We start from the raw sequence: 103,062 nt of genomic DNA on the forward strand, positions 1-103,062 counted from the left end.
GTATTCATTATTCAATAATGATATGAGTTTATAGGGGGGGGTTAATTTTAAAAAAGGCAAATCCATCCTCTATTCAGACATTAGAACTATATATTAGACTGTATTGGTTTTTTCCCAATTGTTTTAAAAAAAATTCCTCCCTGCAGAATAGAGTTTAATGTATTGTGTTTTAGGTTGTAAAAGTTCATCCTCAAAACATTTTTTAAAAATAATAACCTGATCATTCATCTCATCTGTTCTGTCGAGCTCTCTGGCAGAATCCTCCTGAAAATTCAGATACAAATTTCAGACACACACACATTTGAAAATTCAAAACAATATTCTTTATCACAAAAGTCAAAATAAACTAAGCACTCTTTTTCTATTGCAAAGAGCACTCGTCTCCAAACAAACTGGTAATTGGTACAAGTCCCTTATCAGTTTTGAGATATTTAGCTTGCAGCTGTAAGGCAATTCACAGTCCTTCTTCTTTCACAAAGTGAAACACACTTTGCTCTGCTTTAGTTTCAAAGTGGGGAAAAAGCAATACACCAAGTCAGCAAGGCAGGCACGAAACACAATGATCAGATAATCTTCCACAATGGCCAAACCCACAGGCTGCTATTTATAGCAGCCTCACTAATTACCACAGTCCCACCCAACCACAAGTGGCCTCATTTTCTTTGATAACACTCTCTCAGTTGTTGCTGCCTATGCATCGCTCTCCGCATGCGTGGCTGTATCATTAACTCTTGTTCTGAATCCAAGGAGGAGCTAGATAATTGATCTCCTTCTGAGCTGTCTGCCACACTCTCCTCCTCCCTGTCACTCATGTCTTCTTGGTCAGAGGAGCCTTCATCAGCAGATTCCACCAGGGGCAAAACAGGCCTGCAGCATGTGGATGTCTCCCCCACATCCACAGTCCTTGGGGCAGGAGCTAGACCAGAGCTAACCACAACATAATCCAGGCTCTTTTTCTAGTTACATCTTTTTATAGGTTCAGAAATTCCCTTTATTGTTATTAGTCCATTCATATTCTGTCTCTATTCCTCTGTAATCCTTGATAAACTTTGTTTCTTGAGGTATATATCACTTTTCTCTAGAGGCATGGCACTTCCTTCATACAAGCTAGAAAAATATTAATGAAATGTTTTTTCAATGGCCACATTGTCCTTTAAGACAGTATCTCCCCTTTGTAATTTCAATATCATTTTATTGTCCTTTCCTTTTCATGCTTTATACCAGAGGTGGGTTTCAATGATGGGCTCCTACAGGTATATGCAGAACCAGTAGAAAAATGTTGGTCAGGCATGCAGAACCGGTAGAAAAATTTTGATTTTTTTTCCCCCCCTTTTGGGCTCTGGGCATGTTTTTCCTATTGCAGTAAATGAGGTTGAATGTGTATAATTTTATTTTATTTTTTTAAATAAACTTTATTAATTTTCATAAAATTGATGAACAAATGTACAAACATTTAACATATAGTTGGGGTTACAATTACCCCTCTCACCTTAGAAGTCTATTTGTATACAGAAAAAGAATACACTATTAATTCATTAAATCAACATACTAATTTAAATGAAAAGAATAAAAAGGATAAAAAGGAATGTAAAGAAAAGGAAAGAATAAATGGAAAAGAATAATGTAAAGAATAAAAAGGAAAAGAAAAAAAGAAAAAAGAAAATCATTTTAATATATTTATACTTTTCCATGTCATTTACATTTTGTTTTTCGTTTTATTTATCCATGTATATACCTTGTTCCAAATAATATAAAATTCTGATTCTTCTTGATTATTCAACCTGAATGTGTGTAATTTTAGAAGAGCTGTACGTGCATGTATGTGTGTGCATACACATACAGTTTATATAATAGATAATGTATATTTTTGTGTGCCTGTGTGTAATATGTATGTACACAAATGGCATATATACATAGAATTAAATAGTATATTTTGGGTGTTTAGTAATAATAAATAGATAGGGAAATTGTATCTCTCTGAGGCAAGGAGAGGCCAGGCACCCTAACTCTGACCCAAACCCTTGACGTGAGTGATGTCAAGTTGGCCACCTTTAAGCCAGTCACATGACCTTTAAGCCACCTCCTGGTTACATGATCATCAAGCCACTCCCACCTGGTCACATGGCTGGCAAGCCACACCCACAAAATAAGCCATGCCCACAATGTGGTACTAAAAAATTTTCAAGCTCTTCACTGGTGGGATTCAGCAGGCTCTGAGCAGTTCTGCAGAACTGGTAGCAGAAATTTTGAATAGTTCGGGGAACCAATAAATACCCCCTTTGATTGGTCCCGCCCCCATCTATTTTATGCCTCACGAGTGTCAGCTGATCGGAAGGAAATGGAGATTTTACAATATCCTTCCCCTGCCATGCCCACCAAGCCATGCCACGTCCACCAAGTCACGCCCACAGAACCAGTAGTAAAAAAAATTGAATCCCACCATTGAAATTTTATAGCCTAACCATATTCCTGGTTTATTTTCAAACTCAAAGGTTTTTTGGCTATATATAGTTCATTTTTTAATTCCATTTCCTGCTAACACTACTATAGTCATTGTATAAGCTTAATTTGATGAGAAAAACTTATCTCCAAAAACACCTTAATTCTTTTTTTGTTTATTTCACCCATTTGTTTCTCTTCACTCTGCTTTCAAGCTCACTATTATATTGTATAACATAATCTCCAACCAGCAGTTTTACTTGCAGTTCAAGCCCTTCCTAAATCGGTAACTTTACCTAAATTGTTTTCAAAACATTTTTAATTTCTGTTTGCAATCTTTCATTATCGCTTCTGTCTGTAGCAACATTTCATTTGCTCACAAGATTATGATCCCAAAATATTTTGTAATAGCTTTACTTGAGAAACCTTAGTAATCAAGTTCTTTGAAATACAAATCACGTCTATTGTTGAAAAGGAACCACCGGCGGAAATGAAGATGTGTGTGCAGCTCCAGCTGATCAGCGGCTGTCACTTCCTGGATTACTGGTCTCAGTTCGGCTCTCCTTTTTTCCCCTGCTGCTGCTGCTGCTGCATCTGCGCTCCTTGCTTTTTTCCTCTTTCTTTCTTCCTGGCCTTGGACGAGCTTCCCTCTCTCCTGCCCGGCTCCCCTCCAGCCTCACGCAGCCACCTCCCACCTGAGGTGCAAGTAGAAAGCATGGGGGGAAGCAGAGCTGGCAGCATTTATGCTTCTGGCAGCACCCGTTCGCCTAGCTACCCAGCCTTCCTACCCAGGAAGGAGAGCGCGGGAAACACGAAGCAAATTGTCACCCCAGCGAGCGACACTGGTAAGGTTGTAAGTCGAGGACTTAACAGTTCACTTGAATGATGATGATTGTTCAAGCCACTCCCGCCTGGTCACATGGCCAGCAAGCCACTCCTAACCAGTCATGTGATCATTAAGCCACACCCACAAAATAAGCCACACCTACCATGTGGCAGTAAAAATTTTGGCTGCCCATTACTGCATACAGTATATTAACCAATAATGGGTTCCAATTTATGGTATTTGGTACACTGTCACGGTAGGGAAATCTGGGATGAGCACGCATCTGTACATCCTTGATGCGCATGCGTGCACTCCCATGTGAAATTTGGCTTATGTACATGCATAATCTCAAGTGAGGACGCTCGTGCGCACATTCTCACGCAAGAGTTTGCTTGCTGCACATGCACAGAAACTGAATCTCATGCCGACGGTCATGCGCTGCCCGCCTAGCATGCATGCAACCACAACGGCCTTGGAGGGTGCACCAGTAGCGCCAAAAAGGAGCAAACCATCAGTGATATCAACCTTCCCCAGAGATGGATTGCTCCTAAATAGATAGGGAAATTGTATCTTGTTGAGGCCTTTGTGATGAGGAGAGGCCAGGCCCCCTAACCCTTGACATGAGTGTTGTCCAGTTGGCCACGCCCACCCTGTCACATGACCACCCAGTCACATGACAGCAAAGCCACTCCCAACCAGTCACAAACCGGAAGCCAAATCTCATGCAAGAATGCACACATGAGTGAGATTTCAGCGATTTTTGCCAATTTTTGGCTTCCACAAATGCTTCCGTCCTCACACAAGATTTGGCTTCTGCACGCCAGGATTGCGGAGCTCTGCGGGAAGCGCACCATTAGCGAGACGATGATGAGGAGTCCTCGCCTGCTAACACCCTTAAAATTGTTCTATTGATTTTTACACAGATTTTTCATTTCTACCTGACTGGGAAAGCTTGCAATTTCTGTAACCAGAAATGAAGGCTGTGCAATGGTTGGTTCACTAAAACGAAAGGCTGTTGAATCTAAAGGGTTTGATTGAATTGTTTCCTCTATAACAAAGTATCTGGTGGACATCCAAATACTAATATATATATATTTTTTAAAAACGACAAAGTGAGTGGTTTAAAAAAAACCTTAGCATCTGTTAAACTCCTACTATTGTAAATCCAAATCTTCATTAAAAGGTGTTTTTTTTAAAATAAAATAAAATAAATTCCTTCTTCAGGCACATGTTTCATCATATCCTAAGACCTTGCATGAGTTGCTTGCTTGTTTAATATTTACATTTTTCTTTTTTTTAAAAAAGCAAACGGATTTACTTTTTCATTTGCTCCTAGAAGTATGACAAGCAGAAAGACAGAGATTGTGATCCCGCTGCATAGAGAGCTGGTGGGACCACATTTGGAATACTGTGTTCAGTTCTGGAGACCTCACCTACAAAAAGATATTGATAACATTGAACGGGTCCAAAGACGGGCTACAAAAATAGTGGAAGGTCTTAAGAATAAAACTTATCAGGAAAGACTTCATGAACTCAATCTGTATAGTCTGGAGGACAGAAGGGAAAGGGGGGATATGATCGAAACATTTAAATATGGAGGGAAGTGTTAGGTTAGTTGGGGGAAAGATCAGAAGCAACGTGAGAAAATATTATTTTACTGAAAGAGTAGATGCTTGGAACAAACTTCCAGCAGACGTGGTTGTTAAATCCACAGTAACTGAATTTAAAAATGCCTGGGATAAACATAGATCCATCCTAAGATAAAATACAGGAAATAGTATAAGGGTAAACTAGATGGACCATGAATTCTTTTTCTGCCGTCAATCTTCTATGTTTCCTTTTTATTTCCTTCCTTTTCTTAAGAGGATTAAAAAAAACTTGTCCTGGATGTGATGTTTGTTTTGGAAAAAAAGTAAAAAGGAGAAAGACTCAATTCAAGGTTGTAAAAGAAGACCAGAACACCCTGGATTCAAAAAAGAAACAAAATGATTCCTTATCCAGATGAGTTTGTTATCCGGTAGGTATAAACAGGCTGCGATCATAGTTTGGAAAACTGAGATCAACATAGCAATCTCCTGAGAAGAAGCCTACACGGAATTTTTCCAACCCAAGCATGAGTATTAAACAATTTTCAATACCACTTAACAGATGTAAGTGTTTTCCATTTGTTTTGTTGCTTGGATCTTGATTTCATCCTAGCCCCCCTCATTGTGAACTATAAATTGAATAGTTTTCCTGATTTTACTCTCTTCTAGTCACATTAAACCAAAGAAACAATCCCTTACACCAGGGATGGCAAACCTTTTTTGGTTCACATGACAAAAGGGTGTGTATACGTGTGCTAATATGCCCATACGTGCCCACACCCATTCCCTCCTCCCTCACGCATGTGTACTCCCTGTTGCCCCTGCTCATATGCGCAATCCTTCCCCCATCCCCGCCAAATTGCACAGGCCTCACTGAAGCCTGGAATGGTGAAAAACCAGCCAAACGGGCAAACCGGAAATTTGGAAAACTGAAGCTTCCAGAATGCCGAAACCAGCACAACTAGGAAACCGGAAGTCCATTTTTCCAAACTTCCAGTTTGCTCACTGTTCTGCCAGGCTCTTTGGTAGGAGCATCCCAAAAATTCAAGGGTACAAATAGCAGACACACATACGTTTGAAAATTCAAAACAATGTTCTTTATCACAAAATTCAAAATAAACTAAGCACTCTTTTTGTATTGCAAAGAGCACTCCTCCCAAAACAACCGGGTAGTCTGTACAATTTCCCTTAAGCAGTCATTAAGTACTTAGCTAGCAGCTCTAAAGAAACTTCACACCCCTTCTTTCTCCAACGAAGTGAGACACACACACACACACACGTTCCTCTGCTGTGGTTTCAAAGGCGTGAAAAATCAATAAACAAAGTCCAGAAAACAGCAACACACGATTCCTGAAGAACTGCGATCAGATACTCTTTCACAATGGCCAAACCCACACGCTGCTATTTATAGCAGCAGCCCTAATTACTGGAGCTCCACCCAACCACAGGTGGCCTCATTTTCTCTTGTAGTAATCCTTCAGTTGTTGTCTCCTATGCATCACTCTACGCATGCGTGGATGTGTCATTAATTCTTGTTCAGAATCCAAGGATGATACAGATGATTGATCTCCTCCTGGGCTGTCTGCCAAACTCCCCTCTTCCCTGTCACTCACGCTTCCTTGGTCAGAGGAGGCTTCATCGGCAGTTTCCATCGGGAGCAAAACAGACCTGTGGCATGTGGATGTCTCCCCCACATCCACCTGCACATTCCTTGGGGCAGGAGCTGGGCCAGAGCTAACCACAACACTCGTTGGGCAGTTTTTTGTACTCTGGGACGTCTCTCTCTCTCTCTCTGTCTGTCTGTCTCTCAGTTTAACTCACCTTGCAGGGTTGTTGTTTTGGAAAAAATAGGAGGAGGAAAGTGGGTAGAATATGTTCATCATTTTGAGATTTGTAAAAATTGGAAAAGAATAATGCATACAAAATAAAAATAGTCACGCTTTATAGTTAGTTTAAGCCTCATCACTTCTTGAAACAAGTATTTTTACAGGAGATAATTTGTTTCCACCAGTATTTGGACAGATGGACCAGCCCAAATCTGATTTTAATAAAGGAAATACAAAGAGGGTATCTTGAAATGTCCCAAGATTTACCAACTTCAGACTGGATGAACCCCTCCTGTTCTTCTCAGCTTTCCTTATTATAACTGAAATGTGCTGCATTTCTGTTCACATTACGTTAAATTATACCTAATTTTCCACACCTAGCAAATGTCATGCAAATCTATATTTTGTTTTGCTATCTTTCCTCCTTTTTGTTATTAGTTCTTTTTCATCCTTGTGGGTACCATCCTACAGTTTATAGAATTCGCAAATCCTAAAAATATTATAATTTGAAAATGATTATTTTGACTTTGGGTCAAAAAAAGTTGTCTACTCTCCCATAATTATATTGACTGGTTCCTAATATGATTTCATTGCTCAACACTTACTCATTAAGTGTTATACCTTATGATTCTTGACAAAACTATCTTTTCTTTTATGTACACTGAGCATGTCAACCAAGATAAATTTCTTGTGTGTCCAATCACACTTGGCCAATAAAAGTTCTATTCTGTTCTGTTCTATAAACTGGTGGTGTATCTGCTTTATTTCTCTAAGATATTGTTTTCCTTTTTTGTAATTGTTTAGCACAAAGAACTAAACAGGAAATATAATATTAAATGGTTACATTCGAAATTTGTAAACCTGTTGAAATGGCACTCTTACTATGTAGATTTGCAAAACCAGAAGGCAACAAATTTTTCAGATGAGTTTTGAAATTACATTGTTACCTTCAGAATGTATTTAATGATTTTAGAAAAACTCTGGAATAGATTTAGGTCATCTGTCCAAAACAATAATTCATCTTTATAGGACATAACCTTTCCCATGGTCTTCCATAACTTACCTACAAAAGTATATTGATAAAATTGAACGGGTAAAAATTTGAACGGTGTCCAAAGATGGGCTATAAAAATGGTGGAAGGTTTTAAGCATAAAACATATCAGGAAATACTTAATGAACTCAATCTTTATAGTCTAGGGCAGAGGTCCCCAACCTTTTTTGCACCAGGGACCGGCTTTAAGCTAGACCAGTTTTCCATGGCCCGGTGAGGGGGGGGGGGGGGGGGGAGAGCTAGCTGTCAGCGGCGCCGTAAAAGGGGCGATCAAGAGAGGAATGGGTGAATGAATGGACGGAGGGTGGGAAGGAAGGAAGGAAAGAGGGAAGGGACAGGAACAAAAGAAGGGTGCAAAGGAAGCAAGGAAAGGTGTGAAAGGGGAGAGTAAGAGAGGAAGGAGTGCAAGAAGGGAATGAGGGAGGAAGGAAGGGAGGAAGGAAAAGGAAAGCAAGAAATGGAGGGAGGAAAGGAAGGAAAGAAAGAAAGAAAGAAAGAAAGAAAGGGGGAAGGGACAGGAACAGAGGAAGGAAGCAAGGAAACTTATGAAAGGGGAGAGTAAGGGAAGAAGGTAGGAAGGAGAAAGAAAAGAAGAAATAGAGGAAGGGAAGGTAAAAGAGAGAAAGAAAAAGAGCAAGAAAGAAAGAAAGAAAGAGAAAGAAAGAAAGGCAACTTCAAAGAAAGGCTCACTGAGCATCTCTCACTCTCTCTCTCTTTCTATCCCTCTTTCTTTCTTTCTCTTCCTTTCTCTCTCTCCTCTTCCTTTATCTCCTCTCTCTCTCCCTCTCTCTTTCTCTCCCCCTCTCTCCCCCTTTCCCTCTCTCCCTCTCTTGCTATCTCTCCCCCCTCTCCCTCTCTCTTTCTCCCTCTCCCTCTCTTTCTCTCTCTCCCCCCTCTCTCTTTCTCTCTCTCTCCCCCTCTTTCTCTCTCTTCTTCTCACTTTCTCTCTCTTGTTTTCTTTCTGTCTCTTTTGCTTTCTCTCTCTCTCACTCTTTCTTGTTTTCTTTCTCACGCTCTTTCTCTCTCTTGTTCTCTCTCTTGCTATCTCTTTCTCTCCCCCCCCCTTTCTCACTCTCTCTTTCTCACTTTCTCTCTATCTTGCTGTCTGTTGCTCTCACCTCACTCTCGTTCTCTCTCCATTCTTCTCAGCGATGACGCGCGCACCGCCCTGCCCGCCTCACCTTTGCGAGAGCACTTTCGCCCCGGGCTCTCAGCAAGGGGGTTTGAGGAGAGGCGGGGCCGGCGAAGGTGATATTGAATGTCGGGGAGAACGGGCGGCTGCAAGCGCTCCCCTATCTCCCTGCTAGCCCACTCGGAATATTCAAAATAAGAAAAGCCTTCGCCGGCAAAGGTTTTTCTTATTTTGAATATTCCGAGTGGGGCTAGCAGGGAGATAGGGAGCGCGTGCAAATACCCGTTCTCCCCCGACATTCAATATCACCTTCGCCGGCCTCCCGCTGAGGAAAGCCTTTGCCGGGCATTTCCTCTCGTTGTCAAGGAGGCGCAGCGGCGGGCGGAGAGAGAGGAAGGAGGGGGGGGGGCAGCGGCGTCCCTCCTGGCCTTGGCGGGCCGCCCAACCCTCCCCACCTCCTGCAAACGCGGCGGGGCGGCGGGGGGGAGAGCGAGGAGCCGGTTCCGGCGTGGGCGTGGGGCTTGGCTGGCTGGCGGGGGGAGCGCCGCTGGTGATTGCGGAAAGGCCGAGGGGGCCCTGGCGCCGCGGACCGGCTGAAAAGCTCCAACGGCCCGGTCCCGGTCCCGCGGACCGGCGGTTGGGGACCTATGGTCTAGGGGACAGAAGGGAAAGGGGGGACATGATCAAAACATTTAAATATGTTAAAGGGTTAAATAAGGTTCAGGAGGGAAGTGTTTTTAATAGGAAAGTGAACGCAAGAACAAGGGGGCACAATCTGAGGTTACTTGGGGGAAAGATCAGAAGCAACATGAGAAAATATTATTTGACTGAAAGAGTAGTAGATGCTTGGAACAAACTTCCAGCAGAAGTGGTTGATAAATCCACAGTAACTGAATTTAAACATGCCTGGAATAAACATATGTCCATCCTAAGATAAAATACAGGAAATAGTATAAGGGCAGACTAGGTGGACCAGGAGGTCTGCCATCAAACATTTTTCTGTTTCTCTGTGCAAGCGCAGAAGCAAAGAACAAGATGATGGCGCCTGTGGCACCACCAAGAGAACCAGTTTGGTGGCGTGGCAGACCTGGTTTGCTGCTGGTTTTAGTGACCCAGGCCACCAAGTTACTAATGGTTGTATAGAACCGGTCTGATCCAAGAGGAACCCACCTCTGATACAAACCCTGTGTTGAAAGACTTAAAGCAAATTATAAAAGTACACTTTAAAAGATTGCAATCCTATACAATTTGAATTTCTCTTTAAAAAATAAACATGGAAAAGGCAATTCTTTAAAGCAGATTGGTAAAAGTGAGCATTTTAGATGCCTTTTGTTATTATATTTTGGATATATCTTCCTTCTTTATGTACATTTAAGAGATCATATTGAAAGTCAGTTTCTTCAAGGTCAGACTTCAGGGGGGGAAATCTCAGCAACTCCTTGTGTTGATTGATAACAAGACATCATTTCCAACCCAAATAGTTGAACCTCCTTAATTGCCTTTTAAAAAAATCAGTAAAATGAACAGAAGTGGTATTTGAGGACACCTGGATTGCTCAAAGGCTTCATTTCCATCACCTTGAAGAAGGTGACTCCATCTGTTCCAAAGCTGGTATGCTGGCTTGGGAAAATCATTGCAGTGATTTAAGACATCCTTATAATGAGGCTGTCCTTTGCCAAATTTGGTAATTATCCAAACGTGCTAATTGCAGTGCCCTTAAGAAGATCATTTGTTATAAGGGCAATTTTAAAATAGAAAATGAAGGTGTTGACATTTCCAAGATAAAAGGGATTTAGAGGAGAGAAATGGAATATCGACTTCCTGTTCTATTATCCCCACTGCTAGACATATGTAGCTTCTGCATATATATTTTAAGTATTATTGTTCTATAAAGTTTTTAATATTGAGAATTTCCTTAGGCCTTGCATGTTTTTTCTTGATAAACATTCCAGGACCTTTTCCACACTGGACCTGAATAAATTTGACCATATTGGAAGGACAATAATGGAACAATGTAACCAAATAAATGATATATAGAGAATTTTTTAATAAAGCTCTCTTATATGAAGAGAAGAGAGGAGAGGAGAAGAGAAGAGAATTCTTTATTGGCCAAGTGTGATTGGACACACAAGGAATTTGTCTTTTGTGCATATGCTCTCAATGTACATAAAAGAAAATATACATTTGTCAAGAATCCTGAGGTAAAACACTTAATGATTGTCATAGGGGTCAAATAAGCAACGAAGAAACAATCAATATTAATAAAAATCTTAGGATACAAGCAACAAGTTACTGTCATACAGTCCTAAGTGGGAGGGAAAGGATGATAGGAATGATGAGAAAAAAACAGTATAAATAGAAGTGCAGACTTCATAAATAGTTTGGCAGTGTTGAGGGAATTATTTGTTTAGCAGAATGATGGCGTTTGGGGAAAAACTGTTCTTGTGTCTAGTTGTCTTGGTGTGCAGTGTTTTATAGTGATGTTTTGAGGGTAGGAGTTGAAACAGTTTATGTCCAGGATGTGAGGGGTCAGTAAATATTTTCGCAGCCCTCTTTTTGACCTGTGGTATGCAGATCTTCAATGGAAGCCAGGTTGGTAGCAATTGTTTATTCTGCAGTTTTGATTATCCTCTGAAATCTGTGTCGGTATTGTTGGGTTGCAGTTGACAGGGAGCCACAACAGAGGGAGGAAAGAGCCACATGTGGCTCCAGATTCACTCTCTCAGCTACTCTCTGCTATTTCTGTTTTGTCTTTGTGACTATGCTGTAGTAAGAACTGTGTGTTCAAACGATAGTTTATGTATTTGTAAGCTGGAAAAGTAAGCTTATAGTATTGAATATTTATTGAGATGTATTGACTGACCTAACTGTGTTTGATTAGGACTGCTTTTGACTAAGATATTTGCCAAAGTAAATAATATTTCATACACAATGTATCTGGCTTGTATTACTGAATTATTACTTGTATCTCTAGGCTATCAGCTGGATATCTACTAGACTTCCATGTTTCCTCTGTGTACATGTATCTTTGAGTCTGTCATCTGCATCTCTATAACTGTCTGGTTTGGTGCTTCAACCTAACAGGACCGACACAGACTTCAGAGGAGAATCAGAACTGCAGAAAAAACAGTTGCTGCCAACCTGCCTTCCACTGAGGATCTGTATACTGCACGAGTCAAAAAGAGGGCAGGGGAAATATTTACTGACCCCTTGCATCCTGGACACAAACTGTTTCAACTCCTACCCTCAAAATGTCGCTACAGAGCACTGCACACCAAGACAACTAGACACAAGAACAGTTTTTTTCCGAACGCCATCAGTCTACTAAACAAATAATTCCCTCAACACTGTCAGACTTTTTACTAAATCTGCACTTCTATTTCTACTAGTTTTTCTCATTATTCCTATCATCCTTTTCCTCCCACTTAGGACTATATGACTGTAACTTGTTGTTTGTATCCTAAGATTTTTATTAATATTGATTGTTTCTTCATTGCTTATTTGACCCCTATTACAATCATTAAATGTTGTACCACATGATTCTTGATAAATGTATCTTTTTCTTTTATGTACACTGAGAGCATGTGCGCCAAGACAAATTCCCTGTGTGTCCAATCACACTTGGCCAATAAAAATTCTATTCTATTCTATTCTTTGACCATTCAGAGATAACTCTTCACGCTCCTTAATAATAATGCACACGCAGTGCACCAGTAGGCAGGAAAGAGGAACCCACCCCTGCTGTGTACCTTCCATGACTGTTTATTGAGCATACAATGTAATACATTAAAGCAGTATTAGCTCTGTCCATAACTGACTTCTGTATATCCATGTGAAATAGTCTTTAATTGATGCTGTCACAGGCATCCACAGTAGATCCAAAGATCTACCACCACCGTGTGATGGAAGCACCACCTAATTTTTACAGCTGTTGTGGCCTAGAGGTTGCCTCACAATCAGGAGGTTGTGAATTTGATTCTAGGTAAAGGCAGATGTAAGGGTCTCCTGCAGTGAAGGACTGCAAAAAAAATTACTACCACCCTATGGGCATGGCTAATGGTGTGAGTGTGGCTTGATGGTCATGTGACTGGGCAGGAGTGGCTTGCTGGCCATGTGACCAGATGGGAGTGGTTTGACAATCATGTGACCGGATGGGAGTGGCTTACTCCCAGGTCATGTGGTCATGTGACTGAATGGGAGTGGCTTACCAACCAAGATAGGTTTTCAAATAGGTGCTTGGACTCTTTTTCAGTTGATTAATTCACATTATTTGAATAGCCACAAAAGGACAAATGATAGACAGCATTATTTGTTGAGGAGCTCAGTAACATTTTAAGGTTTTGTACTGAACCCACAAAGTTCAGTATGATAACAGATTAGGCAAGTGGCTCAATTTTCTTTAATTGCTATAAAAGTTCAATTCTGGATAATGATTCAAATGATTCAAGTGTTTATGGGTAAAAACATACTATTTCATTATTTCCTATTTTAAAAGTAATTAAGCATCATACTAAGGTACTAGAAAAGGAAGGACAATTAAAAAACTATTAAGTATTCAATAAATAGTGCATAAACTTACTACACCCACTGCGCCCCCCACCCCTTAATTAATTAATTTTTATTAATATTGCTTCTTCATTGCTTATTTGACCCCTATGACAATCATTAAGTGTCGTACCACATGATTCTTGACAAATGTATATTTTATTTTATGTACGCTGAGAGCATATGGACCAAGACAAATTCCTTGTGTGTCCAATCACACTTGGCCAATAAAATTCTATTCTATTCTATTCTTTGGCAGGGGGTTGGACTAGATGACCTGCAAGGTCCCTCTGTTAATCTGTTAACATGTGCTGCTAGAAAAGGCTTCATTTTCTAGGAGCAGCCAATTTGAAATTTTGAAGAGAGACCAAAATCCTCCTCAGTAGCATCAAATATACACATTTGCATTTTATTAACATATATTTATCTTCCTTGTCAATTGAAACATGCAGTTTTCCTGACATCTAGTGGTATAAAATATATGGTAATAGTCCTTAAACATGCTAGCGAAATTATCCTGTCTGGTTATTTTCCTTTTACTACAAAAGATGAGATCTTGGGTTCTCTTTCCGCAGCTCCATCTACTTTCCCAACAAATAAACAGATATTTTCAGTTTAAATAAAGAAGAGTTCCTTACTTATTGTTTAAAAAATGAACTACAAGTATTTGCTCCATACAAACCCAATACTATAGATGGATATAGCATTGCTTCCAGCTGTACGGATTCAGCTCCAGTGATCTTAGAAGCCAATGTCTTAGAAGACTTTAACGATTAAAGATAAATAAGGCAATGGGTCCAGATGGCATCCACCCCAGAGTTCTTAAAGAACTCAGATCTGTCATTGCTACCCCCCTGACTGATTTGTTTAACCAATCCCTGTTAACAGGAGATGTTCCTGAGGATTGGCCAGTGTTGTGCCTATCCACAAGAAGGGCAGTAGAGAAGAAGCTGGTAACTACGGGCCAGTTAGCTTGACATCAGTTATAGTTAAAATGATGGAGACTCTACTCAAAAAGAGGATAAATCAGCACCTAAAAAACAATAATTTATTGGACCCAAATCAGCATGGCTTTACTGAAGGCAAATCATGTCAGACTAATCTCATTGATTTCTTTGACTATGTCACAAAGGTTTTGGATGAAGGTGGTGCCATATTGCCTATCTGGACTTCAGCAAAGTCTTTGATACGGTTCCACATAAAGAGCTGATAGATAAATTAGTGAAGATTGGACTTAATCCCTGGATAGTTCAGTGGATTTGCAGCTGGCTGAAGCGTAGACATCAGAGAGTTATTGTTAATGGTGAGTATTCTGAGCAGAGACAGGTTACAAGTGGTGTGCCACAAGGGCCTGTTCTGGATCCTATTCTTTTTAATATGTTTGTGAGTGACATAGGGGAAGGTTTGGTAGGGAAGGTTTTCCTATTTGCTGATGACTCTAAAGTGTGCAATAGGATTGATATTCCTGGAGGCGTCTGTAATATGGTAAATGATTTAGCTTTACTAGATAAATGGTCAAAGTAATGGAAACTGCAGTTTAATGTTTCCAAATGTTTTCTTTATCACTCCCATATTTTGAACCAGAAAGTTCATAATTTCACATTTTGAGTCAGCGTACCTGTTATTGGTGGTCCAAAATAATTTTTCAAGGAAGAGAGACATGCTCGTCAAATGATAGTTGGGCTGACAAATTAGATTGAAGGGAAAAAATGCATTCGGTTGCAATGTGGATTCCAGCAATTAATATTTGCAAAAGATCTTAGAAACATAGAAACATGGAAGACTGACAGCAGAATAATTTTATGCTTAAGACCTTCCACCATTTCTGTAGCCCATCTTTGGACCCGTTCAATTTTATCCATATTTTTTTTGTAGGTGAGGTCTCCAGAAATGGACACAGGATTCCAAATGTGGTCTCATCAGCGCTCTATACAGCGGGATCACAATCTCCCTCTTCCTGCTTGTTATACCTCTAGCTATGCAGCCAAGCATCCTACTTGCTTTTCCTACTGCCCGACCACACTGCTCACCCATTTTGAGACTGTCAGAAGTCACTACCCCTAAATCCTTCTCTTCTGAAGTTTTTGCTAACACAGAACTGCCAATACAATACTCAGATTGAGGATTCCTTTTCCCCAAGTGCATTATTTTACATTTGGAAACATTAAACTGCAGTTTCCATTGCTTTGACCCCTTGAAATTGTCTTCCACAAGGCTGAAAATCAGCCAGCTTGCGCTCGCATGCTAAGTTGCTCGTGTGTGAGAGATTTTGTCGATTTTGTGCTTATTTTTTTTCACTGCCAAAAAACTTTTTTTTAATTTGTTTGCTTGCTTGCTTGCTTGCTTGCTTGCTTGCTTGCTTGCTTGCTTGCTTGCTTGCTTGCTTGCTTGCTTGCTTGCTTGCTTGCTTGCTTGCTTGCTTGCTTGCTTGCTTGCTTGCTTGCTTGCTTGCTTGCTTAGTCAAACAATTATAGGGCGGTAATTTGTACAAATAAAACATTAGATAAGTAATGATAAAAAGTAACAAAAGAGGACAATAGGACAGGGACGGTAGGCACAGTTGTGCGCTTATGCACGCCCCTTACAGACCTCTTAGAAAGGGGGAGAGGTCAATTGTAGATAGTCTAAGCTTAAAGGTTTTGGGGTAGTGCATTCCAGGCATTGATTACTCTGTTGCTGAAGTCGTATTTTTTTCAGTCAAGTTTGGAGCGGTTGACATTTAGTTTAAATCGGTTTCATGCTCGTGTGTTGTTGCAGTTGAAGGGGAAGTAGTCGTTTAGATGTAGGACATTTTGGTATATGATTTTATGAACTATAATTAAGTCGGAACGGAGACGACCGAGTTGTAAGTTGTCCAAACCAAGTCTGGCGGAGTAAGGTATTTTGTTGTGAAAAGAGGAGTGAAGGACTCTTCTTGTGAAATATTTCTGGACTCTCTCAATTGTGTTGATGTCAGATATGCAATGTGGGTTCCATACAGGCGAGCTGTATTCTAGGATTGGTCTGACAAATGTTTCGTAAGCTCTTGTTAGCAGTTCAAAATTACCAGAGAAGAAGCTGCGAAGGATTAGGTTAACAAGTCTTAAAGCCTTTTTTGCAATGTTGTTGCAGTGGGCTCTAGGACTTAGGTCATTGGATATGAGTCCTCCAAGGTCTTTGACAGATTGAGGGTTATCAATAAGTTCAATTCAAAACGGTGAAATCTCGTGCACACAAGTCTCCTCGCGTGAGATTTCGCTTCTAGCGCATGTGCAGAAGCCAAATCTCACGTGGGCGTGCAGATGCACACGTCGGGGACTGATACCTCTGGACTGATCTCTCAATAGACAGATATCTCTGCTTCCCACTGTTTCTGAAAACTCCCCTTCAAGCTTGCGTGAACCACGTCATCAGCCGATAAATTTTGAGAGCTGGTAAAACACTGCCATCTTGTGGCAGAGAAGAGATGATACCGCAGTTTCCTTTGTTTCAATCTAACCATCATTATGCCTTCTTCAAGTTTGTCTTGACTCCTGGAGTAACCCCTGCAGTTCTCTCAGCAAGATTTCAGAAATATTTTATTTTTATTATATTTAATTATTTATTTATTAGATTTTTATGCCGCCCTTCTCGAGACGACTCAGGGTAGCGTACAACATTAAATATAACAATATACAGTACAAGAAATATAAATAACTATAAAACTTATCAAAATTTACTAAAAAACTCACATTTTAAAAGGTCCCATACACACTCACACACATTCTTCCAATCCAACCCAATCATATCTAGTAATGGCCGGAGACAGTCTCATCACTCATGGCCCCCATCACCGCCGGCAGAGGTAGGTTTTTAAAGCTTTACGAAAGACCAGGAGGGAGGGGGCGGTACTTATCTCCGGAGGGAGTTCATTCCAGAGGTCCAGGGCCACTACAGAGAAGGCTCTTCCCCTAGGTCCCGCCAGTCGACATTGTCTGGCCGACGGGACCTGGAATTGCCGACTGCATTTGTCAAACAAGTATAGAATTATAGTCTGTACTAACATAACAAAGTATAAAGAAGTACAGTGATCCCCCGATTATCGCGAGGGTTCCGTTCCAAGACCCCTCGCGATAATCAATAACTTGCGATGTAGCGGCACGGAAGTAAAAACACCCTCTGCGCATGCGCGTCCTGTTTTCCATGGCCGCGCATGCGCAGATGGTGGGGCGACGGCAGTTCGGAGGCTGGCAATGGTTATTTTTCATGCCGGCCACCCCCCCCCCCAGCACCTCCGGGCTCCTCGCCGCTACCCCCGCCCGCCCGATTCGCCCCTCTCACCGGCTTTCTTGGGGCACGAGTCCTTCTGTCACTTCTGATTTTCAAGTCCAATTTGAACCTGGTTTTTTTGCCCTCTCAAGTTGCTAGCTCTCAGTGAGAACACTTCTGTCACTTCTGATTTTCAAGTCCAATTTGAACCTGGTTTTTTTGCCCTCTCAAGTTGCTAGCTCTCAGTGAGAACACTTTCCACACTTCTGATTTTCAAGTCCAATTTGAACCTGGTTTTTTTTGCCCTCTCAAGTTGCTAGCTCTCAGTGAGAACACTTCTGTCACTTCTGATTTTCAAGTCCAATTTGAACCTGGTTTTTTTGCCCTCTCAAGTTGCTAGCTCTCAGTGAGAACACTTCTGTCACTTCTGATTTTCAAGTCCAATTTGAACCTGGTTTTTTTGCCCTCATGTCCTCCTTCCATCCCTCCCTCCTTCCATCCCTCGCTCCCTCCTTCCTTCCTTTCGTAAAAAGCACTTAAACAATGACAGAATAAAAAAACCCAGCCCTCACCTGTGTTTGAATTTCATTCACTCAGTCATTCATTCATTCATTCTTCTCTATGCCACTCAGTCCCAACACTTTCAACCCACAAATTACACATTGAATAACACACTTAGTCATCCTGATAGAAACAATAACAATATTTATTTACATTTTTACATTTTTTTGGGGGGGTTAGCATAACTAGGATAAATCGGGATCTTCTTCTATCACCATGTCTACAATGGACGCTGCAGGTGATGGTGTGGCAGACCTCTTGGTTTTCGTGACAAACATAGTTATGGGCAGTTGTTGGCGCGTTTTCTTTTGCTTGGCTAACATGGCTCTGTATGGTGCAATGGTGTTGTCAAGGGAGGCCTTAAAGTGTATAGAGCGAGTCATGTTGGGATCCCAAAGTTCCTCCATGCATTGCAGATGTGCAGCAGTTCTGTTCATTTCTGCAAGCCGCTCAAGCATTAGGCCAACATCTTCTTCTTCCTCAGCTTCTTCAGCTTCCACTTCCTCCTCCTCTTCTTCACTCGCTGACTTGGTCAGCTCCTCCAGATCTCTGTCTGTCAGCGGTAGGCCATGCTCATCAAGCAAACCATTGACTTCCTCTGGTGTCATGTCAACGAAGCCTTCTCCACCCAGTGCCTGTGCCAGCTTCACAGAGTTCTGGACTGCAGCATCTTGAATTTCTTCGGGAGCAAATCCCCTGTGACCATGCACCACTTCTGGCCACAATTTCCTCCAGCAGGCATTCATTGTCTGTGACTTCATATCCATTAAGGCACTCTGAATGTTCTTCAGACAAGATACAATTGTGTACTGATGCCAGTAGGCCTTCAATGTGAAGTTTTCATCAGCATCCGTTGCTTCCACGATGCTTCCAAGAGAATTGCGCGTGTACAGTGCCTTAAATGCGCGGATAATACCTTGATCCATCGGCTGGATAAGCGATGTGGTGTTTGGTGGCAAGAATTCGACTTCCACCCCATCATGTTCATGTGCCAGGTCATCATGGCCTCCAGCATTGTCCATTAGGAGAAGCACTTTGAAATCGAGTCCTTTGGCACCCAAATAAACCTGCACCTGTGGGATGAAGCACTGATGAAACCAGTCCCGCGTGAGGGGTTTTGTAATCCATGCTTTAGGATTATGCATCCAGTACACTGGCAATGCATTCTTATTTCTGTTCTTGAGGGCTTTTGGATTTCGTGACTTATAAATTAGCCCTGGCTTCAGCAAAAAGCCTGCTGCATTCCCACACATGATCAAAGTCACTCTATCTTTCATGGCCTTAAAGCCAGGGGCTTTGGCTTCATCTTGCATCAAGAAAGTCCGTGAAGGCATCCTCTTCCAGAACAGGCCTGTTTCGTCCATGTTGAACACCTGTTCTGGAAGGTAGCCCCCTTCTGCAATTAGATCTTTAAACGTGCGCTGGACAAAGTTTTCGGCTGCACCTGTATCTGCTGAGGCAGCTTCTCCATGCAATGACACACTCTTCAGGCCATAGCGCCGTTGAAATTTGTAAAACCACCCTTTGCTTGATGTGAATGTGGCTGGGGCTGAAGAAGCAGAAGATGTTGATGGCTGGGGGTCTTCAGAGTCACCAGCCCCCTCATCTACAGAGAATGACAGGAAAGGGAGAGAGAAGTGACTTGAATGAAAGCATACAGTCCTTCCATCCCTCCCTCCTTCCATCCCTCCCTCCTTCCATCCCTCCCTCCCTCCTTCCATCCCTCCCTCCCTCCTTCCATCCCTCCCTCCCTCCTTCCTTCCTTCCATCACTCCCTCCTTCCATTCCTCCCTCCTTCCATCCCTCCCTCCCCCCTTCCTTAAAAAACACTTAAATACAGAATAAAAAAACCCAGCCCTCACCTGGGTTTCCCTCATCTGCATCGCCTCCTTCTGTGTCTTCAAGACGGTTGTACAATTGCTGCGCCTTGGTTCGTATAGTGTTCGTATCCAAAGCAATGCTCTTTTTGTGGCAGTCTTGTACCCACACAGACAAAGCAGCTTCCATCTTCATAAGGCATTTGTTTCTAGGCGTCACCATTCTTTTTGCAGCCTTGTTGAATGTTATCTGAGAAGTTTGCCTTATCTTCTTTTCGTCTTTCCGGATGTATCGCACAGTCGATTCGTTGATCCCATAATGCCGACCAACATCTACATTAGAACGTCCCGCTTTCAGCATGTCCAAAAGTTCAATTTTCTCCTTGATTGTCAGCATCTTCCTGCTCTTTTTAGCGTCGCCGCCTCCACTCTGTGTGCAACGTTTAGGTGCCATCTTACAAGAAGTCTTCACAAACAGCTCCAAGAAAGAGATCGAAGAAACAGATCCAAGAAACAGATCGAAGAAACAGATCCAAGTAACAGATCCAAGTAACAGATCCAAGAAACAGATCCAAGTAACAGATGCAAGAAACAAATCCGACCAACAGCTCCGACCAACAGCTCCGACCAACAGCTCCGACCAACAGCTCCGACCAACAGCTCCAAAAGTTCCAAAAGTTTCAAAGCAAAGCACGCTGAGCAAACAACACTGATTGGCCGAGATTTCTGTCAATCAGCATTGTCGGGCGAAATGTTTGCAATGACAACGCTGATTGGCTGAAATCTTGCTGTATCACCGTTGCCGGGCAAACTTATTACAATGGCAAAGCTGATTGGCCGAGATTTCGGCCAACCAGCAATGGTACACGTCAGTTTGGTCAGTTCGGGCGGGAAAAACCGCGCACGTATTTTTAAGTAATTTTTTTAAAAAAATTCGCGATATAGCGTTTCGCGAAGATCGAGATGGTATCATTTGCTGAAAAATCGCGATATAGCGATTCGCAATGATCGGGATCGCGAAACTCGGGGGATCACTGTAATTAAAAGGTAATAGGACAGTAGGGTAGGGACAGTAGGCATAATAGTGTGCTTATGCACGTCCCTTACAGACCTCTTAGAAAAGGGGAGAGGTCAACAGTAGATAATTTAAGGTTGAAGATTTTGGGGTTAGGGGAAAAAACCACAGTCATCTAGTGAGTTCCAGGCATTGATCATTCTTTTGCTGAAGTCATATTTTCTGCAGGCTAGTTTAGAGCAATTTACATTTAGTTTGTATCTATTATGTGCTCTTGTGTTGTTGTTGTTGAAGGTGAAGTAGTCACTAACAGGAAGGACATTATGGTGTATGATCTTATGAACAACAGTTAAATCAGTTTGGAGGTGATGTAGTTGTAAATTGTCTAACCGTAGTAATAGTTTGCCTTTGCCTGCCTCCTCCTGAGCTACAAATATTCTCCATTATTGATTGTATAACCTTGTAGCCTTCAACTTACCGTATTTTTCAGAGTATAAGATGCACTGGAGTATAATACGCACCTTAGTTTTGGGGCAGGAAAATAGGGGAAAGAATCTACTTACCAGGTATTCATCTGGCTAGCGTCCTTAGTCTGGTCACTTTCAGCACATTATTTTATCCCCTGGCTAAAGGCTTAAAAAAAACTTTATTCTGAGAGAGTAACAATGAAAGAGCTTGCAAGACGATAAGGGCTGGGAACATCGTTAGCACCTGGTTAGGGCTGGAAAGAAACTTACTCAGAGCAAGTTATAGCAATGAAAAAAAAAAACCTGCAAAGACTTAGGGCTTGGAAAACATTCTTCACAGAGAGAAACAATGAAAGAGCTTGCAACGTAAGAGCTGGGAAGATCGTTAGTGGCTAGTTAGGGCTGGGGGGAAAAGCTACATTCAGAGTATAAAATGCACCTTCTTTTAGGGAGGAAAAAGGTGCATCAAATACACCTAAAAATACGGTGACCCAAGCATCTTCACATTCGTGCCCCATGTCTGTTTTCTACAACTGGATTACTCATTATTTAAATTAAAGTCTACTTGATGGACTAATTCAGTTCAAAAATTTAAGATCATGAGAAGATTATGCTCCTGATGTTCCCAAGTTAAGTGAGGGGGGCTTTGTTGGCTGGTTGGGGTTTTTTTTGCTGGTTTGCACAAAACACCTGGAGAATTTCACTCCCATCTGAGCTGTAGAAAGCTTTGAACTGTTCCTTGCCAAGCTGGAATGGAAGAACATCCTACATTGGGGAAAAATCCATAATTAAACTGCAGAAAGGTCTCACGTTTTGCATTGCCCTTAAATATTTAGGAGCAACATGATTAATCTCCTAATAATTCAAGTATAATTCCACAGGTCTGCAAAAAAATATTGTTTGTAATAATCGCAGTTAACCTTGCACTTTTCTGAATCTTTTTTTTGTTCTGATTTAAAAAATGTATATAGTTTTTTCTGTAGCAGGTATAGTTTCCACGGAGCAGCATGATTATTATAAGGTTTAGGAAATATATTGGCAACATTAAGAAAGTAGTAATCTACATATCAAAAATAACGTAATAACAAAAATGCTTCTATATCAGACACTTTATGTGATAGAGCAAAACTAAGCATATTTTTGGAATCAGCACATCAAACTCCATAAAACAGACATATTACTTTTGCTGATCATTTTTTCCCCACTATCCAATATCATTGGCAGCAAATCTTTTTTTTAAATTATGACATCTATTCCATCCCATTCAGAATATGAAAGAATTATTCTTTTAAGGTACGTGAAATTTAACCAGTCTTCTGCATTCACAAGCTTCAAATTGATCACATTATAGTCAAGAAGTCCTTTTGTGGACTTAATTTTTAGACAGGACCATTTTATTTTATTCAATTTTTATGCTGTACTTCTATTCTATTCTATTCTATTCTAATTCTCTTCTCTTCTATTCTATTCTATTCTAATTTATTCTTCTATTTTCTTCTCTTCTCTTCTCTTCTAATTTACTCTTCTCTTCTAATTTACTCCTCTCCTATTCTATTCTATTTAATTTACTCCTCTTCTCTTCTATTCTAATTTACTCCTCTTCTATTTTCTAATTTTCACTACTCCTATTCTATTGCCAGCACCATTTATCCATTACTGAAGAGATATAAAGCTTATTTTCATTACATTGTTTTGGCACAGTGATGGATGGATGATTCTAGAAGATTCCGTAAACCAGTGGTGGGAAAAACATAGCTATAATATCAATCACAATTAAACTAGATTAGAACTGGCAAGATAACTTATGTTGACTAGATTATCTTTTCAAGTTCTGTATGAAGTCAGGCCAAAATTAATCCCACTTAAACGACAATTCATTTCAAAGACATTTGGGGCAATTTTCTTTTCCTCCTAGAAAACAAAAGATGCCTTGAAGGGGAAATCACTTCTTTGATTTTTTGAGAGCAGAATATTGACATCGTAATCTGGAGAGTCTGGATAACTAAATCAAATAAAATAACTTTATTACAGCCCTAAGGTCAGAAAACAGTAATATAAAACAATAATAATAAATTGAACATATACATACATATATAACAAATGTCCAAGTAGTACGTGTAAATATGACATATATATCAAGGAATAACAATGAAATATGAATAATTAAGAGAGCCTCTATTGTCTAGCTATATGAGATAATAAAAAAAGGTTTCCAATTTTAGTTTGCGGTGGATTAATTCAAAGGAAATAAGAGAAGAAAGGAAGGAAGTAGAGTTTATTTTCTTTGATGGAGTTCCTATTTCGCATTAACAAGTTAAATAACTTTATTTTATTTTTTTGCTTTAAAAGCTAACAACTCTTCCTCATCCTGGCTACTAATTGTTTGTTAGCACTCAGATACAGGTGTATCCTCAAGGGAGGGTTTAAAAAAAAACCAAGATGGTCCAATTCCTTTCAGTTAAAAGTCAGGATCACTAAATTGAAGAGATCTCACTCCTTCACATACCTCCTAATTGTTTGCCCATAAGACTGAATGTTTGGTGCACTGTTTTGTGTTGTGTGTATTCGTTTATATTATAGAAATCAATAAAATTTATTTTTTTAAAAAGACTGAATTTTTGGATCCAAGAAGCTTCTTGGACACAAAGCGAAATGTCTTTGAAGAAAAAAACAGGAAAGTCCAGTTGACTCTTGAAAAAGCACATTTGGGACAACCATGTTCTAGATCAGGGGTCTCCAACCTTGGCAACTTTAACCCAGTTTTGCTGGCCGGGGAATTCTGGGAGTTGAAGTCCACAAGTCTTAAAGTTGCCAAGGTTGGAGACCTCTGATCTAGATGACTGAGAATCGCCAAAGTCTCTGGATTTTACAGCTATTTAAATAGGGCTTCTCTAGCAGCAGTAGCTCTTCCATCCTAAGGATCAACCCATAGATTTCCACTGCTCTCCTCTCCTCTGCGTTCTGCACAATCGTGTGTCAGGCACTGGACCCAGCTATTCTTCCTCTTCTCATCAGCCACCTCCAGACCTGGGGGATGTTGACTCTCCATCTGAGGGCTGATGGATGGCCCAGGCTCATCCACTCTCTCTCTCTCTCTCTCTCTCTCTCTCTCTCTCTCTCTCTCTCTCTCTCTCTCTGACAGCTCCATTCCCTCTTCCCCCTCAGAGCTCTCAGGTTGCCTCAAAATTGACTTTGACTCCCACACCACCGACTCCTCTGTTTCACCAACAGGCCACATAGGTAAAAATAACAACCTTAAAAAGATATTTCCACCTTTGGGTTGAGATCAACTGTGGTATCCGAAGGCACATAGACCAGTGAATGGCTGCAAAAAAATGTCGCTGTGGCTTATTTTGGGGGGGGGTTGCCAGCCATATGACCAAATGGGATTGGTTTGATGCTCATGTGACTGGCTTAAAGATGGCTAACTTGAGGTCACTCACGTCAAGGGTTAGGGTTAGGTGCCTGGCCTCTCCTTGCCTCAAAGAGATACAATTTCCCTATCTATTTACTATTACTGAACATCCAAAATACTGTATACTATTTAATTCTATGTAAGTATGCCATATGTATATATACATACGTACTACATACAGGCACACAAAAATATACATTATCTATTATATAAACTTGTTATGTCGAGCTTCACATTACAAGCCCCAATTAAGTCAGAAATGTAAATTCAAACACACATGCTGTTGTGAAGTAAACAGAGAGTCAGTTTATCAAAACAAAAGTATTGTACGCACACACTTTAAACAGCCAAAGTGCTCTCCCACAAGCCCGGAATGCTGCGAAAAGCAAAAACAAAAACAGAGCAGATAAAGGCAGCTGTGAAGGCATTACAGCCACTCCCCTTCAAGAGTCCACAAAATGTACTTAACTGTGAAATATCCAAAAAGTCTTTGTAAATCCTGGAACAGTCCAAATCAAACAACACTCGTCCTTCTCCAAACGGGTAATCTCCCACACACACTCTCAGCGACGCTGGCAATTTATCAGCAGCCCCATTAGCCTAATGGCCCCACCCACAGGTGGCCTCCCTTATCATCTATGATGCTTGTGCAGTTGTTCCCTTCTCGTCATAAACCTGTGCCTGCAAGCATCTATTAATCTCTCTTCCTCTGAGTCTGATGACTCACTAATGGGGTCATTAGCTAATGGGCTGCCTGCATCTACCTCATCGTCCGATCCTGCTTCACTCCCAGAGTCTGCCCTTGACCCAGAATCTTCGCTGTCCGAAGCTGTTGGCAGTAAAACCAGTCTCTGAGAACTTGAGGATTCCCCCAAACCAACATCCAACACCCCCAAACCAACATCCACTGTCCTCAGAGCAGGAGCTGGCTCAGAGCCAACCACAAAATAAACTATATGTGTATGTACACACATGCAAACACACACACACACATTCAATTATACACATTCAACTTAATTTACCGTGATAGGAAAAACATACCCAGAGCCCAGAAGGGAAAAAAAGAAAAAAAATCAAAATGTTTCTACCAGTTCTGCGTACCTGACTGTACCCATAGGAGCTCGTCACTGGACCTGTCACAATGAGTTCTTGTTCATCAAAGCTTATAACTATGCCACCTTGTATATGTTGGCAAACAGAAAAGAGTAGCATCTTATACTTTGTTTTGGGCCCCATTTGCATGTTTAGCTGATACAGAAAGCCAGCTGATCAGCGCTGCCTCCAACTCCTGGGAAGTCCATGCATCTTAAAGTTGCTGAGATTGAGAAGTGCCCATCAGTCCGGACGGACTAGCAGTAGCTACAATGCCTAATTGGAAACATGCCTCCCTCGCTCAATATGACTGAAATCCTGCATATCTTTCAATGCTTGAAAAAAACCTTCCCTAGGAATTTTTCCCCATTCTCCAGCAGCCAAAATAATGAAATCTGAACTGCGGCTTCCAAGGAGCCATAACGTCTTTGGGTAAACATCTCCTATTGTAATCAAGCCAATGATGTGAGATAGACTGACCAGAAAATAATCTTCATGTGTCTAAAGAAAAGGGTTAAAACAGTTGTCTTCTGCTACGGGACTTTAAAGAAGAAAGACTTACTAATCACATTCTTGAAACATTATAATGTCTACCACCCACTTTGTTATTTGGCATCGCCAATATTTCTTTATGCTGTGTGCACGTGAGACCTCATACAGTGGTACCTCTACTTAATTCGTTCGGTGATAAGGTTCTTAAGTAGAAAAGTTTGTAAGAAGAAGCAATTTTCCCTATAGGAATCAATGTAAAAGCAAAACATGTGTGCGATTGGGGAAACCACAGGGAGGATGGAGGCCCTGTTTCCTCCCAGGAGATTCCTAGAGAGGCCCCACGGAGGCTTCCCCCCGCCTTTTCCGGTTCGTAAATAGAGACATTCTTAGGTAGAGGTACCACTGTATTACTTTATGCTGTGTGTATGTGAGACCTCATATTTCTCCCCATCTTTTCCAGCCCTGTTTCCTCCCAGGAGATTCCTAAAGAGGCCCCATGGAGGCTTCTCCCCGCCTTTTCTGGCCCTGTTTCCTCCCAGGAGATTCCTAGAGAGGCCCCACGGAGGCTTCTCTCTGCCTTTTCCGGTTTGTAAATAGAGACGTTCTTAGGTAGAGGTACCACTGTATTACTTTATATTGTGTGCACATGAGACCTCATATTTCCATTACCCCATGCAGAATATTCAATCTTCTGCTCACTGAAAAGGTTCGCAATCCTGGCTTAGTCGACTTGTGTTTTCCTGGTTTTAATGTTGTCAGTCTTCTAAAAGAGGCTTTGTGGCATTTATGCTCAGTTCCATGCAGTGGTGGTATTCACTTACTTTCCCTACCAGTTCGCAAATGTGAGTCTGGGCGCACGCATGCGTATGGCCTTCCGCACATACGCTTTGCTCACGTGCATGGCCTACCCACATGCATGCAGCTTTAAAATGTGCCTAAATATAGAAATAGAGGGAAAGAGATTGAAAAGAACAGGAAGAGTATAGATAAAGAGAAGAAGGAGAAAAAAGGAAAGGGAAAGAAATTGTGGGTACAAAATGACAAGAAAGAAATGGGGGGGAAGTTTAGAAAAAGTGAATGGGCGTTTAAAGAAAATGAATGATTGGAATCTGATTATTATACAATAATCTTTTTTTTTGCTCTTCTTTTTAGTATTATTATAGGTGTCACAAATTATTTAATATAAGCAAATATAACTACTTATAACAACTTAAAACTGCTAAACGATAGATAGATAGATAGATAGATAGATAGATGATAGATAGATAGATAGATAGATAGATAGATAGATAGATAGATAGATAGATAGATAGATAGATAGACAGACAGATAGATAGATAAATAAATACATAGATACATAGATAGATAGATAGATTTTTTTGGATATTTACATTTTTATGCTTACAGGTGGGTCGACATCCATATATTTACATTCATGTCAATATTTTCTATAATTATACATTTGTACATATACCGTAGTTCTTTATAATGTTCCATCCCTTATTGTGAATTTGCATTTCTTTTTTGTGTCCATTTGTACCACTTTGTCCAGATTGAATAATAATCAGAGTCTTTTTGATCATTTAACTCCATAGTTAATTTGTCCATTTCTGCACATTCATATTTTTTCATTATTTCCTTATCGTCAGATGTCTGTTCACAGTGGGTTTTATAATAGTTTTTTAAAATAGTTTTTAGCATTTAATATTTGACTTTTTTCACTAATTGTATTTTTATATTGTTGTAAACCGCCCTGAGTCCCATGGGACTGGACAGTGTAGAAATCAAAACAAACAAAAACAAAACAAATATGACATCATAGCGCCTAGGCAGGTGGGCGGGGCACGGCAGGCCCCGCCCACAAGTTGCTACTACCAGTTCGCCCGAACTGGTTGAATACTACCTCTGGTTCCATTAACCTTTTGGAGTGACAAGGAGAGATTGGAGATACCTACTTGCAAAATCCAGAGTTTTCAATACAAAAAAAAAAAAAGCAATACCCCACTGAGAGGAGAGACCTAGAAATCATTGCTCTTTTCCTATAAATACGAGCCTTCCAAAACGTGTCAAAAGCTACCTTAGAAATACCGAAGTCATGCTGAGCGCTGTAATCCAAGTTCCTTATGAGCTCAGAAAGAGAGAATAAGTGCAGCTAATGAAAACCAAATGTCAGCTCTTGGCAAGGATTCTTGCTAACATCATTGCTCAAGAAACAAAGAAGTTCTTGTAACAAGAAAGACAGCCCAGTCGGAATAAACAACTCGCTATGTTGGGCCTTGTTCTTAAAATCATTTGTGTTTTTCTCTGATGGGCAGTTCTGCGGAAGAGGACGTTCTGTCAAGGTCTGACAAAAAGCCAAAATAACATCCACAACATAATCTCTCTCCCACTTCTATCTATCTCTCTATCTCTCTATCTATCTATCTATCTATCTATCTATCTATCTATCCATCCCTCTCTCTCTCTTTCTCTATCTCTATCTCTCTCATCTCTCCATCTTGCTCTATCCATCTCTCTCTCTCCATCTCTCTCTCTCTTTCTTTCTTTCTTTCTCTCTCTCTCTACCAGTGTCTATCTCTCCATCTCTCTCTTTCTCTTTCTCCCTCTTTCTCTCTTTCTCTCTCTCTCTCTCTCTTTCTCTCTATATCTCTCTCCCTCTCTTTATATATATGTGTGTTTCTCTCTCTGTGTGTGTGTGTGACATGTTTTTTTGCTGAATTTGAAAATTAAGGGAGACTAGGATAGATCTATTTCTGCCTTATTTTGGCCTCATCAGCTAGCCATACCCACTGAGACTTGAACCTGCAACCTTTGCCTTGTAAGGTGGAGAATTATCCTCTAGGCTACAGTATCCAATCCCTTCAGCTCTGCACCAGGGAAGGGTTATATATTTTTGTGTCGAATCACCCTGGTGTATCGAAGGAACATCACAGCTCCTTATTTACCTCTCGGCCCAATATATCCCTCTCTCTCTCACACACGCACACACACACACATACAAACACATTTTTAGTGTTTCCAGCTCTGACCAAACATGGAAGGGAATGTTTGAATTGAAACCAAAGAAGGAACAAGCAGGCTGGTAGGAATGGACCATCAAAAAACCTAGGTTGAGAAAGCTTAGAACTACGTCGTCTTAAACGCAACCTAAGCTTAGCCCATAAAATCATCTGCTACAACGTCCTTCCTATCAACGACTACTTCAGCAACAACCCACGAGCATACAACAGATGCAAACTTAAAGTAAACTGCTCTAAACTTGACTGCAGGAAATACGACTTTAGTAACCAAGTAGTTAATAATGGAACTCACTACCTGACTCTGTAGTATCACCTAACTCCCAAAACTTTACCCTTAGACCCGTGAAAGGCTACCAAAATTTTTACTACCATACTGCGGCCGTGGCTTATGCAGGACGCCCTACATTTTCTTTCAACATCTTTCAGTGCAAATTGGGTGCTCTGGGGGGGGGAGCTCCATTTTTACTACCTCACTGTGCTCCCTCCCCCATCCGGGCAGTAGCCCACTCCTGCCTTAGACTATCCACTGTTGACCTCTCCCGATTCCTAAGTGGTCAGTAAGGGGCATGCCTTCCATCCCCTGTCCAAAATGTTTTCAAATAAATCAGTGCAAACATGATGTTATGCCAGGCGTCATGTTACAGGCCCCAATTAAGTCTGAAGTGTAAATTCAAACACACACACTCTTGTAAAGTAAACAAAGGCAGTTTATCACAAAGAAAAAATATGGTTCAAATGCACTTTTATCAGCCAAAGTGCTCTCCCACAAACCAAAACTTTGAATGCTGTGATAAGCCAAAACAAAAGCAAAACAGATAAAGGCAGCTGTGAAGACGTCACAGCCACCCCCCCTTCAAGAGTCCTCAAGCCAAACTTAACTGTGAATTAGTCCAAGAGTCCTGGTAAAATCCTGAAACAGTTCAAAGAGTCATTGTAAAATCCTGACATAAAAACACAGTTCTCTTTCTCTCCAAATGGATAATCTCCCACGCCAAGAGGCAACAATGCTGGCAATTTATCAGCAGCCCCATTAGCCTAATTGCCCCAGCCACAGGTGTCCCCCCTTATTTCCTATAATACTTGCGCAGTTGTTCCTTTCTTGACATCAACCTGCGTCTGCGAACATCTATGAATGCCTCCTCTTCTGAATCTAATAATGATAATGATGATGATGGTTCACTAATGGGGTAATTAGCTAATACCCGTAATTACCTCCTACGTTGATCCTACTTCACTTTCAGAATCTTCCCCTGACACAGACGCTTCACTGTCGGAAGCTGTTGGCAGTAAAACCGGCCTCTGATAATGTGAGGATTTTCCCACATCAACCCCCACAGTCTTTGGAGCAGGAGCTGGCCCAGAGCCAACCACAACCCATGATAGGTACAGGAACCATTAGCACTTCTCAGGTGACCCTGAGGACCCAGATAAACCTCCAAGTGGCTTCAATGGACTCTCTAAAAGAATGCAAGTGACCAGCTGTCTGCAAGGAATATAAATCCTTCCATTCCCCATCATTCAGTCAGAGCCTGAAGAAGCTTCGTGGGTGAGAAGCGAAACGTCTTCAAAATAAAAACAAGAAAATCCAGTTGCCTCCTGAAAAATCACCTTTGGGATTCCTCTCTCCACTTTTTTTTTTTATTTCAAAACAATCCCGTCCCCCTCAAAACAGAAAACACTCCACACAGTTTGGTCCACAGGCACATTCCTTTCCTATACAGTAACAAGAAACACATGAACGGCAGAAGCAACAAGAGAAAAGACAAATTTGAAGGAACAAGGCTTCTATGTGTTACCTCACGCCTTGGTAACACACTGTGTGAAGGAACTCCTTTAGGAAAGTTAAGCCTGGCTATGTTTCAAAGCCGTTAGTACCGTAAGACAACTTCAGTCTACCTTAACTTTGGCTGACCTCGCTTTCCTACGTGGACGAAATGCTGTCGTCAACAATTTCTTAAATATTCTAGCCAGAAAGAGTCATATTCTGAAAAGATCACAGAGGTGTTGAAATGTCAATTTACTGTACAATTGAACGTTGAAATTACTCTCAGCAGTACCTGCTTGCTGATGAGACGGCCGATCATTACAAACAGATGTTGCCTTCAAAGGCTTCGTTGTAAGGTAGATGAAGGGTTCTCAAATGTATATTATCATTGCACAAGACGGCTGTAGATCCATATCTGCATTTGAAACATAGCAACCCTTGATTGCCGTGACAATTCTAATAAAGTTTCAAACTATTTGGCCTTAACTGGATCTTGCAGCTGAAAAGGCTTGGCAAATATATATATATATAATGGAAACAGAGCATTTCAATTTTCGTCTCTGGGTTTGCCTTGAATTCTTTTGGCAAATAAGTCTATTTCCCTTTGCCGCAATGTTTCTTTTCCTTTTTTTGAACAAGAGTCATAAATGAAGTCTACATCTACGTTTTATGCTTTGGCAACTAGCAGGAATTCTATTGAGGCCTTTCAAATGATCATGCATTATTATTATTATTATTATTATTATTATTATTGCTATTGTTTTGTTATTATTATTGTTGTTGTTGTTGTTGTTATTATTATTATTATTATTATTATTATTATTATTATTATTATTATTTTATTTCATAAAAGGGGCAAAAGAGGTGATATTTTGCCCAAAGGGAAACATGAAGATGGACTCTCCATTTTTTTCTAACTGATGGACCATGTAAATCAAAGTTTCATTATAAAGAAATGTTCTTTAAATTGAGAAGAAAAATTGTCTGCATGAAAGTAAGACAGTAGGGGAGGAAGAGGAAGAGGAGGAGGCAATAGAGCCAGAAAAGGCAGGGAGAAGCCTCCGTGGGGCCTCTCTAGGAATCCTCTGGGAGGTAATAGAGCCAGAAAAGGTGGAGAGAAGCCTCCGTGGGGCCTCTCTAGGAATCTTCTGGGAGGAAACAGAGCCAGAAAAGGCAGGGAGAAGCCTCTGTGGGGCCTCTCTAGGAATCTCCTGGGAGGAAACAGGGCCTCCACCCTCCCTATGGTCAATCGCATGCATTATTTGCTTTTACATTGATTCCTATGGGAAAAATGGCTGCTTCTTACAAACTTTTCTACTTAAGAACCTGGTCAGGGATGAATTAAGTTCATAAGTAGAGGTACCACTGTACGTCTAAATCAAGGGCAGGTTCCTCTTACCACCACTACCGGTGTGCTGTGCTCATAGCTTTGGGTGTCCAACGTGCATGCACATCCCCGTGAGATTTTGCTTCTAGGCATGTGTGGGAAGCAAAATCTTGTGAGAGGATGCGCACGTAAGAGAGATTTTGCTGATTCTTTTGTTTCTGCACATGCGCAGAAGCAAAAAATTACCAAAATCTGTCGCAAGCAAGTGTCCCCTCACGAGATTTTGTTTCCTGTGCATGCGCAGAAGCAAAAACATGCCGGGACGCAAGACACCCGAAGCTGTGAGTGCAGCTCAATTTTTGCTACTGGTGTGGCATCCCTTACCGTTCCACTAGGAACCCAATACTGGTCTGAATGCATGAATAAGTAACCGTTATTTTTCCCATGGAGATTTATTTATTTATTTATTTATTTATTTATCTATCTATCTATCTATCTATCTATCTATCTATCTATCTATTTATTTATTTGTTCATTTGCTTATTTGCTTATTTACTTATTTATTTATTTGTTTGTTTGTTTGTTTATTTATGTATTTATTTATTAGATTTGTATGCCACCCCTTTCCGTGGACTCGGGGCGGCTCACAACACAGTAAAACAATTCATGACAAATCTAATAATATACAATTCAAAATTTAAAATAGTTAAAAAAACCCATTTTTAAGCAGACATACCTACAAACAAACCATACATAAATTGTATAGGCCTGGGGGAGATATCTGAATTCCCCCATGCCTGACGACAAAGGTGGGTTTTGAGGAGTTTACGAAAGGCAAGGAGGGTAGGGGCAGTTCTAATCTCTGGGGGGAGCTGGTTCCAGAGAGTCGGGGCCGCCACAGAGAAGGCTCTTCCCCTGGGGCCCGCCAACCGACATTGTTTAGTTGACGGGACCTGGAGAAGGCCGACTCTGTGGGACCTAATCAGTCGCTGGGATACGTGCATCAGAATTATGTGAGATATGTTCTTTTTATATTTTCGGCTAAGCCTGCCCTCCTTCAGAAGAAGATGACGAAAGGAAGAAAAGACGTCGCTGAGAAATTAGACGTTTTTTTCTTTCAGGCTGCGGACTTTCAACCCGAGCGGAATGAAAACTGAATTATTTTATTTTATTTTAATAAACGGGATGCACCATTAACATCTAAATGACCCAAAATCCACTTTGCATTTGAAAACGGTTTGTCTAATGAATCTGAACAGACCCGACTTTGTTTCGGTACCCAGACGCCACCTTGCATTCTGAGTTCTCTAAATACCTAAGGAGATGCTTTATCTATTGTAAATTGATTGGAGAACAATTCTCCAGCTGCACCATGAAGACGGCACCGTATTGGCCCATTAACTGTGGCAGGCTTGCTTTTCAGGGGTTGCATCGCAGGCCTGACAGCAGCAAAACACCCACTGGTCAAAAGGCCAGGTGTCTGAGCTGTTTACAGCTGCCTACATTCATTTATGCACACAGGCCTGGTTGTGTTTCTCACAGTGGCCCCAGTGACAATGCCCTGGGTTGAAATATGGATGTTTGAGCATCACAACAAACTTTGCTCTCTCCTACAAGTTGACTTAGGCATAAGAGATATGCTGCTTGAAATTTGGCTTAAAACAAAACCTGGAAATTGTAGGTGTTCCTCCTCCTCCTCCTGAGAACATTAGAAAAAATATGAGAAAGGCAATAGCATTTTGTTCATTTAATTTATAAAGAGTTTATTAAGTTTTACACGTTAAAAATGTTTTACATAAGTTTCTCCCTTGGAATCTTGGAATATCAGCTTTCATTTTCATTATTTTCACACCTACAGTGAAAAGCAAAATTAATATATAAATTAAAATAAGAATGAAGTATGTGAAGAAATGAAACAAATAAAAAGGAAATGTAAGAGATGTAACCTTAAATTTAATTGGTTTTTAAAAATGTATAAAGTATATAAATGTGAATAAGAGTATGAAACTATGGGATGTTCTGTCGGGCTCTCTGGTAGACTCCTCCCAAAAATTCACAGGTACAAATTTCGGACACACACACGTTTGAAAATTCAAAACAATGTTCTTTATAATGAAAATTCACTTAAACTAAGCCCTCTTTTGGTATAGCAAAGAGCACTGGTCTCCAACCAAACTGGTAATTTGTACCAAGTCCCTTATCAGTTCTGTGATACTTAGCTTGCAGCTGTGAGGCAATTCACAGTCCTTCTTCTTTCACAAAGTGAAACACACTTTGCTCTGGTTTAGTTTCAAAGCGGGAAAAAATCAGCACACAAAAAGTCAAAGTCAGTAAAGCAGTCACGAAACACAATGATCAGATAATCCTCCACAATGGCCAAACCCACAGGCTGCTATTTATAGCAGCCTCACTAATTACCACAGCCCTACCCAACCACAGGTGGCCTCATTTTCTTTGATAATAATCTCTCAGTTGTTGTTGCCTATTTGAGCATACAACCATAGCCATAACTAGAAAAATAGGGAAATGAGATGGAAATTACGATGACGTAAAGTATAATGGAATTATATTCTACATATATGTGATGTACATGTTTGCTTTGTATGTACGAGGGTCACCCAGAAAGTAAATGCACCACTTTTTTTTTTCTCAGCCTACAGTAATGGTATGAATGCGAAACTTTAGGTATACTGTACATTATTTGAATTGTCAGGAGTGCGTGTGTAAATTTTGTGTTTCTCCAGACAGATAGCGCAGCTGCAGCAGTGTTTCATAATGGCGTCTGTACGTTACAAGCAGCGTGTCATCATTGAATTTCTTACTGTGGAGAAAGGAACTATTGGGAACATTCACAAATGTTTGTGTACAGTTTGTGGAGAATCTGCAGTCGACAGAAGTATGGTTAGTCGCTGGGCACAGAAGACGGTTTGGCAGATCTCCAAGATTTGCAGTGTTCAGGGCGGCCAGCCACAGCTGTCACACCTGACAAGACACAGCTTGCTGATGTTCTCATTCACGAAAACCGACGCATAATGACTCAGCAGTGAAGCTGTCAATCAGCAAAGGAAATATGGATGCAATCATCCATGCTCTTGATTACTCAAACGTTTGTGCACGATGGGTTCCGTGCTGTCTTACAGTGGACTACAAATCTCTCAGAAAAAAACATATTGAATCTGAGGGGGAAGCATTCTTGTCCAGGATTGTGACAGGTGATAAAACCTGGATTCACCATTTTGAGCCCAAAACAAAACGACAGCTGATGGAATGGCGTCATCCTCAATCTCCACAGAAGAAAAAAAATCAACGCAACTGCTTCCCCCGGTAAGGTTATGATCAATGTGTTTTGGGACTGTGACACTGATTTGATGCTGAGAGGCAGAACCATTAATTCTGAGGCTTATGTGAAGACATTAACCAAACTCGAGAAGCGTTTCCAGCAACTTCGGCGCCATAACAACCCAGGTGAATGTTTGATTCAACATGATAACGCTCAGCAGGGGCGGGCCACCATTCCCGGCCCTACTGGAACTGGCTGGGAGCGTGTGTGCACACCCTGTGCGTGCGTCCCCGTGTGGAGTTCAGCTTCTGCACATGCGCAGAAGCCAAATCTCGTGTGAGGACGCGTGCGTGTGAGATTTTGGGGGGGTCTGCTTCTGCGCATGTGCAGAAGCGAACCCCCCCAGAAACAGGCCAAAATAAGGTAAGTGGCCACCCGCACTGCCGCCGTTCACCTCCGTTCACCCTGCTCACCTCTCGCTCTCAGGGTGAACAACAGCCGTGCAGGTGGTGGTGGTGAGACGGCGTGAACTCAGGTGGTGGGGAAACGCCCATGCAAGCGTGGGCATTGGGGGAAGCCAGTGCGAGAGCCGAATGGAGGTGAACAGCGGCAGCATGGGTGGTGATGGGGAGCTGGCGTGAGCAGTGGGGGGGGGGAGTTGGCGAGAGAGGTGAATGAGGGGCTCACAGCGGGGGAAGGATGCCATTTGTGGGAGACATTTTGAGGATGACAATGAGGTGATTCGCACGGGGCAGAAATGGCTTGGTGACCAGAACAAGGAGTCTCTCTGGAGAAAGGCCATAGAATCGGACAGAGATTACGTGGAAAAATAGGGAGTGTAGAAAAAAATATCATTCTTTATTGTTGTAAGTTTCATTGTGTTCAATAAACAATTGTTGAAGAAAAAAATGTGGTACAGTACATTACTTTCTGGGTATTGCTTGTTAGTTTTATTGTTTTTTCATTGGAAAATTGCAATTAAAAAATTATACACATATTTTAAAAAAACATAGGTGTTTGGGCAAGAGAATTGGGGAGATATGATTATTGTTGCTTTAGACCTCAAAGTTTCACTGCTCAAAAAATACCCAATGGGCATAGAAGAATTGATGCTCGATACTTTTAGAGCTTTCCATTTTTGATACAGTATGTTCTGCTCTCAATTAATCATCTCTGTTCAGAGAAGAAATAGGACAGAAACGATGAAATCATTTGCTGATGACTACAACATGACATCTGGAAACTCCATAAAATTGCCATAATGAACCATGTCTATTGCACATTTTTCTTTAGGAGAAAAAAAATCCATCTGGATAGGCTGGAAATTGTGGGAGCTTGAAGACCCAAAAATCTAGAAGATCTCAGAGTAGGGAAAGCTGTCCTAGATCGCTTACTAACAGATCCTATCACAATTGTGGACATATATATCTCGGATTTTGTGGTTACGAAAATTAGACTTTCCCAGACAACTGTTTCAACCGTAGATTACAAATCCTTGGCTAAAAACCCAGCACTCAGTGCTAGCTCTGAAACCGGTTTCAATACAAGTTTGATTTGTTTTCCAAAAAGAAGAGATAAGAAAAAGAAATCTATATTTGGGAAGACAGGGAGGGAGGAAAGGAAGAAAGGAAGGAGGGGAGGGGAGGGGAGAGGAGAGCAGAGGAGAGCAGAGCAGAGCAGAGGAGAGCAGAGCACAGCAGAGCAGAGGAGAGCAGAGGAGAGGAGAGGAGAGCAGAGCACAGCAGAGCAGAGCAGAGGAGAGCAGAGCACAGCAGAGCAGAGGAGAGCAGAGGAGAGGAGAGGAGAGGAGAGCAGAGGAGAGCAGAGCAGAGGAGAGCAGAGCAGAGGAGAGGAGAGCAGAGGAGAGGAGAGGAGAGGAGAGCAGAGGAGAGGAGAGCACAGCAGAGCAGAGCAGAGCAGAGCAGAGGAGAGGAGAGCAGAGGAGAGGAGAGCAGAGCACAGCAGAGCAGAGGAGAGCAGAGCAGAGCAGAGCAGAGGAGAGGAGAGCAGAGGAGAGCAGAGCAGAGGAGAGGAGAGGAGAGGAGAGGAGAGCAGAGGAGAGCAGAGCACAGCAGAGCAGAGCAGAGGAGAGCAGAGCAGAGGAGAGCAGAGGAGAGCAGAGCAAAGGAGAGCAGAGGAGAGCAGATGAGAGCAGAGCAAAGGAGAGCAGAGGAGAGCAGAGGAGAGCAGAGCAAAGGAGAGCAGAGGAGAGCAGAGGAGAGCAGAGGAGAGCAGAGCAAAGGAGAGCAGAGGAGAGCAGAGGAGAGCAGAGGAGAGCAGAGGAGAGCAGAGGAGAGCAGAGGAGAGCAGAGGAGAGCAGAGGAGAGCAGAGGAGAGCAGAGGAGAGCAGAGCAAAGGAGAGCAGAGGAGAGCAGAGGAGAGCAGAGCAAAGGAGAGCAGAGGAGAGCAGAGCAGAGGAGAGCAGAGGAGAGGAGAGCAGAGGAGAGGAGAGGAGAGGAGAGCAGAGGAGAGCAGAGCAGAGGAGAGCAGAGCAGAGGAGAGCAGAGGAGAGCAGAGCAGAGCAGAGGAGAGCAGAGCAGAGGAGAGCAGAGAGCAGAGGAGAGCAGAGCAGAGCAGAGCAGAGGAGAGCAGAGCAGAGCAGAGGAGAGGAGAGCAGGGGAGAGCAGGGGAGAGGAGAGCAGAGGAGAGGAGAGGAGAGCAGAGCAGAGCAGAGGAGAGCAGAGCAGAGGAGAGCAGAGGAGAGCAGAGGAGAGCAGAGGAGAGCAGAGGAGAGCAGAGGAGAGCAGAGGAGGAGAGCAGAGGAGAGCAGAGGAGAGCAGAGCAGAGCAGAGGAGAGCAGAGGAGAGCAGAGCAGAGCAGAGGAGAGGAGAGCAGAGGAGAGGAGAGCAGAGGAGAGCAGAGCAGAGCAGAGCAGAGGAGAGCAGAGGAGAGGAGAGCAGAGCAGAGCAGAGCAGAGGAGAGCAGAGGAGAGCAGAGGAGAGCAGAGCAGAGGAGAGCAGAGCAGAGGAGAGCAGATGAGAGCAGAGGAGAGGAGAGCAGAGGAGAGGAGAGGAGAGCAGAGCAGAGGAGAGGAGAGCAGAGGAGAGCAGAGCAGAGGAGAGCAGAGCAGAGGAGAGGAGAGGAGAGCAGAGGAGAGCAGAGGAGAGCAGAGGAGAGCAGAGCAGAGGAGAGCAGAGCAGAGCAGAGGAGAGCAGAGGAGAGCAGAGGAGAGCAGAGGAGAGGAGAGCAGAGGAGAGGAGAGCAGAGGAGAGCAGAGCAGAGCAGAGGAGAGCAGAGGAGAGGAGAGCAGAGCAGAGCAGAGGAGAGCAGAGCAGAGCAGAGGAGAGCAGAGCAGAGCAGAGCAGAGGAGAGCAGAGGAGAGCAGAGCAGAGCAGAGGAGAGCAGAGCACAGCAGAGGAGAGCAGAGCAGAGGAGAGCAGAGCAGAGGAGAGCAGAGGAGAGGAGAGCAGAGGAGAGCAGAGCAGAGGAGAGCAGAGGAGAGCAGAGGAGAGCAGAGCAGAGCAGAGGAGAGGAGAGCAGAGGAGAGGAGAGCAGAGGAGAGGAGAGCAGAGGAGAGCAGGGGAGAGGAGAGCAGAGGAGAGCAGAGGAGAGCAGAGTAGAGGAGAGCAGAGGAGAGCAGAGGAGAGGAGAGCAGAGGAGAGGAGAGCAGAGGAGAGGAGAGCAGAGGAGAGCAGGGGAGAGGAGAGCAGAGGAGAGGAGAGCAGAGGAGAGGAGAGCAGAGGAGAGCAGGGGAGAGGAGAGCAGAGGAGAGGAGAGCAGAGGAGAGGAGAGCAGAGCAGAGGAGAGCAGAGCAGAGGAGAGCAGAGGAGAGCAGAGCAGAGGAGAGCAGAGGAGAGCAGAGGAGAGCAGAGCAGAGCAGGGGAGAGGAGAGCAGAGGAGAGGAGAGCAGAGGAGAGCAGAGCAGAGCAGAGGAGAGGAGAGCAGAGCAGAGGAGAGCAGAGGAGAGCAGAGGAGAGCAGAGCAGAGGAGAGCAGAGCAGAGGAGAGCAGAGGAGAGCAGAGCAGAGGAGAGCAGAGGAGAGCAGAGCAGAGGAGAAGAGAGCAGAGGAGAGCAGGGGAGAGGAGAGCAGAGGAGAGGAGAGCAGAGGAGAGCAGAGCAGAGCAGAGGAGAGCAGAGCAGAGGAGAGCAGAGCAGAGGAGAGCAGAGCAGAGGAGAGCAGAGCAGAGCAGAGCAGAGCAGAGGAGAGCAGAGGAGAGGAGAGCAGAGGAGAGGAGAGCAGAGGAGAGGAAAGCAGAGGAGAGCAGGGGAGAGGAGAGCAGAGGAGAGGAGAGCAGAGGAGAGCAGAGGAGGGCAGAGGAGAGCAGAGCAGAGCAGAGGAGAGCAGAGGAGAGCAGAGCAGAGGAGAGGAGAGCAGAGGAGAGCAGAGGAGAGGAGAGCAGAGCAGAGCAGAGGAGAGGAGAGCAGAGGAGAGGAGAGCAGAGGAGAGCAGAGCAGAGCAGAGGAGAGCAGAGCAGAGCAGAGGAGAGCAGAGCAGAGCAGAGGAGAGCAGAGGAGAGCAGGGGAGAGGAGAGCAGAGGAGAGGAGAGCAGAGGAGAGCAGAGCAGAGCAGAGGAGAGCAGAGGAGAGCAGAGGAGAGCAGAGCAGAGCAGAGGAGAGCAGAGGAGAGCAGAGCAGAGGAGAGCAGAGGAGAGGAGAGGAGAGGAGAGCAGAGGAGAGGAGAGCAGAGGAGAGGAGAGCAGAGCAGAGCAGAGCAGAGGAGAGCAGAGGAGAGGAGAGCAGAGCAGAGCAGAGGAGAGGAGAGCAGAGGAGAGGAGAGCAGAGCAGAGGAGAGCAGAGGAGAGGAGAGGAGAGCAGAGGAGAGCAGAGGAGAGGAGAGCAGAGCAGAGCAGAGGAGAGGAGAGCAGAGGAGAGGAGAGGAGAGCAGAGCAGAGGAGAGGAGAGCAGATGAGAGGAGAGCAGAGCAGAGGAGAGCAGAGGAGAGCCGAGGAGAGGAGAGCAGAGCAGAGGAGAGCAGAGGAGAGCAGAGGAGAGCAGAGCAGAGCAGAGCAGAGCAGAGCAGAGAAGAGGAGAGGAGAGCAGAGCAGAGGAGAGCAGAGCAGAGGAGAGCAGAGGAGAGCAGAGCAGAGAAGAGGAGAGGAGAGCAGAGCAGAGGAGAGCAGAGGAGAGCAGAGCAGAGCAGAGGAGAGCAGAGGAGAGCAGAGGAGAGCAGAGCAGAGGAGAGGAGAGCAGAGGAGAGCAGGGGAGAGGAGAGCAGAGGAGAGGAGAGGAGAGGAGAGCAGAGCAGAGCAGAGCAGAGGAGAGCAGAGGAGAGCAGAGCAGAGCAGAGGAGAGCAGAGCAGAGGAGAGGAGAGCAGAGGAGAGGAGAGCAGAGGAGAGCAGAGGAGAGGAGAGCAGAGGAGAGCAGGGGAGAGGAGAGCAGAGGAGAGGAGAGCAGAGGAGAGGAGAGCAGAGCAGAGGAGAGGAGAGCAGAGCAGAGGAGAGCAGAGGAGAGCAGAGGAGAGCAGAGGAGAGCAGAGGAGAGGAGAGCAGAGCAGAGGAGAGCAGAGCAGAGCAGAGGAGAGCAGAGCAGAGGAGAGCAGAGCAGAGCAGAGCAGAGGAGAGCAGAGCAGAGCAGAGCAGAGCAGAGCAGAGCAGAGCAGAGGAACACAGCAAAAAAGGAAAAGAAAGGGAAGCGAAGCGAAGCGAAGGGAAAGAAAAGGGAAGGGAAGGGAAGAGAAGGAAAGGAAACGAAAGGAAACGAAAGGAAACGAAAGGAAAAGCCAGGATATTTTCTGACTTACTGAATGCTTATAAATCCGTCCATTTGGAATATGTCTGGTTTTCATTAGCATTCACATCAAGCTGTCAGAAAAACAGAACGTGCCGAATCAGCTCTTGTGGATTAAATTTGGGGCTGCTTGTAACCGTTGGCTGCTTGCTTCAATTAGTCTCAGAAAGAAACATGACTCTCAAAGCTGCCAATGTTTCTGTGGTTGATCAGGTTGAGTCCATTGAGAAAAGGAGAAAGCAAGCAATAGTTTGGGGGAGATCTGGACCGTGGTCTTTGTTTCTGAATACAGGCTATGCCCAACACGGATGCATCCAGAGATCTCTCTCAGAGCTGGCTGTGATAATTGACCACCTCAGGACTAAAATACAGTGGTACCTCTACCTAAGAACGACTCTACTTATGAACTTTTCTAGATAAGAACCAGGTGTTCAAGATTTTTTTGCCTCTTCTCAAGAACCATTTTTTACTTACAAACCCAAGCCTCCAAAACTGTAAATGGAAAAGGCAGGGAGAAGCCTCCGTGGGGCCTCTCTAGGAATCTCCTGGGAGGAAACAGGGCTGGAAAAGGCAGAGAGAAGCCTCCGCGGGGCCTCTCTAGGAATCTCCTGGGAGGAAACAGGGCCGGAAAAGGCAGGGAGAAGCCTCCGTGGGGCCTCTCTAGAAATCTCCTGGAAGGAAGCATGGCCGGAAAAGGCAGGGAGAAGCCTCCGTGGGGCCTCTCTAGGAATCTCCTGGGAGGAAACAGGGCTGGAAAAGGCAGGGAGAATCCTCCGTGGGGCCTCTCTAGGAATCTCCTGGGAGGAAACAGGGCTGGAAAAGGCAGAGAGAAGCCTCCGTGGGGCCTCTCTAGGAATCTCCTGGGAGGAAACATGGACGGAAAAGGCAGGGAGAAACCTCTATGAGGCCTCTCTAGAAATCTCCTGGAAGGAAGCAGGGCCGGAAAAGGCAGGGAGAAGCCTCCGTGGGGCCTCTCTAGGAATCTCCTGGGAGGAAACAGGGCCGGAAAAGGCAGGGAGAAACCTCTATGAGGCCTCTCTAGAAATCTCCTGGGAGGAAACAGGGCTGGAAAAGATAGAGAGAAGCCTCCGTGGCGCCTCTCTAGGAATCTCCTGGGAGGAAACAGGGCTGGAAAAGGCAGAGAGAAGCCTCCGTGGGGCCTCTCTAGGAATCTCCTGGGAGGAAATAGGGCCTCCACCCTCCCTCCCTCGCTTGCAAGCTCTTTCATTGCTATTCTCTGCAAAGAAGAATGTTTTCCAAGCCCTAAGTCTTTGCAGGGTTTTTTCCATTGCTCTATTTGCTCCCACTGTTTCTTTCCAGATGCTAATGATGTTCCCAGCTCTTACTGGCTTGCAAGCTTTTATTGTTATTCTCTCAGAATATTTTTTTTAAAGCCCTTAACCAGGGGATAAAATAATGTGCTGAGGCTGACCAGACTAAGGACACTATCCAGATGAATACCTGGTAAGCAGATTCTTTTCCCTATTTTACTCTCCAAAAACTAAGGTGTGTCTTATATTCCAATGCAGTTTATACTCTGAAAAAATACGGTATGTACTTTGGACTAAAAACCATGTATTTTTGTGCTTTTATTTGGTTTGGTTTATGCTGTTGATATAAAATGCAACGGAGGTGCATATAACTGCTTTGTCCCTTGCAAATGCAGCCCAACCATGCTCCCCATTCAGGCAGGCCTCTCCTAATAAGGTGTCTCATCAAAGCAGCTGCCACTTTTCAAGATGTAAGGAATGGGGGGGGGGGGAGCTGCTTTAATTCCAGGAAGAGTTTGCTGGGGGGAAACACTTCTTCCAAGCAATTTTATACATTCAATGTCACATATGACTTCTCATTGATGGTGGATGTATTGAACAGGAGCGCCATCTGGTGGGGATTAAAGCCAATGCCTCAAAGCCCATAGAAAGTACAATAAGCATTGAATCGGGGTGCTTTATTGATGCGTACAAAGTATTTCAGGCTCAAATCCGCAGTTGCATCTATGACAGGAAACGGATCTAGGATTTAAAAGAGGATTGACACACACATACACACACACACACAAAAAACAACCCAATAATTTCTTTTTTTTTTCTTGGCTCCTAAAACTGATGCCAAAATGGCTGGCTATAATTTATTTATTTATTTATCTACCTACCTATCTACCTACCTATCTATCTATCTATCTATCTATCTATCTATCTATCTATCTATCTATCTATCTATCTATCTATCTATTTATTTATTTTGTCCAATACACAATGAGGGACTTAGTGGGTATATATCAATATACACATAGTAAAATACATGATGAAGGTTATAGAGGAGATACTCATAGTAAAATATATCTAAGAAATAATAGAAAAGAAGATATAGGAATAGAATATATCAATGAAAGAATAGAAGAATAGAGGAATAGAGGAAAGGTATAGGAGATATAGGAGAGCAATAGGACAGAGGATGGAAGGCACTCTAGTGCACTTGTACTCGCCCCTTACTGAACTCTTAGGAATCTGGATAGGTCAACCGTAGATAATCTAAGAGTAAAGTGTTGGGGGTTTGGGGATGACACTATGGAGTCCGGTAATGAGTTCCACGCTTCGACAACTCGGTTACTGAAGTCATATTTTTTACAGCCAAGTGGAGCGGTTAATATTAAGTTTAAATCTGTTGTGTGCTCTTGTGTTGTTGTGGTTAATTTGCCAAGATTTTCGTTAAGCGATGTAGGAGAAAATCCAATCGGCCATGAGAACATTTTAGGAATGCGGAATAATTCTTTTAGTCCCTCCTCTCCTCTCTTTGATCTTCAGGAGAGTGCAGAGTTGCATCTGGAGCAACAATGGGAAAATGCTGGCGGTCTTGATCTCTCCAAGACCCCGAGTGACAGGTTCAGTATCACAGCCCAGATCCCTCAACCAACATGGACTAGTGACCGGGACAGGGGTCGGCAACCTTAAACACTCAGAGAGCCATTTGGACCCATTTGCCACAAAATATCTTCTTTTCTATTATTTCTTAGATATATTTTACTATGAGTATCTCCTCTATAACCTTCATCATGTATTTTACTATGTGTATATTGATATATACCCACTAAAACCCTCATTGTGTATTGGACAAAATAAATAAATAAATGAATGAATGAATGAATGAATGAATGAATGAATGAATAAATAAATAAATAAATAAATAAAAGGAAACACCAGGAAGCACAAAACTCTTCCCGTGCCTATTTCCTTAGCGGCTGCAAAAGTAGCACATGTGGTTGAATTAAAGATTCTGTTTTCTTCTGAAACTTTTCTTTTCTTGGATCTATACATGGTTGGCCTACCCGGGGTTGAAAAGCTGAATAAATTGCACGTCGGTGGGTGTCGCACATTGGCAGTTGTGATGCCTATCTTGACTGACAGGGAGCTGCAACAGAGGGATGAAAGAGCCACAGGGCTCAAGCCACGGGTTGCTGATCCCTGTACTAGGACATAATACACGATTCTATTTCTTATTTGCACAAGTCATTATTTAATATAACCAGGCTAAAAGAATCACAAAAGGCAAGATGTGGCCACTGCAAGTGATGTCATTGTTATGTTACCATAAAATGAAATGATGCACTTTTTGGGATTATAAACATGTCTATTTATCCATAAACGTATTTAATAGCATCTTATCCATAAACTTATTTAATATTGCTCATTGCATTTGGGGGAGGGGTGTAAGGGGGTGTAATGTAAACACAGTCAGGATTTTTATGCACTTATATGAAATGCAATTGTGGACATAAGTCATTAACAGTCTGTTCAAGTGGTATGTTGCAAATATATTTTCAGACAAGCAACCAGATTTCATTATTCCATAAGAGGTAACAGATTTAAAACACAAAGACACACACACACACAAAATTGATTTCTTGCAACAGGAATCCAGAATAATATATTTTAAAGAATCGATTGCTTAATATACACGAGTTTCTGATTACACGTTCAGAGCAATACAGTTTCTTAAAAATATTTAAAATGGGGCTGACATATAACAATGTGTTGGAATACTCTGTGTTTTTGAAGGAATTTTAATAACAAAATACCCTGTTTATATCTTTGGGATCTGTTGTCGTAAAAGTATTAAAGCAAGACAAAGAACTCCAACTGAAGAACGATGACACCACCACAATCACCAATCGACTGTCCAGCCTCAGAGAGCCCCAGCCCCAACCATACCCTAGCACGAGCTGCAGCTCAATTGGAAGTCTTCAGAAGAAGAAGTAGACAAAAGCTGGCAAATCAACATCATGGGAATAACATCAACTGGACGTTGAGTGTTGAACTAACGCCACTACTTATTATAATTCTTTGTAAGAATCTAGCTAAGATCTAGCTTGAGCTGCGACTCAATTGAAATTCTTCATAAGAAGAAGTAGACAAAAACCTGAAGTCAGTTTAAAGAAAATAGAGATGATACCACCACAATCACCAACCAACTCTCCAGCCTCACACAGTGCCAGCCCCGGCCCCAGCTCCAGCTATACCCTAGCCCGAGCTGCAGTTGAATTGGAAGTCTTCAGAATAAGAAGCAGACGAAAAGCTGGGGAATTGACATCATGGGAAGGGCATCAAGTGGACGTTGGGCATTGAACTAATGCCACAACTTATTGTAATAATTCATTTGATCAAGACCTGTTGTGGTACAATTATTAAACAAAGACAAAGAACTCTTTCTGTAGAACAAGAGATGATACCACCACAATCAGCAACCGACACAAACAGTCCCAGCCCCAGCTGCAGCAATGCCTTAGCCCCAGCTGCAGCTCAATCGAAAGTCTTCAGAGGAAGAAGTAGACAAAAGCTGGGGAATCGACATCATGGAAATTTATTTATTTATTTGATTTTTATGCCGCCCTTCTCCTTAGGCTCAGGCCGGCTTACAACATGTTAGCAATAGCACTTTTTAACAGAGCCAGCCTATTGCCCCCACAATCTGGCTCCTCATTTTACCCATCTCGGAAGGATGGAAGGCTGAGTCAACCTTGAGCCGGTGATAAGATTTGAACCGCTGACCTACAGATCTACAGTCAGCTTCAGTGGCCTGCAGTACAGCACTCTACCTGTTTCACCACCCCAGCTCATGAATGGCATGGCTGCAGCTGGAGCAGGGGGCTGGGACTGTGAAGCTGGAGAATCGGTTGCTGGTTGTGCTGGTATAGGCAGTCATATGCAATGAAGACTAAAGACTGATTTAGAAGACGGTCATGAACAATGGAAAAGATTACTACTGTTATTGTGAAATTGAGTACATGTTTACTGCTGGAATAAAAGTTCTAATTCTTATATGAACAGTTATATAATTATACAAAAATCACAATCATATTTATTGTTACAACCATATTTCTGTAAAAATATAGCTATATACTTTTACTGGGCTTCATCTTAACAGCAATAGGCATCTTTCTTTCCATTTATTAAAGTTGGACTTCAAATGCCCTAATAAGCACCATCTTGTGATTATAATTCAAAAGACATCCATACCATGCAATCTTAAACATACAGTATCTACTCTGTATTAAGTCCCAGAGAGTTTAATCAAAACTCAGTTGCAAACTAATACATGCAATACATCAATGCAGCCTCAAGATATTGCAAAAATAAATCCTAAAAGTCTGATTGCAAATATATTGAATGTTGGCATCCTAACTCATTTCTCCCTCTGAATTCCCACAAAGGAAGGGATGCCACAAGCTATGTAAACAATCTTTAAAGATCAAGAAAGCTTAAAATGCATATGCAATTTTAAAATCATGGTTGCATTCATTTTGGTTTTTTTAAAAAAATGCAAAGTTATAAAAACATACTAAGCTTTGTCAGAGGCATTCAAAACAATTGTTCACATTATTTTAAGTGTAGTTTGAGGTACTGCTGGAACAGGAGAAGGCACCGTAGAAGCAGATTGATCGAGATGTACAGAATAAAAAAAAAACCCATATTCTATTGGAGAATCTACTTTCCTATTGGAGAAAAAAATATGTGTAGATATAGCATTATGCATAAATTCTGCCACCCCACCCCAAAATAAATATGCAGTAAATTATTTCAAATAGGAGGAAGCAAGGTATATACAGTGTTTCCTTGATTTTCGCGGGTTCGAACTTCGCGGAAAGTCTATACCACGGTTTTTCCCACCCGATGACATCATATGTCATCCCCAAACTTCCATCTGCCTTTAATATTTTTAAAAAAACCTTTAATAAATAGGATAAGGTAAGACGATATATGACGAGCAGAATCCGAGACCAAGCTATAAGAAATCAATTGGAATCACTCTATAATATGTAAATAGATATATTGCTCTTGGGTCAAGTGGACTATACAAGAAACACCCCCGATTTGGTGGTGGGGAAAGTGTGTGTGTCTGGGTGGTGGGCACATTTCACTATGCACTGTTTTATGTTGTGTGTAATATAAATTGGTTAAAAATTTATTTTAAAAAATATTTTTTTAAAAATAAAATAAAATAAACTTTAATAAATAAACATGGTGAGTAATAATCTGAATGGTTGCTAAGGGAATGGAAAATTGCAATTTAGGGGTTTAAAGTGTTAAGGGAAGGCTTGTGACACTGTTCATAGCCAAAAATAGTGTATTTACTTCCGCATCTCTACTTCGCGGAAATTCAACTTTCGCGGGCTGTCTCGGAACGCATCCCCCGCGAAAAGCGAGGGAACACTGTATTTACAATTTTGTTTTCTCCTTGTATATTGAATGTTATTTTTTAGTACGAAATATGGGTTGTTCTATTAGTTAGCCAAAGATTAATTACCTGGAATTGGCTTTCTCCAGCATGTTGATGTAATTTATAGTACAATTAGAATTATCTGCATTTATTAATCATTTTTCTTAGTTCTGAATAGTTCTTTCATTTGCTTTTTTATTTTCCTAAAGATCAGGGGTGGGTTCTAACTTACCTTGAGGCTAGTTCGCTTCCTCCTGTGCCACATGGGCGCACCTTGTTTAAAACTTTTAAAGTTTAAAACTTCAAAAAAAAAATGTTTTTAAAGGCAAGGGCCCATGGACCAGCCCTGACAGAATCAGTTTGGTGGTGACATCATGACATCACCAGCGGCTTGCTACCAGTTTGGATGAATCCATCTGAACCGGAAGGAAGCCATCTCTCTGGTAAAGATACTGTAACTCTTAAAAAAGAACTATGAATGCTAATAACTGTAGCAAATATTTAAAAATATGGGAATGCTTGGATATGAAACGACATAAGGAATTGTAACCTAACCAAAAGCCTTAACATCACGAAGGGAAACTCTTTGTTAAAACAGTGCAAGCAAAGAACATTGGTTTTAAAGAAAAAACACAGCCTGGAAAATTATATATTGTCTCTTTACTTGATTATCATATTATATTAAATTAAATTTGAATTTAAATCCATGGCGACCTACATTCTGAAAAGGCCCACTTACTTGGGCTTCCGTTCCTTAAGGGAGAAGGACTCCGGCTTCGAGCTGTCTAAAAGACCAAAGGGGGGGGGGGAAAGAAAGATATTTTGATTCATCCGCATGCCTTTTACTCTAGAAAAAATAGATCTGAATTGAACGCACACCATCAGATTAGATGGAATGAAAAATTGTAGTGTTTTATAAAGATAATCTCAGGGTGCCTACATTGCCATAACTGGAATACATCTTCGTCGGGTGGAGGTTCCACTTACCAGCTACTACCAGTACACCCCCCCCCCGGGATCGTAGCGGGTATGCGTGCATCTGGCAGGTGCGGACACACATATCAGTGCAAGATTTAGCGCACCAAGTGAAATCTGATGCACATGCACAAAAGCCAAATCTTGTGCAGGGGCGCAGCACGTCAGGAACACACAGCTGCGCACACAGCTGGGATTTTCCTATCATGTGAACCTGGGAGCATCGGCTGCTGTCTGCCACAGAGTACAGTGATACCTCGTCTTACAAACGCCTCGTCATACAAACTTTTCGAGATACAAACCCGGGGTTTAAGATTTCTTTGCCTCTTCTTACAAACTATTTTCACCTTACAAACCCACCGCTGCCTCTGGGATGCCCCGCCTCCAGTCTTCCGTTGCCAGTGAAGCACCCGTTTTTGTGCTGCTGGGATTCCCCTGAGGCTCCCCTCTATGGGAAACCCCACCTCCGGACTTCCGTGTTTTTGTGATACTGCAGGGGAATCCCAGCATGGGAATCCCAGCAGCACAAAAACAGGTGCTTCGCTGGCAACGGAAGTCCGGAGGTAGGGTTTCCCATGGAGGGGAGCCTCAAGGGAATCCCAGCTGCGCAAAAATGGGCGCTTCGGCTGGCAAAAGGGGTGAATTTTGGGCTTGCACGCATTAATCACTTTTCCATTGATTCCTATGGAAAACATTGTTTCGTCTTACAAACTTTTCACCTTAAGAACCTCGTCCCAGAACCAATTAAGTTTGTAAGACAAGGTATCACTGTATTCACCTTCCTCCCTTATTCGTTTTTTCTTACCACTGTATTGTGTTGGCACACTTCAGGCTTAGGTTAAGGACCACAAATGGGGGTTGGGTTTCTCACCTGTTTTACAAGCAGAATTCCATTCATGCAGGCAACTATGGAACTAAGGAAGTACAATAGTTCTGCATAGAGATGGGCTACTGCTGGTTCGGACTGGTTAGGGGAACCGGTAGTTCCGACCAGCAGATGGCCACCCATCCACCCTGGCGCTATCCCGTCCTATATCAACGTGATTTTAAAGTCTTGCGTATGCGCAAAAGGCGCTCACACTTAGATTTTTGGTGTTGGGCAAACCGGTTGCTACATTATGGTGACACCCACCTCTGGTTCTGCATACATAATCCGAGTGCTTTGAACCATACCGTTTCCTTAGCTCCCAGTCCCATATTTTGAGTAGTCTTGTTAAAAATATCAATAATAAAGTTACTTTCAGTGCAAACTCCTGGGAATGCATCTTATTTTGAACTATGTTCTAGCTAGCTGCAGTAAGAATATGTAATATAATATAGTAGTATTTTTTTCTCCATTTACTGGTCCAGTATTCCCAGTACAAATGTTTCCGGTTTCATATTTAATTGCTTTGCACAATATTGGGAAGAAATAGATGTACCAACTGAAAGTAAAACAATTAAGAAAAAGTTTGATTAGGCTGACCTAGATAAAACAACAATGGAATTAAATGAGAAAGAGGATTCGGAATATTATGAAATTTGGAACACATTTTACAATTGGCTTGAAAAGAGGAAACAAAATAAATCTGTAAATATTTAATTTAGTGGTATATCTATGATTCTTAATTAAGTTAAGTTAATATAACCAGACATATCTATGAAGTAAAAATGAAATATGTTAAGGAAAAAGATCATAGAATTAAATTATGTTCATTGTAGAAATATACAAGCAAGAATGTACCGTAGATACAAATTGCTGTATGATAACCTGAGAGGTTACATAATGTAAAATGCATGTATGTATATTGTTATATTGTTTGGTTTTGTTAATTTTTTGCATATATAATTTTTTGTGTGTGTGTCTTTTTAAAATGTAAATAACGAAATATTTATATATATATATTGATCGGTTTATGTTACTTTACCAAATTCCGAGAGCAGCCAGTACTACGAGGCAGAGGGCTAACACTACGGCTGCGACTTTGGGTCCTGTTTCTGCTTCTGGACCACTGAAATAAAATAACAAACCATGAAATAGATCTCAGTTAAGCAGGGATCCTTTTAATGAATAGGCTTTGCAGAAGGTAGGAGAGTCTTGCGGAAGAAAAGATCTACTGTTTTACAAATCTTGTGAATACTAGAAAAGTCGTTGACTATGAAAAACGGTCACGGGTCACATTTTTCAGTGCCGTTGTAACTTTGAACAGTCACTAAAATGAACTGTTGTAACTCAAAGTCTACATGCCTGCAGACACATTAATTCAAAGTGTGAAAAATAGACTGGAAAGAAGGTGTGCAGAACATTGCTGGGACTTTTGTGTGAGTTGTAATCTTTTTCAGTCTAAGGCTTCCTTTTGAGGATAGGTGATTGTTTTGTAATAATAACAACATAGTTGGAAGGGACCTTGGAGGTCTTCTAGTCCAACCTCCTGCTTAGGCAGGAAACCCTACACCACTAGCTATCCACAAATGGTTATCCACAACCACCACAAATGGTTATCCAACATCTTCTTAAAAACTTCCAGTGTTGGAGCATTCTGTGGGGGGCCCGGCCCTCTGGAATCAGCTCCCCCCAGAGATTTGTACTGCCCCCACCCTCCTCGCCTTCCGCAAGAGTCTTAAGACTCATCTATGTCACCAGGCTTAGGACAATTAGACCTTGCCCCTCTGACCAATAAATGTGATGCATAGTGTGATTGGACTGTCTAACTGTGTATTATATACGGTTTTTACTTGTAATTTTTTAATATATTAGATTTGTCCCATATGCTTTGTTTTTATACTTATTCTGTGAGTTGAAATGAATTCACAACTTTTGGAAACAAGTTGTTCCACTGATTAATTGTTCTAACAGTCAGGAAATTTCTCCTTAGTTTAAGTTGCGTCTCTCTTTGTTTAGTTTACATCCATTGCTTCTTGTTCTACCCTCACGTGCTTTGGAGAATAAACCCGAGACTGTTTTTCTTTGGAGCAAATATAGCTAAACAATAAATTAAGTTCACTGTAAGCAGCCACCATGACCTTTTTTTTTTATCATCCCTTCCAGAACCTTCTATGTTAATGCCATCTGTGGCATGTGACGCCCAATGAAGAGCTCTCAGCCTCTATGAGTCTGTAGTGATTCCCAGTCATCCAAGTCATGGTTGTCCCAGAGTACTTTTTTTTAACCTCAGAAGGGAAGTGGACTTTTTTGTTTTTTTCTTTGGAAGACATTTCTCTCAGTTGTGGTATTTTCTATTGGTACACATGTCCAAACTGATATTTATTTACTTATTTATTCATTCAATTTATATGCCGCCCAACTCCCTAAGGGCTCTAGGCGGCTCACAACTGGGGTGATGTAGGATTTCCTGCTCAGGCAGGGCGTTGAACTTGATGACCTGTAAAGTCCCTTTCAACTCTAATTAATAGATAGATAGATAGATAGATAGATAGATAGATAGATAATAAATAAATAAATAAATAAATAAATAAATAAATAAACAACCCAAAATAAAACATACAATTAATATTAAAATCTCTAAAAGCAATTTAAAAGTGATTTAAAGCCAACAGTTAAAAACCGTGCATTGCATTTATGGCCGGATCTTGATGGTACACAATCAACGGCCCCAGGCCTGTCAGAAAAGCCAGGAAAGACTTAATGAACTCAATCTGTATAGACTGGAGGACAGAAGGAAAAGGGGGGACATGATCGAAGCATTTAAATATGTTAAAGGATTAACTAAGATCCAGGAGGGAAGTGTTTTTAATAGGAAAGTGAACACAAGAACAAGGGGACACAATCTGAAGTTACTTGGGGGAAAGACCAAAAGCAACATGAGAAAATATTATTTTACTGGAAGAGTAGTAGATCCTTGGAACAAACTTCCAGCAGACGTGGTAGATAAATCCACAGTAACTGAATTTAAACATGCCTGGGATAAATATAGATCCATCCTAAGATAAAATACAGAAAATAGTATAAGGGCAGACTAGATGGACCATGAGGTCTTTTTCTGCCATCAGACTTCTATGTTTCTATGTTTCTATTTTACAACTTTCTAGAAGGCCAGTAGGGTAGGGATAGTCCAGATCTCAGGAGGTAGCTGGTTTCAAAGAGTCGGAGCAGCCACAGAGAAGGCCCTCCCCCACGGACCCACCAGCTGACACTGTTTAGCTGATGTGACCTGGGGAAGGCCAACTCTGTGGGTCCTAATTGGTAGCAAAGATAAGTGAATGCCACTCCTGGTTTCGCTCCTTATCCAAGAAGTTTCTTCAGCTCTGACAGGATAGTGAATCAAACCTTCCATTCCCCACCATTTTGTCAGACCGGAAGAGGTTTCTTGGGTTAGAAACGAAACGCCTTCCAAAGAAAAAAACAAGAAAGTCCAGTTGACTCCTAAGGTAAAAAAAATGAACCTTTGGGAGTCTCGGACTCTAAGTTTAAACATTTTAAAAGCCTACCAGAGCACCTCTTTTAGTTACAGCCTCTCCCTTCACAATCACTGAGTCCTCTTCCAGGAGAGCCGGCCAGACATGATAAGCCACCAGCGGAGCTGTGAAATCGGAATCATAGCTGCGACGGTACCTAATCGGACACAAAAGAAATTCGGTTACAACTGAGGTTGCAGGTAAGGGTTCCCCTTAGGTTATCACCTGCCCATCTCGTGTTTCCCCCAGGGCGCTCAGAACTATTATCATATTTACTCTGACATGTGGACTAAGGAAAAATCATCAGATGATGCTTGCAATAAAAATGTTCAATCTTTACTTCTGTCCCATTTTTGCAAAAACAGTGGCACTTCTGCCTTTCCCCAGCCCCAGAAGCAATCTGCAGGCCTCCCAAACCCTCGTCACTCCCCACTTTTTGAAAAAAACAGGCCTGCTTTTCACCAGTTTTTGCAAAAAACAGGGCACACAGAGGGTTTGGGAGACCTACAGAATGCTTCTGGGGACTGGGGGAAAGCAAAAACGCCCACATCTTTGCCTGTTTTTTTGGGTATTGCCAATTTAACAGTCCATTAAGCATTGTGCACAAATTGAACTTTGAGTTTTGCCCTCTCCCAGCCCCCAGGAGCATTCTGCAAACCTCCCAAACCTCCTGTGCACCATATTTTTCCCAAAAAGGGGTGAAAAATGGCCCCATTTTTGCAAAAAACAGGACGTGCAGAGTGTTTGGGAGGCCTGCAGAGTGCTCCTGGGGGCTGGGAAGGACAAATCTCAAAGTTCAATTTGTGCACAATGCTTAATGGACTGTTAAATTGGCCATACCCACTTAGTCACATGATCTAGCCATGCCCACCCACCGGGTCCAGGCCCCCTAACGTTCTGAGGGACCGTGAATTGGCCCCCTGTTTAAAAAGATTGAGAACCCCTGCATTAAGGGCTACATGTTGAGTGTGGTTTTTCATTCATCGCATATCTATTCAGGGAGCGGAATGTACCCTGTTTCCCCGATAGTAAGACACCCCCGATTGTAAGACGTATCGGGAGTTTCAGGGGGGTCGGCTAATATAAGCCGTACCCCGAAAGTAAGACATATGTCTTACTTTCGGGGAAACACGGGGGTATTGCCGGGGGGGGAGCCCGATGACGTCGCTTCCAAGCTCCCCGCGCGCCCCTCGCCTTCGCCTCGCCGTGGCGCCACCGCCTCTTCCCCGGCTTGGCAAAGCGAAGGACGGCGCTGGTCCGAAGCGAGCCGAGCGGGCGGCGGCTTGCAGCGAAGGCGCTCGTCCCAGCAACCGAGTCCTGCCGAGGCTCGGCTGCAAGCGGCCAGCGAGGCCGACCAGCTCCGAGGCGAGCGGCCGGAGCTGCGCCCTCCTTCGCCCGCCTCCTTTCCGGCAGGCAGGTGGGGCTGCCCAACTGCGCAGAGCGGCTCCTCCCCTCCAGACACACGCTTCCCCGACACGCGTCTGTGGCTCCACGCGTGCACGCCGCTTGGAGCCCTGAGGTTGAACTTGGAAAAGGGCTCACGAGGCTCCTGTCCCACGGCTGCCCTTCTGGACTCTGGGGAGATGCCTTCGGGAACGCGACCCTTTCAATTTTTTTCCAATGTAAGACATACCCCGAAAGTAAGACGTAGTGGGGCTTTTGGGGGTAAAAAGAAAGTAAGACACTGTCTTACTTTCAGGGAAACACGGTATCTCTGCATCTTTTTGCTTTTTAAAAATTAGGAATGCAAAACAGGCATACTTTGTTTCCCTTACTTGCATTCGCTGAACAACTCTCCATCTGTACCAAAAGAAATATCCAGGGGAGGATCTAACGTCTGCATGGAAAAAGCTATCCGGCATAACTCTCGTATCAAACTACCGATCATGATGAAATCAACTCCTGGGAGACAAATCTTAGCACTGAGTTTCAGTGCGCGGATGACTTCCTGAAAGCATATTAAAAAATGTGTGGTTATTTCCTAGAGAAAAATAATTGGGAATTACACAAAACCCAAAAAAGGAACAAACGCAGATTGGCCATTTGAAACTGGAAAACAAAATGGCGGAATGACCAGATTAAGACCAACTCAGAGGTGGGCTACTGCCTGAACGGCTTATTGCGTGCAACTCTGCGGCTCTGGAACGCCCGTGCAGGATCGAGCGCAATCATGCTTCCTGCACCTGTGCAGGTAGCAAAATAGCGCACAGGGACGCGTGTGTGGGCGTATTTCGGCAAGGGTTTTTGCTTCCTCGGATGTGTTCCAGAGCCGCGGAGATGGGCACAATTAGCCATTCCAGCAGCAGCCCACCTCTGGACCAACTGGCTTCCTAAACTCCACCCACCCATGGCAAAAAGATCACATCATCAATATACAGGCATCCATCAGAAAACAAGTTGTAATACTTTCCATTTACTGTATTTTTTGAAGGATAAGACACACTGGAGTGTAAGACGCACCTTAGCTTTTAGGGGGGGAAATGAGGGGGGGAAACTCTCCCTCTACCTCCTGTTCAGCCGGGCTCTATGGTGTGAGCCTCCCGAAAATTCAAGGGTAAAAAATTCAGACACACACAAACTTGAAAATTCAAACACAATGTTTTTTATCACAAAATTCAAAAGAAACAAAGCACCCTTTTTGTATTGCAAAGCGCACTTTTCCCAAAACAAACTTGAATGCTGTAAAACCCCCTTAAACCAGTGTTTCCCAACCTTGGCATTCGCTGGCTGGGGAATTCTGGGAGCTGAAGTCCAAATATCTTCAAGTTGCCAAGGTTGGGAAACACTGCCTTAAACAGTCCTTAAGTACTTAGCTAGCAGCTGTAAGGAAACGTCACAGCCCTCCTTCTTCCAGGAGTTGAAACACACACGCTTTGCTCTGCCTTGGTTTCAAAGTCTTGAAAAATCAACAGAGTCCTGAAACAGCAAGTCACAGTCCAAACCAGTACGATCAGATAATCTCCACACTGCGAGGCCAGCATGCTGCCAATTTAACAGCAGCCCTAATTACTTGAACCCTACCCAACCACAGGTGGACTCAATTATCTCCTATAATACTTTTGAAGCTGTTCACTCCTATGCATAGCTCTACGCATGCCTGGGTATATCATTATTTCCTCATCTGAATCTAAGGAAGATAAGGATGATTGACTTCTTCCTGGGCTTTCTTCCAAGCTCCCCTCCTTCACTTCCTTCTGCAGAGGACAATTCACCATCTGACTCTGTCGGCAGCAAAACAGGCCTATGACACGTTGATGTTTCCCCTGCATCCACCTCCTCAGTCCTTGGGGCAGGAGCTGGGCCAGAGCTAATCACAACACCTCCCAGCAATTTGCCTCTGCCTCCCAGCAGTTCATATTTGTTTCTAAAGTTCTGCTTATCATGGTGCATTGCCAGGAATTAATTCACAGCTTTGCCACTTAAAAGCTCTCAGCCTAGCAATTATCCAAGGACTGATAAGGTCTGTTATTGCAATTAACCCTTGGAAGGATTATTGCCTGGACTTTTCTGTGTGTGAATCAGGGATGGGTTGCTACCGGTGCGGTAGGCAACTGTGTGCACTGGTAGAGGGCGCCAGATTGCACAATTTGTGCACGACCGCTCCGGTGCCATCCCTTCAAGCGCTGCCATCTTTTTTCTTTATTTTTTTTTTGTATTTTTTGCTTCCTATGCATGTGCAGAAGTAAAATCTCATGAGAAGATGCTCGTGAGTGAGACTTCAGCAACTTTACTTCTGTGCATGCACATAAGCAAAAGATCACCAAAATCTCTCTCACACACGCGTCCCTTCGTGAGCTTTTGGAACATTTTTGCTTCCTGTGCATGCACAGAAGCAAAATCACAATGGGGATGCGAACATGTGAATGTGCGTAGCACATGTGTGCATGCAAGACTCCCCATGCTGTATGCACAGAGCACCAGTAGCAGGAGCAGTAATGGGGAGACACAGTGGGGGTAGTAAGTTTATGCACTATTTATTGAATACTTAATAGTTTTTTTATTGTCTTTCCTTCTCTAGAACCTTAGTATGATCCTTAATTACTTTTAAAATAGGAAATAATTAAATAGTACAGTATGTTTTACCCATAAACGCTTTAATCGTTTTAATCATTATCTAGAACTGAATTTTGATAATTAAAGAAAATTGAGCTACTTGCCTAATCTGTTATCAGACTGAACCTTATGGATTCAGTACCAAAACCTTAAAATATTACTGTACTCCTCAACAAATAATTCTTCTACCATTTGTCTTTTTTGTGGCTATTCAAATAATGTGACTTAATCATCTGAAAAAGAGTCCAAGCACCTATTTAAAAACGTATCTTGGTCTGTAAGCCACTCCCACCCAGTCACATGATCTTTAAGATACTCCTGGTCACAGGATTGCCAAGCCACTCCTACCTAGTCGCATTGCCAACAAGCCACACCCACAAAATAAGCCACAGTGTGGCAGTAAAAACTTTGGCAGCCCATCACTGAACAGGAGGTAGGAGCAATCTGCCCCTGGTGTGAATGCCGTGAATTCATAGTAGCTAAATAAAGAGAGTCTTTTTGGGATAAGGAGTCTGTTTCGTGGTTCTGCTAAGACTGGGCCAGAACAGATCTATAGTTTCTAATTAGAGACCATGGCTGGGAAACACTTTGTCAGCCTTGTCTGATACACAACCTGTGGCTCTTTTCTTAAAAAAAAATACCCTGGCAACAATGACTCATTTTCTCAAAAGTAAGGTTGGGATACTGTACAATGGGCTGTATGGAATGGCCTTTGTAGATTACTTTGAAGATGCAGTTTATGAAAGCAGCACTGTTTTACTGAGCAATATAACTTTGTCCCAGACTTACACTGACGCTGGACTGAACATCATAGAGATCTTCCTGACGAATTATATAGTCCATCACCTTATTTTCAAGTGGTTCAGGCCCTGAGTAATTGAGGGACAGTGTCTTCCTAACGCGCATTTTGAACTGTCTGAAGGCCTTCTTTGCTGCATAGAAGGACTCCTACAAACGAGAGAAGAGCAATTAAATTTAGATGCACAGGCAATACAGATAATCAAATCTTGTGATAAAATAGCTTAACCAGTTGTTGATCTATGCCTGTGATGGAGAACCTATGGCACACAGGCCAGAGATGGCACACAGCGTATTCTATGTGGGTATGCGCAGTTACCAACTGTTCTTCTGGTTTCTGATGTGCATACGTGGGCCAAACAGCTGTTCTTCATGCACAGTGGAGCTCCAGTAACCCAAAGACCAGCTAGCCAGAGTGCGCATGTATCTGGTCTCTGGGTGAGAGCACCTGCATGTGCGCCAGCCAGCTGGTCTTCGGGTTTAGTGATTGCAAAACATTGTCTATACATGATATGTTTATGGAGAAAGAATAAGGATAGTCTTTATTTTTTACAATTAATGATCTATATTAAATAGAATAGAATAGAATTTTATTGCCCAAGTGTGATTGGACATACAAGCAATTTGTCTTGGTGCATATGCTCTCAGCATACATAAAAGAAAAAGAGACATTTGTCAAGAATCATGTGGTACAACACTTAATGATTGTCATAGGGGTCAAATAAGCAATGAAGAAACAATCAATATTAATAAAAATCTTAGGATACAAGCAACAAGTTACTGTCATACAGTCCTAAGTGGGAGGAAAAGGATGATAGGAATGATGAGAAAAAACTAGTACAAATAGAAGTGTAGATTTAGTAAAAAGTCTGACAGTGTTGAGGGAATTGTTTGTTTAGTAGAGTGATGCCATTCGGGGAAAAACTGTTCTTGTGTCTAGTTGTCTTGGTGTGCAGTGCTCTGTAGGGACGTTTTGAGGGTAAAGTTAACTCAATTAAAATACCTAATTAATTAAAGGTAAACACAATGAATATTCTTGTTTTCTTCCTCAAAATCTTGTAAAGTATCTATGCTGCAAACATTTGGACAACAATTAGATGGCAGTAAAGATACAGAAAATGTTCTTCCGTGTCAGCTAATGGCCATCTTGATTTTTGTAACTCAAATACTATATTGCTCAAAATAATAAAGAGAACACTCAAATAACCCCTCCTAGATCTGAATGAATGAAATAGTCTGATTGAATACTTTGTTCTGTACAAAGTTGAATGTGTACAACAGCATGTGAAATTGATTGTCAATCAGTGTTGCTTCCAAAGTGGACAGTTTGATTTCACAGAACTTTGATTTACTTGGAGTTATATTCTGTTGTTTAAGTGTTCCCTTTATTTTTTTGAGCAGTGTATATATGGTCTTCTGAGGTGGTGTATAGTTTGTAATGAACATATCCAAGGATGCATACCAGCTATTGGTGGCGTGGTGGTTAGAATACAGTATTGCAGTCTGAGTCTGCCTACAGCCAGATCAATCCTGAGCAGCTCCAGGTTGACTCAGCCTTCCGTTCTTCCAAGGTGGGTAAAATGAGGCTCCAGATTGCTGAGGGCAATATGCTGACTCCGTAAACCACTCAGAGAGGGCTGTAAAAGCACTATGAAGTGGTATATAAGTGCTAAGTGCTATTCTTTTTATCAGTCGTAGTCATTGCCAGCTATTTATGTTTTTAAGAGCTTGTTTCAGAGATTTCATGCAGCTGCTCGTGACCACTAGGTTAATTAATCAGAGGAACAAACCATGGATCTTCTTTCAAGGGCACAAAAATTACAAGTTCATAAAATAAACTCTAAGCATGCCAGCAGTGGCCCCTTAGAAGTTATCTGGTGGAGGCTTCATGTGCAACTGAACTAGCATATTTTTCAGAGTAGAAAGCGCACCGTTTTACTCCCCAAAAGAGGGTGAAAACTTGGGTGTGGCTTATATACCAAATCTAGCCCCACCCAACCACCCCCACCCTTTGGCCTCTGCCTTCCAGCAATTTACTTCCTTGCAGCAAACAGAACAGAGCCTGTTAAGCCAAGAAACTGATTATCAGCTGATTGAAGCTGCAGTGAAACTAATGCTGCAAGGAGGCAAATATCTGGGAGGTAGAGGCAGAGGTAGAATTTTATGTTGTTGTGCTAATTAGACTGCTGAAACTGGATGCAAGGAGGTAAGTCAATAACTATAAATGTCTGTAGAATATTAAAATTATTAGACTTATTTTTTAAAGACCGCTTTATTAATGTTCTAGATAACTAAACAAAATAAAGCAGCTTTTTAAAATAAAAGCTTGATCTGAAGAGGCCCAGTGCTATTGTATCTTCTTTTAAATAGCAGAAAATAACTATACTTCCAGAAAGCCACATCAATTTAAACAGCATCTGTACAAATATAGTCTGAAATGTAACAGTGTCCTGTTTTAGTGTTAAGATAAGGCAGCTGAGTTAAATCCTGACTTAGTCATGTCTGGAGTAGATCTATTTAAATATTTAGAAGTCAGTGTGACTATATTTCAGAAAATTTTCTGGCATTAATATGCTGCCATAATGTACATTTCTCCAATTCTTTGCTATTTCTATGGGTCAGGCACACATGCACAGAAATACACAGCAAACAGTATGTATCATTTGTATTATTTGCTGTTTGCCGGGAGGCAAATTTATGGGAGGCAAAGGCAGAATTTTTTTCCCCTTGTATTCCTCCCCCAAAACTAAGATGCATCTTTTACTCTGAAAAATACGGTAGAAACATAGAAACATAGAAGACTGACGGCAGAAAAAGACCTCATGGTCCATCTAGTCTGCCCTTATACTATTTTCTGTATTTTATCTTAGGATGGATATATGTTTATCCCAGGCATGTTTAAATTCAGTTACTGTGGATTTACCAACCACGTCTGCTGGAAGTTTGTTCCAAGGATCTACTACTCTTTCAGTAAAATAATATTTTATTATTTATTATTTTATTTATTATTTGGATTTGTATGCCGCCCCTCTCCGAAGACTCGGGGCGGCTCACAACAAGTGAAAAGCAATCCAATACATAATCCAATTAATTAAAATATTGAAAAATTTTAAAAACCCCATATACTAAAATACATACACACAAGCATACCATATATAAATTTTTCTCACGTTGCCTTTGATCTTTTCCCCAACTAACCTCAGATTGTGCCTCCTTGTTCTTGTGTTCACTTTCCTATTAAAAACACTTCCCTCCTGAACCTTACTTAACCCTTTAACATATTTAAATGTTTCGATCATGTCCTCCCTTTTCCTTCTGTCCTCCAGACTATACAGATTGAGTTCATTAAGTAGTAGTTCTTCATAAAGAATCTCCAATCTGTGATAAGTGTATTGTTGAGCCAACATCAATGTTTCATATTTCAGAAATAAAAGCTGTTTCCAGGAGTTCCAACACTGGGTTTTCTAAGCAGTTTAAGATCCGTTTGCACTTATCAAAGTAATGAATATGAATGGCATTAAAAAAATAGTTGCATGTCATACCACAACAGCAGTATAGATTATTCTCTGCACCATCTCCAGATCATCTGTGTAGCTCCTCAAGAGAGTTTGAGCATTTAAGCGGTCCTGAGAGTAAATGTCATCAAAACGTTCCACAAGGCGAGAGCGACGCAAAGCTTGAGTAAGACTTCCCCGGCTGGGCGACAAATTTCGTACTGAAGGTGGACTAGGGGATCTACTTCGGACAAGTCTCGGAGAAGAAGATCGACTTCGGGCAAGTCTGAAACAGATTTGCCGAAACGGCAGGAAGGCAAAAGTTTTACCACTACACACACTTTGCTCCAAATATTGATAGTGCTCAACTTACAACAGTTCATTTAGTGACCAATCAAAGTTACAGTGGCATTGAGAAATGTGACTTATGAATGTTTTTCCACAGTTACAACCTTTTCAGCACCCCATGATAATGTGACCAGTTTAAGTTTTATTGGATTTATAGGCCACCCAACTCCTGATGGACTCTTTTGACTCTGTCAAAATTTAGGTGCTTGGCAAATGATTGATATTAATGACCATAGGTCACGTGATCCACTTTTGTGACCTGCTGACAAGCACAGTCAAATGGGGGAACCAGGTTCACTTCACAACCAAATTACTAATTTAGCAACTGCTGTGATTCACTTCACAAGAGTGGCAAGAAAAGTCGTAAAATGGAGCAAAATTCACTTCACAAATTTCTCAGTTAACAATATAAATCTTGGGCTCAATTGTGGTCATAGGTTGAGGGTCACCTATAGTTAAAGAAATAAATTTAGGAATATAAAGTTATTTTTCTATTGGTCTTACTGAAAGACCAGCCATTTTTATTATTATTTCTTATAAAGTTATGTTAATGATCTATTTTTAAAAAAATCACAGTGAGATACTTTACTGCTTTTGATTCCCGGACACTTTGATACATCAAATTAGTTTTTTGAATAGTCCCAAATTTAAGAAATGTTTAATGGTTGTTTTGGACAAAAATGTTTCAGTTGATACAATTCTCTCTCTTTGGGGGAAGATGTTTCATCTTGAACTGACAGGCAGGAGTACTGAATTGCAAATCTATGGATATAGCCTCTTTTCTCAAATCAGGGGTGCATTCTAACATATCTCACTACTGGTTTGCTTCCTCCCATGCATTGTGCACCGCGTGGCCATGCCATGCATGAGCGGGCACATGCACAGTACCAAAAACCAAGCTTCTGCAGATGCACAGAAGCTAAAAACAGCTTCTGCGAATGCGCAGAAGCCCCCCCCCAAAAGATGGTCGCCATTAGAACCAATTCAGGGGCATGGCCAACTAGCAATCATTCCTGGTTGGGTGACAGGGGGGAAATTCCAACTACTGGTTCTATAGAACCAGCCTGAACCAGGAGCAACCCACCTCTGTCCAAGATCAAGGAATAAAATCAAGTAGTAAAAAATTTGGTAGCCCTTCACTGCCGGAAACGGACTGTTTCCCAACTTCTGGTGGGCCCAGTAGGCTCGTGTTTCTCCCTCCCCAGGCTCCAAAGGATTCCCTGGAGTCAGGGAAGGGTAAAAAGGCTCTCTGAAAGCCAAAAACGCCCTCCAATAGACTCTGTGCAAGCCACAAATCAGCTGGCCAGCACACACATGCACATTGGACCTGAACTAGGACAACGGCTCATGTGCCAGCAGATATGGCTCCGCATGCCACCTGTGACACCCGTGCCATAGGTTCGCCATCACTGGTATAGGGTCTCCTGCTAGGGTTGGACTAGATGACCTACAAGGTCCCTTCCAACTCTGTTATTGTTATCTGCACATTCTTTCTTCATCCAGAAAACATCTAATCATTTCTCCAATCCATCACAAAGAATAGAAGAAGACCAAGAATCTCAAATAAACATAGGTATAGATCTACTTAAAGAAGTCCTTGTGAGAAAAAAAGCTTGCTTTTGGGCTGTCATAAGTTGCAAAAAAAAGTCCACGACACCCTCACAGGTCCTTACCTGCTTTGAAGAAGAGACTTCTCAACCCGAAGGATCGCAATTTCATCCTTCAATGATCGAATATGATTCTCGTATTCATCCAGCTGTTCCACGTTTTCCAAAGAGCTGTCTGATTTTGCCCGAGAAGCCTTTAGGCTTAACCACAAAAAAATAAATCAGATAAAATGAAATATTGAAATTATGTTCTGCCTTCCGTGAAACATCTGCATGGGAGGGTTAAAAAAATGGTAAGCAGGAGGAATTCAAGAGTTTCTGCTTGCACAGATGACAAGGCCTAAGAATTGATGTTCTTCACTTCAATTCCATGAATTTATTCAGATAATATTATAGCCTAGCTTGGGAATGATAAGCTTATCCATACTGTGGCCATTTATCTTAGTATTCCAATTGTGAACTCTATGGCATCTATGATTCACATACCTTTACTTTTAAAAAATGTGTGCTGCTTTCTGCTATGATTTGACCATCAACTTTTATTCATAACTGCTGTATTCACTGTTAAAATTACAAAGAGGGCTTTTGAAGTTATTGTGATGTTACAAGTTCTATTACATTTATTCCAGTTTAGTGGTTAGAGGAAAGGTTAAGCCACCTCGCCATCTGAAAAAGGTTTTTTTGGCTATCTACTGTCCATGGGATGTTTTAAACTTCAACCTCCATCAGTCTCAGCCAACTTAGCCAATGGTAAAGGATTGTGGAATATGTAGTCCGTATGTAGAGTGGATCTGTGTCTTTATTCAATTCAATTCCATTTATTAAATTTTGTATGCCGCCCCTCTCCGAAGACTCAGGGCGGCTCACAACAATGATAAAAACAATATTATAATGGCACAAATCTAATATTAAAAGAAATAACTAAAACCCTATCATATTAAAACCAGACAACACATACATACCAAACATAAATTATAAGGAGCCTGGGGGAAAGATGTCTCAAATCCCCCATGCCTGGCGGTATAGGTGGGTCTTGAGTAGTTTACGGAAGACAAGGAGGGTGGGAGCAGTTCTAATCTCCGGGGGGAGTTGATTCCAGAGGGCCAGAGCCGCCACAGAGAAGGCTCTTCCCCTGGGGCCCGCCAGACGACATTGTTTAGTCGATGGGACCCGGAGAAGGCCAACTCTGTGGGACCTTATCGGTCGCTGGGATTCTTGCGGTAGCAGGTGGTTCCGGAGGTACTCTGGTCCAATGCCATGTAGGGCATTGGACCACTGCAGTAACTTACCACTAGGGCTAAGAATGAATGGAAGTGTGTGCTTTGCCTGCTTTTTTCATTGCTACTCCATCCAAAAATCAGCTGTACTTTATAAGCTTTTTTTCAGCCCTAACGATGTGCTAAGAAGAATGAAGCTAAGAGTGAAGCGATCTTCCGTATATTGCCTGCTTTTTTCATTGCTTCTCTCTATCAGCTGTGCTTTATAAGCTTTTTTTCAGCCCTAACGATGTGCTAAGAAGAATGAAGCTAAGAGTGAAGCGATCTTCCATATATTGCCTGCTTTTTTCATTGCTTCTCTCTATCAGCTGTGCTTTATAAGCTTTTTTTTTAATCCCGCTCAAAACCAGCAAACTAATGTGCTGAAACTGACCAGATCAAGGACAAGCAGATGAATACCTTGATAGGCAGAATTTTTACCCCCTATTTTCCTTCCTCAAAACTAGGGTGCGTCTTATACTCTGAAAAATAGAGTCGTTTCTTTTAATCAATCTCAGACAGGGTGGTCAAACTGCCAGATGGGTCATGTGCTGGCCATACCCATGCCCGGTTTAGCAAAGGGAAGGGAAAGTCACAATACGTCACGTGATGCTGCCGTGACAACATGAGTTTGACATGCTTGATCTAAAATTTGCAGACAGTACAAAGAATTCAAAGTTGAGATGGAGTGTATGTAACTCTGGCATCTTAATTAGCTTAAAATTGTACTGTACAAATTGTACAAATTGTACTGTAACAAGTACTGTACTATACTGTAACAAGTTGCTCTATTTGTTTCATTCAAAAAGTATACATTTCTTTTTACATACTAAAAATTCAAAAAACAGGTAGTTGTAAGAAAAGTCATCTCTATCGGTGCAAAAGCAACTCATATCAATAAATTATGAGCATTATAAAATGAACAGTCTAAAGCCTTTAGAAAAATCTAAAATGTTGACAAACCTATAATAGTTATAAATAGCCCTGTATAATTAGGTGTTGTTTTTTTTACTTACTCTGTTTTTAGCTGAACAATTTCATCTTCTGCTGCCAAGAGAGTAGTAGCCGATTTGGTCTTTGTATCTTCAAGACACAACTTGGCTTGTGCCAGACTGCAAGAGAATTTAATAGCCAAAGATATACCTTTAAATGTAAAGACACTATTTTTTTCTCGTTTGTTCAATGAAACTGAGCATGGAAAATGACAGCTTTGAACAGGCATCTATTTAACTGGTAAAGTACTTTATCAAAATCACAACAACTAGTATACAGAAGTAGCCATCAACCAAACCCAGATCCTCTACAATCAAGATAATATAACAATCACATTTACTCAGAGTGGGCTGCTGCCGAAACGCCTAAGTGCGCATAGCTCCACGGCTCTGGAATATGAGTGCGGGATCGAGCCCAATTTTGCATCCTGCACCTGTGCAGGGTAGCAAAATCTCACACAGGGACACGCGTGCGGGCACGTTTCGATGAGGTTTTTTGCTTCCCTACATGCGTTTGAGGACCAGTTTGAAACCAACGTAATTTTTGGTGCCATTGTAACTTTGGTGGCTAAATGAATGGTTGTAAGTCAAAGACCATCTATATCTTTCCCATCTTGAGTTATTAAAAAATAATAATAAGATAGGATTTAAAAAATTAAAAAGCACCAGAATTCCCAGATAATAGCCAAATTGGCTGAAAAATCATGCCTGTAGTGTCCCATCGTACCTGGATGGCCTCTGCTTGTAAATGCTGCAAAGTTTATTTTATTTGGTTGATTTCTATGCCGCCTTCTCCGAAGACTCGGGGCGGCTTACAAGAATAAGAATAAAACACAATACAAAAATATAACTGAAGAAACCCAACCTAAAACAATATTAGTGAACTGCCCCGAGTCTTCGGAGAGGGGCGGCATACAAATCTAATAAATAATAATAATAATAATTATTATTATTATTATTATTATTATTATATTATTATTATTATTATCCCAAAGATATAAAACCAAACATTCACTTTCATTCAATCATAACCATGGAATCACAACTTCAGCCGGAGCAAGATGTTAAGCTCAACGGCCCCAAGCGTGCTGGCAAAGGTGAGTTTTTAACACCTTGCGAAAGGCCCAGAGGGTCAGGGCAGTACAGATCTAAGGAGGGAGTTGGTTCCAGAGGGCTGGGGCAGCCACAGAGAAGGCTCTTCCCTTAGCCCCCACCAGCCAGCATTGCTTAGCTGACGGGACTTGGAGAAGGCCAACTCTGTGGGACCTAGCCAGCCACTGGAATAGATGAGGCAGAAGACGGTCCCGTAAGTAAACTGGTCCTAAGCCATGTAGGGCTACATAGGTCATGACCAACATTTTAAATTGCATCCGGAGACCAACTGGTAACCATTGCAGGTCGCGAAGTGATGGCGAGATATGTGTATGCCTAGGAAGGCCCGTAATTGCTCACACGGCTGCATTTTGCATCAACTGTAGTCTCAAAACGCTCTTCAAAAGTAGCCCCATGTAGAGAGGGCACTGCAGTAATCGATACTCGAGGTGATGAGGGCATTAGTGACTGTGAGGAGAGACTTTCTGTCCAAATAGGCCACAACTGGTGCACCAGGCGGCCCTGTGAAAAACGCCCACCTTGTCACAGCTGAGAGGTGGTGTTCTAAAGTCAGCTGTGGATCAAGGAGAACTCCCAAGTTGTGGACCTTCTCTGAGAGGGTCAAATCCCCCCCTCGAGTTATGGACAGACAGATGGAAACGTCCTTGGGAGGCAAAACCTACAGCCACTCCGTCTTGTTGGGCTTGAGTCTGAGTCTGTTGACACCCATCCAGATCCTAACAGCTTCCAGACACCGGCACATCACCTCCACTGCTTCACTGAACTGACACGGGGTAGAGATATATAGTGATTTGTATACAACAGGATTCAATGTTTTCAACTTATGGAAGGACCAAAACAAAAAGTGTTTTTTTCCTACTCTTGTTGCACCAAATTCAGCCGTAACCGTGTCTCCCTCAGTTCCTTTTCCAGCTGCTCAACTTCAAAGGTCCGAACGCTGCTTAATTCCCTCAGCAGTCTGTCTTTCTCGAGGGATTCCTACAAGCAGATATACACAGTCTAAAAATTATAAATGAAAGGGCATTTGAATATATCCCAGAAAGGTTGTGAGAAATTATATAGATATCTTGAATTGGTTTTAATGCAGGGGGCAAGGATGGCCAAGCAAAAATTCATATGTTGTGAGATTGCAACACTAGGGTTTCTTTTATCCAGGCATGGCAACCCGACACCCCAACATCATAGTATGCATTTCATCATCTTCACCCACACACAGCTTGGGTGCAAACCATTTTTTAAATGTGCCAGAAAAGCAACATAGTTATGGCAGCTATATATAAAATAAATCCGGGGTGGCACAGCAGGTAGAGTGCTGTACTGTTGGCCACTGAAGCTGACTGTAGATTTGTAGGTCAGATCGGTTGAAATCTCATCACCGGCTCAAGGTTGACTCAGCCTTCCATCCTTCCGAGGTGGGTAAAATGAGGACCCGGATTGGGGGGGCAAAATGATCATGGGCATGCGCAAAAGCCTTTGCGCATGCGCATAGGGTTATTTGCCAGCCGTTTTCAAGGAGCAGCAATGGAGGACCGGTTCAGAAAGTGGGGACAAATTTCCACCACCGGTTTGGGCAAACTGGTCCTAACTGGCAGCAAGCCATCACTGTGTGAGTCCTTTCACACTACATACTCAACCATGTGTAAATGAAGACTCAATCTTTCAGACCAAAAATATCTACAAAGATTAAATCACAGCAACTGGAGCAAAGTTTATTCAAACCGAGCCTTTTGAGTAAATTTATATGGATGAGTAACACAACATCTCAGTTTGGTTTCTTTAATTTTATTTATTTATTTTTTTAATTTAAAAGCCGGACGCGGTGGCGTGAGCCTGTAATCCAGCTACTCTGGAGGCTGAGGCTGGTGGATTGCTTGAGCTCAGGAGTTTTGGGCTGCAGTGGGCTATGCCAATCGGGTGTCCGCCCTACGTTTGGCATCAATATGGTGATCCCCGGGGAGCCGAGAGCCACCAGGTTGCCTAAGGAGAACATCTCAGTTTTAATAAACTTTGCTCCCATTGTCATGGTTAACTTCATTAAAGTAATGGGTTCTAACTTACCTCGCCACCCGTTCGCTTCCTCCCGTGCTGCGTGGGCACATATGCGCATGCGCAGTGCCAAAACCCCAGTTTCAGTGCATGCACAGAAGAAGAAAACTCGCTTCTGTGCATGCGCAGAAACAAAAAACAAGATGGTGGCGCCTATAGCACAGCCAAGAGCGCTGGTTCGTGGGCGTGACCAGCCAGCAATCACTCCCACTATTGGTTCTATAGAACCGGTCCAAGCCAGGAGCAACCCGCCTCTGCTTCATTAGATACTCCGCTATGCAGAGTATTAATCTAAGTTAGGTGTAGGGAACCAGGATCTTTTTATGATTTGTGGACTTCAACTCCTAGAATTGGGCTGGCTCAGGAATTCTGGGAATTGAAGTCCACAAGTCATAAAAGATGCATGGTTCGCTAGTCTTGATCTAAGATAAGATCCTCTGTCATTCGAAATTATTATCTTGCTTCATACATTTTACATTGTCAAATCCATTTTCCCAACTATAGTATTGCTTACCCATAAAACAGCCATATATAGGTTAGAATCATATATTTCTAGAACTTTTGGTAAAGTGTTCATTGGCCAAGCAAAATGACTTCAAAAGTGATTTTTGCAATACAGAATCTTTGATACAAGGAAGATCCATTATAAAATTATTTTTTCAACATTTCAGAGATATACGTGAGTGTTTCACAATCAATTTTAAATTTTACATATGAAGTCCGAACACCCAAGCTCATTTTCAAAAACTGATGATAATAGACAGCATTTCTCAATCCAAACTACACAAACTATCAGTTTAATTTTTATATTAGGAAATATTTCTTTTAAAAATAAGAATTACCTGTAATACAGAAGAACATGTGTCTATGGTGCTTCCAGAAGAGTGGCTAGAAAAGCAAGTACCCAACCATGGGATGAGACGAGATTTTATTATTTCCATACCTTCATAATTGCCACCTGAGTTGATAAATTAAAAATATATATGACAAAATGCTTTAAATGATTGGGTATGAATCCATTTCAGAAACATGTGCCATACATGTACCATACAGAGTAGGCTTAATACCAACCTCAAGGGTTGATGGGATTATTCAAAAAGTTGGGAATCAAAAATATCTTTTTTAAAAATATATATTTTTGAGAGTCCAGAAATATTTCAGAAGAAGAGTCCTTCACTCGCAACAAAAAAGCTTATTCCACCAGACTTGAAATACTTCAATTAGACAATTTACTACATCACCTCCGATCTGATCTAACTGTAGTTCATAAAGTCATATACCAAAATGTCCTTGCTATTAATGACTACTTCATCTTCAACCACAGCAATACACGAGCATGTAATAAATTAAAATTAAATGTAAACTGCTCCAAACTCGACTGCAGAAAATACGACTTCAGCTGATCAATGCCTGGAATGCACTACCTGACTGTGTGGTTTCTTCCCCAAATCCCAAAAACTTTAACCTTAAATTATCTACAGTTTATCTCTCCCCATTTCTAAGAGGTCTGTAAGGGGAGTGCATAGGTGCACCACTGTGTCTACTGTCCTATTGTCCTCTTTCATCCTTACTTTTTACTTATGCTATGTTTATACAAATTACTAATATCCTATTCATGTTTGAAAAATGAAAGAATGAATAAATAGATAGATAGATAAATAAATAAATAAATAAATAAATAAATAAATAAGGAACCCAATAGGAAGAGACTAAATCTGAAAGAGCATAGTGATTTACAACTAAAATTCACCAATATCCCAACAATCCATACTGTTTATTTTATTATTTATTTATTTTGTCCAATACACAATGAGGGTTTTAGTGGGTATATATCTATATATACATAGTAAAATACATGATGAAGGTTATAGAGGAGATACTCATAGTAAAATATATCTAAGAAATAATAGAAAAGAAGATATAGTAATAGAACATACCAATGAAAGAATAGAAAAAGAGATATAGGAATAGAAGAAAGGTATAGGAGATATAGGAGAGCAATAAGACAGGGGACGGAAGGCTAAAATGCTCCCAGTTTGTTCGTGCCTGTCGGTCATCGGAGAGCTGGTCGCGAAAGCAGTGTGAGGCTCCGCCCACCTGCCCAGGTGCTGCCATTTGGGTTCTTTTACTCTCTGCGCATGCACTGAATGTTTTGCGCATGTGTAGTGGGTAAAATAACCCAAATGGTGGCGGCCAGATGGGTGGACTAGCCTCGTGCAGCCTTCGCAACCGGCTCTCCAACCTACCCACAGGCATGAGCAAACCAGGAGAATTTTACTCCTGCTCCTGTTGACCACATCCCATTCCTAAGAGGTCTGTAAGGGGCGTGCATAAGCACACCAGTGTGCCTACCATCCCAGTCCTAATGAACCCTTTTATTTTTATTCGTATTCATTTCATGTATTGAAATCACATTTATACTTATGTGTACTATCTAATTACAGAGGTCTTCAAACTTGGCAACTTTAAGACTTGTGGACTTCAACTCCCAGAATTCTCCAACCAGCTGTGCTTGAACGAATAGATAGATAGATAGATAGATAGATAGATAGATAGATAGATAGATAGATAGATAGATGATAGATAGATAGATAGATAGATAGATAGATAGATAGATAGATAGATAGATAGATCAGTGTCTTTATTGACCTTATAAATGGATCAGATGCATTCTTCCCATTACAGGTAGTCCTCATTTAATGACAGTTTGAAGTTACAACAGCACTGAAAAAAATGGACCTGGCTGTTTTCACACCTACGACTATTGCAGCAACATCTAAAGTCGCGTGGTGAAAAGATCAGCTGCTTGACTACTGCCTTATATTTATGACAGTTCAGGGTTCTAACAGGGTCATGTGATCACCTTTCACAATCTTCTGACAAGAACAGTCAATGGGGAAAGCTAGATTCACTTAACAACTGTGTTATTAATGTAATAACTGAAGTGATTCACTTAACAACCCAGGGGTGGGTTTTGCAATTCTGCTATTGTCGGTTTGCTCAGGGACACGCTATATGCACAGAAGCAAAAAACAAGATGGCAGCGCCGACTGTGCCACTGAGAGAACCAGTTCGGGGGTGTGGCAGGCCTGGGTCACTGCCGGTTCCAGCGACCCAGGCCGCCAATTTACTGACGGTTCTATAGAACCGATCCAAACCAGTAGGGACTCACCTCTGTTAACAACTCTGGCAAGAAAGATTGTGAAATGGGGCACAATTCACTTAACAAATGTCTCGCTTAACAATATACATTTGGGGCTCAATTATGTCATGTCGAGGACTACCTGTAATGACCACAACAGTTTCAGTAAAAAAATATTATGTCAAATCTTACCTTTTTCATATTTTAAATATTGCCTATTTTTATAAAGTCATCATTATTATCTGTAGGCAATCTACAGTAAGTCATACTCTAAGACTGATGGAAAATTCAAGTCCTAATCAAGGAGCTAAGAATTATTAAGGTACAGTAATGTCTAAGGATATAGGCAGTGTGTGTGTGTGTGTGTGTGTGTGTGTGTGTAAAAGTAAGGAGTTGAGATCTGACAATTTCAACATTTCCAGCTATTCAGGTAGTCCTTTAGGTAATCTCACCTTCTTGACAAGCTTGATTGAGAATCGAAAACAGTTGTCCCTGAATCATGGAGTTCAGTTCCATGATTTCACAGCACCGAGTCAAATTTTTATTACACGAGTTAATCTGAAAATCAGGTAAATGCTCTTGATTAATCCAGTTTTATACATATTATTCCATTATCAGTCATTCTTAGCAACAGAACAAATCTGAGTCAGAAATATAATTTTACACCCTATATCATCACTTCTGCTGAGTTTGAATGACAAGGGGTATATTGTAATAAATGCAGGGAAGGGTAAGCTAATTTTTAGACATTATTATAAGAAAGTTTTCCCTGTTTACTAAAATACCATCTTGCATCTTGTATGCAGTGTTTATTATAAGAAATAAAGGATTGGGATGTGAACCCCACCATCATAACACAGTACAATAGAGGGGAAAATATCAGTCTACATTCATACTAATTAATTTCACTAACAAATAAAACTATTTTCCATTTATCTTACGTTATGTATGTTATTTCCCAGTTACTCCATGTTGTACTGTATAATATACAAATAGGGAGGATTTTTTTTGCCCACAGCATATTTGGAGCTGTGATAGACATCCTCACAAATGAGTATGAGACGCACCCATTCATAAAATGACTAACTTTATGGATTTCAAAGGTTTTTGAAACATCTTGATGCAAAGTTTGTGCTTTTCTTCCCATTCACGTGTAATTTTTAAACAATCAAATGAGACAGGAAACCTTGTGGGAATCAAATGAAGTGTGACAGATGTAGATTCTTAGGTAAAACATTAAAGCAGGAATGTTTTGCATCCACAGAAACAGGGAATATATACTGCTCAAAAAAATAAAGGAAACACTTGAATAACATATCCTAGATCTGAATGAATGAAATAGTCTCATTGAATACTTCATTCTGTACAAAGTTGAATGTGCACAACAGCATGTGGACTTGATTGTCAATCAGTGTTGCTTCCTAAGTGGACAGTTTGATTTCACAAAAGTTTGATTTACTTGGAGTTATATTATGTTGTTTAAGTGTTCCCTTTATATTTTTTTGAGCAGTGTATATATAATCTATATAGTCTATGGAACATGGATTCATGAGGTGGAATGTTAGACAGAGTGGGCCTTCTCTGGGTCCCGTCAACTAAACAATGTCGGTTGGCGGGCCCCAGGGGAAGAGCCTTCTCTGTGGCAGCCCCGACTCTATGGAACCAGCTCCCCCCACAGATTAGAATTGCCCCTACCCTCCTTGCCTTTCGTAAACTCCTTAAAACCCACCTTTGTCGTCAGGCATGGGGGAACTGAGATATCTCCCCCGGGCCTATACAATTTATGTATGGTATGCTTGTATGTATGTCTGCTTAATAATGGGGTTTTTTAAATATTTTAAATTGTAAATTATTAGATTTGTCATGAACTGTTTTTATTGTGTTGTGAGCCGCCCCGAGTCTGTGGAGAGGGGCGGCATACAAATCTAATTAATAATAATAATAATAATAATAATAATAATAATAATAATAATAATAGGCTTCATTAGTTAGACCTGACTGCGGCATCAAATGTGTGCATCTATAAGGGGAGTGCATAAGCGCACCACTGTGCCTTCTGTCCCTGTCCTACTGCCCTGTTGTCCTCTTTATCGTTACTTTTTACTTATGTTACCTTTATACAAACTATTACTATCCTATATATGTTTGACAAATAAAATAAATAAATAAACATGTGAATGAGCCACAGTAGATAAATCTTTACAAACTCTGAACTCTGTGGTATCAACTAGACCCAGTGGTTCCCAACCTTTTTTTGGCCATGCCCCACCTAAGGCACTCTAAAATCCTGATATCCCTCCCTCTGTGACATATAATTCTTACTATTCAAAAAGTGAACAGTTGTTAAGTGAATCTGGCTTTCCCCATGGAGGAAGCCAAAAGGCCGTTAACTTGATTTAAACAAGGTTCCAATTGCCCCCATTAAAAATCAAATTTCCTCCCTGTGGGACATGGGAACCACTGAATTCGAGACAAGGAGTTTTTCCCCCATGCCATCATTCTGCTAAACAACTAATTCCCACTACACTGTCAAACTGTTTAGTAAGACTGTATTGATATTCTTCTCGTCTTTGCTATTACCTAACTCCTTTTCTATTCATAACTATAACACTGTTGTTTTTATCTTTACTACTTACATTGCTTTATTTAGTTTCCTAGTACCATTTATGTTGATTGCTTACTTAGTATCCTATGACTACCACTAAGTATTTTATGTTATGATTTATGATGGATCTATTTTATAATGATTATGATCATGATTTATTGCTTATAGCTTTTATGTGCAATGAGACCTCATGCATCAACGACAAATTCCATGTGTGTCCAATCATTACTTGACCAATAAAGATTCTATTCTATTCTATTCTATTTTATTCTATTATACACAGTGTTCGTTGTTTTCAATTCAACTGGCCTATACATTGAATTGTCGGACTACAGATGCAATTGAGCAGGGGGTGAAGAAATCCTTAATTTCCTCATTTCAAAAAAATAAACAAATACATCCCCAAATTATTCCTGCCCTAAAGATGCACAGTATGAATTTAGAAGTCTGAAACGGTCCTGATATTCATCAACAAAATATTAAAATGTTAGTAAGGGGGGGGGGATGAGTAGGTTCTGGTAGAGCAACAGATTATCATGAGCTCTGACAATCATTCTCTGAGGTTGACCTAAAGACAAATATATACAGTACATCACATTGCAATCCAATAAATCCAATAAATCTAATCTAATGTAATCTAATCTAATCATTAAGAAGTGGATTATAATAAATTGTAATTTATTGTAGATGTTGCTAAGACATTTACTATTTACTATTTACTTCCGGGTGTAGAATCAGGGATAAAATGCAAGGCATACCAGAAGCCGCGATCGCCGATGGATCTGAGAACCAGTAGTGGCGGCAGCATGAGGCTCCACCCACCTGCCCGGATGTCACCATTTCCTTTTTTTAATCCTCTGTGCATGCGCAAATTCTTCTGCACATGGGCAGAGGGTGAAAAAGCACGCACTTCCAAACTGGAAGGGAAGGTAAATAGATTTCACTGCTGGGTAGAACTAGTTTGGACCTGCAGTTAAGGTACCAGGTACTAGAAACCAGAAGACTGTGAGTTCTAGTCCCCTCAGGCATGAAAGCAGTCTGAGTAACTTTGGGCTAGTCAATCTTGCTCAGCCCAACCTACCTCACAGGGTTGTTGTTGTGGAGAAAAAATAAGAAAAGGACGGAATATTGGTTATAGTTGCCACCTTGAATTGTTTGTGTAAACAATAAAGATGGGATATTAATTAAAAAATAAAAAATGATAAATAGATCCCATTCTTAGCCATGAATAGCTATTGTATCTCAGTCTGCCTCAGAAAACTTGTTGTAGGAACAAAAGGAGAGGTGGTTGAAAAAAAAGCTGGTTTCCAAGTCAACATCTTCGCAGAATCAGCACAATTAAAAAATCACAACACCTGAAAAGCTTTTTACAGGATATCATTTTAACCCTGTGAAAATGAAATACTAAAATGGGGAGGAGGGGAATGACAATGCTGTGGGACTATAAACTAAGGGTATATAACTGATCCAAGCTGAGCTCAGCATTTGCCACCTGGTGACTTTAGGAAGAACTCCATGTAGACAAAGTTACTAAGTGATTTTTCCCACTGGTATCACTGGGAAACTTTTTATAATAGAATAGATTTTTTAATTGGCAAAGTGTGATTGGACACACAAGGAAACTGTATTTGGTGCATATGCTCTCAGTGTACGTAAAAGATACCTTTGACAAGAATCATGGGGTACAACACTTAATGATTGTCATAGGGTTCAAATAGGTAATCAGGAAATATTTATATAAATCATAAAGATACAAGCAACATGTTACAGTCATACAGTCATAAGTGGGAGTACTCCCCCGGGCATGTACAATTTATGCATGGTATGTTTGTGTGTGTGTTTGTTAATAAATGGGGTTCTTTTTAAATATTTTTAAATATTTTAAATTTATTTGGATTTGTCATGATTGCTGTATCTTGCTGTGAGCCGCCCCGAGTCTGCGGAGAGGGGCGGCATACAAATCTAAATAATAAATTAATAAATAAATAAAAAGGGTGTTAGGAATGATGAGAAAAAACTGGTAGTAATAGTGCAACTTAGTAAATACTGTAGTTTGACAGTGTTGAGGGAATTATTTGTTTAGCAGAGTGAAAGCCTTTGGGGGAAAACTGTTGTTGTGTCTAGTTGTCTTGGTGTGCAGTGTTCTATAGCCACGTTTTGAGGGTAGGAGTTGAAACAGTTTGTGTCCAGGATGCGAGGGGTCAGTAAATATTTTCACAGCCCTCTTTTTGACCCGCGCAGTATACAGGTCCTCAATGGAAGGCAGGTCGGCAGCAACTGATTTTTCTGCCATTCCTCCCCTCACCCCTGCATAATTTTCCAGCCCAGCCCTGGAATTTCATCCTATGTTTTCCTCACCCAGGTCGCCTTTTTAACTCAGCCCAAGGTCGACCGAGGACGATCGGTGCCAAACCTGGGGCGTGGGAGGAAGAAAAGAAACCCGAGTAATCAATAGTTACAAATAATTGCTGGCCCCGAGATGTTGTCGGTACAGTATACCATTACATTCCGTAACCCTGGCAACCAACCACGTTCCCTCCCTCCCTCTTGGCGCTGAAACCCAGCGTCCTTGGTTACTGTTTTCCCGGAAAATCGCTTGGAGGTGTCCAAGGATCCTATTAAAGCCCGGATCCCATCTCCCGCCATAAACTTTTGCTTCTCAAAGCTCCGTTTGTCCATTCGGAAATCAGGTGGTGGCGGGGCTTTTAACTTTCCCTTAAGTAGAGGATTTGGGAGCAACGTCCTTCTGTCCGAAAAACATTTGTTCTTGGTCAGCCGCATTGGAAGCTTATTACCCCGAAATATATGTATATTTGTATATATGTGTACAACTGTATCCTTTTTTTTAATGTATACGTTGAGAGCATAAGCACCAAAGACAAATTCCTTATGTGTCCAATCACACTTGGCCAATAAAGAATTCTATTCTATTCCATTCCATTCCATTCCATTCTATATATTTCCATCCCAACCCGTCCTGCTTTTGCTGGAAGGGAAAATAATATTGCATTGCAATATTATATTGTATTATATTATAATGTTATATTAATTATATATATTATATTATATTAATTACATTATATATTATATTATATATTATATTATAATACTGTACTCTATTCTTCTCTACTATACTACACTACATTAAAAAATAGAGATGATGGTACACTCAACACAAAAATACAGGCGAGCGTGCACTCACTCACTCACTCACACACACACAAGAACCTCCTCGTCCCCTCGTTCTAGAAAAACAACTCTGCTTTATGTAAACCAGGCGAATTTTTACTTCACACTCACGTAATAGTCTTTATACCAACTTTCCAGCTTCTCCTGCAAAACCCTGCAGGTCTCGTTGTTGATCAGCCTTCTCAAGGTGTCAGCCATGCCCGCCGGAGACGGCGACCAGAAAGGGCGGAGGGCGAAGTCAAGGCAATTGGGGTGAGGTAGCGAAAAGAAAGGGCTTCTTTCCCAACGAAAGCAACGGTTTGTTTCTTCCTCCCCGGGTTTGTTTTGTTTGGGGTTTTTTGCTCCTCGCCAACCCGGAGGTTCCCAACGAGGAGGGGTCCTTAAGCGATGGTGGCCACCGGCCTCCAGACTGGGATTGATCCTTGCAACCTCCTCTATGATTGGAGCAATTTATACTCAAGTGATTGTTAAACAAACTGACGTTTGCTTTGCTCGGCTGTCAGGGACGCCACGGCTGCGCGGAAAGAGTCCACTTTCTCTTGGTTGTAGCAACGCCTGAGGGGGAAAAACAACCCCACCTTTCCTTGTTTTTTCGCGCTCTGCCCGGGGCTTCTTTTGCTCCGATCTCGGGGATGGCGGGAGAAGCACGAACAGGAAAGAGCACCCCGGGGAGAAAAGGAGTTCTGAGGTGGCTTTGAGAAGAAATACATGTTGTGGGAGATCGCTTGCGGAATCACTCGATCCCCCTCCTCCCCGCGGGATCTTTGCCTTTCCACCACAGCCGACCAGCTGATGCCTCGCCTTGGGGAGGTTTCCACAGGGAGTGCGGGGGGGGGGTGAGTCTGTGAAGCCCACAGAAGGACTTTCTATTACGTGACGCCGCAAACAGAAACTGGCGGGAAAAGAGAGGGGATCCCATTGGAAGTTCAGAGAATGAACCGAAATATATTGCAAAGGCCGCTCGCTCTCCCTAGGGGATCTCACGGCTGGCAAGAGATGGCTTCCCGCTTTCCGGAGAGGCTTCTGCGACCGTTAACCGTCCCCGAATGATAACAAACGCGCCTGTCGCGCCTAAAGTGACATTCCTCTCGCATCATTATAATGACTCAAGATTTCGGGCGCCTTTTTCAAACTACAGCATTGATTTTCGGATCCCAAAATAAAATTACAGGGAAGTGGAAATTTGAACCCACTTCTTGTTCTGATTATTCTCCTCTTGAAAGTATCCATCTGCCCACCCATTCATCCATCCATCCATTCACCTGTCCATCCATCCATCCATCTATCCATCCACCCGTCCATCCATCCATCCATTCACCCATCCATCCACCCATTCACCCACCCGTCCATCCATCCATCTATCCACCCACCCATCCATTCACTCATCCATCTGTCCATCCATCCATCCATCCACCCATTCATTCACCCAGCCGTCCATCCATCCATCTATCTACCCACCCACCCATTCACTCATCCATCCATCTATTTGCCCATCCGTCCATCCATCCATTCACCCATCCACCATTCCATCCATTCACTCATCCATCCATCGCTGATGTAGGATATAAAAAAATCTATGCACCTTAAAATGAAACTCTTGAGATGTAGAAAAATCAGATCCAAGATAAATCACTTCAGATTTCTCCCACACACACATACACACATACTTTAATGCAATACGCAAGGCATACAATTCAATTGGGGTAAAAACATCCTGAAATATTTTGGTGGGAGATAAAAATAAACACACTCGCATAAATGTGCACACTCTTATATGTAGGGATATGACTGTGGTCAAAATTAACTGAATATTCAAACTGATTTTTAAAAGTAGTCAATCAGTACACACCTGTCATCAATTAAAGTAAGACTGATCAACCCCAAATAAAGTTCAGCTATTTTTCTGATATTCACTCAGCTGCCTCTTACAGCAAATGGCTCCATTGTGATTGTAGGCTCCATAGAGGGACTATGAAAAAGAGTGGACAATTTTACTGTTTTCCAGGGTCATGTTTATCCTCTTTGGCTACCTTCCAACAAGCAACGTGGAATGTATACATTTGAACTAGCCTGTGTTGTCATATATTCCGATACATGCATAATTTTGTATACATTTATTTATCTTGTCATGTTTATGCTTATATTAGAGGTGAAGACTCTTTAAAGGTTGTATGCCACATAATATCAATTAGTGTACATTCAAAGTGACAATATTCTATTCTATTCTACTCTACTATTCCTATTCTATTTATATTTTCTATTCTATTTTCTATTTTCTTCTCTATTCTATTCTATGTTCTGTTCTATTCTCTATTCTATTATATTCTCTATTCTATTATATTTTATATTCTATATTTTATTCTCCATTCTATTCTATTCTATTTTCTATTTTCATTTTCTATTCTATTCTCTATTTTATTTTCTATTCTATTCCATTTTTATTCTATTCTCTGTTCTATTCTCTATTCTATTTTCTATTCTCTATTCTATTCTCTATTCTATTCTATTCTCTATTCTATTTTCTATTCTCTATTCCAGTGATTTTCAACCTTTTTTGAGCCGCGGCACATTTTTTACATTTACAAAACTATGGGGCACATTGAGTGGGGATGGGGGGGGGGCGGCTAAAAAAAGTTTGGACAAAATAATTCTCTCTTTCTTCCTCCCTATTTCTCCCTCCCTCCCTCTTTCTCTCTCTTTCTCTTTTTTCTCTCTCTCCTTCCCTCTTTCTTTCTCTCTTCCTTCCTTCCTCTTTTTTGCTCTTTCTCTCCCTCCCTACCTCCCTCTATGTCTTTCACTCTCCCACCTTCCCTCCCTCTCTCCCTCTCTTTCTTTCTTTCTCTCTTGTTCTCTTTCTCTCTCTCTTCCTTTCTTTCTCTCTCTCTTCCTTCCTTTCTTTCTCTCTCTCTCGTTCTCTTTCTTTTTCCCTCTCTTGCTTTCTCTCTCTCTCTTGCTCTCTCTCTTTCTTTCTTTCTTTCTCTCTCTGAGCTTCGCGGCACACCTGACCATGTCTCATGGCACACTAGTGTGCCGCGGCACACTGGTTGAAAAACACTGCTCTATTCTATTCTCTATTCCATTCTATTCTCTATTCTATTTTCTATTTTTATTTTCATATTCTATTCTATTCTAATTGGAAGCCAGATTTATTTCACAACCGGATTACTAATTTATCCACCATGGGGTGTTTCACTTAACAACTGGGTCAAGAAAAAGGTTGCAGAACGGGGCAAAATTCACTGAACAGTGATATCTCGCTGAACTACAGAAATGCCGGGTCGTAAGTTGAGGACTACCTATATTTTACCTCATCCTTCTTTTCGGCCTGTGCTGCTTCCCTCCACGGGGCTCTCCCGGGAGACCCAACCTCGGATTTTCGCGGCTCTCCCCTTCCCACCACCCGCCTGCCACAGGAAAGCGCCGGCCGGAGGAGGAGGAGGATTCCGCGTCAGCTATGCCATCAGCAGCCCAGCCTCGCTCCCCCTGCCGGGCAAGGAAGGACAAGAGCCGAAGATGGCGGTCCTTCCAGCCGCTGCAGCGGCGTCCGCGGCCACTTCCGAGCAGGTCGGTAGTCAGGCGGACGGAAGGAATGGGGGGTAGGGGAAGTCCGGGAAATTCGGGAAGCCGCCGAGGCTGAAGTTCGGGCGGGCAACATATGCAAAAGACTTGCGCTTGGCAAAGCGGCGGAGAGGAGGAGGAGGAGGACGTCTCTCTCCCCCCTCAACCCCAGTTTGGGCTTCATTGACGCGTCTGAGCTCGCTTCGGGGGGCCTCGAAGGGCGCTTGGAAGTCCGCCTCAAGGAGCGCCGGTCGACGGCCTGAGGGAAGAAGAACGCGTGAGAAAAGTCGCCTCAGCGACTCCGCGTAAACCAAGCGCCCCTGTGAGGCGCGCCACACCGCCCGTTATATTTGTGTTTTCTGAGGGGATTCTGAGGGAATCCTTTTTAAAAAATCCCTCACACACACACACAATAATAATAATAATAATAATAATAATAATAATAATAATAATAATAATAATAATAATAATAATAACAACAACAACAACAACAACAACAACAACGCTTGGTTGGGTGCATTGGCGAGTTTGCCCCTTGGCGGACGACCACGCCCGAAGCGGTGCCCCAGAGGGAGATTCCTTCCCAAGTAAGAGTTGCCCAGCCCGCCGTGCAAAGCAAAAAATAGACCCGCTACGAAGTGCCGGCCTCTCGCCAGAGCCTCGGCCGGCGTGTCCTGTTGCTGGAGGGGGGGGGGGCTCCCTGGTGGAAAAAAACTCGCAAGATTCGGGAGGGGGGGTTCCCCTTCGCCCTGTAGTGTATATACATCCAGACCTAGACTGTATCGTTGTGGGGGTTTTGTTTGTTTTGTTTTTATGTGGAAATAGGCATGGTTTTCTGTTTTTATTTTATTATTGTGTTATTGCCTGACACAAAGCATGAAATAAGTCTTTGGGGTATGTAGTATTTTGCTGTCTTGAATTTATTAGAGTTTTGTAAGTGTGTGTGTGTATGTTCAGTATGTATGTATTTATTTATTTATTTATTTATTTATTTAGCTGTCTTGAGTTTATTATATATACTGTATATAATATATATATATACATATACTGTACTGCTTATTTTTTTTAGCAGTGTGTATGTAAGTATGTATGTATGTCTTGGCATATTTAGGTTTCTCCCTGTGTAAGTTTCAAACTTACATGGGAAGAAACCCGAATATGCTGAGATCTACATGCCTGTGTGTGTGAAAATCTAAAAAAACATACAGTATCTATCAATCTATCTATCTATCTATCTATCTATCTATCTATCTATCTATCTATCTATCTATCTATCTATTTATATCTATCTTGTCTGTCTGTCTGTTCTATCTATCTGGATTTATATGCCGTCCCTCTCCAAAAACTCAGGGCGGCTTACAATTTAATTTGTAAGAATGAAGTACTGTAGGGAAGGGGTGGGAGGGAGGCAGTGGGGTAGCAAAAATGTAGCTCCACCCCAGAGCACCCAATTTGTACTGAAAGATGTTAGAAGAAAATGCAGGACGTCCTCCATAAGCCATGCCCACAGTGTGGTAGTAAAAATTTTAGTAGCCCTTCACTACTGTAAGGTCTCCTACCCAAACACAGGGTTGGACTACAAGACCTCCATGGTCCCTTCCAACTCTATTGTTATTGTTATTATTGAATGGTCTTTGTTTGCACTTCATTTTATCTTTTCTGTACCAAATGGTATTAATTTTTGTTGATCTCTAGACTGTGTTGTTTCTCCATGTCATATAATATATGTTAATATAATATATCGATGATTTATTTATATTGTTATATTACATTATACTATATTACATTTATATATATATTATTTATGAAAATATTTACTGACCCTTCGCATCCTGGACATAAATTGTTTCAACTCCTACCTTCAAAATGATGCTATAGAGCACTGCACACCAAAACAACTTAGACACGAGAACAGTCTTTTCCTGAACGCCATCACTCTGCTAGATAAATAATTATCTGAACACTGTCAAACTATTCACTAAGGCTGCAGTACTATTAGTCTTCTCATCGTTCCTATCACCCATCTCCTCCCACTTATGACTGTATGACTGTAACTTGTTGCTTATGATTTATATTCATATCGATCGTTTCCTGATTGCATATTTATACCCAATGACAATAATTAAGTGTTGAACCTCATGATTCTTGACAAATGTATCTTTTATTTTATGTACACTGAGAACATATGCACCAAAAACAAATTCCTTGTGTTGGCCAATAAATAATTGAAGTCTAGCCTACTCTATCTAGTCTATTTTAGTCTAGTCTAGTCTGTTCTAGTCTATATGTTATATTTATTATATTATATTTTACATTACATTACATTATATTTATTATATTATTATATTTATTATATTATCATTTTTGTTTAACTGCCTGGTGCAAACTACAAAATGACTCTTTAAGGCAGTGGTTCTCAACCTGGGGGTCGGGACCCTTTTGGGGGTCGAATAACTGTTTCACAGGGGGCACCCAAGACCATGGGAATAGATAAATTTCCCATAGTGTTAGGAAGTAAAGCTTCTATTCTGGCGCCTTGGAACATATTTTTACAATCCGACCAATCAGGTGTTTATAGTGGGGGTGTCCCTCTCACCTTCCTGCCAATCAGCTTAAAGCTCTGTTGGGAGAACTGGCACTAGACTTATGGTTGTGGGTCACCACAACATGAGGAAATGTATTAAGGGGTCATGGCATTAGAAAGGTTGAGAACCACTGCTTTAAGGTATAGTATTTCACTATCTTGAGTTTGTTAGAGTTTTAATTTGCATGAATAGCCTTCATTTACTTGCCAATTTATCTTTTGTATCAAATGGTACTACCTACTTTTGGTTGGTCTATCTAGACTATGTTGTTTCTCCATGTCATATAATATATGTGGGTATATGTGTAATTTTGTATTTATTTATTCATTCATTTTTATGGAGCGCATGTAGGAGGTGGTGACCCCGAGAGCTGCATACAATTTCATTTTAATGTATGCTGATTAGTGTTCATTCAAAGTGACAATAAAGTTATTCTAAGTCTAAAGTCTAACAAGGACAGTGGAGGAGATGTGGGAAACTGGGCGGCCCAAGCAGACTGCTACGCGCTCAGATAGCGGAAATTGGAGAGGACAGAAAAGGGCCAGCGAGCTTTGCAAAACTGAGAAAGTGAATTTGAAATAACACCCCCTTTGAAAAGCATTGTTGGGGACTGAAAAAATTTTCTTTTCATGATATTAACAAAAAAAATGATTACAGGTAGTCCTCAACTTACGACCACAATTCAGCCCGAAATTTTTGTTGTTAAGTGAGACATTTGTTAAGTGAGTTTTGCCCCATGTTACGACCTTTCTTGCTACAGTTGCTAAATGAATCATTGCAGACAGTGGATTCTGGCTTTATGACCACTGCCACAAAAGGTTATAAAATGAGGTTAGATGATGTGGTGACCTACTTTATGTCCGTCATGACTTAACAACCGAAATGCCTAGGCTCAATCATGGTCATAATTCAAGGACGACATGCTCTTTAACGATGGTTGAAATATTTTTTAACTTCTGCTCCCTTTCTCCAGGATGTAATTATTTTGTAAATAAAATAATGGTATATTCAATATAGTAGATGTTTTCTGATCATTTTGAAACTTTTAAATATTAGAAGCAATTCTTTCTGCAATCATCATCTTGCGGAAGAAATGAAATATTATCTAATCCGGTTCCCATATTGTGTGTTTGGCTGAAATTTCAGCAAAGCTCAAATGGCCCCATGAAGAAATCGATGCGAGAAAAGGCCGTGGAACGCAGAAATATTAACAAAGAGCATAACAGTAACTTCAAGGCTGGATATATCCCGATTGATGAAGATCGTCTACACAAAACTGGTTTGCGAGGCAGAAAAGGCAATTTGGCGATCTGTGTGCTGGTCCTCCTTTTCATTTTGGCTGTTGTTAATTTAATTGTAAGTATAACAATCTATATAATTAATTCTAGTTGACGATTTTCAGTTAGAACTCACTAACAACAGAAGAGGTTCCGTGTTGCTTCCTGATCAAGGGACAGAATAATTCGTCCTATCAATTCCATGCACTAAAAAAGTATTGAATACAAGGAGAGGAAAAAACATGTTTTAAATATATCTTTCATTTTATAAAAGAAAGAATCTTAGCCATTCCTTATGCAGGTGGTCCTCGACTTATGACCACAATTGAGCTCCAAACTTCCTTGACACAGTTGTTAATTGCTGCAGTTAAGTTAGCAACATGGCTATTAAGTGAATCTGATTACCCCCTTGACTTTGCTTGTCAGAAAGTCAAAAAAGAAGATCACATGACCTTGGGACACGGCAATGGTCAAAAGTATGAAACAGTTGCCAAGCATCTGAATTTTGATCACATGACCATGGGGGCGGGGGTGCTGCAATATTCGTACACATGAAAACTAATTGTGTCACTTTTTTCAGTGCTGTTGTTACATTGGCCACTAAATGAATGATTGTAAGTTGAGTACTACTTATAAATTGTTTCCTATATTGTTTATAGGAAGCTGCCTGTCAGGGACATCATTCAAACTTGCTGTACCACAGATATTTCTCAAAAGTTTTGGAAAAGGTCCAAACATTCACAAATGGTTCAAATGCTAATTTGTTTTCCAAGTGATACAAATCTTTCAGAACTGTACAAACAATCTTTACTTTCTTAGATCACCGTACTAATTTGGACTGTAATTCGTATTGGACCTAATGGCTGCGATAGTATGGAATTTCATGATAGCGGATTACTAAGATTTAAACAAGATTCAGATATGGGAATTATACATCCATTGTATAAAAGCACGGTGGGAGGCCGACGGAACGAAGATTTGGTGATTGTTGGAGAAAATCAACCAGTAAGTGTGTGACTCCTGGCATATTATATTCAGTATCTAACATAGTTCCCTCTAAGCTGAGCAGTGAGCAATCACTCACTTAAAAATCATCATCAACTCAGAGTTTTCCAAACCTGCCCAGGAGCCGAGAGGGAAAGAGTGAGAGGGAAGGAGAGAGAGGGGAAGAGAGGAAGAGAGAGAAACAGATAGAAAAAAGAGATGAAAGAAAAGAGAAAGAGAAAGAATGGGAGTAAGGAAGAGAGAAAGAAAATCAAAATCTAGTTTGAAACTAGCTCAACTATTTAAGTGGCATTTTGATATTGATAGAGTTGCCCTATTATGAGCTCACTGTTATAGACACACAGTACAGTATTTTATTTTGAAATTCTCTGAGGCAAAACAGGGTGGGGTTTTGTTTTTTTTGTTTGTTTGTTTGTTTGTTTGTTTATTATTTCTGTGCCGCCCAGTCCCAAAGGGACTGCCACTCAGACACTATACTTTTCCGCCCACCCCCCCAAAAAATTAGAGGGAACACTGGTATCTAAGATTTGGCTTCAGGCTACCTTGCTGAATATACTTGCTTATAAGACTTTAAGACTCACTGGTGTGTAAGACACACCTTACTTTTTGGGGAGGAAAATAAGAAAAAGGCTGCTTTGTGGGTGACTGGCCTCCTGGAATACCTCCAAACAGCTGTTCCTAACGTTGAACTTTAGCTTGTTGTTTGTGAGCTCTGTATCTTGTTTTTCCAGGCTCCAAAACCTCAGTTTTAGAGGCTTTTTTCAGCCCCTGAAATCTCCATTCCAAGATTTTTCCAGTCCCTGAAACCTCTGTTTTCCGCTCCAGAAGCTTGGCAAGGCTACATTCGGTGTATAAGACACACCCAAATTTTCACTATCTTTTAGGGGGGGGGAAAGATGTGTCTTATTTTTCCAAAAATACAGTATGTTTGGCTGGAATCTAAGAGGAGAATCTTCTTAATAGTACTTGTGGCATACCTGTGTACTAATGCCATATATTTCTGATAGTCCAAAATCTGGGTTTTAGTTATTGGTCACTTGTTTGCTTTGCTGGTTAGTGAAATTCTTTTGGTTGTGGACTTTTATTTCTGTGACCCTGGAAATTACAGTTTTCTTTCTCTCAGTTTTAATTGTTTTGTTCACTGCAATTTGTTGGATGCTGTCTTGCATTTATACCTTTTAAAATAAATTGATAAATGGCGTATTGAGATGAAAAGGCACTACCAATTAATAATTTAAGCATAATAAATTCTCTGTTATTAAATTCAGCACCCTCTTTCTTTCTTTTTTAAAGATTGTATTTCAGCAGGGGGAAACAAAACTTAGTGTGGAGAAAAATAAAACTTCAATTACCAGTGATATTGGAATGGAATTTGTTGACCCACGAACTCAAAACACTTTGTTTAGCACTGACTACAATACCCATGAGTTTAATTTGCCAAGTGGAGTAAAAATTTTAAATGTTCAAAGAGCATCTACGGAAAGGGTATGGATTATATTTTGCTTACTTTCAATTGTAAATGTATAATATGTTTGAGTTTTTTAAATAAATGACATCTAAAATGCATAATTTTAGTTATATTTTATTGAGATTTATATAAGTTTGCAATGTTCTTCACATAGCAAGCAGACAATAACTAAGATGTATCTAGTTAACCATTTAACAGAAAGATTTTGAATAATGGTACCACCGATTAGACTTCTGTATTTAAACAGATTACTGCAACTATATTCTACAACTACTTCTACATGCTATTTACTTGATTAACTGTAATTTATTTATTTGTCAAATGTAGACAACTACCCAACTTTGTAAAAGCTCTGGCCAGTGTATGACCATTTAAAACAGTGCAGGTAATCCTCGACTTAACAACTATTTATTTAGCAAAGTTACAAACAGTGCTGGAAAAAAATGACTTAAGAATGGTCTTCACACATGACCATCTCAGCATCCCCATGGTCTCATGAGCCCGATTTGGGCACTTGGCAGTTGGCATGTTTCTACAATGGTAGATCATCATTTATGCACTTTCCACTTTGCTTCTGACTGGCAGAGTCAATGGGAAGCCAGAATTGCTTGATGACAATGTGATTTGCTCAACAACTACAGCAAAAAATGGTCATAAAATTAGGTGCAATCCATTTAACAATCATATTGCTTAGTGACAGGTGTTCTGGTCTCAATTATAATCTAAGTTGAGGACTATCTGTAAGAGAAAAAATAGAACAATAAAAACAATGATTTACTATATTTTTCGTAGTATAAGACGCACCCTTTTACCCCCCAAAAGAGGGTTAAAACTTGGATGCGTCTTATACACCAAATGTAGCCTCACCCATCCACCTCCACTCTTTGGTTCCTGCCTGGCAGCAATTTACCTCCTCACAGCAAACAGCAACAGAGCCTGCTTACACAAGCCACTGATTATCTGCCTTCCGACACTCAGCTGATTGATTGCTGGCAAGACCAGTGCTAAAAAGAAAGTGAAACTAAAGCTGCAAGCTGCAGGGAGGTAAATTGCTGGAGGGATCAGACTATGCTAAAACTGGCTATTTGTTTTTTGCTGCAAGAAGGTAAGTCAATAACTATAAATGCGCATAGAATGTTCAAATTATTATACTTATTTTTTAAAGACTGTTTTATTATTAACTTAACAAAATAAAGCTTTTTAAAATAAATGCTTGATCTGAAGAGGCCCAGTGCTATTGTATTTTCTTTTAAATAGCAGAGAATACTACTAGAAAGCCTCATCAATTTAAAATATTTGTAAAAGTATAATCTGAAATGTAATAGTATCCTATTTTAATATTAAGATAAGGCAGCTGAGTTAAACCATCACTTAGTCATGTTTAGAGTAGATCTATTTAAATAATTGGGAGGAGTTAGTGTGATTACATTTTCTTAAGAAAACTTTCTGGGATAAATATACTGCCATAATGTACATTGCTCCAATTTGCTATCTCTATGGGTCAAGCATACATGCACAGAAATACACAGCAAACAGTGTATATCACCTGTGCTGTTTGCTGTTTGGCAAATTGCTGGGAGGCAGAGATTTTTTTTCTTGTTTTCCTCCCCCAAAACTAAGATATGTCTTACACTCTGGTGTGTCTTATAGTCTGAAAAATATGGTACTGTACTTCCAAAAGAGGTAAATCCAAAGAGCAAACATGCTGCCCCCAAACATCCTTGCAACAGTAGCACAAGACTCAGAAAACGCTAAGTTTTCATAAGCTTTTAAAAATGAGTTAGGGTAAGGGCAATTCAGATCTTGGGGGTCGTCAGGTGCCATGATGTACTGGCATAAGGTAAATGTTCCCCCCACACATATGTGCTGGTCGTTCCTGACTCTAGGGGGCAGTGCTCATCTCTGTTTCAAAGTCCAAGACCCAGCGCTGTCCAAAGACATCTCCGTGGCCATCATGACTAAATGCCAAAGCGCCATAGAATGGGTGTTACCTTCCCACCAATGGTGGTACCCGTTGTGAGTGCTCCTTGTCATGTCAGATTCTGGAGAGGATGAGGCAGGCCCCTCTGGATACCCTGGGCCAGGATTACTATCTGAAGCAGAGAGCAAGAGTGACCTTAGTGAGCCTGAGGAACCCCTAGAGGGGGCTGATACGACAATGGGGGGTGGAAGTGGACCTAGTCAAAGGATGAGAAAGACATTAGAGTGGAAAGTCAGTGGATGGACCCTCACTATAAGATTGCTCAGAAGGTGGCAGGAATTGCATAGTAAAAGGTATTAGTATATTGACTTAGCCTCTTTGGGTATGATAAAGGCAAAGGTTCTTGGAAAATTAGGTGTGGAGATTCAACATCGTTCAATAGAAAAGATGTGAGACTGGGGGTGTGATTGAAGATAGCTTTGAAACCATGATTTTTGCCTCAATAAAACTCGTCCTCTCCTTCAGCTGGCAACCCCCCTGGCCCAGGGTAACCAGATGGGCCTGGCTTATCCTCCTCAGGATCTGACATGACCTGAGGTTAACAAGGAGCACTCACAACTGTCCCTATTTTTTCTACTTGCATTTTTTCGTGCTTTCAACCTGCTAGGTTGGCAGGAGCTGGGACAAATAACAGGAGCTCACTGTGTTATACGGCACTAGGTATTCGAACCACTGAACTGCCAACCTTCTGATCGACAAGCTCAGTGTCTTATCCACTGAGCCACCGTGTCCCTGATATGTACTCATATGGAGGAATTCAATTCTAAGCATATCACTTACATAGAAACCGTACAGAATTCAGTTAGTGCTGCTCTGTAATGTTTGCATAAAGATAAGTTTCTGTAAACTAAAACAAATTTTGAATAAACTAATATTCAAAATGAGGTCAAATTACTCATGCCCTCATCACCTCGAGGCTCGACTACTGTAATGCTCTCTACATGGGGCTACCTTTGAAAAGTGTTCGGAAACTTCAGATCATGCAAGAATGCAGCTGCAAGAGCAATCATGGGCTTCCCAAGGCATGCCCATGTTACACCAACACTCCGCAGTCTGCATTGGTTGACGATCAGTTTCCGGTCACAATTCAAAGTGTTGGTTATGACCTATAAAACCCTTCATGGCACCGGACCAGAATATCTCCGGGACCGCCTTCTGCCGCACGAATCCCAGCGACCGGTTAGGTCCCACAGAGTTGGCCTTCTCCGGGTCCCGTCGACTAAACAATGTCATTTGGCGGGACCCAGGAGAAGAGCCTTCTCTGTGGCGGCCCCGACCCTCTGGAACCAGCTCCCCCCAGATATCAGAGTTGCCTCCACCCTCCTTGCCTTTCGCAAGCTCCTTAAAATCTACCTCTGTCGTCAGGCATGGGGGAATTGATTTTTTTTTTCTCCCTCCCCCCCTAGGTTTATAGAATTTATAAATGGTATGTTTGTTGATATGATTGGTCTCTTAAATTGGGGTTTTTTAGATTACTTTTTTAATATTAGATTTGTTACATTGTTTTTTATTATTGTTAGCCGCCCCGAGTCTTCGGAGAGGGGCAGCATACAAATCTAAATAAACTAAACTAAACTAAACTAAACTATTCTCCAAGAGGGCAGGATAAGAAGCAATGGTTGGAAACTGATCAAAGGGAGAAGCAACTTAGAACTAAGGAGAAACTTCCTAACAGTTAGGACAGTTAACCAATGGAACCAGCTTGCCTCCAGAAATTCTGGGCACTTCATCACTGGAGGTTTTTAAGAAGAGAGTAGACAGTCACTTATCGGAGATAGTATAAGTTCTCCTGCTTGAGCACAAGGTTGGACTTTTAGACCTCCAAGGTCCCTTCCAACCTATTCTAATCTAATCTAATAAACAAAAATTGATTTTAGATAAAGCTAGTAGGTTTCTGTAAGAAGAATGCAGACAACCAATAAAGACAGCAAATGAATAAGAATAGAAATGAATTAAAATTCAGATCTCAGAGTATTTTTAGGTCCATATCTGATAATCCTAAACAATTATTTAGGTGCTATAATCAAAGTGCAAATAGTGAATAGCACTGTGTAAATAACAGGGCGTCTTCTACACAAGATATTTTGATTTCTTTAATATAAATTTGATACTAGCTTAGTAAACACATTGCATAGCCCTGTCCTTTTTTTCTTAGATTACAAGCAATGCCACCAGTGATCTCAATATAAAAGTTGATGGGCGTGCTATTGTCCGTGGAAATGAAGGAGTGTTTATTATGGGCAAAACTATAAAGTTTTCCATGGGGCGAAACTTGGAACTGAAAGCCGTAAGTAATTCCAGGATTTTCAGCTATTTTATAATGTGGTTGCTCAACTAATGACATGTCATTTGGTCAGACATTGGTTCAGTTTTGTCATTTGTGAACTTAAACTTTCATGCACACGCAAACACACACACACTGCATTTCTAATGTATCAGTTGGCCTTTAATTCTGTTCCGCGCATAAACACTTTCTACTTCATACACACAATGCTCTGTTGAATTCCTGAATAAATTATATGTGCCCAAACACTTGTAGCTATGTTTTGAAGCAAATGTAGGATATTTGAATATTAATATTAAATAGCGTCTTTGCAGAAGAATATGGTTTCCTAAACGAATGCTTGTAAATCAAATACTACCTGAATTGTAGCTGTAAGTAAGCTCAATATTTGGAGTACAATACAGATAACTTTAAGATAGTGAGGAGGGAAGCTATATAAATATAAAATAAGGTATTGCTATTTCAGGCAAATATACAGGGTGCGTTCCAAAAGTAATGCAATTATTTTTTTAAAGTAATTTATTGAACAGGATTTGCACAAATACTTAAAATTCTTCAAAGTACTGTCCTTGGGCCTCTACACAATTTTTCCAGCGACTCTGCCATGACTGGTACATGCCCTGGAAGGCATCTTTGGGGACCTCTCGCAAGGTCTTCGTCACGGCTGATTGGATCTCTTCTATGGATGAAAAACAGGTTCCTTTCGGGGCTGCCTTAATCATAGTTCCCTCTAAGCTGAGCAGTGAGCAATCGCTCACTTAAAAATCATCATCAACTCAGAGTTTTCCAAACCTGCCCAGAAGCCGAGAGGGAAAGAGTGAGAGGGAAGGAGAGAGAGAGGAAGAGAGGAAGAGAGAGAAACAGATAGAAAAAAGAGAGGAAGGAAAAGAGAAAGAAAAAGAATGGGAGTAAGGAAGAGAGAAAGAAAATCAAAATCTAGTTTGAAACTAGCTCAACTATTTAAGTGGCATTTTGATAGATAGAATTGCCCTATTATGAGCTCACAGTTATAGACACACAGTACAGTATTTTATTTTGAAATTCTCTGAGGCAAAACAGGGTGGGTTTTTTATTTATTTATTTGTTTGTTTGTTTGTCTATCTATCTATCTATCTATCTATCTATTTTTCTATCTGTCTATTTATATATTATTTCTGTGCCGCCCAGTCCCAAAGGGACTGCTGCTCAGACACTATACTTTTCCGCCCACCCCAAAAAAAAATTAGAGGGAACACTGGCCTTAATCCGAGGGAACAAAAAGAAGTCTGCTGGGGTGACGTCAGGACTATAGGGGGGTGGGGCAGTGTTGGCACCTGGTGTTTGGCCAGGAACTTGCGGACTCGAAGCGTGTTGTGGCAAGGCGCATTGTCGTGATGGAGTTGCCAGGTAGCGGAGATAATAATTAATTAATAATAATTTATTAGATTTGTATGCCGCCCCTCTCCGAGGACTTGGAACCCCTCTCCGAGGACCCTTTTTCGGTGTCTTTCCAGCACATCCACGTAATAGGCAGCATTAACTGTCTGCCCTTGAGGAACAGACTCCTTATGGACCACTCCTTTACTGTTGAAAAAGACAATGAGCATTGTTTTCACTTTTGATTTGCTCATTTTTGCCTTTTTGGGCTTGGGGGACTGGTCAGTGTGCCACTCAACGCTTTGGCGTTTTGTTTCTGGGTCGTATTCAAAAACCCAGGTTTCATCACCAGTGATGACGTTGTCCAAAAATCAGGTTCAAATTCTATACGTTGCAAAAGTTCAGTTGAAATTTCGGCTCGGTTGGTCTTTTCGTAACACGGTCGGCTTGCAGCGGTTTAAAATAACTGACGTCCTGCCGCTTCCACGGCTTGGAGAGCACTGAGACCAGTTTCACAGCAAAGCTTAGCGTCCCCCCCACCTACTCCAAGTGCTTTGGTCCCACTGCAACCAATAGGAGCGGCGCGGGAAATTCAATTGCATTACTTTTGGAATGCACCCTGCAACATTGGATTGGCCCCAGGCGTGGGCTACTGCCCGGAAGGGGGGGAACGCAGCGGGGTAGCGAAAATGGAGCTCCACTCCAGAGCACCCAATTCACACTGAAAGATATTGAAAGAAAATGCACGGCGTCCTGCATAAGCCACACCCATTGTGGTAGTAAAATTTTTGGTACCCCTTCACCGATTGGCCCATTTAAACCATGAAGTCCAAACCTCTCTAATTTTTAGGAGGCCAAATTAGTCACCCCAGACGGTTGCTTCCACCTTGAACACTTTAAAAAACTAAAAGAAAGATTGGAGACACGTTTCTTTTTATATTTAGTTGTAACTCATATTTCTTTCCTGATGAGTAGAAAATAGACAACTAGACCAGTGATGGCAAACCTTTTTTGGTTTGTGTGCCAAAAGGTGTGTGCATGCGCTAGTGCACGGGCATGCCCATACTCATGCCCCCCACATATGCGTGCATCCACTGCTGCCCCTCTCCCCTGCGCACGCACACACACACACACACACACACACCTTAGTTTTGGGGGAGGTAAACAAGGGGAAAAAGCCTCTGCGTCCCAGCAATTTGCCAAACAGCAAACAGCACAGATGATATACAGTGATCCCTCACCACTTCGCGGTTCACCTTTCGTGGACTCGGTGCATTGCAGGTTTTTATAAAATATTAATGGAAAAAATATATGGATTTTCACTACTTTGCGGGTTTTCTGCGGAACTTGATCTGAGACGCTACTTGCCTACATGAGATTGTAAACAACACAAAATTGGTTCATTGATGGAGAAGTGACCAACCAGAGTGCTGCTATGTATCCCAGAGCCTGATTGGCTCAGTACAGTAGCACGTTGTTTACTTTTCGTCTATGCGCAGCTTCCCCATCTCTGAGCTGTGTGCATGTGCAGAAGGGGTGCGCTCAAGCGTAGCAATCACGCACAGGTGAGCTCACATTTGCGAACTGGTAGAGAAGGTAAACAAATACTACCTCTGGATATTGTGTAGTAAATTAGGAAAGAGATTCTACTCTTAAGACTAGGACTAGATGACATCTTCCATTGACGCACATTGAAAAAGGAGCATATGATCTAAAAGTATTGATAATGTTGTGCAAGCACTTGAATTAATGTTCAGTTCTTCTCGATCCACAGTCCTCATCCATGCCTTAAAGCTACGTCCTCTTTAAATGTTTCATAAAAGTTACAGAAATTGGTAGGAAAACTGCTAAAATTAAAAAACAAATCCTCAAATCCACATAACACTGTAGGCAATTCTGTTCTGTGGTTTGCAAACAAGAATTTTGTCAGAATTTAAAGGCATCTCGGAGGCTAAAAGTAGATAATATTAAAAGAAGACTATAAAGACTGTTACATGTTCGTTGATATAGATATATATTCCTTTCCTAGGACAACTCCATTATCCTAAATGGAAGTGTGATGATCAACGTATCCCGGCTGCCAAATTCTTCTCACAAGGAACAGTTCAACAATGGTGACTGGGAACGCTACAAACTTTGCATGTGTTCAGATGGGACATTATTTCGTATCCCAGTGAAGAGCCGTAATATGGGTTGCCAAACCTCTATTAACCCATGTGGTAACACGTATTAAAGGCAAATGCGGGTACTGTGGAAAGAAAAATCACTATATTTAAGTTCAAGCCACTGCATGTTTGGAAGGATGTTTTTAGTTATTTGTAAAAATATTAAATGAAGCACTTCTCACACACCAATCTCCACGTGTAGCACTGTTGATTATGCCAATCATGTTTTAAGGTACGTTCTTTGCTGCGAAGAAGTGCATTTTAGTAAGGCAGCTAAACAGAAACATAGAATCCATTTCAGGGTATTTTTTGAATAAAAATTATGTTTCAAAAATAATTTGGAAGAATTGTTTTGGAGTTTGCCAAGGGAAGCATCCTTTTGCTGATTTGTTAATATATCCGCTAGAGCTGTTGGCAAAGACCTCTTGCTACATGAATACATTAATTCATTTTTGTTTCTGGTACTTTTACCTTTGCAAATGTGTATTTCTCAAACATTATACTTGAGACTTTTATTTGCTCCCACTATATTGAAGCATCTGTTTTCTGAAATTTAGATGCACTGAATTTCATGTTCTAATATTGGCTGTGGAATTCAAGTCATTCTGGATACTGATTATGGAAACAGAGACTGTGTGTATGGCTGAGCAGCTGCAGGTTGTTGGAATACCAGAACTCTGGTGGTACAGTGGTTAGAATGCATCCCTGCAGGCTAATTCCGATGACTGCCAACAGGTCGGCAGTTCGATTCTCACTGGCTCAAGGTTGATTTATACTTCCATCCATCCGAAGTGGGTAAAATGAGGACCCAGATTGTTGGGAACAATATGCAGAGTTTTTAACCACTTAGAGAGGGCTGTAAAACATGGTGAAGCAGTATATAAGTCTATTGCTATTGCTCTTTTACCAAGTTAAACAATCAGGTTTTTTCCAAGTAGTACTTTGAATAATTTGAGTTTGGCAAAACTCACAATAGGATTACTAACCTCTGCTTCTGCCCAAACAGCCGTTGGTTCATTTCGGAAAATATCCCAGAGTCTAGAATGTTTTTAAGCCTTTTGGTTTGCCATTTCTTAAGGATTGCATTTGAAAATGTTTCTGGCATTTTTCTGGCATAAAACCAAACAAAATTAAAAACATTCAAGGCTGCTTTGTGAGAGTGCAGTAAACACACTGGTTTACTGCAAATAAAATTCTGCTTTTTTGATTGACATTGAGCAGTTTGGAGGTACAGTGTTCCCTCGATTTTCGCGGGTTCAAACTTCGCAAAGTCTATACCATGGTTTTTCAAAAATATTAATAAATACTTTGTGGGTTTTTCCCCTATACCACGGTTTTTCCCGCCCGATGACGTCATATGTCATCTCCAAACTTTCATCCGACTTTAATAAATATTTTTTAATAAACATGGTAATGATCTAAATGGTTGCTAAGGGAATGGGAAATTGCACTTTAGGGATTTAAAGTGTTAAGGGAAGGCTTGTGATACTGTTCATAGCCAAAAATAGTGTATTTACTTCCGCATCTCTACTTCGTGGAAATTCAACTTTCGCGGGCAGTCTCGGAACGCATCCCCTGCAAAAATCGAGGGAACACTGTATCTTCTCTGCTTAGGTTACGTCCTTCACTTGAGTCTTTCCATCCCCAACTTGTTTTGAAATGGGAATGTCGGTGGAAGGTCGTCATCTGCAACTTTGACTGGACACTATCTGATTTGGGTGATGGAACAGTGGCTGCAATTTTGCTTTAGAATTTATTTTATTATTTAGATTTGTATGCCGCCCCTCTCTGCAGAATGCCGCTGCTGCAGGAACAAAAGGAGGAGATGTAGCTGGGTACACAAATAATTTGGCTGCATCAAGGGACTAATCTTTCTAATTTAAGTAATGTGGAATGTTTAAAACTGCTAGACCAGGGGACTCCAACCTTGGCAACTTTAAGCCTGGCGGAATTCAGAATTCTGGAGAATTCTGGGAGTTGAAGTCCTCCAGGCTTAAAGTTGCCAAGGTTGGAGACCCCTGTGTTAAACCAAAGCTATTGTTACCACAAATATAGCAGGACATCTTAGCAAACAGTAGAATTGAAGTATTCGTACCATTATCTACATATGCATTTCTGAAGGGGTCAGACCTGTTTGTTTCTCTCATGTTTCACAAATGGTAGGGGGGGAGGAAACCTTGGTCCCATTTACTACGTTGTTAAATATTAAAGATTCCTTCCCCCCCCCCCATCAATTTCTATAGAGAGAATAAGTTGAAAGCTGTTGGTAAAGTAATGAATAATAGATATTTAGACTTCAGTACTTTGGTTGACATATTTGAAGAAACGGTCATTTGGAACCCATTATCATGGAAATCAGATGGCTGCTAGACTGAATGGTACTTGAAGTGAGAAGAGTAATAGTATGCAGGGAATTGTGGTCTGCTGGCAGCAGAGAAGCAATAAATGGAAATGTGGTGCAATAAAATGATGCTAGACAATTAGCTGTTTTAATGGAGTTTACAGAGAACATTTAATTTATACCCTCACATATTTTGTGGCATGGAGTTACGGTAAGTCTTGTGAGCGAACCTGTGTTAGCTCTGCGGCCTTGTAATGCAGCAGTGTTGGTCTGGGTTGAAATAGCTTTTTTTTTTTGTTAAGCCACCCAGTCACCCAAAGTAAGCGGGAAGTCGTGTAAATTTTCTTAAATAAATAAAATTAACACAGGCAAATATATTTATTGAGCACCATCTCTGCTATGTTCTGCTGCTGTAGTTTGTTTTAAACCTAATTTAATTGTAAGCCACTCTATTGGGTATTTCCAGAAGAGCAGTACTGAGTAGAAATTGTAATAGTATCCGATGTAGGTTATTTTGAAATCCGGATGTTGTTTTTTACTTGCTTTCAATTTAATTTTAATTGGAATGCTGTTAGTATATATTTGCACACCATGTAGGGAACAGACAAAAATTAGTATTCCAACATTGTGCAAGCACTTGAATTAATGTTCAGTTCTTCTCGATCCAGAGTCCTCATCCATGCCTTAAAGCTATATCCTGTTGAAATGTTTCATAGTTACAGAAATTGGTATGAGAACTGCTAAAATAAGAAAATTTTAAAAAATCCTCAAATTCAAATGACACTATAGATGCTTCTGTTCTATGGTTTGCAATCATTTTTGTCTGTGGAAGAATTTAAAGGCATCTCAGAGGCTAAAAGTAGGTACTGTAATATTAAAAGAAGAAAAGTTGAAAGCCTCGTGATCTTTAAGGCTATTAAAAATGCAACATTAAGTAATTGCAAAACATTTTAAATGCAAATTTATTTATCCATGATTTGACTCATTTCCTAAGATGTGAAAAAATATATTTGGAGGAGTGTTTTGTTATGGACTGTGCATGCTTTAATGCAGGATTTCTGAAGTTGACATTTTAAAAGTTGCCAAGATTAAGAAACACTGCTTTAATGTCACAACGAAAATGTAAGTTTAACAACAAAAATGTTAACAACAAAACGTTTAATAACAAAAATGGTATCTGCCACTAGGCTTTGACAACTGCTTTGACAAAGTCTAATATTTGATGTTGAGTATATTAATTTTGTATTTAACTGTTCATAATTACATTTTAACATATTATACATGTAGAAAATTATTTTTATTATAAGGAAGGGTGCTTTCAAATATGAGTAGATGGTCCTTGAATTATGCCCACAGTTGAGCTGAAAATTTCTATTGCCAAGAGACAGTTGTTAAATGAGTTTTGCTCCATTTTACAGTCTTTCTTGGCACTGTTGTTAAATGAATCACGGCTTATTAAATTAGTAACACTGCTGTTAAGTGAATCTGGCTTCCCCAGTGATGTGGCTTATCAAAAGTGGACCATGTGACCCCGGGACACTGCAACTGTCATAAACGAGCTGGCAAGCGTCCAAATTTTGATCACATGGCCATTGGGATTCTGCAGTGGTCGTTAAATGTGAAACATAATCGTAAGTTACTTTTTTCAGTGCTATTGTGACTTTGAACAGTCATTAAACCAGGGGTCCCCAAATCTGGCAACTTGTGGACTTCAACTCCCAGAATTCTCCAGCCAGCATAATTATCTGGAGAATTCTGGGAGTTGAAGTCCACAAGTCTTAAAAGTTGCCAAGTTTGAAAACCTCTGCAATAAATGAACAGTTGTAAGTCAAGACTATCTGTATATGAAGTGTTTAAAATATTTAGCTCAGCAATGGAAATTCACAGGATATAAATACTAAACATGTCAAGGTTTGATTAGAATAATACATTTTTAAATTATTATTATTATTATTTTGGTCATGGCTTCAACAGGCCATACGGGGGGGAAAAGGATTGCAGTAAAACCTGAAACTTTTGGGTCCCAAATATTTACAAAGGAAAAATTAAGTGACTGGTTTGCTGTGCCAGGTTCTAATATTTAATACTGGATTCATACAGGTGTGAAATGCTCCCAGTTCGCTCGTGCCCGTTAGTTGTTGGAGATCCAGTTGCGAAAGCAGCATGAGGCTCCACCCACTCACCGTTCGGATTATTTTACCCTCTGCCCATGCGCAAAGCGGGGCTGGATGGGCGGAGCCTTGTGCTGTCTTCGCAACCAGCTCTGTGATGACTGACAGTCATGAGTAAATTAGGAGCATTTTACCCGTGGATTCATAAGACATATACGGTAATCTCTTTAGTAAACTAGTGTGCAGTACTAATAAAAAAAAACCATATATATATATTGAACATGTTCTCAGCTGGGTAGGGATACTGTTGTGAAAACTGAATGAATAGGAATGTGCAGTGTTTCAGAATGAAGTGTGACAACCGCATCTGTCTGAGTCTCATTAAAGCAACTGTGTCTGAACTGGGAAACCGATATAGCTGCTTTCACACTCCTGTGAATTCTATTAAGTTCTGAGGGAACCCTTCTAAATTTAATCTGAAGGTTAACCAGAGGTCTTCAAACTTGGCAACTTTAAGACTTGTGCACTTCAAAACTCCTAGAATTCTGGGAGTTGAAATCCACAAATCTTAAAGTTGCCAGGTTTGGGGACTCCTGCACTTATACAGCCTTGTAGGATAAATTCTTCCTTCACGCTTTTGGGGGAGAACATTGGCCAGGTATTAATGAGACAAGCTTTTTTAATGAAATATTGGAATTAAAACATTATTATACTTATTGCTACAACTTATTCATTTTTAATCTTGGAGCATATTGTAGAGGAATGCTTTTTGCTGTTTTGCAGCAGTATGCTGACAACTTACAATGAGGGTTAATATTCCAATTAACTTAAAGCTTTGGGACTTATTATTCAAATTGTCTACAGGCACATAATAGATAACAGAACTAAATTCAGAATCTTCTTCAATATTAATGGTATTTAATAAATAATATTCAGTTAAAATTACGGTAAACTGAATGATCATCACTTACCAATTTATTTTTCTACTACGGTGCTGTTCTTATTTGAGGTTTGCTACTAATAATTTATATAAAATGGAGTATTTGTGCTACATTCTGTATGTTTTAAAGCAGGGTTTTTAAAGACTGCATTTATGCCTTAGATTTTATCATGTCACTACGAAGTTTGATTTCAAAGTGCCAAAGGACGTCTTCGTGTGTATTTGTAAAATGTCAATTTAAATAAACAATATAAATTGATCTGGTTTTGCTTCTGAATTCTGAATTGTCCCCAATGTTGTGGTACAAGGAGATGTACATAGCTCTAAAATGATTCTTTCTTCCAACTGCCCATGTCCTGTTTAATAATGAAACATTACTCAGCATGAATCAGAAGCCTTGGGAACATAGACTTAACTCGTGATCTTCAAATTAGAACAAATAACATCCCATATAGGTATTTTGGGAATGACCATTTTCTGCTCTCCCCTTGGGCAAAATGGGCTGGCATAGACAGCTCTAGGCACAAAACACATACCTCTAGACTCGAGCAATATTTTTTTTTTTCAAACTTGGAAGGTTTAAGATGCATGTGGCCTTCAGCTCCTGGAAGTGGCTGGGGAATTCTGGGAACTGAAGTCCACATATCAGGACTTTATACAGCGGTACCTCATCTTACGAACGCCTCTTCTAACGAACTTTTCAAGATACGAACCCGGTGTTTAAGATTTTTTTGCCTCTTCTTCCGAACTATTTTCACCTTAGGAACCCAAGCAGCTGCTGCTGGGATGAAGGGGTTTCTTTTTCCCCCCTTTTTTGAAGAAAGAAAAGGGAGGGGCTGCTTGGAGTAGGAAACATTTTGCAGAGAACAACGTGCTTGCAAAGGAACTGAAAGGGTGTCTTTTTAAGAAAGAAAAGGGAGGAGGGAGGGGCAGCTTGGGGGAGGAAAATTTTGCAAAGAACAAGGTGCTTGCAAAGGAACTGAAAGGGTATCTTTTTAAGAAAGAAAAGGGAGGAGGGAGGGGCAGCTTGGGGGAGGAAAAATTTTGCAGAGAACAACGTGCTTGCAAAGGAACTGAAACGGTGTCTTTTGAAGAAAGAAAATGGAGGGGCGCCCCCCTTGCCTTTCTTCCTTCCCACTTACCCTTTAGCCTAGCCTTGCTTCTTCCACCCGCCCCCTTTAGCTGCTCCTCCCTGCCCTCTGTTCGCCTCCCTTCTAAAGTTTGGGATTTTCCTGAAGGATTTGCACACATTATTTGCTTTTACATTGATTCCTATGGGAAACATTGTTTCATCTTACGAACTTTTCACCTTACGAACCTCCTCCTGGAACCAATTGAGTTCGTATGATGAGGTACCACTGTAGTTGCCAGGTTTCAAAAAAAGAATTTTTATTCTTTTAATGCATGTTATTGAGACTGAATTGGGTTTTTAATACTGAGATAATGATTTATACGTAACTCCAAATTCCAAGGTGATACAACTGCAGTAAGCCCAAGTCCATGCACTTCAGGTATGCCATATGAAACTTTAAAGACACAAAAGCAAGTAAACTGTTTCTGTCACAACAGAACACTTTTTGTTTTGTTTTGTTTCCCAGAAAGTCAGTGTAAATCAGTGAAGTAACCTTATGCATTTACACAACCATATGAGAAGGATAAAGTTTAAGGCTATCAGTAGGTATTTAACACTTGCCATTTACTCAGGCACAAAC

The 103,062-nt window shown here is 41.3% G+C and overlaps 2 protein-coding genes across 7 annotated transcripts; one reads left to right on the forward strand and one right to left on the reverse strand.

Moving 5' to 3' along the window:
- Positions 1-45,445: 45,445 nt before the first annotated feature.
- SPATA18 (spermatogenesis associated 18) lies at positions 45,446-79,078 on the reverse strand. Of its 6 annotated transcripts, none has more exons than XM_070757152.1 (13): positions 78,391-79,078; positions 72,938-73,043; positions 70,186-70,301; positions 68,157-68,275; positions 66,209-66,304; positions 64,003-64,137; positions 62,030-62,267; positions 58,479-58,637; positions 55,412-55,584; positions 53,670-53,793; positions 51,149-51,232; positions 49,006-49,051; positions 45,446-47,541 (listed from the first exon to the last, which is right to left on the reverse strand). In XM_070757152.1, the coding sequence occupies exons 1-13, from the start codon at positions 78,475-78,477 to the stop codon at positions 47,534-47,536; spliced, it is 1,491 nt and encodes a 496-aa protein (XP_070613253.1). In that variant the 5' UTR covers positions 78,478-79,078; the 3' UTR covers positions 45,446-47,533. The 6 variants fall into 6 exon arrangements, with proteins under 6 accessions (XP_070613253.1, XP_070613252.1, XP_070613257.1 ...); XM_070757151.1 differs by having other exon boundaries at positions 48,985-49,051; positions 78,391-78,737; XM_070757156.1 differs by lacking the exon at positions 51,149-51,232 and having other exon boundaries at positions 78,391-78,708.
- A 2,667-nt stretch (positions 79,079-81,745) lies between these two features.
- Positions 81,746-97,252, forward strand: SGCB (sarcoglycan beta). The gene is made up of 6 exons (XM_070757157.1): positions 81,746-81,843; positions 85,569-85,778; positions 86,519-86,704; positions 87,998-88,189; positions 92,309-92,440; positions 95,823-97,252. Exons 1-6 carry the CDS (start codon positions 81,793-81,795, stop codon positions 96,024-96,026), a joined length of 975 nt encoding a protein of 324 aa, XP_070613258.1. The 5' UTR covers positions 81,746-81,792; the 3' UTR covers positions 96,027-97,252.
- Positions 97,253-103,062: the final 5,810 nt, after the last annotated feature.

Source organism: Erythrolamprus reginae, chromosome 7 (genome assembly GCF_031021105.1).
Source record: "Erythrolamprus reginae isolate rEryReg1 chromosome 7, rEryReg1.hap1, whole genome shotgun sequence".
Taxonomy (NCBI): domain Eukaryota; kingdom Metazoa; phylum Chordata; class Lepidosauria; order Squamata; family Dipsadidae; genus Erythrolamprus; species Erythrolamprus reginae.

Excerpts from the sequence above, each read along its gene's own strand:
- SPATA18 (XM_070757150.1), bottom strand. The coding sequence starts at position 78,477 with ATGGCTGACACCTTGAGAAGGCTGATCAACAACGAGACCTGCAGGGTT. Across the intron at positions 68,276-70,185 it reads CATGTTCTTCTGTATTACAG|GAATCCCTCGAGAAAGACAG; the intron begins GTAATTCTTATT and ends ATCTGCTTGTAG. Across the intron at positions 62,268-64,002 it reads AAGTCTCTTCTTCAAAGCAG|ACTTGCCCGAAGTCGATCTT; the intron begins GTAAGGACCTGT and ends AATCTGTTTCAG.
- SGCB (XM_070757157.1), top strand. The coding sequence starts at position 81,793 with ATGGCGGTCCTTCCAGCCGCTGCAGCGGCGTCCGCGGCCACTTCCGAG. Across the intron at positions 86,705-87,997 it reads TTGTTGGAGAAAATCAACCA|ATTGTATTTCAGCAGGGGGA; the intron begins GTAAGTGTGTGA and ends TCTTTTTTAAAG. Across the intron at positions 92,441-95,822 it reads GAAACTTGGAACTGAAAGCC|GACAACTCCATTATCCTAAA; the intron begins GTAAGTAATTCC and ends TTCCTTTCCTAG.